This window comes from Malus domestica, chromosome 11 (assembly GCF_042453785.1).
Source record: "Malus domestica chromosome 11, GDT2T_hap1".
In the NCBI taxonomy this organism is placed as follows: Eukaryota; Viridiplantae; Streptophyta; class Magnoliopsida; order Rosales; family Rosaceae; genus Malus; species Malus domestica.
The window spans coordinates 3,777,674-3,900,846 of record NC_091671.1 but is presented as its reverse complement, the minus strand read 5'-3'; the positions used below and the strand labels follow the sequence as shown (position 1 = coordinate 3,900,846).

The 123,173-nt window shown below is 37.8% G+C and overlaps 12 protein-coding genes, 3 long non-coding RNA genes and 2 pseudogenes across 19 annotated transcripts; 9 read left to right on the top strand and 8 right to left on the bottom strand.

The window, feature by feature from the left end:
- The first annotated feature begins 9,238 nt into the window (after positions 1–9,238).
- LOC103422751 (uncharacterized) lies at positions 9,239–16,021 on the top strand. Its single transcript, XM_029088038.2, has 4 exons — positions 9,239–9,617; positions 10,331–10,728; positions 11,532–12,723; positions 12,968–16,021. The coding sequence occupies exons 2-4, from the start codon at positions 10,592–10,594 to the stop codon at positions 15,836–15,838; spliced, it is 4,200 nt and encodes a 1,399-aa protein (XP_028943871.1). The 5' UTR covers positions 9,239–9,617; positions 10,331–10,591; the 3' UTR covers positions 15,839–16,021.
- Positions 16,022–20,834: 4,813 nt separating this feature from the next.
- Positions 20,835–21,772, top strand: LOC103447562 (PRA1 family protein G2). Its single transcript, XM_008386759.3, has one exon. The coding sequence runs from the start codon at positions 20,958–20,960 to the stop codon at positions 21,525–21,527; it is 570 nt and encodes a 189-aa protein (XP_008384981.2). The 5' UTR covers positions 20,835–20,957; the 3' UTR covers positions 21,528–21,772.
- A 715-nt stretch (positions 21,773–22,487) lies between these two features.
- LOC103447241 (uncharacterized) lies at positions 22,488–26,271 on the bottom strand. Its single transcript, XM_008386418.4, has 2 exons — positions 26,073–26,271; positions 22,488–25,912 (listed from the first exon to the last, which is right to left on the bottom strand). Exon 2 carries the CDS (start codon positions 25,615–25,617, stop codon positions 22,645–22,647), a length of 2,973 nt encoding a protein of 990 aa, XP_008384640.2. The 5' UTR covers positions 25,618–25,912; positions 26,073–26,271; the 3' UTR covers positions 22,488–22,644.
- Positions 26,272–39,794: 13,523 nt separating this feature from the next.
- On the top strand, positions 39,795–43,358 carry LOC103422625 (WPP domain-interacting protein 2-like). Its single transcript, XM_029088037.1, has 3 exons — positions 39,795–39,961; positions 40,152–41,261; positions 42,286–43,358. Exons 2-3 carry the CDS (start codon positions 40,235–40,237, stop codon positions 43,020–43,022), a joined length of 1,764 nt encoding a protein of 587 aa, XP_028943870.1. The 5' UTR covers positions 39,795–39,961; positions 40,152–40,234; the 3' UTR covers positions 43,023–43,358.
- Positions 43,359–46,754: 3,396 nt separating this feature from the next.
- On the bottom strand, positions 46,755–48,422 carry LOC103447238 (uncharacterized). Its single transcript, XM_008386413.4, has one exon. It carries the CDS (start codon positions 48,420–48,422, stop codon positions 46,755–46,757), a length of 1,668 nt encoding a protein of 555 aa, XP_008384635.3.
- Positions 48,423–51,272: 2,850 nt separating this feature from the next.
- LOC114819449 (high mobility group B protein 10-like) lies at positions 51,273–54,651 on the bottom strand. 2 transcript variants are annotated; one of them, XM_029088035.2, is made up of 6 exons: positions 54,263–54,651; positions 53,497–53,575; positions 52,957–53,119; positions 52,781–52,858; positions 51,914–52,269; positions 51,273–51,682 (listed from the first exon to the last, which is right to left on the bottom strand). In XM_029088035.2, the coding sequence occupies exons 1-6, from the start codon at positions 54,505–54,507 to the stop codon at positions 51,593–51,595; spliced, it is 1,011 nt and encodes a 336-aa protein (XP_028943868.1). In that variant the 5' UTR covers positions 54,508–54,651; the 3' UTR covers positions 51,273–51,592. The 2 variants fall into 2 exon arrangements, with proteins under 2 accessions (XP_028943868.1, XP_028943869.1); XM_029088036.2 differs by having other exon boundaries at positions 52,787–52,858; positions 54,263–54,613.
- Positions 54,652–55,906: 1,255 nt separating this feature from the next.
- Positions 55,907–56,730, bottom strand: LOC139189278 (photosystem I reaction center subunit V, chloroplastic-like). Its single transcript, XM_070807887.1, has one exon. It carries the CDS (start codon positions 56,695–56,697, stop codon positions 56,023–56,025), a length of 675 nt encoding a protein of 224 aa, XP_070663988.1. The 5' UTR covers positions 56,698–56,730; the 3' UTR covers positions 55,907–56,022.
- Positions 56,731–57,781: 1,051 nt separating this feature from the next.
- Positions 57,782–62,667, bottom strand: LOC103447237 (uncharacterized WD repeat-containing protein C2A9.03-like). The gene is made up of 10 exons (XM_070807885.1): positions 62,412–62,667; positions 60,858–61,008; positions 60,493–60,660; positions 60,290–60,376; positions 59,950–60,084; positions 59,764–59,874; positions 59,255–59,346; positions 59,044–59,149; positions 58,692–58,778; positions 57,782–58,592 (listed from the first exon to the last, which is right to left on the bottom strand). Exons 2-10 carry the CDS (start codon positions 60,984–60,986, stop codon positions 58,179–58,181), a joined length of 1,329 nt encoding a protein of 442 aa, XP_070663986.1. The 5' UTR covers positions 60,987–61,008; positions 62,412–62,667; the 3' UTR covers positions 57,782–58,178.
- A 2,309-nt stretch (positions 62,668–64,976) lies between these two features.
- On the top strand, positions 64,977–69,727 carry LOC103412883 (actin-related protein 8-like). Of its 3 annotated transcripts, none has more exons than XM_070807883.1 (12): positions 64,977–65,465; positions 66,062–66,147; positions 66,353–66,423; positions 66,584–66,651; positions 66,956–67,017; positions 67,143–67,240; positions 67,425–67,506; positions 67,843–67,985; positions 68,320–68,468; positions 68,759–68,892; positions 69,026–69,144; positions 69,413–69,727. In XM_070807883.1, exons 1-12 carry the CDS (start codon positions 65,128–65,130, stop codon positions 69,488–69,490), a joined length of 1,428 nt encoding a protein of 475 aa, XP_070663984.1. In that variant the 5' UTR covers positions 64,977–65,127; the 3' UTR covers positions 69,491–69,727. The 3 variants fall into 3 exon arrangements, 2 of the variants coding, with proteins under 2 accessions (XP_070663984.1, XP_070663985.1); XR_011572988.1 differs by having other exon boundaries at positions 64,995–65,465; positions 69,030–69,144; XM_070807884.1 differs by having other exon boundaries at positions 65,323–65,465; positions 66,073–66,147.
- Positions 69,728–70,243: 516 nt separating this feature from the next.
- Positions 70,244–80,472, top strand: LOC114823676 (putative disease resistance RPP13-like protein 1). The gene is made up of 4 exons (XM_029099098.2): positions 70,244–70,525; positions 70,978–71,258; positions 71,944–72,003; positions 76,353–80,472. Exon 4 carries the CDS (start codon positions 76,503–76,505, stop codon positions 78,462–78,464), a length of 1,962 nt encoding a protein of 653 aa, XP_028954931.2. The 5' UTR covers positions 70,244–70,525; positions 70,978–71,258; positions 71,944–72,003; positions 76,353–76,502; the 3' UTR covers positions 78,465–80,472.
- A 4,363-nt stretch (positions 80,473–84,835) lies between these two features.
- On the top strand, positions 84,836–87,396 carry LOC139189275 (putative disease resistance protein At3g14460). Its single transcript, XM_070807882.1, has 2 exons — positions 84,836–87,135; positions 87,294–87,396. Exon 1 carries the CDS (start codon positions 84,836–84,838, stop codon positions 87,125–87,127), a length of 2,292 nt encoding a protein of 763 aa, XP_070663983.1. The 3' UTR covers positions 87,128–87,135; positions 87,294–87,396.
- A 108-nt stretch (positions 87,397–87,504) lies between these two features.
- On the bottom strand, positions 87,505–90,730 carry LOC139189276 (uncharacterized). Of its 2 annotated transcripts, none has more exons than XR_011572990.1 (5): positions 90,524–90,730; positions 89,992–90,091; positions 89,020–89,250; positions 88,687–88,728; positions 87,505–88,096 (listed from the first exon to the last, which is right to left on the bottom strand). It is a non-coding gene; the product is annotated as an uncharacterized lncRNA (long non-coding RNA). The 2 variants fall into 2 exon arrangements; XR_011572989.1 differs by having other exon boundaries at positions 87,505–88,088.
- A 285-nt stretch (positions 90,731–91,015) lies between these two features.
- LOC139189233 (actin-related protein 8-like) lies at positions 91,016–100,804 on the top strand (annotated as a pseudogene).
- A 4,559-nt stretch (positions 100,805–105,363) lies between these two features.
- On the top strand, positions 105,364–109,686 carry LOC139189274 (putative disease resistance RPP13-like protein 1). The gene has a single exon (XM_070807881.1). It carries the CDS (start codon positions 105,492–105,494, stop codon positions 109,605–109,607), a length of 4,116 nt encoding a protein of 1,371 aa, XP_070663982.1. The 5' UTR covers positions 105,364–105,491; the 3' UTR covers positions 109,608–109,686.
- Positions 109,687–111,345: 1,659 nt separating this feature from the next.
- LOC103422624 (uncharacterized) lies at positions 111,346–113,125 on the bottom strand. Its single transcript, XR_003766552.2, has 2 exons — positions 112,830–113,125; positions 111,346–112,725 (listed from the first exon to the last, which is right to left on the bottom strand). It is a non-coding gene; the product is annotated as an uncharacterized lncRNA (long non-coding RNA).
- A 1,184-nt stretch (positions 113,126–114,309) lies between these two features.
- On the bottom strand, positions 114,310–115,086 carry LOC139189277 (uncharacterized). Its single transcript, XR_011572991.1, has 3 exons — positions 114,953–115,086; positions 114,787–114,853; positions 114,310–114,526 (listed from the first exon to the last, which is right to left on the bottom strand). It is a non-coding gene; the product is annotated as an uncharacterized lncRNA (long non-coding RNA).
- Positions 115,087–119,270: 4,184 nt separating this feature from the next.
- LOC139189258 (actin-related protein 8-like) lies at positions 119,271–121,860 on the top strand (annotated as a pseudogene).
- The last annotated feature ends 1,313 nt before the right edge of the window (positions 121,861–123,173 follow it).

The following is a 123,173-nucleotide window of genomic DNA, read 5'->3' as shown; positions in this document are numbered from 1 at the left end:
TCTGTGTTTCTAAATTATTAAGTTTGAAGTGCTTTTCTAATTATAATTTTATCGATATTTTACGTGTGAAAACAAATATTTTTCTTATATAATTAAAATGAAAGCACATTTTTTAATGTCGCCCTGGATCTCAAAAATCTTTAGGCCGGCCCTGCCGCCGACCTAACTGTGACTTTGCGAACTTGGTTAGCAACCAATTCTGTCGACAACAAATGCCAACCTATAGCTTAGCTATAAGTGTAATACATACTATATATGGAAATATATTGTACCAAAGTTTTCAGGTGCAAAGCTGATGAAGCAAAAATGCCTTCAATTATATAGGACAACAAATCTACTGTGAATCGGTGGGAAAATATTTTAAGCATTTTAAATATACCCATTTATAGGAGATGGTTGTCAATAATTGAATTATTATTTGAGTATTGATTAACGTGCTTATTTCATATTAGTTACCTATCATATGATTTACAAATTTTTGATCTAAAAAGTTGGTTTACTTAGCCTTACTCTTTGTTGAATATTAAACAAATTGAATCTACCCTCAATCAACCCTATCAAAGATGAATTGAAATCTATCCCTTGTGATTGTTATTTGCAAAACTCAAAAGCAAAGCTGTATAATATTTTAATTAACATATAAATCTCCAGAATCAAGCTTCAAATGTTCGTAGCTTATCAACTTGATGAACAATATAACTGGCTAAATCTAAATAAATAAAGAGAGATTTTAGCAAAATTTTTTAACTTAACTATATTATTAAAGCTAACTTCACATTTGCATTCTCTCGGTTTTAAGCCGATAATTAAACCCCTAAACCGTTAATCATGCGTCTCTGCAATTTGACTTCCTCCATCACTTATCCGAACCGAAGCCACCTGCTCTCATTTTCCCCCATCCTCGTACTGCTGCTGAATTAGGGTTTGAGTTTAAGAAATAATAAGAAGGTAGATTCAACTAATTTTAATTAACCCTCAATCTTAAAGGAATAATAAGAAGGTAAATGTGAAAACGAAGAGAAACTTGCATGCACAGATCGTTAGCAACATGTGTTACACATTTAAGTCTTTTGCTACTCGTATGATGTTGTAATACACTACGCAGATCACATGCAACAAATGCCTGTAAATTTTTCTCCTAGAAGTGATGGTTTCGTGCAACTTGATGTTTAAAAAAGGCATTGACAAGAACCTTTTCATTTGAAGTGAAATTAAAAACATAACAAAGACAAAGCTTAACAACCATCTGACCTAAATATTTGGCTCAGCCTCAAAAACCACCCAGCTCGACTTTACGAAGGACTCACCGTATGGAGAGATTTTTCAGTGTGATCGGTACACGGGGTGATACATCACGTGTTATTATACAAATTGTGTGATATGTGTGCTAAAAAATTAATAACTTAAAAAATAAAATTTTCTCACTACTTCTATTAAAACACGTGATATATCATTTGTGTTCCCGTCACAATAAAAAATTTCTCCACCGTATGACCATTTTCTAGCATAATTGCTTTCCCTATTGGGGGAAAAAGCCTTCGAGCAATTGGGTAGGAGGAGCTAGCCAGCTTTTAGCTAACAAGATTACTCTATTTCACAAAGTCTGGGTGAAATCACCGAATATAAAGCCAAATATTGAAAATAACAGATATCTAAACAAAGTAATAATTAAATGAGTTGGTCTTTAATTTTGGTCCTATCTAGTTGCAAATTGCAATGCCTCTTCCACCTAACTTGATGCAAACGCTTGTGTGTGCAACAAATTAATTGAAAACAAAGACGTTTTTTGGGTCAAGTAATAAGAGTTTTTATAAGTCCTAAGCTCCTAGAATCCTCTGGTTTGTATTTTCACATATTGTTTGAATAACATCCAAGTGACTATGGATGTCGTTTAATATCCTAGTAGATTGAATTTCCACTCGTGCGTCTCAGGTTCGAAACTTCACTTCTCCTAAATTATTGTAATAATTTCAAAGCATCATTGTCCACTTAACAGTAATAAATTTATAAATAAAAACAAATCTAAGTTTTACTATTTATCTTTAGCGAATATAAAAAGTGACTAACCTAGGCAACCATTTGTGAGTTGTAGTTGATAGATCACGGACATGCAAGAATTATAAGTTGGATTCTAATGCTTATTATTTTTGGATTGCGGTTGTGATCTAATATTCTAATAGATAACGTGTTGGGTTTTCACCTATTCATTCTAGGTTCGAAATTCCTCACTCTCCTAAATTATTGTAATACTTTTGAACTGTCATATCCGGCTTCCCTTAATAATAATAGATATAAATAAAGAAAAATCTTTAGATTGGGGTTGCGAAGGAGTGTTCTTTTTCTTTGGGTACGTAAAATGTCGAGGAGTGCTTTTGACTCTAGAGTTACTGAAAACAAGTTATATAAATATTTTTATAACAAATAATAAAGGAATTTAATTCCACGCATAACTAACATGTAGGCGTATGATTAGTTTTTATAAAATTTGTATTTATCACGATGTTTTTTCAAATTTTCTACAAACATGGGTGCAACCATGCAAAACATGCATGAAAGCAACTCGACACCGACGGCGATACTTAGCTCGATCGTAGGATAGTGCTTGCCAGAGTTTCAGCTGCAAAATAACTCTTCGAACTAACGGGAAGATCATTCAAGAAAATTATTTGTTAACCTTTTCCATTAATTTCTGGCCCACGTCGGGTACAACGTGATTCATGGAATATCGTCGTCTATACAAATATTGAAATGTTCTTTAATTTGTTGTCCACGATATAAACGTTTACAAGTCGATACATATATACCGGTAATTTTTAGAAAACCAAAGGCTAGAGACGAAAAGGGAAACATGTTAAATGTGCTACAATACCAAGAAAATCATGTTTTATATCATATTTTGTAGACTACAAAATATGGTTAGATTTTTTCTCCGATGATTTAAAGTATTCAACCATCAATTATCAACTTTTATGTCATATAATCTATAAAATATGATTGAACGAGAGATTTTTCAATGTATCAAATGGCCCAGTACACCAAGTACCATAATTTAAGAGAGTCTTAACAAAACACTCATGACACTGTTCACTTTTAATGTTAAAGACATTCTTAGTTTAAAAAGTCACTTCTAGTACTATTTACTTACACCCTTATTTTGTTCTTTTGTTTAAAACTTAAAGTTTTCGAACACTTTTCATTGGCTTTCCTTAATAATATAAATGATTAGTATGTATCCAACCACTTGTATTATGACACTTGATGTACTGAACCGTGTTCGATGTAATTTTTTTTTTTCCAACTAAACAATCTCTCTAGCATGGCCCCTAATTAATATCATCCCTGGAGTGACATAGCAGACATAGCACTCCACCCACACATTGTGCGGCATGCTTGTTCATTTTGGTCATACACATGGGATTTTGAAGGGCTAGATTATAAACATTGAAAGAAAATGCAGATGACAGTGATGTAATAGTGGTAAAAGTTATTAACTAGGTTTTTGTCTGCATGTTTTTTTGTCACCATTCTAAACTTACTTTAAACAATTTAAAAAGCTTGAGATTTCTATTGGTTTAAAAAAAAGATATTTTTATATGGGTCTAAAGTAATTAAAAATTAGACTTATTTTAAAAATAAAAAATCATTAAAAATTAAACCTATTTTAAAAGTAGGCTTATAAAATTTGACTTATTTCAAATTTTCCCAAAAATCATTAATCATTAAGTATACAATGAAAGGCAACACCGCAAAAAACACGAAGCCTTGGGCCCTTTGGGGATGAAAGAGTTAAAAGAAAACGTTCAAAATGTCGAATCCTTAAGCCAATAGGAGCACAAAAAAGAGCACACAGTTGTTCCTTGAGATTAATAATTTATTGCTTTTTCTGTTTCAAAAAAAAAAATATTGCTTTTCAAGTAATAATAAAAGAGCGTTGGAATTGTGGGATGAGAGTTTGAGAAGATAGAAGAACATTGGTTGATAATAAGATGAGAAAAGAAAGCTCAAAAACCATTATTTCACAAATTTAGCAGTTGATCATGTTTGAGGTCGGTACCAGTTCCCTCCTGTAACACGTTTATTAATAAGTAACAAAACCTAAGTCTGTAAAATATCAGCAACATCAATTATTTATACACTGGCGCATATGTATAGTTGGGTTAAGAGTGATGCTAGAAGGACAATCTTTTTAGACTATATTTTGTAAACAGTATGATGTGATGAGTGTTGGTTGAATTCTTTTTTTATATCACTAAAAAGAAGTTTAACCATCAACAGTCACATTATGCGGTATGCAAAATATGGTCCAAAAAATAGTCTCTCTAACTTTTTCCTTGAGTTAATCCTTTTCTTGATACTTATTATTAGGGTCGTGTTATATATATATATATATATATTTCCCTTATTGTAAGACAAATATCTTAGATTCAATTATCATCGTGGATAACTTCAAATAAAATTATTATCACTAACTTATTATAAAACTTAGTCCACTGTCTATTTCTATTGTAAATAATATTGTACGTATTGAAAAAAGATTCTCTCGTCAGTTTTGAGAAAATTCTTAAACTGGACTAGTAGTTAATTTATTTTCTAACCTTTTTGTTTTTTGGGAAGAGATAAAGAAATTGATCACTTTTCAAGTGGTGGAAGAATTTCGAGGTCATTCACATCCAAAAACGTAACTAGCGCAGATTTTTCTGGAAAATGATCATCTCCATATTCTTTTTTTAGGATTTTGTAATCGTGTTTATTCATTGTACATGATACGGTCAGTTTTCATTAGATGTCATTTATATTTGAATTTTAAATTTTAAAATTTAAATGATTTTTTACCGTACGATGTACGATGAATGAACATAATTACGAGATTCCAAATATCCTTTTCCGATTTTTCTCTTTATTTTCATATAAAATATTAAACTATTTTAAAAGAAAATGTCAAATTTTAATTAGAATGTCATGTAATAAATTTGAAGGTAGATATAAGTTCTAATCGATATGTCAATTCTACGTAGATTGACATACCTATTATGTGATGCCAAATTTGACATTGGATAAAATCTGATGCCAATTATTTTTGAAATGTTTTCTTGTGTGGGTTCTAGTAATGCACCAATTATAAAACATGAAAATTAGTTTTTATTTATTTGTTTTGAAGAGTGGGTCCTACAAATATTAATTGAATAAGAAAAAAAAACATATGAGTTGGAAAAGAAAATCAAATTTGAAAATCAAATTTACATTTGATTTTTTTTTTTAAACCATCTCCATTGCAGATGCTCATATAATTCTGTTAAAGTGTGCATTAGATTTAACTTACGATTAACCGTTAGTGATTGTACACAATAATTTTTACATAATGCATAGTGTTAATTTTTTTCTTTTCTTTTCTTACTGTTTGGACCCATTTGCATACACTCAGTCCATATACTTTTAAGCTATTAGATGAAAGAAGTATTAATTATCCTAACCATTTCATCAACACACCTGCAATTTAGGAGCATCTTCAATTTGGATAAACATGATTGCTTCTAGTTGATTGGTTATCTATCCAAGACTTAGCCAACAATGAGTTTACAATTCTTACGCTAAATGAGGTCACTTCATTAGCTCCCCAATGAATTGAGGTGTTCTATGATTGGTTAATCTCATATGCACTTCAGAGTTTGACATTCAGACGGACAAACAACATGCACCATAAAGGCACCCATTTCCTTTGAGTATCTTTGTACCTACAACCTGATATCGATTTGGCACACTTATATTCTCACAAATATAGTTGAAGCTGCCAAACTTGATGCAGAAGATGAACTTTGCAGTGAATTAAGTGACCTTGTTTTTAGGTTCAAGAACCCTAGGCCGACAGACATTCCTTCCTCGACCATAGTCGCTTAGGTGTAGAAGTCAGCAACTCGTTCGACACCACACCACCACATTTATTCTATTTGCCCAACCGAGTTTGATTGCGAGTTGGCACGCCTGTATTCATAAGAAAGACATAATTAGCTCAGTAGTTACTCAGCATACTTATGCTTTGTAAGTTTTAAAGTTGACAACCATAGGGACAGGAGAATACGTGTGGTGAAAAAAGGACAATAATTGTGTAAACATATAATACATAAGCGATAAAAAAATAATGTTAAAATAATTGCGCAAAAGAAGATGTTAAAATAGACTATGAGCATGTTCGTATTCTTTTTTTTTTTTTGGGTCAAAGATGTTCGTATTCAATGAGTAGACCACACCAAAGCAGAACAAGAGCAGGGAACCCCGCAGGCTTATATGGTATATTGCCCTATATTTTTCTAATGATAACAAGAATCCAACCAAAAAGATAAGTAACAAGTTACAATATTATAAGGTAATAAGCACGTTGATGCATTAGGACTATCTAGATTGGAATGTTATATTTTTGGATTATACATGAGGACTATAGATTCAAATATGATGGGCTTGATTTTGTGGATAATATAAGATCTTATTAAATGCACGCTTAATTTTGACATTGATAGATTATCTGGTAGTTTAATGTTGATTTGAAGCTACAAGGGGTTACCCACTAGTGAGGGTGGGTGTAGGGTGACGAGTGTGATCGAGCATGCTTGATTTAGGGTTTGAAATCTTCCTATGCAACCAAATAGTAACTAGCGAATGACTTCAGAAACGTAAATAATAATGGAACATATTGAGATTAGATTGTTTTGATAAGGTGCATATAAAACCGCGAGTAATAACTGGCGAATAATGAAAATGCATTGAACTAATTGATATTTTAGACTCGTTGATAGTGTTTATTTTATTTTTTTTATAAATATGTCATACAAATCAGTCGTGTGATGATTTTTTTATGAATATTTCATATACTTACTTATCTGAATCATATCAAGGGGCAAATATGTTGCTTACAATAACAATACTACTCATAGTGATTTCCTTAAACAAGTCCAAAGAATAAGAAATAGAAAGAAAATAATCTAAAGAAGTTCGATTATGGATACATTTCCTTCGTTGAGCTTAGAACTTAAACTGTGCTAGTCATATGATTTCTTAAAGAACAAATACACGCTATGCTTAATTAGGAGGATAACTGGTCTCATGTTATTTGTTTTGGGGACACTAAGATGAATTGTGTAAGTGGTCAATGAAGATTGAGTACACTAAACATTATCAATTTAGATATGGCATATGGAATGATAAATAAGATCTCTAAGTTGCAATAATGTAAATTGATCTTTAAATTTGAGATATCATCGTTGTCTTATTAATATGTTGTTGATCTTTGATACTATAGTCAGGTTCAAAAGGATACATCTCTAAGTGTCGTTCAAAAGGATGCATCTTTGATAATACTTAGTTTACGTAATTGTGATATATTGCTAGGTCTCATTTACACCCTAATATAAACCCTAAAGATTATAGATAATGGTTCACGATAAATGGGAAAACTTAAAGGGGTTTAAATTCACAATTGATTCATAAAAAGCTTCTAATCGCTCACCTGCTTCGCTAATTAGAACTCTTTAACATATCGCCCACCAACAAGAGTATCCTTTAAGACAACGACAGAGGTGATTAAGTCAGTTAATGCAGGGATGTCAAATGTCTAGGTTAAGAATATGTCGACTTGGGTAAAACAAATTTTTGGTTTCTTGGTCCATTGATATTAAATCCATTAGGCTTGTAGCATAAGTTGAACAACTTAAATAACACAACCCAAAGCGTAATGTTAGGGAGACTAAATTTGTAAACTAAACAATGTGTCACAAATAGGAATAAGCACGTTTATTAACGTTTAAGTAATCAATCAATCATCAATTCCATGTCCTTTAGTTTTCAAAACTTTGTCTCCAAATTTAGTCTCTATAGCATTATCCAAACTTGAAAGACTGAATAGACATCTACGACTGACAACACAAGAAATAGGCAAACAATTCACATACGTATTACCAAACCTGAAAGACTAAATAGACATCTACGACTGACAACACAAGGAGTAGGCAAACATTTCACATAAGTATTACCTCAAGACAAAGGACATTATGCCGAATGAGGATCCTCTCCGGATCCTCTTTGTGAAGATCTCAAGATCTTCAACCACATCCGTTTATTGTATATCTTACGGTCAGTTTTCGTCATGTCCTGTTTATATTTAATTTTAAATAAAAAGATTTACATTGATATTTGATCGCACGATATACAATGAACGAATGTGATTAGAGAATCTCCAAGATTCTCACCTCTATGCCTACATCTTCTTTTAAGACTCTTAGTTCATCTTAAAGGCTAGATTGGTTGATAAGATAACATATTAAACTGTCGTTGCTCTTAGTTCATCTTAAAAGCTAAATTGGTTGATAAGATAACATATCAAACTGTATTCAACGAGATACATGCCTAACGAATGACACAAATCCATTAAACTAGTTAACAATTACATTGGCCGATAAAATAATATATAACATAACATATCAAACTATTTGAAAATGAGTCACATTCTCGGCTCTCCCACTTCTCTTATGTCTGTTTGTGTGATCAGAGTTAAGTCACATCAACATTTTATATTACTATTTTTTTATCTTATTATCTTTATTAAAAAATAATATAAAATATTGACATGACTTAACCATGATCACACAAAACAAAAGGACACAGAAGGACACAGGAAATTAGAAGGCAGATAATCTGCTCTATTTGAAAAATAATAGCAATATGAAAAAAAACTCCTCTTACTTTTGTATACTAACATTAAAAAAAAAAAGATTTTTCAGCGTGACCGTCACATGAGGTGGTACATCACATGTCATTATACAAATGATGGGATATATGTGTTAAAAAATTAATAACTTAAATCGTCAGTTATATAAAAACACGTAATGTACCATTCGTATTTCTGTCCGAATAAAAAATTTCTCTACATACAGGAGAGTGAAGTGTGGGGGTGGGATGGGGGGATGGGGGGATGGGGGGGGGGGGGGGGTAAAAGTGTGATATTTCCATGGTGTCTATAATTGTCAACAGGGTGAGATTGTCGTGTAGTGGGACAACATGGGCCGTGTGAGATTGAAATTAAAGAGAAAGAAAGAGAGCAAAACAGACAATTGAGAGGGGCAATGACCACGATAAAAATCAAGGATTACAAAATTGAGAAGAAAAGAAAAGTTGATAAAATATGACATATGAGGGTGTAGGGTAGGTACAGGATAGGACAGCTTTGTATTGTATTTCCTTTGTTTATTTTACAAGACGAAAAACCACCACACACTTCCTCTCTCTCTCTCCTACTTTCTCTTTCTCTCTCTATCTGTATCTCTTTCTCTCTCTTCAAAACTCTCTTTAACGCATATTCACAGATGGGAGGTGAATCGGGGGTGTTTAATATGGTACAAACCCGCTTTATGGAGAGAAAGAGAACCTGATGCCCTTTTTGATGTGTGAGTGGGTGGTCCTGTTTTTCTCACTTCTCTCTCTCTCTCTCTTCCTCTTTCTCCCTCTAGAGTTGCATAGTAGTCTTCAAAGACTTCATCTTTTCTTTCTCATTTCTCAGTCGGAACCAACCCAGAAAAAAGAGGCTTCAAAACCAAATAATCCCATCAGCGCTGCGATTTCTTTGATCTTGGGTTTGTTTTCTCTTCCTCAAAAACTGCATCTTTTTTTCGTGTTTTCTTTGACCACTCAGTATGTTCTTGCTTGCACAAATGGAAACAAGATCAGAATCTGGTTGTGGGATTTAAACTAGATTTTGTTTTCTCAGATGTGTTGGGATTTAAACTAGATTTTGTTTGGCATGCTCAAAGATTTGGACTTTTTTGTAAACCTCCTTCTCTTACTCACTCTACTTGTTGGGGTTTTGTGGGATTAATTTCTTGTCTAAAAAAATTCTTCTTTTGGGGAGCTCATGAATCATGATCTCTTGCTTTTGCAAACTTCAAATCTTTTGTGATTTTGCTCTAAGGAGATTGGATTGGTTGTTCAACTATGATAGCAAGTGGATTGTTGATTCTAAAGTCTCAAAATTTGAGAAATATTTCCACATAAAATATCACTCCCAAGAACTTTTAGACTCCAACAAAATTGAATATCTTTGCTTGTTGAGTTTTGTTATTTGCCTATTTTGTTCTTTGCTTGCTCAATTGGGTTCCTTCTTGTTTTGATTTTTCTTTTGAAAAAAATATTTCAAATGCTTTAATTTCACTCATTCCCATCACATAAAATAACGTTTCTGGAAGGGTCTGGAGTATTACTAATAATAATCTTCCACCTTGTTCAAAGTCTGGGATCTTTCCCCAAAACCCCATGATCTCATGCTCCTTTTCATTTCTCTCAATTGCAGATTGATGTTATGGATGAAGATTCCAGTGGGGTTGTTTGATTTTTCATCTCTGCTGCTTTCTGCTAGTGTTTCTGGTGCTGCTTGGAGTGAACAGTAATAGTTCTAGAGCGAGAAAGAGACTTAGAGAGAGAAAGGGTCATTATATATGCTGAAATCTAAGTTCAAGATAAGGTGTGGAGGTAGAGAAGATATTACTAGAGCTTGTGACTGTTGGGAAAACAGCACAAGTAGAAGAGAGAAGAAGAAGCAGCTTTCCATCAGATGTTATCTTTTGAAAAACTTCCACCAGATCCCCCATGTCATCATCCCCAGCCTTTGATCATCAAAGATGCTAGTACTAGTCATGAGCAGCCACTAGATCTATCTAATAATCCACCCCTTCCTAAATTCTCCATCAGGTATAATCTCTCTCTCTCTCTCTCTCTCTCTCTGTAGAAATGAAAATATGAACAGTTAATGATGATCCTAACTTGGGTTTTTGTTTTTCTTACATGGGGTTCTAACCGCTTCTCTCTTTTCTTGTGTGATCTCAAAGCTTATCTCATATCATCTTAGAGCTTGTCGAGTCAGATCCAGAGAGAGATGCAAATATGCGTGTTGTTGTTGCTTGTGGCTCATCCAACATATGGGGGGCCTTGAGTCATGACCACCCCATCTTTGTCTCTATTTTTAGTGTGTTGGGGCTTTTTTTTCCCTGCTTTGGCTAATAAACGAAACTCGTTCACGGCTTGTCACCCAAAAAAAAGAAAGTCGTTCACGGCTCTTAATCCCCCTGAAAACCACACGTTTCTTCATGTGATTAATTTCCCTAATCCATGCTGATAATCCACCCAACTCAATGTTAATTGTTGCTTGTGATTTCATGTCACCCTACCTTAATTTCCCATGAGTTTTAATTAGTCTCTCAGACGGTGTTATTTAGAAGAGAGAGACTTACATGAAATGGTGACGCCCGAGTTTTAATGAATCCCTAAGACCATTTCTGCAGACATCACATGGATATTACTCTACTGTTTGTGTATTTTCTTTTTCCTTTTTAGTTCCATGGTCCATGTATATATTCCCTTCTTTGATTAGCAATTTTCATACAATAAAGTTTGAGTTCTCTTTGGACCTAGTCTAAAGGTGGCTAAGCTTAGCTCATTGGAATTGACCATTTGTGTGAAGAATCAGACGTATATGATGTTTTTACGTTGCGCAGAGATTATGTTTTTACATCCCGGAGCAAAGATATCGAGACCAACTGGCCTTTTTCTCAGAAGAATTTGCAACTTTGCTTGAAACATGGCGTGAACGATCTGTTGCCGCCATTTCAGAAGCTTGATGCAGTTAGAAACCAACCCGTCAAGAGATGTACGGTTGAAAGTGAAAAGAAAAGCAATCTTGATGTTTCAGAATCTTCCGGGCAAGATGATCATGCAGTATTAAAGTCTTCGTCAAACGATACCAAGTTGAAGGAAAAGCTAACAGAAGCTTGCACAGAGACTACAACAACCACTTCATGCAGGTCTGAAGGAGAAAATGATTTTCCATCCACACTTACGAGTGTTTCTCAATCTGAAATAGAAGAGTCAGTTCCTACGAACAGGCCGTCGAGGTTGCCGTTAGAAATTGATACTTCCTTGGAAGCTGCATCAGTTGAAGTACTTGAAGCTGCAGGTCCCCCCGTTGTTGTTGTTAACAAGACCGGAAACACGACGCGACCCTCGGGTAAGAAGTGCAGATTGGTGGTGAAATTCGGTAGCCACTCAGAGAGAGGATCAACCGAAGATATTGCGTCGAATGCTACTACCATTTCAGAAACAATGACTTCAAAAACTTGCCCTGTTTGCAAAACCTTCTCATCATCTTCTAATACCACCTTGAATGCTCATATTGATCAGTGCCTTTCTGGGGAGGCAACTCCCAAGTGGGCTGTGGATTCAAAACCGGTTACAAGGTACAGAATTAAGCCGAGGAAGACCAAATTGATGGTGGATATATATACTACTGCCCAGCATTGCACATTAGAAGATCTCGATAGAAGAAATGGCTCGAGCTGGGCCACGAGCGTTTCAAGCTTTCCTACTCGGGATAAGAAGTCTGAGGTGCCGGTTGAAGAGAAAAGGCGAAGAGTATCCTCAGTCCATCCTGATGATATTGATGTCGGTCCAGTCTATGTAGACGCCAATGGCACGAAAGTTAGGATTTTATCGAAGTTTGATGATGCACCATCTCCATCAGTGCCTAAAGAGGTAGAGCATCTTCGACCAAGAAAACCTTTGAAACCCGGCAAAGGAAGCAAATTCCTTTCAGCGAAAAAGCAAAAGCGCCATCCATCTAAACATCAGAAGTACCTTAAACTTGCTCCTCAAAGCAAAGATCTTCTCTCTCCTAAGGCTCATTCTTCTCAGGTACGCCACTCTTGCTTTCTGTATTTACTTACTTTCTGCATAGGTCTCACCACCTTATAAACAACATGCGCTTCCGATGCAACAGAAGGAAAACGAATAAAGAAGCTCTCAATATGCTTGAATCCCAATGCTTTCGTTGGTGCTAACACTGCTTTTTCCATTGAATTGAAAGGTTAATAATCCGCTATGTTGCAAATGTGGTGGTTTTTCAAAATTAACATGCGGTGGAATTGTTTTTAAACAGATTCATGGGGGTCAAGAAACATGTGAAGCGAAAGAAAATTCCGAGGAAGGACAGCAAATGGAAGAGCAGCTCAATTCCTGTAATGCTGGAGCTTTAAGAGGATGGGCTTGCTCCAAACGCACTGGTGTTGTAAAGAAGTTGAACAAGAAGCATGTGTCTCAGGACTTTTTGGTTGAGAGTGATCAAACATATTTAGATAACTGTCGTGTGGAGGGAAACTGTGGTAGAAAGGTAATGAATTTGTCTGGAAATCCAATTTCTTCTCCTGAAAAAAGTGGGAGCACAGAGAATGCATGTGATGAAGCTCAAGCTAGTGAGAAAAGTGACTGCTCTCCTTGGAGAAAGAGAGCAGGAAGCCCCTTTCCTGGTGAGCAAAGCCAGCATCAGTTTAGCAAAGACACAACTTTTTCGCCTAATAGTTGCACGCTAAACCGTACATACTCTGATGTGAACTTTGCACCTGTGTTGAGCAACAATACAATTGGTTCTGCTGCGGATTTCACCGAAAATTTTGATTGTGCCCCTCGCGCTAGCAAAAAACTATCTAAGAGTCGTGATGCCCCCAGATCAAATGCCAGGAAATCCCTCCCGCCAAAGAAAAATGTGTTGGCTATTGGCAGGCGGGTATCTTTGACTGAATCCAGTCCCAGTGTCGCTATGAATTGCTCAGCTGCTAAGAATCAAGGGCAAAGGGAAGAAATAGATAAAGAGGTTGCTGCCTGGGATTCTGAGGCTGATCAACAGTATGATTTCATGCATAATTTTGCTGGAAAGCGGTTTCGAAAAGATTGTAGCGATGAAGTATCAGTATCCAGAAGCACTGTGTTGCAGAGGAGAAAATGTAGAGGTTCCTTAAGTAGCTCTAGAAGGGATGAACCCATGGCCTTGGAAGGTTCTCAATTTGCACCTGAGTTTTATGGACATGATGAGAGGGAAAAGATGGATACTTCTGTTACCGTTCGTGATGAATATCTGGAAAAAGTTGATGGCCTGGGAGGTTCTGAGAGGGAAGATCAAATCCATGATGGTGACATGGTTAGTGAAAATCCTGCCCTAATAGGTTTCTGTGAAACCGAAGCAGTAACAAGTCCAACTGATCCAAGCATTAGTAATGAGCAAGAGATGTTTTGTGGTGATGGACTGGAAGATGGCACACTAGGGCAGAATGTTCATAGCATGGAGGAAATGGACTCTGATGATGGCCAAGGAAGCTATTTTCCTGAGGTTGATCCAATACTTATCCCAGGGCCACCAGGATCGTTTTTGCCAAGCCCTAGGGATATCGGGTCGGATGATTTTCAAGGGAATTCGTCACTAACCACGAGCCGAGTTCAATCATCTCAAGATCAGCTTGATTTTATTGATGGGGATTCATCAGATTCACCAGTTTCTACAACATCAACCATCTCTAATTCCAGAGGGACAAAGTTTGACCTGAAGCATTCTGAACCGTCATCTTCCATAGGACCTCAATCTGCTCAGGACAAGATCAGGCCGGGCCTATCACGTGCAGTTAGTGGTACTTCTGAAGAAATTAATGCCACTGCAGCCCAACATATAACTGGTACAGCAGCTGAAAGACTTTCTTTTGATAGAGAAAACTTTAAGGTCACCAAGATATCTCTCGAGAGGGGACCTATCAGCTTCAAAAGTAACGATCAGCCATGCTGTTGTCAACGAAAGGAGAGAACTTCTCAGGGTTTGGCTTTAAATTATCAAGAATCACCACTATTAATGCGGCGAGCAATGGCACTGCCTGCCATGGGAAAGCAAATGGGTGGCAATCCAAACACAAGAACTAACAATTTGGAGTCGGGGTCTGACATGACAGACTCGTTCTTTCTGAGTGGTGGTACAACATTGAGATCTGAACAGGCAGTTTTTCCTGTCACCAAGTCATCATCCAGTCACCATCCTTCGAAGGGTTCTCCAGATGGCAAAGGGAAGTTGTCAGGTCACAGTGAAAGTGATTCTTTTAGTCCATCTGCTTCTAATTCGATACTCAGGCTAATGGGAAAGAATTTGATGGTGGTCAACAAAGAGGAAGATACATCAGTTCCACCGGTGCAGGCTCAACCACTTGCGCAAACTAACCATCTAACTTCACAGTTTCCAACCTTCTCAGGAGTTGTTCCTGGCAATCTTCAGAATCAGTTCTATCATTCCTTTCAACATAACAAAGTGGGGGAATGTTTTGACGCAAGTGCAGCGCACTTCAACAGTTTTAGAAGCTATAGCAATCCGAGGACACCACAAGTGGTTGCACGAGGACCTGCAAGCTTGTTTCCAAAGCATCATACAGATGGCAGTTTTGTGGCATCCATGGAACCTCATGAGTATAACGGCGATCATAATTTTCCAATGCCACAGAACAGGTATATAAGCAAACCCATTGGAGGAGCACCCGCGTTTCATATGGAGAGAATTATGAACCCTCCTGACCGCCAACGCAAGAATGGACATTCTGCTTTCAGTGCCAGTAAAGAAATTATCATCATTGATGATGTTCCGGAAAGTGAAGCTGATTTGACCTGCAGTGTTGCAAAGTACTCTGAAGGGTTGAGGGAAAGCCAAGTAGTTTGTTCCGTCAGTCCAGTTCCAGCAGCTCCCAGTTATAACTCAAAGCGTGTGAATAATCCTTTCTCTCGTTATGAGTCACAGGAACCTTCTTTACTTTGTGGATCACCCGTTTTGTACAACACCACCTTGCATGCAGTTCCCTCCAGGCTAGCCAATAATAGTAGTCCTGTTAAGTGGAGTTGTACTACTTCAGAAGGCTCGGGTGTGCAGCACCGGGCTTCTTTTCTTGCAGCACCATCGCCAAGAGGACATCTGAGATCTACACTGTACGATTCACCGAGCTTGTCATAGAAAAACATGTCGCGTTTGAATGAGGAGAAATGGCGTGCAGTCCACATGCTGTTACTCTACCAAACGTTGGTTCGAAATCATGCAATTTTTTTTCAGGTTTCTGCTTAGGCATGCTTTAAGCTATCCAGAGAATAGACAGTGTTTTTAAGGAAAATCCATGAATAATATACAGTTGACATAAAAGCTTGGCTCGAAAGTGAATATTTTCGAGCATCAGTATAAGTAAGGCGTTTATGTCCCTTTTTTTCTTCTTTCTTATAGAATTTTGTTAGAGGTACTTAATTTCCTTGTGTGTTCGGCCTCTCCTTGATCAAATGTGAAGCACAGCACCATGTTCTAGTCTTGAAAATCGATTATTTCTGGTTCATCCCGATTCATCTGCACATCCGTAAATTAGCACGCATTCGAATACTGCAGAACTTCAGACATAGATCAAACTCAATTGCTTGGAGGGCAAGAGGTTCTTTATTGTTTACGTTGATTCATCATTGTTTTCAAGAAAATGTATACAAACATACACCTAAGTTATAAATAAAACTGGAATTGAACATCCCTCTCATTTTTTTCTGGCTGGACAAAAAAATGTTGATGCTTATTAGAAGTTATGGTAATGCTAATTAATCTTTCCATGAACATGAGAGCTTCTGAATGCATGGTTGCAAATGAAATGGTGGTCGAGGTGAAAGTTTAAGAAATTACCTTTGATCACAAAATAACTATGCAATGAACGGTTCAAAATTTCACGATGAAAAACTAACATGCAGACATGTACCGCAATCAAAATTGATCATCCTTCTTACACTTGATTATATATATATGCTCTTCTTCGTCTTTGGGTTAATGTTAATATTGTATGTGTTTCGTTTATAGATAAATGAGAGGCTCCACCATTAGATTTTGCTAAGACAAGGTATTTTCTAACCAATCAAATTTACATTATATATATGTATTTGTAGTGGGGTCCGAGGAGTACACAAGTGAAATGCACAGGAAATAGTGACGGATGAAACCCCATATATTCAATAAAATTAGGTTAATTCTACGTAGGTTTTCAGTCACTACTTATTTTTCGTTTTTTGTTTTCTCTTATCCTCTAGCTATAGCTTCATTTTGCATGGTACGCGGCATAATTATATATGGTACTGTATTACCTTTGCTTGTTCAGGAATTCATGAGCATGCATGGAAGTTTGGCTTACCACGAAATGTAGCCGTTAGAGAGAGAGAGAGAGAGAGAGAGAGAGAGGTGCATTGCATGGTCAATTTGAAGGTACATATAAACGACAAGATGAAACACAAAATAAATGGCCGTTGGATTCGCATTATACCATATAGATGCTTACTAAGGTGCTGACGTAAATAGACGACAAGAGCAACTTATATGAGTATGATGTTATCGTGATGTTATATATTAATAATCCAACAACGTCCTTTGAAAACAGATTTTCACATATCATTATATTATAAATATAAAATATCATGATTATTGTGTACTCGTGTCAAGTAAGGTAAGCTAAAACTATTATTTTAAGGAAGGCAAAGGGATGGAACGTGGGGTGTGTGAATTTTGCATGGTGAAAGCTGGACAACTCCCCATTACACACTCTATACAAAGACAATGGCTCTGCTTGTTTGAATTGTCGGTTGTGGGCCATTCTTCATCTTTCTTCTTGTCACTTTATACTTATTAAGCCTTCTCAAAAGGAGCATTACTTGAACGTTGAAAATCTTAGAGAGAGAGAGACAGAGAGAGAGAGAGAGAGAGGTATTGAGTACTCTTTAAGACTTAGTGTGAGAGAGAGAGAGAGAGAGAGGTATTGAGTACTCTTTAAGACTTAGTGTGAGAGAGAGAGAGAGAGAGACAGGGGGAGAAAGGAGGGAAATACTTGAGTAACGAGTTGGATAATCTCTCTTTCATATTATAATAGTAATAACATTATTATGATCCTCCCATCTTTGCTTAATCCTGTTCATAATTCAAAACTTGATTCAAATATTTAGTTTGTAAAGGCTTGTTCATTTAACATTTTGTCAAACAGTTCTTAAAATTTCGAAGTTTTAAATGATCTGTATGTAACCATGTATTTAAAGTTTCAAACTTTACAAACAAGTTGGAAACAAGTAAGTTGGAAATGAGAGTTTTTCTTTTTAAAATTCGATTCCAGTAGTTTGTAAGTGAATCCATGTATCCAAAGTTTTATTTTAGGGAGTTTTCTTTTTAACATTTTATACTTTAGGAAGAAGTTGGTCATGTGGGTTCAAAATTAATTCTAATACGTCTAGTTTGTGGGTGATTGCATGTATGCAGATGTTTTAAAATTATACTTGAAGAAAAAGTTGGTCGTTTGCCTAAAAGAGAAAACAAACTCGTTTTTTTTTCCTATGCATTGAAGATTTAAGACAAACATGATTGGTTGTTCGGGATAACTTTATTTACGAAGAGATCGCATGACCAACTTCTTTAATGTACCTCATTTTTGTGTCCGTACAAAGATTATTTTTGTACGAATTAAGATTTATACTCAAACACTTTTACTAGAAGTAATTTCATTATAATTATATTATTGTAGTTTTTATTAAAACTATAAGTATTGTGTGTAGAGGATTTACAAGTACTTCTTCAAAGCAACCCACGAGTATTTTTTTCAAAAAAAAGTTTCATTACCCAGAAAATAATTTCTAAATTTTTCTGTAAAAAAATAAAAAATATCTATTCGATAACCAATCACAAACATAATCTTGATTAGTTATGCATAACTACAGCTTTTAATTAAGGGAACTTTAACGAAAAGCACCCGGTACTGTTCACTTTAACGAAAAACCACATTTTTACACTAAAAAGTCAATCCTGATACTATTCACTTTACCCTTTATCTTGTCCTTATCATTAAAACTTAAAGTTTTCAAACCCTTTTCATTAATTTTTCTTTTAATTAATTGTTTCGTTATAAAGGACATTCCCCAACACACATACTGTTACAATGCATTGAGTTCGGGTTGAAAAAGTCGGCTTTGCACGTCTCAGTGGAAGTGGAATTTCTGTGTACGTATGAACAAGCACAAAAGTCAAAGCACAATGATGATAATTAATTAATTTGAACACTAAGTTGCAAAGCGACAACTCAAATTAAATCAAACGATTCCACTATCTTATTCTGTTAGCCATACTCACACAATTAAGGATTTCGATTTCTCTTATGCACAAATCAAAAGTTTAGATTTTCTGATTCCTAAATTCTGGACAGCAAAGTCCAATAGAGGATTTAAAAGTACTTCTTGAAAAAGCATCCAACGAGTGTTTTTTCAAAAAATAGTTTCATTACCCAGAAAATAATTTCTAAATTTTTCTGTAAAAAATAAAAACATCTATTCCATAACCAATCACAAAATACTCTTAGATTGGTTATGCATAGCCAATTAAACTATAAGTTGAGCTTTTAATTAAGGGAACTTTAACGAAAAGCTTTCAATATTGTTCACTGTAACGAAAAATCACATTTTTACATTAAAAAATCAATCATGGTACTATTCATTTTACTTTTTATTTTGTCATTTTCGTTAAAACTCAAAATTTTCAATCATTTTTCATTAGTTTTTCTTTAATTAATTGTTTCGTTATAAAAGACATTCCCCCACACACATACTGTTACAAGGCATTGAGTTTGGGTTGAAAAGGTTGGCTTTGCACGTCTTAGCGGAAGTGGAATTTCTGTGTACGTATGAAGAACAAGCACAAAAGTCAAAGCACAATGATGATAATGAATTAATTTAAACACTAAGTTGGAAAGGGACAACTCAAATTAAATCCGACGATTCCATTATCTCATTCCGTTAACCATACTCACACAAATTAAGGATTTCGATCTCTCTTACGTACAAACCAAAAGTTCAAATTTTATGATTCTTAAATTCTGGATATGAAAATCCGAAAACGATCCAAACTCCAAAAATAGATAGAATCTTAAATTTGAACTGGTATTGACACCTTCGAGAGGGATCACGAGTTGAGTCTGAACTCATTGACAAATTGGCAAGCCTAGCAAGTTTAGATTAAACTCTCTGCATGGTCAAGAGTTAAACGCGTCCAAATTCAACTAAAATCTGCTTTAGCATAACTTCCAGTTTACGTTAGTAATTAATATTGTACATATTGAAATGATTTATATTCACTTATGCTAAGTTTAATCTTGTTTGAATTTGAGTTATAGTTTTAGCTTGTAGATTTTCTTTGGAGTGATAGTGGGAAGGGAGAAATCGAACTTAGACAACAACTGTAAAGTTAAATGTTCTTGATCATTTGACATACAAGTTCATTGTGTCTTAGCTTGCAGATTAAAATGATCATTTCAGTTCAGTTAATTGAGAAATTATTCAGTGTGACAGTTATATTGTCACGTAATATTATCAATTTACTCATGTTATAATACGCGTATCTTTTTATTAATATTATATCATAGGTTTACGAAATGCCAACCTTAGAGTTTACGCTTATTACAATATTTAAATTGGTAACACTTCATTGTAGTTCGACCCCCACCCCCAAAAATTGAGTTTATCCAAAGAAGAAATACAATTTTTTCTCTTTCACTTGAGCAACTCAAAATGGTTAATATTTAACCAAAGAGAAACAACTCGTTTTTAAGTGTTTTTAAAATGATTGAAATGCTTTTAGGTAAAATATTTTTAGGTTCTAAAAGCACTTGAAGTGCTTTTTACAAAAAACATCAATTATGTGCTTATTCCAAAAAGTATTTAATATTTTTTTTCAAAATTTACTTACATTTTATTAAAAATTAGTTACAAAAACATTTTCATCAGTAACGCTTGAAGCGAGTTTAAAACACCTTCGGACGAGCTCATACTTTACACCCGGACGATAATAATTGTAAAATGTCACAATGTACACAAACATTTTTTACCATTTCACAACAACGTATAGAAACTCCACTAACGAACCCAAATCTTCACCTTTCACGCTTCCCTTCCCTGTCTGTCCCTCACAGCCCCACTCACCAACCAATCAAACTCAGAGACTGTCACAGCCTCACAGACTTCACAGGGTTGAAGGGTTTGAAGGGTAGGTTAACGAACCAAACATTCAAACCACCCCACTCCAAAAAATGTCGCCGTCGCAGTCCGTCACAGCAACAACCTATACCAGCATACCCATTTCGGTCTCGGGCTCCGACGCCATCACCCGATCCATCAAAAACCTCAACGACGCCGTTTCCCGCCGCCGTCCATGGTCCGAATTCGCCTCCTCGATCTCCCGACCCGACTCCTTATCCTCTGCCCTGACCAGGATCCAGACCAACGCCAACCACTTCCGGGTCAACTACTTGTTATTGATCGGATCCTGCGGGGTGCTATCCCTCATCGGGAGCCCGTGCTGGCTTCTGGTGACGGTGGCCGTCGTGGGGTTGTGGCTGGTGATCTATGTTTTTAGGGAGGACCCACTTGAGGTGTGGGGCCACCACGTCAGTAATTGGGCCGTGATGGCGGGCCTGGTGGTTGTTTCTGTTTTGGTTGCTTGGGCCAGCGGTGGGCTTGGGAGTATTGCATTGGGCCTTGGAGTTGGGCTTATGTTGTGTGCGGTGCACGGGCTGCTTACGAACACAGAAGGCTTGTTTCTCAACGAGACCGAAGCTGCTTCTCAGGGATTGATTGGGCCCACATCTTCATCAGTCTAATAATTCAATTATTTATTTTTAATGTGGGTTTGGTGTGTAATTTTGTTGTTTTGACTTTTGTTTGACTTCAAACAAACGACAAAGAAATGCTTGTCGTTTTTTTTTTTTTTTTTACGAATTTTTTTTTTTAATAGATTGTGGTGGATTGATTTAGGTGTGTAAAACTGTAATTGAAAATGGGGTTTTCCCTTATAACATTGATCTGTGGATTCTATTTTTGATGGAATGAAGACGTTGATTTCATATTCACTTGTGTCACCATTCCAATGCTATGAATTTCTTATAGTTTTACTCTAACTTAAGAGGAGAGAATTCGAACTCCGACGAAAAGTAGCAGAAACACTGCTCTAACTAACTGATCTAACCAAGTCCAAATTTGTTTGCTCACACTCAAATATTAGATACTAAAGAGACTTTCTCAAAGTGAAATTCTCATAGACTTTTTGTCACCTCACAGTTTAACGTCAATTCTCATGTCAACATTATAAAACATTGTCTCAAAATATAATGTGACAAAAAATCCATGAAAAGTCTTATTTTTAAAAGAATCTCATTAGCATTTCTCATATTACTTTGATTAAGTTGTACTAAATTTCAGATAAATTTGTATGCAATATGTTTAAAGTGATGGAAGAAATGTCCTTGTCCCTCCAACCATAAAACACATAAATATTGATTACTGCTATGGATGGACCATGTCACTTGACACCAGGCAAACCTTTTATTGCTTTATCTATCAACATGGGACCCTTTGATTTTAGTGCTTCCAAACGTTACATTGGTTAGAGCAAATGTATTCTTTTGTATGCAAATGTATTCTATCATAGCGACACGTGCACACTAGATTTTTTTTGTTTTTTCTTCTAGTGGTTTGATTCATTAAAATAGAATATCGCTTGTATCATAATGAAATTTCAATGAAATTTCGGTGCTAAAAAGCCGGAGAAAAAAACAGATAACTAAATGCAAAATTTCAGTGCTCTTATTCTCTAACCGGAAATTATATGGTCTACTAAATTGCCGATATTACAAACTAAACTAAGATTTGATTACAAGTGTTAACAAAACTGAGTTCCTCATAGAACAAAGGCTTGCTTGTTTCCAAAGCAACGGAGATTTATATTTTGCTTCTCATCCTTACTAACTTTGCCAAAGTTTCTTGAGCTGCCAATGTGTGAGCATGGTTATGCCCTAGCATCACTGTTCTGATGCTGATACAAGTCCTGCACAGCTCTTCGCCGCTGTCGAAATGCCCACCTCTAAGCAGCAACTTTGCCCTCGTCTCCAGCAATGTCGCCTTCAACAGCGTCACGTCTTGCCACACGTATTCATCTACCCTCTGGTTGCTTTGCAGCTTGTTCTTCCAGCAGAGAGAGCCGTGGCACCAGTCTTGGATTTGTGATACGAACGACTTCTCTACTTCTTCAAGTACGTTAGTGCACACCTTTAGAAGTTCCAATGCCGAGTTGCATCTGGAGAAGGTTGTGAATGCTCTGATTGCGAGAGGGAGGGCGGTTTTCTTGATGTATAAAACCATGTCGATCGCCTTTAGCTGGACGAGGGGAGGTTCGGATTTGAAACCAAAAACAAGGAATGCAGTAGCCCAAAGATGGTCTAGGTTCACCAATGGATTGCCAATTTTTCTTATGCCTTGAATTGTTGCCTTGGCAGCTACTAAACCTTCTTTTCTCTTTGTGTATACTTGTGTAATGGGATGGAATTGGATCCAGCATCCGAATGGTTTTTTTGCCGCTCGCGCTAATCCCAATTTAACAAGAAGCAGTGCTGAATCTTCTTCGCTACTCTTCCATGCTTGTGGTCCAAAGCAACCAGAGCAGCCACTTATGCAATTAGTCCACTTCCTTAGCCGGCTTTCTGTGGCGGGCATATTGTTAGCTGCAGTAGTCAGCAGAGTCAAGGAAATCGGTGTTGGAGCAAACCAGGCGCCAACAAGAAGCATTCTTAACGCAAGATGATTGATTCTCCCATTAGATTGTTGCAAGACGGCGAAGCAAGAAGCTATGACTTTCATTAGGAAAATGTTGTTCTTGTAGTACTGCTCTTCAGTGATGCTTATGAAAGGGCAAGGAGAGCCCTCATCAAGCTGAACTTGGCTGATAGCTTCGAAGAGAGCAGAAGGCGCAATGGCTAGTTCCGAAAGCAGCGATCCAATCAGCCACAAACCAAAACTCAACCTTCCTAACTTCTCATCGAACTTCGTCAGAAATTCCAACTCCCTAGCCGGGTACTCTTTCTTTTTCCTTCCTCTAATCAAAATCATTGCCTCTGACGCAGGCAAGGGCGGAAGCTGCATTGCGTCAAAATTCATTACTTTCGACAACCTAGTTGTGATGATCACATGAGACCCTCCTGTGTTCCTTGGGATCAAGTCATGTAAATCCTTCCCTTCCCACCACTCCCTCTCAGTCTCAAGATTATCGATCACGATCAAGTAAGGCATGTCCCTAAACAACTCCCTCTTCACCCTCTTAAACGCTTCGAATTCCTGCTCCTCAAAGCTTCGAATCCTTCCTCTATCCTTCTCAGCATCAGCACTCACATCCAACCCCAAATTCTGAGACAGATTCAATATGTTCTGCCTAAAATACCTAGCTTCCCCACTTATCCACAACACCATTTTGTACCTCTGGGAATACCTGTAAGCGAATTCCAACACAAGCTCCGTCTTGCCAATCCCGGGAACCCCATTTATGCAGATCACACTACTCCCCAAGCCCTTGTAACTTCCACTTTTCGCTCTCTTGTACTTCGACCTCTTGAACGAATTCCGCCCCACAACTGGTGGTTCAATCCAAGCCTCCAAGTTAGGCTCCTTGCATTTTCCCACCTCCAAATTAATGTACCTCCCTCTAGTAGTAACAACTTCACTCTCCTCATCAGCTAACCCTTCCGATTGGCCACTCGCTTCGCCTTTAACCACCGAGCATTCCTGCTCCAATAAGTCCCCAGAAGAACCAAAAAATGCGGTTTCAATCTCTGCAATCTCCTTCTCTCTCCCAACAAAAAACCTATTCCTCGAAAAAGGCAGCTCATCAACTCCCTCCACATCCGTCTGCTGTGAAACGCTCTGCCTCCCAAGCTTGCCCCTCAAAACTCCGGCCGCTTTCGACACAATGCTCCTCCAGTTCCCGTCATTGGCCTCCAACTTATACTCATTACACTTCATTATCCCATCAACCGCCTCCCTGCACTCTTTCTCAACCGAATTGTAGTTCAAAATCCCTGAAACTTCTTCAGGACTGGTGTCGAAAAAAATGGGAAAAAGATTCTTCTTCTGGGCAAAAAGCCTTACCTCCTCCATACTCAAATGGTTCAAGAAGCTCGAGCTCGTAACCACCACAACTCCATAGGTGACTGAGCAGATAACTCTGTCAGCAATCTCTTGGCTCTGAGAGTCCGAATACTTGGCTCTGTCCGCCACAAAGCATGCGATGCCTTGGAGCTCAAGCTCCGATTTCACCCACTTGCAGAACCTCACCAAGTTGGGATTTTGGCCGTGGAATCCGATGTACACGTCGCAGCTCCGCAGCTTGGTGGCGGAGGAAGCAGGGGAAACAGGGCCGCCTGCCCCGCCGCATTTGGCAAACGAAATCCGAGGGACCGGAAAGGAAAAGGAAATGCGGGGAGGGGCATTGTCGAACTTGTGCTTTAATGGGTCGGAGACGTCGTCGGAGTACTCGTACAGGTCCGACGGCGGAGTGTAGGAGCTGCTGGGTATGTCATCTGACTGTGGACCCCTGTAAGGTGAGGACAGGGTAGTTGCTGGGTTTGAGGTCTGCTGGGTCTGCTGGGTTTCCTGGGGTTTGGGGGTTGAGGCTCTGGGGGAAATGTAAGGCGACTGGAGAGCCGAAACAAATGCTGAGGAGGGTGGGGAGATTAAGGAAGGGGAACTGTAGGGCGAGGACAGAGCAGTAATTTCCTTACCTGTAGCTGCTGCTGAAGAAGCTGTTTTGATGGTGAGGACATTGGAAACCATGGTGTCCAGAGGAGATTTCTGAGGGGACTCAGCAGATTTTGGTGTTGGGTTTTCTTCCACCATTGCCAACTTCAAATCTTCGTTAGATCTCATCTCGGGTGTGCGGAAATCACTTCCCTTCGTATTATCGCTCCTTTTCACTAAACTGTACTTTGAAGAACATTGTGCATTTTCTCAGGTCCCCAGAAGCATCATTTTTTTGGTCAGAAATTTCACAGCTTTCTTCTCAGATGGCAGTAGATGAATGCAATAGTTAAAAAAATAAAAAACCCAAACAGGAGAAATCTTGAAATCTTTCTTCTGTTGTTGATGTATGTCACTTGCCATAGTGTGGGCCAATCTTATGGGGGGTCAGTTCAGAGCTAGCCAGAAGAACTTTGTTTTTATGCTGCAGATTTGACAAAGAGAGAAGAAGAAAATCCATGTCAAGAATCAATGATTGTTCAGTCACTGGTTAAAAACAATCATGGGTTTCTCTTTTTTCATGCACTTAAATGAAATCAAGCATTTTATTCAGAATATTATAAAAAATAAATGAAATTATTTACCTTGGTTGGATTCATAATATTCAAAATTTGAAGACCCTACTCCCCTGCAACTTCTCAGAAACCCATCTCTTAAAATTTTCTTTTCCCTCTCTCTCTCTCTCTCAATGAACAAGCTGGACACTGGACAGAGATGGATGGGGGAATCTAATTGGTAATGTATGGGTTGGATCTGTGAGGTTTTTTGAACATTAAATATTGCTCCAATGGCTTAAAAAGAAGTTTGCAGAAGAGGGATATTTTGTATAATATTGTTACTGTTATGGTACTGAATAATCAAACAATAATTTGTATTGGGGTTTGCCAATTTCTTTTTGTTTTTACGTGCTGTACATCTTGATCTCTCTCACTGGTTCACAGAAGCCAAAGGTTGGTCAGAAAGCACTTTGGAGAAAAGGACTTTGGGAGTGGAACCTAACTCAGAACCTTGTTTTGTACAATATGGTTCGTGTCCATATCGGTTCAAATTTGATAAATAAATAAATATATAACTGTATAGTAATGTATATTTTACTGGACTATATATATTTGGGAATGCAGGTTTTTTGCCCTATGTGTGAAGTCATCCGACACAGTTTGAATATATTTGCATGGGAAATTGGACCAAAGACCAGTCCAACTCACTTACTGAGAACTCAGTAAAATCATTGAGGAGTGAAATTGTAGAAAACTTTCTTACCTAAATGGATTTTTGATAAGAAAAATTTACATGCAACCGAAATATAAAAACATACATGCAATGTAAATGGAACATGAAGTTGGTGGCATATTAAGTATATAGTGTATTGTATGTACTAAAATTTTTAATAAATTGTGATTAGTTAAAAAAACTAACACATTTACATATAATTTTTTCTCGTTCACAAAGTATTCGGAAAATAGTTTTTTTTTATGAAAAAAAAATAGAATCGTTTTTTATCTCACAATTTTTCCAAACATCGATTGTATCTCTTCCCTGCTCCAAGAAGATAAATTCCTTGCCTCAAATGGGATTTGATCATTGGAATGGATGGGATAAATGTAGAAATTACAAGTTTTTTTACTCAAATCAAGATTCCGAAAGGATCTTGAAATGCAGAGTCAACAGACTAAGAAATTCAGACTATTTATTTTAACACTTATGATCCTTATTAGCCTAGCTCATTAGCTCATTTCGCACAAAACAAAATTTTGACTTTCACTATCTTGAACGGTCCAAATTTCTCAACCCGTCAAATCCGAATTGCGAGATCTAGAAAAAATCTTTTTACTCTTCATTCCCAAGTACTTTTACTTGATTGACAAAAAAAAAAGTACTTTTACTTGGTTGCATGCATGTGGGCTATAATACACCAGTCTGTGACAATTATAAAATCTGAAATAGTATAATCTGTCCTTTTTCTTATATACATACATACATACATACATACATACATACATACATATATATATATATATAGGAATTGCTTAAGGGGAGGGATCCCCATTTTTTCAAAAAAATGGGGACACGCTCCCCACCGTTGGATTTGACTTAAATGAAATCCTGTGGTTGAGATTCTATGGCCTGTGTTTTAATTTCAACAACACAATTTCATTAAAGTCAATCTAACGGTGGGGAGCGTGTCCCCATTTTTTTTGAAAAAATGGGGATCCCTCCCCTTAAGCTCCCTGTGTATATATATATATATATATATATATATATATATATATATATATATCATGTGGAAGAGTGTTCAGACTCTTAGTATTATGATTAAGTACACATATGTAGTGGATTTTATTTATAAAAATATGGGTGACTGCACGTATAATGTATATCACTAAGTACTATGATTAAGGATCTCATCGAAACAAATGTAACAACATTTTTTCAAAAGAAATTTATGCATATTTACTTTCATAGAATACACAATGAAAGTATATTTGAATTTCAGACATCCATTACAACGTTTACTAACACGAACATGTATACAATTTGTAACCTGACATCTGAAAACCCACAAATTAGATTAATTAGAAGGGTAACTTATCTATGCTCATCCTATCTTCCCTACCACTGACAATTCATGATTTCTCCATTCCGAATATTAAACATGCCATAAATTTGTCTAACCTTAAAGTAGGGATTTAAGATTAACTTGGATGACTAAATCACATAGAATTCTTCTCTTCAATTGGTACTCTCTCACATTCTGAACATTTTTTATCACGTGTTTATAAATTTTGTACTTCTAAATTTTTTCCATCGATGTCTAGGCATGGAAACATAATCTATGTATCTGGGCCGGCAACGTATTTCTACTTTTTCATGAGTTCTTGTAGTGTAGCTTAATTTAAGTACGCTATTTACTTTTTTTAAACAAATCATCTTGATCTACGACAATAACATCTAAAATCTTTTGTAATCGAGACGAATACCAATATGCGCAAATTGATTCTCGTCGCTCAAAATGCATCGGTGGAGTTTATTCGTTTACTTGTTTGAGAACCCTGTCTACTTGGATTAGAGTATTAGACTAGTGTAAATAGTCATACTAAAAACTCATTGCATATCTAAAGTTACCGTTCGATATTATGTCATGAATTCTTTATCTATATATAGTACTCTCTACCTATGCATTACTCAACTCTAAATTATTTCATGTACCATATAACTTGTAAGATTTAAAGAGCATGCATGTGGCCATGTACGACTTTATGTGGGTTCATATAATTCAATAAATTACACCATATGATATGCTACCTTATGTCATTGATTTGTTTTCTCTGAAAGATTTTTTTTTCACCAAGCATGTATTCTTCCGATCTATAAGAAAAAGGATTCGAACACAAATTTAAAAAAACAAGCACGCTACTTTGATCAACTGGTAACTAATTTAGGTTGCATTTTTCTCAAAAGTATGGAGGGAAAAAGAATGAATGATCTCTAGCTTCCATATTATTTATCTTTAATTTAATAACTAAACTGATAATACTTGCACCATTCAAGGAGGAATTAATGCACATATCCTACTATCTTTGAAAAAAATATTTTTACTGTATAAATTTATAATCGAAACCTTTCAATTTCAACCTTCATTTGAAGATCTCATCCTACAAATAAATCATTCGAATATAAAATTATTTAATTATTCAAATGTATCAAATAGACGTGGATGCAAGTATTCTCCAAAATATACCCTATGGTCTTCATGAAAGGTAAGAGAAACGAGCATATATTAAGTAAATTATATTTGGTTTTGGGAGCTTTTTTCATTTCATTGATATGCATGCATGATTGGGGCAAAGCTGGAAAGTCCTACGGACACAAATAATGTCACCACAGTCCTCAAGCTCCCTTAAAAGCTTGGTCTCTTTTATAAATTAATCTCATTTTTTGGCCTTCTGATTTCTATTTCATGGGTCTCTACATATATATTGAGATCACCTTATTAAAACCCTAATTTGTATATTTTTATTACTCTCTCCAATGATCCTATCCTATATATCTTTGCTGTTTTGATTGTCTCGTGGTTACATTTACACCACAAACACACAAGAAAATTGAAGTTAGAGTTGGTTTATTCTCTTTGCACATGTTTTTCGCCTTTTGATGACTAAAGTAGACTAATTTATAGAGAAACAAAAACATGAATATCCATCATATTTGATATCGTAAATTAAATATATGCACGTAAGTGCTTAAAGATTAACTAGTTAGTAAATTACTTTGACTCTAGTCACTCGTTACGACTGCATTCTTTCCCCACCCTCCTTATGATGTTGAATCGAGCATTTTGGGGAGTAAGGAACTCAAGGCTTTGGAATAACAAGCTTGAAGCCCCGAACATCCTTGTCTCTTGTGTTATTTCTCTGTGGCATGAGTTTGTTCGTACCAACTCAAGCCCAAACCCTCTAAACCGGAAGAGTTCAAATGATAAGGGCCACCTCTACGGCGGCTCAAGGTGAAGATTGACGGTGCTTGGAACAAGAATGTAAAGGTGTTGGAATTGTGGTGCTGGTGCTTGACTACCAGGCAAACTAAAGGAGGTGTCCCCAATAAGAAATAAACACGTTAATCAATATTTAAATGATACTCCAATCATCAACAACCACATCATTTATTTTGCAAAATTTAGTTTAAAAATTTAATATCCTTAACATTACATCGACGGTGATTAATATATGTATTTGGTTTCTAGTTCTTAGATTGATGATATACATTAATCAAAATTTATTTGTTTGTGCAGCCATTGAATGGAACTTCACACTCAAATAATATCGTGAGCATAACAACTCATTCATAAAAGAGTAAAATATTATAAATGATTAGCATTGTAAAAAGATCATTCGCAAATTTCTTATTTTTAATGGAGGTGAGTGAAATGATTTTTTTTCCAATAATGATTCGAAAATGCTCTAACTTACCACAAAAGAGATGCGACCTCGAATAAAAAGGAGCGATTACATGTGGCTAATACTTCCATTTCCTTATATATCTAAAATGGAGGAGTGTCAAATGTTTTGCTCTTTAACAATATGATATTTTATTTCAAACTACTATAATTTTAGATAAGGAGATTTAAATTCGAATACAAAGAGCGAGTGATCATGCATAGTTGTTATTAGGCTTGACAAATGGGTTGTGTTTTTCGTGTTCATGTCACTTTCATGTCATATATGTTGTCTTAACGGGTCATGTTATGTCGTGTCAAACTCGTTATTTTAACGGGTTTTCAACAAGTGATTCGATAATGACCCGATTCGTTTACGAGTCATGCAAGAAATTGTCATATCTAATGTTTAGGTCTAGCAAATGATATCTTATTGGGTGACTCATTAGCGACCGACTTGTTAACAGGTTAACCTAAAACCTGTTATTTTCGTGTCGTTTCTTGTCTGATTAACGGGTCGTACAAAAAATTGTCAGGCTAGTTGTTACGCTCAACCCATGTCTAAAATGCAAATTGAACATTTTTTTCTATACAAACAATAGTGAAGGAGGAAGAAATCGAATTTAAAACCTCAAGTGCAAGATAAATAATCATAACCATTTAAGCTACAAGTTTCTTGCCGGTACGACAAAATAGCAGAAATAATGCTAGAACTATCACTTTCCAACCAAAAACAATGTCAACCCCGTTGATATGCAAACTCAATACCAATAATAATTGCTGATAACTCTGCAAAAAAAGAGTTGCGATGACTAATCCATTGATAGAAACCTCCAAGAAAATGACTATGGCAATTCCTGAAAACTCCTCCACAAGCAACAGGACCGAGATTTCCTTTAGACAAATCATCTGTATTAAGCTTAACCCAAGGAAACCAAGGAGAAGACCAAAGGACAAGAAGAATAATAGGTGCCTTGCAAGGGATAGGTCGGATCCCCAAAGAAGAAATGATTCGAGTGTTAAAACCCTGAGAATAACCATGAATAAACTTCCCACCATGAACAGTTGCCAAATTGATAGACATGCAAAGACGATGAAAATAAATTGGACGACCCTAAAAAATAAATTTATTTCGAGCCTTCCAAATAGCTGAAATAGTAGAAAGACCCGCAAAAATCCATAGATTGTGCAACTGTTTGGAAAAGGGCTTACAGACATAGACATCCCAAAAAACAGCCAAATAATCTGAAAAAGGCAAAGAGGTATCAAATTGACATGCTAACCACCTCCAAAATTGCCTAGATATCCGACATCCAAAGAAAAGATGAATAATAGATTCTTCAGAACTACGACATAAACAACAAATGGATGCCAAAGAAATACCACGTCGTTGTAGTGCACTCTCTGTAGGAAGTTTATCATGAAAAAGCCTCCAAGCCAAAATAGATAGTCGTGATGGAATAAAATGTTGCCAGATAACTTTAGCCCAAGCACAATCACTATGTCTCCTACGAATAAGGTGATAACCAGAAGAAAGAGAAAACCAATCACTTTGGCCTCTTCATACGCAATGGTCTATTTGTTTGGATCGCATTCAGAAAATGACTTTATACACATCTCACATATATCGTGAAGGAAATCTTGTTGCGGATAATTTGCTAACATGGGCTTGTCTTCTCCATCTTTAACATGGCATGATTCTCCTCCGATGGCGGTTCGTGCTACTTTGTTTTCAGACTATGTTGGCTTGCCTGACTACCGCTTCTCAAATTAATGTGCATGTCGGCATCCAGGTTTGTCTCACTTTTTTTTTTCTCCCAACTTTATGGTGTTGTTTGACTTGTTTTGCAAGTTTAGACCTTTAGGTTTGGTTTTAGAAAGGTTAGGTTTCATGTCCCCCATCCCTTTTCTTCGTAGGTTTACCCCCTTCTTTTTTGTGTATTCCTTTTTGTTTTCTCTATTTTTTTAAGAGTAGGGTTTATGTCCCTCATGAATAAGTGTAACTTATTTTTTTGTTATCTATAAAATTATCCTCGTACCGTCAAAGTTTCCAAAAAAGACAAAAAGTTTCTTGCTGGTACGACGTTTTATAGTCGATAAGATAATAAGATAATTAGTGGGAGTTGGGGGCCAATCATGTAAAATGCAAACCATTAAATAAACAAAATTACCAACAAGAACAGCAGTTAACCCATCTCTTAATGTTCTCTTTTCCCTCTCTCTCTCTCTCTCTCTCTGTCTCGATCGATCGATAAACAAGCTGGACAGAGATGGATGGGGGAATCTAATTGTGGAATCAGGATTCTCTCCTGAGCATTTCCCTAGGGATTCCGCAATCTTGTCCGTTTATTTTATATCGTGCGGTCAGTTTTCGTTAGTTACTATTCATATTTGAATTTTAAAATAATTTCTGACCGTACGATACACGATGAACGGATAAGATTGCAGGATTCCTAGGGAAATGTTCAGGAGAGAATCCTGGTTCCTAATTGTGAATGTATGGTTGGATGGTATTTTGTATAATATTATTTTTGTTACTGTCCTGAATAATCAAATAATAATTTGTATTGGGTTCTTTTTGTTTTTATGTGCTTTACATCTTAATCTCACTCACTTGGTTCACAGAAGCCAAAGATTGGTCAGAAAGGACTTCAGAGAAAAGGACTTTGGGAGTGGAATCCTAACTCAGCACCTTGTTTTGTACACTAGGGTTCGTGTCCAAATGGGTTCAAATTTGATAAACTAATACCAAACTGTATATATTTGGACAGAGTATTGTTAAAGAAATTAAATTTATAGATAAAATTTAAAAACTAAATGATATATCATCAATAAAATTAAACATATTTATCAATATTTAATTAGTAATTCAATTATCAATTTTCAGGAAACTTAATTTATAAATTTATTCTCTTCAACATTACTTAATACAACTTTGTGCTCTGTGTTAAGTAGTCATCTCACAGAGTTTGAATATATTTGCATGGGGAATTGGATCAAAGACCAGTCCAACTCACTTACTGAGGAGGGCTCCGTAAAATCATTGAAAAGTGATATTGTAGAAAACCTTCTTTTATCTAAATGGATTATCGATAAAAAAAACTTACCTACCACAGAAATAGAAAAATCTATGTACAATCGGATTTTTGGTAAGAAAAACTAATATGCATCAGAAATAGAAAAACCTATGTACAATTGAAACAGAAAAATGTACATGCAACAGAGAATAAATATGTAAATGGAACACTAAGTTGGTGGCATATGAAGTATGTAGTGCATCGTCATACGTACTAAAGTTTTTAAATATTGTGTTATTGATTAAAGAAACTGACGCATTTGCGTGCAAGTGTTTTTCGTTTACACAGAGTACTCACATCATGGTATCGTTTTTTCTCACAAATTTTCCAAACATTGATTGTATCTCTTCCCTATTCCAAGAAGAGTTTTTATTTCTAAACTTAACACATTTAATCCTGAAATTAAAAATCGATCAATGCAGTTTCTGAAATTAGATGTCGCAAATAAATGTAGTCATTCCGTCACAACTCCGTTAAAAATTCTGTTATGTACTGACATGGCACATAATTGGGTTCTACAATATAATAAAATATTACCATGTGGATTAAAATATTTAAATAATAATTAAAAAATTATTTTGTATAATTAAAAACAAAAAAAAAAAAGAGAAAAAGAAGAAGAAGATGACCGTTCATCATCTTCTTCCCCTCCTACCCAGCGACCCACCATTCTTCTCCCCTTGAAACGGCACCGTCGCACCCCTTCCCGCATTCCTCGTGTTCGCCGGTGACGGTAATTTGAAATGAAACTTCCTCGATATTGCTCGACCTGGAGGTGCAGGCCGCGGCAAACAGGCGCTGAAAAATGGAGGGAGTTCCGGTGCCGCTTCCGACGCCGCAATCGAAACCTTAAGAACCAGAGGATGGTGCTTCGCGACCACGAACAAGTGGAGGCGATTATCCTGATCCACTCCGCCTTGTCCGACGACAAGCGTAAGGTGGTGAATTCAGTGGAAGCCGAGCTCACCAACATGGACCTAAAATCCATCTCCGCCAGGTCCTTGCCCGACCCGCATACGCTCCGAAAGTCCTCTCACCTCCTCGGCTCCAAAGTCCTCCAGGTAAATCACACCTCTCTGTATTTCTCGTTAATTTTTCTCGTTTTCTGTTTGGTTGCTGAGAAAATAGATGAAGGGACAGAAAAATGTGGTCTTTCTTTTGCGAGGAATTCGAGTAGTCGGCGGCTTTTGAAACTTGGGCTCACAGAAGCTCGTTCCTGGAACCAAGGTACTTACTGCTACTTGATGCTTGCTCAATGCTCAGCCTGTGTTATACATGTAAATAAGTAAGAGATTTCTTTGATTGATCAATTTTTGGATTTTGAATATGTTCAGTTTAGTATTCAAGCTAGTATGAAATTGAGCTAGATTATGAAAATGGTGGGTCGCTGGGTAGGAGGGGAAGAACAGTCATCTTCTTCTTCTTTTTCTCTTTTTTTTTGTTTTTAATTATGTAAAATAGTTTTTTAATTATTATTTAAATACTTTTAATCCACATGGCAATATTTTATTATATTGTAGAACCCAATTATGTGCCATATCAGCACATAACAAAATTTTTAACGGAGTTGTGACGGAATGACTACATTGATTTGCGACACCCAATTTCAGGAACTATATTAATCGATTTTCAATTTCAAGGACCATCTTGATTGGGTAGGTCAATTTCAGGGACCATTTGTGATAAAAACCCTTCCAAGAAAGATAAAATTACTTGCCTCAAATGGGCTTGATCATTAGAATGGATGGGATAAATGTAGAAATTACAAGTTCTTTTACTAGAATCAAGTTTTTTTCCGAATTTTGAAATTCAAAATAGATAGGTCGAGAAATTCAGATTACTTATTTAAATCTTATGGCCCTTATCTCACTGGTTCACTTCACACAAATTAAAAGTTTAGATCTCCTCTCCTCTTCTCTCTTAAACCGTCCGAATTTCTCAATTTATTTAGTCCGGATTGCGAGATCTAGAGAGAATTTGAATTCTTTGTACTCTTCATTCCCAAGTATGTTTACTTGGTTGCATGCAGGTGGCTATAATACACCAGTCTCTAACAACTATAAAATCTGAAAGAGTATAGTTTTTCCTGTCCTATTGCTTTAGATATATAATCATGTGAAAGAGTGTTCAGACTCATAAATTAATGTTATGATTATGTTTAGTGGTTTTTATTTATAGTATATTATCTAGACATACGTGTAGTGGTTTTTATTTATAGAAAATATAGGTGGCTACGTGTATAATGCATATTACTAAGTACTAAGATAAAAACAAATGTAACAACATTTGTCAAAAGAAACAATCTATGTATCTAGGTCGGCATCGCAGTCGTATTTTCATTTTCTCATGAGTTCTTGTATTGTAACTTAACTTAAGTTAGTTATTTATTTATTTTTTAACAAACCGTCTTGATCTACAACCATAACATCTAATTAATCTTTTGTAATCAAGATCGATACCAATACGTGCAAACTGGTTCTCACCGTTCAGAAGGCATCAGTGGAGTCTATTCATTTACTTGTTTGAGCACCCTGTCTACTTGGTTTAGAGTATTAGACTTGTTGATGCACAAAACCGGAAGGTCTTGGAACAACGTAAATCCGACCGTGAATCATGCAAACGCCCAAAAACACAAAGATGTATCGTGGTTCATCCCAATGTTTGGGCTATGTCCACACTGATGTTGATTGTATTTCTCTGTAACTGTATGTATGAATTACAAGCTCAAGGGGAGTTCCCCTGAGGAAGAAAGAGTTGTCTCTGAGTTGTTTGAGACTTGTATGTTTTGGAGGTATCCCCTAGTCTCCTTTGTGAGGGGGGAGGAGTCCTCTTTTATAGAATAAGGGCTCCTCCTTTTACATAATTATGGGCTGGATAATGAGGTCCAATGTGTCAAAGTCTGAGATCCAATATGTGTGATACCAACAAGACTAATGTAAATAGTATATACTAATACTCATTGCATATGCAGAGTTATCATTCGATATTATGTCATTAATTATTTTTCTAAATATAGTACTCTCTACCCATGCATTACTCAAATTTGAATTATTTCATGTACCATAGAACTTACTAGAGTTAAAGAACATGCATGTGTCCGTGTACGACTTTATGTGTTTTCATATAATCCAATAAATGACACCATATGATGTGCTAGTACTACCTTCTCCCATTGATTTGTTTTCTCCAAAAGAAAATTTTCTGTTCACAAAGCGTTATTCTTTCAATCCATAAGAAGAAAGATCGAAGCACAAATTTAAAATGACAAGCACATTTTTTTTTATCAATTGGTCTAATTAATTCATGTTGAGTTTTTTATGGAGGGAAAAAAAATAAATGATCTCTAGCTTCCATATTATTTATCTTCAATTTAATAACTAAACCGATAATACTTGCATCATTTAAGGGATGAATAATGCAAATATCTTATCATTTGCGAATAACGTATTTTCATTGTATAAATTCATAATCGAAGTCGTTCAAATTCTTAATCTTCATTTGAAGATCTCATCCTTACAAATAAATCATTCAAATCGAATATTGTTTAATTCCAAATGTATCAAATAAACAGATGCAAGTATCCTTCTAAATAAACCCTATGGCGTTCATCAAAGCTAAGAGAAAAGAGCATCTATTAAGTAAATTCTATATAATTTTGGATCTTTTTTTCATTTAATTGATATGCATGATTGGAGCAAAGCTGGAAAGTCCTACTGATACGAATAATGTCACCACGGTTCTCAAGCTCCCTTGAAAGCTTGGTCTCTTTTTCATAAATTAATCTCATTTCTTTGCCTTCTGAATTTCTATTTATGGGTCCTACATATTGAGATCACCTTATTAAAACCCTAATTTGTATATTTTAATCACTCTCCAATGATCCTATCCTATATATCTTTACTGCTTTGATTGTCCCATGATTACATTTACACCACAAACACACCAGAAAAATTGAAGTTAGAGTTGGTTTGTTCTCTTTGCACATGTTGTTTGCTCTTTGATAACCAAAGTAGACTATTTAGAGAGACAGATACATTAACAATCATCATAGTTAATATTGTAAATTAAATATATGCACGTAAGTGCTTAAACGCTAACTAGTTAGTAAATTACTATGATTCTAGTCACTCGCTCGCTGCGACTGCATTCTTTCCCACCCTCCTCGTTATGTTGAGTTGGGGAATATGGTGAGCAAGGAACTCAAGGCTTTGCAATAACAAGCTTGAAGCCCCGAACATCCTTGTCTCTCCTTGTCTCTCGTGTTATGTCTCTGGCATGAGTTTGTTTGTACCAACTCAAGCCCCCCTAAGCCCAGACCTTCTAACCCGGAAGAGTTCAAATGGAAAAGACCACCTTTGGGGCGGCTCAAGGTGAACATTGACGGTGCTTGCCTGCTTGGAACAAGGATCTCAAGATTAAAGGTGTTGGAATTGTGGTGCTGGTGGGTGACTACCATGGAAATTTTGTTACAGGGGCTGTGAGAAACTTCAGCTTGTTCCATCCCCTCTTCACGCGGAGGCTTTAGCTTTTAGGGAAGGCTTGGTTTTGGTGTTGATAAAGGGTTTCTACAATGTTATTTTCGAGAGCGACTCGCTTCAGATCATTTCGGCATTGAAAGGAAGTGATATATGCTTGTGATTTTATGTGGTTCAATGGACTAATTGAGAGTATCTACATAAGGTGCCAACTTCTAAATCATTCACTAATAGTTTGACATATCTGTAGAAGATGTTTTGAGTCTTGAAAGTTAAAGATTAAAATGGAAAAATTTGTGGATTTTGGACAAGTTCCTCCTACCCTTCCCATTTGCCTTTTATCTATCTACATTTTCCTATCCTCACTTGATACATGTAATCAACTAATAAATTAAACTACATAATTCATGCTTTTAAGGTCAAATATTCTAGTGAATAGAGTGTTGAGTCTTCACTCATGCGTTAAGTTCGAAACTCTATATATTTTAAATTATTGTAATAGTTCGAACCCTCCCCTCCTTTTAATTATAAAAAATTATAAAAAATTGAAAAATTAGAATTTATGAATTTAATGCATTAATTATGTAGTTTAATTTGAATAGAACACACGTATCAAGTGATGACAGAGAAAAATAAATAGAAAAAGGCAAATGTAGAAGTTAGATAATATTCTTCAATTATAAATTCCAACTCCAAGTACCGCTCATATTCGATTCTGCTTGTCCCAAGTGACAAAATCTCAAAGGAACTTTACACTAGTTGAAGAAAGTGTACATCAAGTTGTTCATAAAGGTTGGACTGTTGGCGAGTGGCAGGCAGGCCTTGTTTATACCAAACCATCACAGTGAATGTCTAAATATGGCCCAATTGTACCTCCAACGTGAGCCAGAAAATGAAAATTTTCCCTTTTGTGAATTTAGGTTGAATAGAAACGCGTTTTCAGCTGTTAGATCGAGTTTAGGCATGGTAAACATGCCATGTGTTGTTATTAGGTTGATCATGCATAGTTGTTATTTGGCATGGTAAACATGCCATGTGTTGTTTGTTCGTGTTGTTTTCATGTCATACAAATTATTTTTACGAGTTTTTAATATGTGATAGGATAACGACCCAAGTCGCTAACGAGTCTTACAAGTAATTGTTATACCTAATGTCTAGATCTGAAAAACGATATCTTATTGAATTCTTAAGAGGTGATCCGATAATGATCCGACCTATTAACAGATTAACTCGAAATATGTTTTTTTCGAGTCAGATTAACGAGATCGTACAATGAATTGCTCTCATCCCATGTCTAAAATACACATTGACCTTTTTTTATACAAACAATAGTGAAGGAGGAAGAAATCGAACTTAAAACCTTAAGTGCAAGATGAATATTCATAACCACTTAAGGTACAAGCTTCTTGTCGGTATTGTCGTTTTTATTTTTTTGGAACAAATAATATTATTTACACTAAAAGGAGTTAGGAAGTTGGGTAAGCCTCACAATGAACTAGTAATAATGTGTATCAAATTCGTCTTTAGCAAGAATTAAACTTAAGACCTCTCACTTATAAATAAAGAAGAATACTGCTAGATCATAATATAAGCTTTTTGTCGTATCCCATTTTAGAGTCAATAAGATAATCAGATAATTAGTGGGAGTTAGGGGCTAATTACGTAAATGCAAACCTTTAAACAAAATTACCAACAAGAGCAACAGAAAGCCGAACCTTTCAGACAAACAGATCAGATGGCCAGCGGTGGTGTGCGGTGCGGGTGGGCCCACCCCTCGTGCAAGTGGCCATTATTTATTCCTCCCTTTATCATTTTTATCCCGTTAATTAATAATTAGCCGAATTAATTTTCCTAATTAAAATTTTCTTAACTAGGTTTTCATCGCTTTAAAATCGCAATTCCGATAACACTTTAGGGTTTTCAATGCCCTTCGAATTTATCGTCCCCCTGCGTCTTCTTCTGGGCTTCTTCAGGCAGTTATTCTAACGGTAAGTTTCCCAATTCCCCAAAATCCCAAATTTAGAATTCGTCGTTTCGTATTGGTAATTTTCTGAATTTCGGTTATACGGAATTTAATTGCTTAACCATTTGATTCTCTGAATCTGTTTAATTCTTCGTTTATTTAAGTGTGTTTAGATTCATGATCGAAATTTAATTTCAATTTTTTGTATTTGCTAGATTTTGGGACATGGGTTGGAATTGTAGTTGTTGTTCTTGATCTGATTGAAGGGGTGAGGGAAGAACCTAACTTTTTCTATGTTATGGATTTGGAAAATGAATCTGTGGAAGATATTGTAGTAAACCCACGAACAGTTTCCAATTCTGCTGCTGCTGATGGCGATGGCGACAGTAGTAGTTCGATTAGGAACAATGGGTCATGTGGTAGTGAGATTGGAAATGCAGGAGAGAGTAGAGATAATGATGGTGGCACTGAACAATTAGTGAATTCGAGTCCGCTGGCAGCCAAATCTCCCGGTGGGGGGTCACCTCCAACCGTCAAAGGGCGCGGCTTAAGGAAGTGGAGAAGAATTAAGAGAAATTTTGCCAAGGGTGATAAGGACAATGCAGTTGATGATTCTAGTAAAGTTTTGAAGCGGGGTTTGTCCGGTAATGGAAGCCCAGTTAAGTCGAAGAATTCACCCATTGAGATCAGACATAATACTAGGGAAGGTTCTGTTGGATCCGTGAATATGTTAAGAAATGTGGGAGTTGTCGATGGCTTTGCCATTCCTGGTTCAAGTTCGGATTCTAGATTTTCTGTTGGTACTGCATTTGCTGCTGGTGCAGATTCTGAGAACAGTGAGGATCGGAGTAGCAAGTCTTCGACCGCTGCCAGTGTTCCAAAGCCCAAGTTTGAGCTGCCTGCAGCATTTGTGCATGCGCGGGATAAGAGCAAGATGAAGAGTACTAGCGGGAAGAGTGTGAGTAATTCAGCTCAAAGGGCTCAACAGGGAAAGACACAAGTCGAAAGTAGTAAGAAGCATAGAGGAGACAGGGGCACAATCGAGATGGAAAACTCTTATTCAAGCATGGAATCTGACTCAAGAAGCTCCAACTTTGTCTTTATGCAGAGTCCGATTTTGACTAGTAATGGGAAGCAAAGTGGAAGGTCAATGAGTCATGATGGAGAAAACAGTGATGAAGTTCATGCAAGTGAACCACATCCAACAGACTTGCCGTGGATGGCTAATGGAGGAACAAATAAGAATCATAGGTCCTTGACAGATCAAGATCCACTGGTCGAGTCTATCCTTAATCTCCATTCTGTACAAGAAGCACTTGCTAAAGGTTAGACTGCCTAAAACCCTCAAATTTGAAAAATTACAAAATAAAGTTATAGTGTTATTGTTTTGCATTAAAACCATAGAAAGACTATTAAAACCATATAAAGATTATTTTGGAAACCCTGATCTCGTAAAACTGTGTTCTGTGCTAAACACGTCAATTTCTTTTTCTGTAAAAGTGCAAGTCTCCATCGTTATTACCCATCGACCATTGTTGGATCCAAGTGGTATAGAGGGCATAGATTTAGGAGTTCTGCAAGCAAATCTTTTGGTCATTTTTAGAGTAGTCTGAAGGACCTCTTGACTAGAGTAGTCTGCAGACAGTGTAATCAATGGGTGGGAGAGTCTCCATGACAGCCATATGTTAATCTTCTTTTAAGGTTATACTTTTACTCATGGAAGTTTATTCAATTTTCCGCGTGTTTAGGGAATCTTCGTAAAAAGGGTTTTTGAAATACCTCTCATCTTATGTACCTCATGCATATTATATTTGGTGAATATTTCTGGTTGACACATAAGCATTTTGAGGAGCTTGACTTAACTTATTTATATCACCATTGAAGTTATTGTTTCGCATTCTTTTTTATTCTCCGAAGTGGCGGTGTAATGGCACCTACTGTCTCTTTCCTCTTCTATGACGAAGGCTTAGTTCAAGGAAACTAGTATTGTCCCATATCTTGTCTCGTGTTCCATCCATCTTGGTTATTGCATACTTTATATAAATCTAAAAAAGTCAAAACCTGAATAAGGTATACCTCCAGGATATGCGCTTTCTCGGGGTCTGCATATTGATACTTTGATTAATGGATCATGCTTTGCTTTTCAATGCAGTTTCCGTTGATTTCTTTTCTTAACTTATTGCTGTCTGTGTTTCTTATTAGCGATGGTTTGTTTCCTGCTGAAGCTACTTGTAACTGCTTTGTCTGAAATATGAATTTTGGTTGTGTTTTCCTTTTTTGGGATTTCTGCTATATTGTTATGGCTTCTTTTAGGACATTAAATGAATGGAGTCTTGTGTGCACATGCAGAGGTTCAGAAATTTGGGGAGATTGGGAAGGAAATTTTGTCAACGGATTCTAATGGTGGTGGTATACCTGCCGATATCTATTCAAGTGATCTGGGAATTAATGAATCTAACTTATCTGACTATTTGGGTTCTGATAAGATTGGACAAACTTCTTCGAATTCCTTGGAATCTCAGGTCTTGAGTTTGAAACAAAATGTGAAGCTTTTGGAAAGCACACTGGATGAGACAAGAGCTATACTGGAATTGAAGGAATCCAGGGTTGCTGAACTCGAAGATATGATTAACATTAGCAAGTCTGCAAAAGAAGATTCAGGTAGTACCGTAGGTCTAGAGGAGGAAAAAAGTCGAGAGCTAGAAACTGAACTTGACGGTGTGTTTAGGCAAATGATTGAAGCCCAGGTCGAGTTTATTGCTATTAAAAGTTCCACACAGAGGTTGAAGTTTGCTGCAGGTGGCCAAATCGCACTGCTTGATGAGCAAGAAGCAGTAGTTGGAGAACAAGAACAGATGCTGAACAAGCTTGGGGAAGTAGAAATTAGGGCCACAAAGCTAAAGGAACGAACAGAGGAGTTGGGAAAATTATCCGGAGATATTTTAGAGACCGAAGAGGTCTTCACCATCCAGAAGAGATTTTGTAAGATTACTTCATGTCTTTTTATTCAGTTGATATTGCTGGGCTTGGCGATCTTGGTTTTTTTCTCGCAGTCGTCCCATCAAGGGGTGGCAGTACCCACCTGAGTCCGGGAGTAGCAACGCCATTTTGTTTTTGTGTATTCTCAACCTCCTTAGGCAAATATTGGAAGCTTAAGTTTGATCTTTTGTCATGTAGAACCTTTTTTTTTTCTCTCTGTTTTCGTTTTTTTGTAACATTGTTGTAATTTTTGCTTTCATAGGAACAGAAGCATCTCAAAATGATTGCTCATAGCGTACTATACTTTTCCATGACTGTAATTTTTGCGTGTTCGATTTGGTTTGGCGGATAGTTTTATGAGTCGAAACTTAAGGACATCGAGTCACTTGTAATGGATGTACCTTGACGATGTTTAAGACGTAATTAAGGTTTTCTCGCACATAGCTTGCAGGTCTCATGTGTTTGCACAAGCATGTGTGGTTTTATAGCTGTGCAGAACGATCTACTGTCGAAAATTGCTTGCATATCAAACGATCCAGTTGTTTGTAGACTCATTAGTTTTTGTTTTGGTACAGGTAAAATCCATAAAAAAATATAAGGTGGCTGAATCGAAGGAGAAACCCACTAACCCAGAGCCATCTCTCGCTCATCCTTATTTAATTTTGTCTCTTGTATCCGTTTTTATAACTAATAAATTGGACACCAAGATAAAGAAGGGTTAGTGAATCACGACAAGTGGTTTAATGGAAAAGTGCGAACAATAGTTTCTTAAAGGAAAGATCTAACGGAAGATTCTGGATTCGAGACTTTATATACTAACTTGATGGTGCCCACGAATAGGATGTAATTCCAAACTAACTTCCTTTGGGCCCAAAAAATATGGATACTTGTGGTTCGACACTAGTTATCTCATTTAAAAAAAAAAAAAAAAAAAAAAACAGATGAAAGAGTTTAGTGACAATTTTATATCTCCTCACTATTAGTGACAATTTTGAATCCACCAAAAATGCGTAATTACATTCTCACTATTATTTTCAATACAAGCATTAGTGGAGAAAAGAGAATTGAACTAAGGATCTTAGAAATGTGCATGCTCCCCGCAGGATTAGCAAACCAAGCTAGGCAAAGGCAAATGTGGGGTCTCCTTTTGCTTGCATCATTGGGCTCCACCATGGACACCGACTAACGATTCTCCAACTGACACTGGTAGTTGCTGACTAAGATACCATTTACAATTCCTCGACCATCTCACTGGATTCTACATAGAAATTCAAAGTCATGGCAAAGACTTTCTTAGGTTTACTAACCAGCGAAAATTATGTGCTTTTGTGTACATGATACACATGGTCGTCAAATTTTGTTCATCGAATTTTTGACTAAAAATTTAACAGTAAAAAGCTTTATACACTGAAGTATATTAGAAATTTCTTGTTGCTCATAGGTAAATTGAAATTGAAAGAGAAGTAACAGTGATATATAACGCATGTGACAGGTAGTTCCTTGATTAGATTTAGAAGTTTTTAAGGACACAAATTCCGTAGTTGGTCTCCATTGTATTGTACTCGCCCTGAGTCTAGTTAGGGCATAATTTATCGACCATGGCCGCGTCAAATCCAGTGCTACTATTAAGCATCAATTACCTTTGTACCATATTGAGAGGATGGAGCATTAATGGGTCTTTTATTATTAAGAAAAAATGATTAACTTTGAACTCCTTTAAAAAATGGTGTCGTTTGCTGAAAAAATATAGTTTTTTCTTTTAGTGATCTTGAACGAGAATCAAGTGATAGAGTTGCACTAGAGAGATGTTGATGTTTAACTTTTGTTAAACTCTTTTGTTTCAACGCAAACAAACCAAGAGAGTACACGTGCCCCTCCTGGCCCTTCATCAAATTCGCCCCTGATGTGCATGAAACAGAATTTTAGCATTAAACAGATTAACTTGTAATTAACAATTAATCCAGAGTTAATGCAATAAGCATATGTGTATGAGTGTATCCTAGTACCAAGGCCATAAAGGCACGAAAGCGTATGGGACAATGGTAGGGTACTGCATGTTTGGCAGTTAAGAAAATGGCATGAGAAAGGTGCCAATGGATATAAAAGTAAAAAATGATTGTCTAGAAAGTTTGAGGTCACGAGAAATTGCCAAGAAAACGGTTGAATCATATCCCTTCTATTTTCTTCTATGCCAAATGCAAAGCATCGATCATTCAATGCAAATGCATTATGAGTACCACACACAAGTAACTAACTATGAAATTTACCATTTTTTTGCGAGACAAATGTTTATATGTTTTACAATGAATCTAGACGATTAAATTTGACTAAAGTCAGTCCAATCAATGATTTAAATTTACAGTATGTGAACATTTTGTAGCATCATATTTTGCGGGAATGGTTGGCGAGAGAATTTTCAGGGGCGTGATGACATAAAACTTAGGAAATATATACAATGCTATTGTGAAAAATAAAAGTTACCACAAACTACTTTCGTGCACAACACAACCAATATACCAATACCTTTGCAAACTAAATAATGTTATTCTCACACTAATTTTTTCCTTCCATAGTACTCTTGTTAATATTTTACCTTTGATCTTTTTCAATTCATTTGACCCGACGATTAAAAATTGATAAAGGTATTTAAGAAGCAAAAATGAGTGTAAATAGCACCACCCTAGCTGAATCTGGACACTTGACTTAATCTGTTGTCTTATTCTTTTGCTAACCTGGTCACAAGGTGAGAAGAGATGGTAAAAGCTTAAGCTGGAGAGGAATTAAGAATTGTGTGTTTAAAATAACCAATGTTTAAACACCTTTGATGATTTTGCAATTAAATTAGATGATTTGGAAAAAAATCTACATCTCTATCAGTAGTTCAGTACACACGTTTTCAAAACAGACCCCACAAGAAGTTTAGATAGCACCACCCAGAAAAAAAAGTTTGATTCTTGCAAATTGGGTTGATGGAGAAAAGCTCCTACGGGTAGAGAAGTCTCTTGACATTTTTTTTTTCAGAAAAAATGTCTCCTTTGTTTTGTGGCCTCCACTACATACTTAGTGTTATATGTTATTAGCATCACATCACCAATAAACAAATCATAATCAATTGCAAACATGTACACATAATAAGAAACTTAAGAAAGGAATTGAATTTGACAATAAGCTGGTAAATTTTCTATAAAAATTAGAAAAAATTAGATGTAATATGTTTGAGAGATTCAATACTTTTAAAATAATTATATGCAAGGAAAGATTTCAAATCCATTTGTTTTTACCTTGATCTTCTATTTTAAATCTTGGCAATATATGTCATGTAATAGTCTAAATAAACAATCTAACCGTATAATAATATCATGTAAATCCCGTAAATTTGATATCACTATGGGGAAAAGAGCACTTACATTTGAGATTTGAGTACCAAAAGGCTTTTGAAACTTAAAACTTAAGGAATCAAACAATTTAACTCTAACAAGAAAATTAATGAAAGAGAAAGTAGGGAAACTAATTTAACCAAAAAGAAACACTGTATATATGCACAAGTCCTGCAGATTCTTTACATCATCTTCCTCCCCAAAGTAAAAACACTAGCTATAGGACCATTTGGAAATTGGAAGTCTCCTTCCACTAAAGCAAAATCCTTGAGAGGACCATATCATCATGCTTTTACATGAAAAGAATTGACCCAAAATGACAATGGCAATGGACCCCACTTTGATCAAACTGGAAAGAGCAGTAGGGTTTCTAAGACTAAAAAACAAAATCTAACTGAACTATCAGATAGCCAGAGACTGAGAGAAGAAGAAAAAAAACCCTCAGCTTCTTCAGCTGGCTGGCTAATTAGAAACTGAATTGTAAGAAGAAGGTGCACATCCAGCTGCCGCAGCCCCACCATACTGATAACCTACACCCTCACCTTGCTGGTCATCCTCCTCCATTGGTGGAAGCTCGTTTAGGTCAAAGTCCAAAACTCTTCTCCCACCACCAACACCTGCAATATTCTGACTGGACTGAGCTTGCAGCTGCTGCTGTAGCTGCTCAGGGGGACCCTCCACCACCTGCTGCTGGTGCTGCTCAGTGGGGCCATTCCAGTGGCTCCTCTTGTGACCCCCCAAAGCCTGACCTGTTGGGAAGGTCTTGTTGCAGATTTTGCACTGGTGGTGCTGCTGATGATCTAGTGCTACTCTTTCTGCTTCATCATCATGCACCCTATCTTCACCGACCGACACGTCAGCGGGTGCAGACTGGTCCTCCATTGATGGGTGGGCCACCGCGATCCCCTTGAGCTTGTTGTGGCTTGACATGTGTCCTCCCAGAGCTTGGTGGCTAGGAAAACACTTCACACAGAGATTGCACTTGTACCTCAGCCTTCCTTCCAAGTCCACCAACTTCATCTTCCTCCTGTTCCTCCTCATCACCGCAATGCTCTCAGAATTCTGACTGTCTGACAATTCATCCTCCATATTATTATGATTTCCTATATTTTCCTCCTCCATCAATCCAAGCTTCAAGAAATTCTTCACCGTTGACTTTTCTTGACCAAAACCCCCACCATATTCATCATACCATTTTTTCTCACTCCTCTCCACCTCAGATGGTGATCCCTTCCTCTTGTTTGTGGATCCCACGGTGGCGGTTGCAGTGTACCCATGGCATGGAAGTCCTCGCTCTCCGTCCTGATTGGCAGTGATCAAGAAATTGCTGTTGGTGGCCTCACACATGGTGTCATCAGCTCCTCCTCCTTCCAATGGATTGGCCTGAGCTAGCAACAAAAGATCATGGACAGCTTCCTTCATCTGCTCTTCATCTTCTTCAACAGTCCTGGGACTTCTCGAATCCAAACCGGAGACGGACTGGTCAGAGTTGGACTCTAGTCCAGTGCTGCCGCTCTTCCTCCCTCTCCTTGCGGTTTGAGACCATTTAGGCAGAGTCTTGGAGAGATCAAGAGCCGAACTTTTTGACGCGAAAAACATCTCATCAGAGTCAATCTGACCATCCTGATCTTTCTTCTCACTCTGATCAGGCACAGCATCTGACAGAGTGGAGGAAGAGCTGTTTTTGGCGGCCGGAGGCGGCTGAATTCCCCTCCATTCTCTCTCTGGATGCGACCTCATATGCCCAAAAAGTGACTTCATCGACGGAAAATTCTTGCCGCAAACGCAACAAACAGGCTTCACATCGCTGATGCTATTGCTATTACCTCCAATCCCAACAACACCACCGGCATTCGAGCTTCCAACATCGGAATTATTAGGTTTCGAAATCTTGGGTTTTGATGAAATCATGTTCTTGCGAGACTGATTAAACAATTCCCTGTCAGCTTGAATATGTATTCTCATGTGGCCTCCGAGAGCCTTACCTGAGCTGAAACCCTTGCCGCAGACCTCGCAGAATCTGGTGAATTGAGGCCGCGGAGTAGCGGAGGAGTTTTGCGGGTTTTGGTCTAAAGGTTCCGGCTTTGCAACCTTGAGCTCCAGAAACAGTCCTCCATTGTTGTTCTCCATCTCTTCCCGGCTCGGTTTCTTTGCGGGCGTTGGCTCTTGATAGCGGGCAGCTAGTGGCGGAAACCTAGTTTCTTTGTGTTGGATATCCATATGTGAGAAGAAAAAAAACCCAGCTCGGAGATTTAAAGATTGTGTGAAACCGCAACTAGTGAGGGTTATAAAGATCAAGCTCTCTAGGTTTTCTTTTTTTGGTGCTTGGGGAATATACAAAGAAAGAAAGAAGCTGAACCTAAACAGCAGATATGAGTATGCGGAACCCTACTAGGAGATTGAGAATATATATTTATACATGTATATATAATTATATATGTAAAGAAATATATGAAAAAAAGGTAGCTTAGCTGAGAAGCAAAATTAGGCTACTTTGATCATAATCTTGTTTTGGGTAATTATAAGTCCTGAAAATCCTGACCACCCTAAAATCAAGAACGCTAAGAGGGGAAAGAAAACAAGGAAACTCTGTGGCATCCAGCTAATGATGTCATCAGATTACAGCTAAAAAAAGGATTAGATTAGAAAATAGCTAAGGAAAGGAGCCAAGAACAAACCCAGAAGAGCTAGAGAGAGAGAGAGAGAGAGAGAGAGAGAGAGAGAGAGAGAGAGAGCTTTCCAAATTCTGCAGCAGTTGGGCAGTCTTTGGTCTTTTAAGTCACCAAATTGTTATCTTTATAAACATAATTAGTTTTATTTTTTCATAATTAATGTTATTATTGTGGGGTTTAACTGCTGTTTGCGTGAGTTTTGGTTCGTGGGGAATTGACTGTCAAAGCCTGTTAATCCGTTTTTTCAGAATCTCCAAATTTTCATAAAATTTTGAGTCACTGACTGAGAAGAGTGAGAAATATGAAAAGTTGAAAATCATAAAGAGAAATACTAAGTGAATTCTCTTACAGCTGAAACTCTTCATAAACTCTTTGTCATCTCATATTTCTGACATAATATTTTTTATAATATTGACAAAAAACCTTGACGTTAAATTATACGATGATAAATGAGTCTCAGTTTGGAGAGAGTTCCCTTAGCATTCCTCAACTATAAAACCTACTTCAATCAAGGAATTAGAATCCATCCATACACAGCTTTTGGTAGTACTGTTCAGTGTGAAGTGTGCCACTCTCTTCTATCCCACTACGACTATTTAGGAGCCCCACTTACGACACTAACCATACCTGCCCCAAAGATTAAGGCTTTTTGAATTTCCTCCTTTTAATTTCCATTTTCTTATTTTTATCTTGAATTTTAATTTTAATTTTGATTTTCCTTCGAAGATACTCCAAGACCAATCATCCAGAATTCTCTCAAATTTCACAAAAATTTAGGATACAAATCTTTTCTTTGTAATATTCCTCCATCCCAAAAATTAGGTTTGTTTTCTTCTTATTTTCCTTGTAATTCTATGAAATTTGACAATACTTCGATGTGCCTTATACACCAATTTTTTGGTTGTTGCAACATCGGTAATTAAATCTTTAACCAATAATATATCAACTAAAAATCTCAGTACAAAAGATATTCCGCAACATATTATGATTTTTTTTTCTTTCTATTTGGAATGAAATCCCAACAGGATTTCCTACTCTATCAATGAGAGGAAAGAAAGCGCGAGAAGCCTAGCAAAGTAGGAACTCTTGGATTAATTAGTTTCAAAATCCGTGCTTATCTCCATCATTTAAGTTAATGCATGTCATAATTATCCCTTTTAATCCTCTTTTATGTGAATTTTCACACCTCACACCACCACTCACCACACACACGACCAGAGTCCATTAGTCTCTAAACAAGAAATTAATTACAGGAGCAAATTTTGCAATTTATTTCCTTTTTCCACGCGGTTTCAAACCTTTGAAAGGCCTCCATGTTTATGGAAATCTTGGGAGGCAAATGTTTAGAAAGAGCTAAATTTTATGAATGTGAGCAAGGATTTTGAATTGGGTCATATCCATAACTTATGATCTTAAACTCTTTTTACTTAATGCTTTGATGAAGAAAATGTGTCAAGAAAGTTCGTTACGTTGATCAACTTACCTTTCGTTTAATGATAGTTATTTTCACTTAGTTGTACATTGTAAGAGGTTACAAGCTCTAGTGTTTGATTCACATAGATGTTAAAACGACATATATTTATGATGATTATGATATCGACGTTGGACTAACTTATTGTGATGATAGTAGTTCCTGCTAATTGTTCAGCACCCAAGCAAGGTTTTTCTGAGTGTACGGGATTATGCATAAATATAACGTTGTTATTCGTTATTTGAGTATTTCTTTCTTAAATATACTCTTAGTGTTAATTGTGGTGAACAACTCTTTAGAAAAAAAAATTAATAAAATCATTCAAGTTTGTCTACTTTCGATTGAAAAATAGAATCACAAAAAAAAAAAAATATATCAATCTTATGTGTGATTACACGACCAATCTACTCAATTACTATAACGAGTTCCATCTTACATAACAACAGCCGCGCTTGCTTCGTGGATGTTGCCTCGTTTTCTTGTAGTGCCTGTTCAAGTTAATTCAGTTCACATTCAGATGAATTTTATGGGGAGTTGAAATTTATATACGACTTACTATGCAAAGTGGAAAGAGCAAGCGTATCTCCATGCCAACCAAGTTTATGATGGCCTTCAGTAACAATGAAAATAGCAGCATTTGGTTGTAGTGATTTGCGTACATCTTGTGCTATAAACATTGCATAATTTTCAAATATCCTACCACTAGTATTATGACACGGTATACCAAACCATGTTCCTGACATACTGAAAAATCTCTCATTCTGTACAGCTATTTAATCTTAACCGTGCTTTCTATGTGATTTATTTAATCCGATTGTCATAAATTTTAGACTGCAGTTCCGGGAATTACTATTGTAACATTGGAATATCAAGAAATATAAAAAATTGTTACTGCAGTAAAATCCTACTAATCCGAAAAGAAGGCAAATTCAACACATTTTACACAGAGCTGCCCTCCTTTCACCCCTTCCGCAATTCTTTTCCGCAGATGGGGCACGCTGAGGGGTAACCATGGCAAAGAAAAATGAAAACCGAAAAGGAGGTTAAATGCCGGCAAGGCAACAACGACGACTACTACTAGCCTACTACTACAACAAGGCATACAAGGAGGAAAATGATGCCTACGAAACAAGTTGCCTATGTAACGAACAAGGAGGCTATTGCTGTGTAGGATTGTAGGAAGACTTATATTCCAGCATTTCAGTCCTGTATCTCTCCTTGTCTTTCGTCCCTTTATCCTGATAAACCTGCACGGAAGAAATGGTGTGTTATGATGAAGATTTCACAAAGATTTCCAATATACCGCAAGTTAGAAATGTAGAGAATCACGACGAAAGGAAATGGAAATAGTAAAAATCCAAGCATGTGAAGCTTCTCCTCGAACCTTAGATCGATACTACCTAAGCATGTCACAAAATCATCCAGAACACACGTATAAGAGTGACCGGAAATAAAATTGAGTCACCAATTAACTATACCTGTTTCTCAGCCTCTGTGAGATTGTTCCATAGGTACCCAATTTTCTTGCTGATGGCTCTCTCTTGCCCATAGTACAAAGGCTTTAATCTAGCATAATGCTCAGCGAAGAAGAAATTGTAACCGCTCCTGTTTGACTTGGGCCGAGAGGGATCACGTAATGCCAACCGGGATCTCTTTCTGTTCCGTCGAGTAGGCATGTCCGAAAAGCTCTGAGAAACGTATGTAGCTGTAGGAGCATGATACAAGACACCTTTCAGTTCGTCAGAACCCAAGTTGACAGTAACCACATATCCACTGTCAAATTTCCCATCAATGGTTCCCATGATTGAAGAGCCAAGCTGCACTTCTGCACTTTCTGTACATAAGATAGAGAAAACAGATCCATATTGCAATTAATTCATCACCTTACAGATCAAATAACTAGATGCTATAAATAAGGTCAGAGGATCTAGGAAATAATGATACCGAATTAGAAAGACGAAATTAAAACCCTCATAGCAAGTCATAAAGTTATATGACGGTTTCCCTAATAAAATTTACAATGTGGTCCATCCAGACTTCCTAATGGAAGTTCCTGTGTTGTTTATCTTCTTAATTGCAACTTTCCAAAGATATCTCAAAATTTCTTTATTCAACTATCCAACGTTAAGAAGTTACCGAACTATTTCATACAATTTCTTCTGAGAATTGTCAATTGGAGCTACATTCTATGATTGTAAATAAAAGGTTTTCTGGAAACTCACTGTTTAAAAGAGAAAATATACATATAGTTATATGATTCTACTTCTAGAACTAGTGTCAAAAGTTTGAATGCAATTACTATTAGAACCATAACATTGTGGGTTCGAGATGGAGGTTAAACGTACCCTGACCTGGAAACTGGTTTCTACTCGCACCTTCCTCCATGGTGGCTGACCCATTGAAAAGGTCCTTGCTTACAGGTTCTGGCAAAAAACAGAAACAAGAAAACTATATATTTTTCTAATCGATGAAATCAATGAAATAACACACAGAACCAACACAGATCCATGTCTTCAATTACCAAGCACTGGGATGCTAAAAACTTCTTTATGGAGATAATACGCCTGCTCAAAGTGATACAGCAAAGACAAGTAGTACTTCCGTAAGACAAACGAAGCACTGGTAATTGTTGTTGGGAAATTGAAGGCCACAATCACTTCCTTCCATTTGCGATCTCTAATCACCTGTAGACAGTTGAAGAGAATTTGAAGTTAAATAAAAGCCACAAAATAAAAAGAGGGGACTTTGGAATGCTCCATGAAAAAAAGTTGCACCCTTTCATAAATCTGTAAACCAACAATGGTCTGAGCTGAGAAAACTAATAGACGAATAGTTACAAGTCAACCTAGTTTACACCCAGCCGAGACCCCAGCCCCCATTCAGCATAGCTTGTTTCCAAAAAACAATGAGTGTAGCCTATACCGGGCACACGTGAAAATTCTAATTAGTTAAATAGTGATTAACTGAGTTTAAGATCCATTTTTCAGGCAATAAGTTTAATTTCAGCTTCAAAAGTCTCATGTATAAACAACCATTAAGAAGAAAAATAAACTGAACGAACCTTGTCAAGCCCACCACGAGATGTGACTTCAACAAAAAGGAGATGTAGATCCAGACACTTTCCTCCGACAGTAGGAATCCTACACAAAGAGCATTAAGCACATGGTCATGGACTTTCTTTTTCTTTTCTCTTTCTTTTCTGTACTCCAAACTAAACCTTCATTGACTCAATGTCTGGATTGCTTATTTTTCCACCATCCCCAACTCAAACTAAGGTAGAGGAGAGCCACCACAGGGGATGGAAATTAGATAATATTGTTCAAATAAACATCTTGAATCCCAAACAATGCAATCCAATTTTTCAGTCATTCGCCATTCAATCAATTCAAACCGAGGAATAGGCGGCATAGTTTTGATTAAAACCAGTCAACTGAAGTTTACAACATGCAAAAACATTGGAAATATATCAAGTGAAGCAATGTAAAGATAAAAACACACCATAAATATACAATTTTCCAATTCTTCCAACATGTTAAGACCCAAAATAGCAAAACAAAAATAACCCAATTCATCAAATACCCCAACAAAACAAAATCTAAGTTGTACGAAAGGGGAACAGAGTGAAATTACATGAATTGATTAATCCAGTCAACTGAGTAGCAACATGCAAATACAATATATATAAATAAACAACACAAGAACATAAATTTCAAATTCTGCCAATATATCAAGACCCCAAACAGCAAAGCAAACACAACCCAATCCACCAAACGACCCAAAATACAAAATCAAAAGCTGTAACAAAAGGTAAAAAACCCAAAATTTACATGAATTTGGTTCTGAACGAATCGTGAAACTCCTTGAGCTTTTCCCAGAAAAGGTCGGAGCTTTGAACGACTTCCTCATACTTTGCTGTGGGTGAAGGATAAGCCTTTGGAGCGGAGGCGGGGGATGAGACAGAAGACCCATTGGCGGAGAGAGAGAGGAGTTGTTGTTGGTGAGCTGAAATGGCTGCAGAGGAAGAAGAAGTCTTCTCCTTTTCTGTAATTTTTGGTGTTGGGACCTCAGACATGTTTAGTCAGAGAGAACACGAGAGGGTAAAGATTGATGGATGGATTAAGATGCTAGGTAAAGATTTTATTTTTGCTATTTCTATCCCTACCAGAAGGTAACGGACCACCTTTTTATATTAGCCAAATTATATGATTGTATAGGTGTGACACGACACGACCCGTTAAGATAACATGTGTTACACGAAAACGACACGAACACGACAGACACGACCCGTTTGCCAGGCCTAGTATAGGATATTGGATATGTTCTGTTTACGACTGATTCAACTCCAATGCTACGTAGTATTAAATATTTTAATGTATTGTACAATTTGAATTCACAGGATTACAATAAAAATAATAATCTAAACTAATTCAAGTTATTTAATGCTCGTAGTATGGAAGAAATTTTTTTCTAGAATCTAAAAAACTTTCCCAACAATTAAAAATTGAAACTTTGTTTTTTGGTTTTACGATACAAATTATAGTTTAAACTAATATAAAATTAAGATAAGGAAATTCGAACTTAAATAAGGGGCAAGACAATTATTTTTCTTTTATATAAACGTATGGATATGGGAGTTTGAATTCAATAACTCATATGCAAGAATATATATTATTAACTAATTAAGCTACAAGCCGCGGATGTTTTGAGAAATTCTATGAGTTGGTGGAGTATGGGAATGGGCTGATGGGTTTGATAGCACACATATTTGGGAATGCAAAGCGAGATAGGTATTACTTTTATTGGCCAAAATTAATAAGATTATCTGTCAATTTTTGACCTTTTTTTACTCCTTTTTTATTGGATGTAAATTAAAGTAAAAATAGGAAGAGTAGATTAGTTCCAAGGGCAAAGGGAAGGCAAGATGGTGTGTTGACTTGTGTATTGGAAAATATTTGTAAACTTGTTCATGGAGTGTGATTTTTAAACCACACAAATTTCGATTATGATGATTTTTTTTTTTTACAAATAGTAGCGTTAGAGGGTTAAATTGTTAGTTGTTAGACAAAAGAAAATTAGTGAGGATTGAATCTGCAACAGGTTACATTGACATATTTATTTTCTGTCAATGTGGTAGAACGCTATCTGCGATTACAATGTTTAAATCTAATAAAACTCTTTGCAATTGTTGTTGGAGTCCAAGTGTAGGATAAAGAGCGTATGAGATAAGTGAATAACCGTGGTGTGAAATAGTAAGGATTTTTCTTCAAAACTTCAATTACAAATTTTGTTACTATTTTAACCCAGTTGTTGATTCCTTAAGGGGTTCAAAGAATTCAGAGAATGCATTGCATGATGGATTTGGATGCCCTTGAGAACATAAGCAAGTAGTAAATTCCAATTCGGTGCTGTTACTTTGATGAAATCCGAGATCAAAAATAAAAAATAAAAAATAAATACAAAGAAAAGCAAAAGAACCTCCCAAACTAGTGATCCATTTAATAAGCTATACAAATTACAAACAGGAGAGAGAAGTCACAACAAGAAGATATGGATTCAACTCAAATTTAAATTCAAAATATTAAAACTTTCATTCAAAGAACTTGGGATCATAGCCATTGCTAGAGGTAGCCAAGATATAGTAAGCCACAATGTGACCAATAGAACCCCAAGCCAAAACATCCACAATGTTGAACCCAACAGGGTCATTGGACTTGAGGAGGCTCACATACTCCTTAGCCCTAGTGTCCCCAGCCTCGAAATGTGTCACCCCGTTCTGCTCCGGCAACCCTTGCTTGGCCACATTCTCTCTCTGGAAGTTGAAGAACACAAACCTCCCAAGGAAGAGAGAGAGACCGGTGCTCAGGCTGATGACCAGCGATGGGTTCAGCTCAGCTTTCACAACCCATGACCTTCTCCTGGTGCTGGGTGCAATCAAACCCAGCTTGGTGGGAGGGGAGGACTTGGTGAGGGGTCTGAGGCCTTGGAAGGATATTTGGGTTGGTGAGAGGGTCTGGTGGTGCCTTGCGGCGGTGGAGGAGATGGATGGGGCTGAGAACAAGGCGGAGGAGGTGGCTGCCATTTGTTTGGTTGTAGACGAGGAGGGTGTTGGGCTGTGGAAGTTTGATGAAAAGTGGAGGTTGGTTTTGTGGAGGAGATGAGATTTGTATAGTAGTGGGGAAGGGGTGATATATCTCGACTGGTTGTGTGGAGGTTGTGAGGATGGGAAAGTGGGAGGGAAAGATTTTGGATGGTGAGTTGGCATTCTTTTATTGGTTCCTTTTGGATTAGAGATTTTTGGGTACGTCTGAATTTCTGTGGTGTGTCAGTTTGTAAATCTTGTTTTTCTCTTAATTCTAGTTTAATTTAATCAATCTAAAGACCACAAATAAATAAGAAGAATAAGTGTGTAGAACTTCATATATCAATAATATCGATAATTTACTGATAACACACTGGTGGTTCTGCTATCAATGTATTATCTACCAGTGGCGGATCCAGGAAATAATATTATGGGGGTCAGTAAGAATAGCGGGCGCAGCGCGTAAATTTTTTTTATACCAGAAATAACATGCATATCGTTATTTCATTGAGTCTTTGTAGCCCTGAAGTCATTTGAAAATGCATATTACACACATGTTAATGTATACAAGGGGCAGCACCTAAGGTATTCATGGACTTTCATCGGGTTTTGGTAGGCCTAAAGTCGGTTGGAGGGCATGTATGAAGCCAACTCTAATCTTTAAAATGGCAGCACTCAAGGTATCCATGGACATTCATTGAAGTTCGGAGGGTCAGCACCTAAGATATCTATGGACGTTCATCAAAGTTCGAGGGGTCAGCTGACCCCCCTTGCCCCTTAATGGATCCGCCAATGTTATCTACCACTGTTATTAACGACTTATTAACGTAATGTCAACATATAATTTTGCAATTGATATATTATCTACCAATATCATCCACAACTTATTGTTGTTGTGTCAACAGTCCCATTTTACATTTTGGGTGGTTCCATCTACACACCCCTTTTTACCTTCTACACACCCTGCTAATTTCTATCATTTGATCATTTTTTATTCTTCGATCCGACAACTAAAAATTAAGAGGGGTGTGAAAAGTAAATAGCACCACCTTACAATCTTACCAATGTCATCAAATACTCTATCAAGAAGGGGAACAAAAATTGCATGATAAATTTGTTTGGTAAAATTATTACAGGATTTACTTCCAAAGTGAAAAAGAAAGAAAAAAAAAAAAAAAAAAAAACCACCCAGGCCCTAAGAGTGGGGTAGCAAACCATGCAAACATCCACACATCTCAGAGCATGACCGAAGATCCACACCAGAAGCTACAGAGCAGGCAGGAACTTTTAATTATATCAAACTCAGCACTTGGGATCCAAGAAACCAACAAGATGATTGGTAGGTTCTTTCTCACATTACAAGTCCCACATTGAGATAAAATCTCTAAAACGCAAAACAGCCAATGTCTTTCGCCCTAAGACACACCGGTCCTTCTTTCCCATTTGTTTCGACCACCATTGCCTTGGCCTTCTGTACATCCCTCCCTTTTACACACTTTTTATGGGAAAAAAAAAAGACGGGACACCCAACAACAAAGCTACAATTGCACATAATACTACATTTACACCTAAAGCCTCTTCCCACTGCACGAAATATGTTACCAACCGCACTGAGGAATGAGCAACGCCAACACCCTTATTCGCAGCTTTCTTATTGAAGTCGGTCAAATAAGAGAATCAAGGTAAGAGTAGTTCCGGCTTCGGCCATACTCAAGAAGACTACCGTATGTACGATCCCACACTCCAATAAAAAGAGACTCCGTGTCCGGACTGAATGATATGCCAGATATCTCGCCAAAGAAATCAATTTCCTGTTCTTTTTCGTACCCACTTTTCACATCATAGACATGCACAAAGTCTGCGGGCTCTGCCATCATCATATACTGACCATCAGAAGTATACCGGATTGACCGAATAGCTCCAAGGTTCCCCTTCAAAACAGCAACTGACTTGGAAAGGTTTCGAACATCCCAAATCCGGCAGGTTTTGTCCTGGTTCCCAGTGGCAAAGGTCATACCATCAGGATGCCATGCTGATGCAAAGGAGAAATCCAAGTGCCCACTTAAAGACATCACCGTCTGCAAAAGGAACTCATACAAATCAGCACACTTTCCTTTCCTAGCTCAGGACAAATAAAAATCACGAGAAAGTCTTGACAAAGTCTGAGATATATATACCTTTCCAGTTTGAGAGTTTACCAACATCCCTTCCGGATTGTCTCCAACAATCACAAGAAGTTTACCATCAGGACTCAGAGAAGTATGCTACCAACAACGCATAGAGGTGCATCAAAGTTAAGTAAAACTGACTAAAGGAAGCATTAAGTGAGCACAAGTAAAAATGACCCAATGAAAAATCAGCATTGGATGAAATGAGGTAGTTGGCAAATTTGTAGTTTTAAAGTGGCTGCCCAAACACTATCATATATCACTTGCAGGTCTAAAAAACCAGCTCTACATGAAACAAATGCCAGCAAATGCAATGAGATTAAACATCCAATCATTTCCAGAAAAGCTGCAGGAGACTTACATTCACAGGCCAAGGGTAATGGAAATGCTTAGTAAGCTGAAATTTCTCCATGTCAAAATCTCTGACTCCAGAGTCATTGTTAGAGGCTGTAAAGTGAACTGCCCCGCTGCAAAATTCAAAGGGACCATATCAGTTGGGTTCATGATTGGAATTTGGAAACGACAAGTCCCAATCTCATGGAGGAAAATAGAAAAAAGAAAAAAAAAAGTACCTGGGACTGTCATAAATCTCAACAGCATTTGTTATGGCATTATCGTCATAAGTTGTCCTTGAACAAAAGCTGACTCCAGGCCGATCAAGATGCTGCAAAGCAGTCAAAGATAAGATAAATCTGTCAGCATTGAGCGTTTCTCTTAATTAGTGCTTCAAAGGGAAAAAAAAAAATTATACTAAAAGGGATCTTGTGGAGACAGCCGAATGACAGAATGTAGTCAACTATCAAAGGTTTTGTCAATCATATAATGGACACTGATAGCAGAAGATTCAAGGTCAAGAGTCATCCTGAAGATCCATCTGGAATGGAGTAGCACCCATAGAGCTAAAAGAAAGAATAAATAACGTGTGTTCCGGCACCACCCCTACGGTGCAGGTGAACCATGTACAAGGTCAACTGATAAGTGCAGATCAAGACATGTTGACACCATGAGAGGTATGCAACCGTGCAATAAATGCTCATTAATGTATTCGCTTGCTTAGGTAATTCAATTATTAGCAACTCACCTTGCAAATAAGTTCACCCTGGAATCCTCCAGCAACTAGCAACTTATCTTTTACAGAAAGAGTACTAACTTGAGTCTGCGTAAATCCCTCCAAGAGACTTCCAGGATGTTTCTAAATGGGAAGAATAGAAAGATCAGTTTCCAAAAAAACTTGGTTATCGAACAAAAGTGATCTAAAAACACTTACCTCAGATGGTGCCACATGTCCAGAAACATTGAGAACCTCAGACTTTGTGCAACTTAATGAAGACCAATGAATGACAGAAAAATGTGACATCAGGTAGACATCATGCTTGGAAGTAGCCCAGACCAAGTTACGCAACTGCATTACCAAGCAAAGATAAAACATATCAGTCCTATCAATTCTATGATATCCAACAACAACAACAACAAAGCCTTTTCCCACCAACAACAACAACATATCAGTCCTATCAATTCTATGATATCCGAGTGAGAAAATTTCATCCAAAGATTCATGTATGCAGAAAATAGCCAAGAAGGAATAAGGTAGCTTGCACCCAGCACACCTGAAAATGAAGAATGGTTGATTTCACTGATCTAGCATTTCGTCTGAACTGATAATATACAGATCCTTTCTTTGTATCTTTGCAATCCTGTTTACAAAGAAGAAGCAATCATCATGTTACTCTTCCCAGTTGAAATTGACACTGCAGTGGCGATCAAGTATTTTGATAACAATAAAAAAAAGTGGAAAACAATAGTAATTTACCTTCCCTGATCCTTCTCCGGAATTAGGGATATTCTCATAATTCTTGTATTGTTCTAACCTAGTCTGTCGGTATTTCTCTCTAGTAATGCTAAGTCTATCCCAAGGAATACCTTGGATGTCTTTTCCTTTTCTTGCTTGAGCAGCAGTTGTATCAGCTACTTTACTATTCTGCATGAGATCCATATATTAGTCCCAGCTACATACAGAACTAACCACACTGAACATGAAAAGTGAAATGCTCATACAAACATTGAATTAACTTGAACGTATAAAAGTCATAACATAAAATAGTGTTAGACATGACTAGTTTCTTAAAGCTGTGAATATTTGACAAATCTAGTAAGACATGCAAGTATATCACAAACCGAGTAGTCATATTCATCAACATCAGAATCTGAGGCGCCCATTTCTCTACCGTGAAACTCATCATCCATATCATCATCTACATCTTCCATTTCGTATTCATCCTCCACATAACCAGCGTAATGGGACATATTCTTCCCAACAATGCCACAGCTAACACCAACAAAAATTCAAGCCAGTTACTTAAGAATTAGCATACAAAACCATACTAAAAATCAACATATATTGCAAACACCAAGATGCGAAGAGGTTGAACTTCTAACTTAATGAAGAAATAATTACATAACAAAAGAAAAAAAGGAATCAACTACTCATGTTGTTGTGTCATCACTTATAACTATGAACGGATAATCAAATAAAACTATTGGAATAAGTCAATAGTTAGGAGAAAAGGAATGTAATTATTCTGTAATTATTAGAGTCTTGCTTAGGAAGGATAATATGTCCTTTATTTGTTTCCTTTTACAACTAGGATTGTATGTACCTATTTATTCAGAATTATGAAATATACGAGGTTAAGCCGTAAAATTCAATATGCAAATGAAATTCATGATATTTCATGCTTGGAGCAACTTGTTTGCAGGAATATGTTTAATTAACACATGCGTTAGGCAATAAAAATTAGAAACTAAAATAAAACCCCAAAAACCTGATTAAAATAAACGGCAGAGAAGAAAATAATCAGGAAAACCATAACAACTAGATCGATGTTCACACAATAAGAATCACAACAAGAATGGAGAATGAAAACAACTATGTCATGCATGCCCTTGACTACACAACATATGTCACTGAGTTACCATGCATGGAAATTCAATATCATGAATCGTGTGACACTAGTATCTTGGACTACGCAAAAATGGCACTTGTAGACATACAAACTTTGCCACATCCAACAAAAATGACCTCCTTACATAAAATTACAAAACTTGCCGCATCCGATAACGTAACCAGGGTAACCAAATTACTTCTTAACACCTAAATATTAAAACTTTAAATTTGGTGGCATCATTGGTAAAGCAAAACCATGGGAAAATGACCTCCTTATTTAAAAGGGTTCAACTTGACAATTGTTGTCTTATTATTAAGCTTTCCCTTTATTCCCCTCACCAACATTGCACATACAATGCAAATGAAATTCATAATTTTCCATGGTTGTAGCAACTTGACTGCGGGCATGTATTAATTAATACATACATTAAGCAAAACAAAAATTTTTAAATAAAAATAACAACCAAAACCCTAATTGAAATATAAGAGGTGAAAAATCCCAATTTGTAGTTCTGCTAAAAAATCAAACAAGAACATACCCTAATTAAAATAAAATAAAACAAAAGGTGAAATTCTGAAACAGGTGCACCCAACAATCGACAAATTTACCCTAACCCCCAATCAAATATACAAAAAAAGAAAAGAAAGAAAATTGGGGCAAAACAATTGCAGAATAATCAAAAGAGACAGAAGACACCAATCAGAAAACCCCTAAAATTCACAATTGGGAATCGAAATTCACACAAAAAGGAACAATATTTAAACAGCAAAAATGAAAATTTCACCTTTCGTTATTCCGGGAATTGAGAAGCTCGGAAGGAGCAGCTGTTCTGATCTGGAAATCCCAAATTGAGAAACCGAAATCTCAAACCCTAATTAAGAAGTTCAGATCCAAGGAGAAGAGAGGAGAGAGAGAGAGAGAGAAAGAGGTGAGAGAGTGCGTAATATTATTTTATCTCTATCCACTGGTAATTTCGGATTGCCGTGCGAAAGAGAGAAATGTTGAAGGGAACCTTACGAAAAGGACGTGCTTTCTTTGTTGTGTGCGTATTCGTATTTCTACAGTATTTGTATCGTATTTGATGTCGTATTTTTATGCACTTAGTCGGTTGCATTTTTAACAATTGTCTGTTTTCTATTATGTACTAGGGATTTTTGTTTCTTTTGATAGAAAGGTATATTTACATTTTTTTTAGGGTTCAGTTGGAAACTATTATAATAATATAGAGAGGGGAGTGTTTAGAACTGTAAATGCATTTACATTGAGTGGTTGTAAAATTGATATCGAACTCAATTCACGAAATTCAGGTCTAAAATCTCGCACTTATAAGTGAAAAGGAACATCACTAAAATGTAGTATTAAGTAGCTTAGAAAAAAAAGAAAACATTTCGATGGTCTAACATTTTACGATTCCGTACTACCCAAATTTCCTTCTTATTGATCAAAAGTATGATGTTATTCAGACACCCCTTGTTTATTTCCATTGTTTGATCTTCTTCAATTCATTTGATACAAGGGTCGAAAATTAAGAGAAGTGTGTGGATAACATCACCGTTCAAAAATATTATGTGAATATTGATGCTTTTCTACTTTTGTGCTCTGAACATGATGTGACTTGTAATAATAGGGATGAACCCTATTGTGTCTCTAAGTCGGGAGGTTGTTGTAGTTGAATTTTGTTACATGTTAATTTAGTTGTTTTTTTTAATAAACGAAGTCGCTGGTTCAAGTTGTCACACATATTTTATTAATTATTTATGACTTTCGTACCATTTTAGTGATGACCAGCACATCTCTACCCTTAGTGTGTCACGTTTTATCGACTCCGTTGTTTTAGACCCTTTTGCTGCCTCTCCAGGCTCAGAAATACAAACCTTGACCTTCCTTATGCTCTTGCTTTGTGCCTAGTTGAAAGAGAAAAATGGCAGCAATGGCTGAAATAGAGGAGATGATTGCCTACTATGTGCAGATCTTACTAAATAGTTTTCTACATTGTATAAAATCAATAATTCAACCATTACCTTGTTGCCGACCTGTGGATACACTACCAAGTTGTGTCTATTTCTCCATTGAAGCCACGATGTCTCAAGATAATCTAACGCGACTTTGTTGTAGTATTGTGTTGATGAATTTTGCGGATTGTATTGAATATAGATTAGGTCGACTCCAAACTAATAAGGCTATTTGTTTGGCGAGAATTAGGGGGGACGTCTATCGTACCCAACATTATCTTTGCTTTGTAAAGAGACTATTTTCATAACTCGAACCCATGACTTATCAATCACAAATGAACAACATTTTCGCTATGCTAAGACTCACCTTTTATGCTAGTGTGGTTACACTGTTTGTTTTTGACCAAATTTTTTTTCAGTTTCTACACTGACTGACACTTTTAAGGTATCGTATAGTGAAAAAGTTAATTATAAACAGGTGGTAAACCTTATTAGCAATCGCAGTTCTAAGAAAAATTTATGTTAGTTCTCCATTACGAAAAACCCATAATATTTGGGGATGGTTGAGAATTGAGTTGAGGAAGAAACGAAATTTGGCTTGACTGGAATTGTTTCCATGCTCAAGCCAATCAATGGTCCAATTCAAATCCTAAAACTTTTTGAATTCAAACATTTAAAAAAAAAAACAGATAAAAATTAGAAGGCATATTTTGATATTAACGATTAGATTTTTTTTATTTTTCAAATCTATCCATTAATTCAAATAGAATAATTCCGTGACAAATGATAGGGTCAATGAGAAATTGTTAGTTGTTAGAGGAGTAGATTGGGGTAAACCAAACACGTCTCAAGATCTGTATGCATCATTACGTTTCGTTACTATGATAAAATGTCATCTTTAGTTCAAATAGAACATTATGTACATATAAGTTACACATTGTTAAAATGAATAATATTTAGCTACACAAAAGATGGTTATGAGTTCATACTCAAAACTGTTCGTTGTCACTTGTCAATTCACAGAATTTTGTGCTTATGATTGAACGTTCATATTATAAATCACTCTATAAAAATCGCATTTGAATAAAATTAATTAAAACTAAGATCGTTTAATTGCGTATAAAATATATGAACAAAATTAGTACAAAAATTACGAATCTTCTATATACTTGCTACAATAAATTAACTTAACAACTTTATTTTTAATTCAATTTTCGCAGATATGATCTTTATAAAACGATTAATAATATAAACGGTATTGATCACGATACAAAAATGTGGAATTCGAACTGGAAAATTTTGAGTACGAGCTTCGGAGTTGGCCGTTGGTAGTTGGCAGGGAAAGCTCCCACGTGTCGACAACAAGCTCCCACGTCATCAATTTTGCCTTCTCAGTTTCCCCAAGCACGTACCAACCAATCCACACAACTCCCAGCTTCCATTTGTGTCCATGGAAACTAAAATTTTATCGGCCAATTTTCCCGAGAAAATTCTCCACAGAAAAAGTTGAGAAGAAAGAAGCTAATCGTCGTGGGCCGAAGTAAAACCATGACGACGTTGATCCGAAGAGTGTGGGAGTTGGTGTCAAACCGCACGGTTTCGAGTTCAGAGTCAACGTCGTCGTCTTCTTCTTCTAGCTGTCCGTCGGAAACGGCGGGTTTCGGGGCGTTCGATCGAGTGCCGACAGACCTACTGATGCAAATCGCGAGACTGGTGGGGCCCAAGGAAGCCGTGAAATTGAGCGTCGTGTGCAGAGCGTGGCGGTGCGTCGTTTCCGAGAACGAGCTGTGGATTTTCTTTCTAAAGAATCAGAAGCAGGAGGAGGAGAATTATTGGGAATCCTTTGCTTTCTCGGAAACCCATTTGAGATTCGGATACCCACTTCAGTATGTTCAATTTCAAGCATTTCCCACTTCTCAATTTTTTTAAATTTTATGTTCTCAGCTGAAAAATCCCACTTTGGGATTCAAATTTAAAGTCTTTGTTATCAGTTATATATAAATAATTTGAATTCAAATTAGTGTTAAAAGATTGAGAGCTTACTGTGATTTTTTTTACCGGGAAAGTTCAAGAATTGGCGGCAGCTCAGTTCATAAGTTCTAAAGTCTATATTTAACGATTAAATAATTTTTTTAATTTAAATTATTATTAGTGGTAGTAAAGATTGGAATTTTTACTGAAAGAAATTGTTTATTTTTGGCAAAGTTGTGTAAAGGTGTGATTTTCGAGTGGTCAAACATAAAAAATGTCAGAATTGTGAATGGCTTTTTAATTGGTTGTATTTGTTCGTTGTGATAATTGAAATTGAGTGTTAGTTTCTTGGAGAAAACATTACGCCATTGTTTTGGTGAGGAAATCATGGACTTGTCTAGTGAATTTGTTCTTTGATGCCGAAATAATGTATACGCTGCTTGGTGTCTGTTCATTGAATTGTGTTTTGAGTTTTATGGCCGAGCTTATCCAAATATTGTTTTTGTTGAAGAACATTCTCAGGTGAGAGTCCCCAGTTGTCCTACATGGGTATTTATGGTCAACGAGTTCAAGTTCCTGGTTCTGTTATCATTGACGGTGAGTGTCTCTAGCCTCCTTATGCAGTAACAGTATTTATGTTTAAGAAGGCTAACAATAATTATTCAATGTTTTAGTATCACTATTATCTACCATCCATAATAAAATGAGTAGAGTTATGATTTTGTTTTGTTAGCAAACCTTTCAGTTTATGTAGCTCCAACATAAACTGTTTCCTCATTTTATCTTTACATTTCTTGGGAAGGGGGCTCTGGCTATTGCAAGTTTGGTTGGAGCAAATATGCATGTCCATCAGGCCGGTCAGCAACCTTTTTGGTGAGATGTTTATTTCAGCTCACAGTCAAGAAGTTCTTTTGCATATACCTTCCATTCCACATGGTTGTTAGATTGTTTCATTATACCTGTCACTTTTGATTGCCTACTTTTTTCTTGCTATGTCTATCACTACAATGTTCTGAAGTGATCTGACTCGCAGGAATTTGGTAATGTTGAGTCGCCGCTGTACTCTAGACTCCGCCATTTTTTTGTGACTATTTATAGCAGGTGTGTCCTACATTTTAGTTTTCATTATTATTAGTCAAGCAACTTCATAGTTAAAGAAGCTTGTAGCCGTTCTTCTTGATGCAATCCTCTTTCTCTTAGTTAATTGCATAGATTTCTTTATTCAATCTGCATATTCAATTACTTAAATACAAGTGAGCACATTTGCGATACTTTTCCGCTTTTCAGTTTAAAAGTATAGAAGAAACTGCACTGCCTTCGTTAACATGTGGCATGCTAGTTCACTGCGATTCCTCTGAATCTTTGATAGCAGGTATAGCTGATACGTGATTGTGTTTCTTCTTAGGATGCAGGTGAAACCATCTTCGCAGCCCGTGGTTTTGTCTATACCAATCTGCCATTATGATGGTGAGTTGCTGCTACCCTAGAGTTATAATTTGGATTAGTTGCACAATTCTCTGTCTTGTTATCCTTCATATAGTATTGTCTTCATCCACCTAATGTGCTATTTTTTTTTCTTATTTTTTTTCTAGATACTGAATCTGCTAAAGCATCGAGACGGCAGCTCAAAGAAGCTATATACAAAGTACTTTTTGACATGAATGTCCCTGCTGTCTGTGCCATTAATCAGGTAAACTGTCCTCATCCCCTCCATTATAATATATATGTTGTCCATAAACCATAGGGGGGAAGAACCGACCAAATGCATTGCAATTGTGCAAAGTTGTCATGTCATCTGGAACTGCATCTTTCAGTTTATAAATGGGTTAATTGAGTCTAGGTCCAGTATTCATTGTCTGCTTTTGGAACTGCAGGCAACTTTAGCTTTGTATGCAGCAAGAAGAACTTCAGGGATTGTTGTAAACATTGGTTTCCAGGTCACTTCTATTGTTCCAAGTAAGCCATTCTACGTTTCATCTTCCTCGTGATTTCAGATTTATTAACTACTGAAAAGATCTCTGGTCATACTTAATGCTTTTGTAGGGAATGTGCATAGTTTCTCTTTTACAATTATGTTGTATTTTTTTTTCTTCACAATTAATCAAATTTCGGGTTACATCTCATTTTAGCTGCCATTCTGTGACTTGTAGTTCTAGGCACGCTTTTTACTTTTCCGTTCCAGACTTCCAGTAAATATTTTTATCCTTATTTCTGGTGGTGCTTTGTTTTCTTCATTTTTGGTTGCTTGGACTGTTGAATTTTTTTACTTAAGTGTTACTATTGTGTTTACAGTTTTAAATGGTAAAGTTATTCGCAAGGTGGGTGTGGAGGTTATGGGATTGGGAGCACTGAAGCTTACAGGGTTCCTTAGGGAGCTATTGCAGCAGAACAATATCAATTTTGACTCACTGTACACTGTTCGAACTGTGAAAGAGGTATAGCTTGGATTTTTATCGTTGTAGAATGCTATCCGTGAGTGTTAATGTGACCAGCAGAACGCCACAGTTTGTTTAAAAAGGGCTTTTTCTAGTTCTAGCTTTTGTTCTTTCTTCTCATGTCATAGTTGTTTGGAAATTTATTGGTGGAATGATAAATAGGAAGTTACCATGTGAGCTCGACATCCTGGGGTAAGAGGTTCAGTTTGCCCTATGCTTTACTGGTTGAAGGATTGGATTGTGGAAACTTAAAAAAGATGCGTATTTGTTAGTATGATAAATCATGAAAGAAAGAATTTTCAATTTCACGTCTTATTGGATGACTTCTATTCAGAAACTATGTTATGTTGCTGAGGATTATGAAGCTGAGCTATCAAAAAATACACAAGCATCATTTGGAGCTGGTGGACAAGGCTGGTTTACTATTTCAAAAGAGCGGTTTCAAACAGGAGAGATCTTATTCCAGCCAAAGCTTGCAGGAGTGTAAGCACCACTCGAAATTTTTAGATTTATTGCTCTCTGTTTTTCTCTCCTGGTCTCCCTTTCCCCATTTTGAGAACCAGTAAATTCTCTAGCACCCATTTCCTAAACAAGTATCGACTCTGTGCTGTGTTCATCAAATTGATGCCTATGGTTGGTTCAGGTCTGATCTTGAGCATGTCTTGTAAAATTGGTAATCATGTTCTCTCCAAATTTTACTAGTTAGATTATTCGGAAAACAGAATTTCAATGGGAAATTTTGTTTGGAACTTATAATGTCATATTTCATGTAGGCGTACTATGGGTTTGCACCAGGCAGTTGCTCTTTGCATGGAACATTGCCTTTCGGCAGACCTAACAGGAGACGATGCTTGGTTCAAGACAGTAGTTTTGTCAGGAGGCACCGCATGTTTGCCAGGACTCGCAGGTATCATTCAATTACGAGTAAAATTTCCGTTTCTTTTTTGATAAATAATGGAATATGAATTGGGAATCATACTAATCTTCTGGGCCAACAAAGTTTATCATCTTTATCTGTCAATATATATTTTTATATTCAGGAAGGTTAGAGAAGGAATTACACGGACTTCTCCCTCCATCTGTGTCTAATGGAATCACGGTCGTTCCCCCTCCATATGGTGCAGATTCAGCATGGTTTGGGGCCAAGATGATCAGCAATGTAAGCTCTGTCATTATCGAAGTGTTATGACTTACGACTCAAACATACAACATTTCAAAAATTGACATTGCAAAACATCTTTGAAAAACACTTCTTTGAAGAATATTGATTTCTTGGAGTATATATAATCCTTCCATTGCAACTTTCATATTGCAAGTCATGCATACACTTATAGAACAACATATATCCGGCCTTCTCCAAGTGACTTGTAAGTTTTACGGCAGAGTTTCACGTTTTGCTTGCTGTAATTTACCTGGAAATAATGCAGCTGAGCACCTTCCCCGGCCCCTGGTGCATGACAAAGAAGCAGTTCCGGCAGAAGTCCAAAATCAAGCTTATGTGGTGAAAAATAATCTGGTTTATATTCGAGCACTGCCGTAGCCTGTATGTGATATGGTGTTGGATCAAACAGCACTGTCGCAGCCTGTATGTGATTCGAGCAGAGAGTTTCTTTTCAAGAACAAGCCGAAATTGGAATTATTTATTTGTAACTATAATCGTTCTTGAATAAGAAGAATTCTACATGTATCTATAATCTTACGATAAATTTTATAAATAAAGCAAGTTCATATTTCACGTTGAAGGAATTGAATGTTTTATCTGGACCACACGTTAAGATAAGAATCTGTTTAATTTTGTTGTACGATAACACAAATAAGTTTTTGTTTCCTAACACATTCTGCAAGAGAACATTTCCCTTTAAAAGATTTAATGAAGTAGATAACGCTTTGTTCGTTGTGATGGTTAAAGTTGGAATCAAACTAACACGGCAGGCCGAAAAATTCATGTCCAACATAGTGATTTCAACTGTTGAGTTTCACTAGTTTGGTTTTTATAAAATATGATTACTAAAATTGTTAAACTCACACCGTTAAATAAATAATATTACGGAAATCAAACGCAAGAACATAAAACCTACTAGGGAAGGCCAAAGGATATGCTTTCATTGCTACTTGAAGCAAGAATGTATACCAATAGCAAGTTTGAAGAAAGAATGAATAGATGGAGTAGTATGGTGGAAAGGGATTCCGTAGACTGCAAATAAAGGAAGTAGAAAATTGTTATGATACAAGGCAAAAGAAAGTGCCAAATTATTATTCCTTCAATTTTCAGTCCGGATTTGTTAGCGAGCCTTCTCTCATCTCTCTACTTCCATACTTACATTCCATGTAAAAAACTTACATGAGATATCCAAGGACTTATTTAAAAGTGTTTTTGAAATATCCGAAAGTGCTTTGATGAGAGTGCTTAACCAATTCTTATATGCCAAATGCCCAAACTGTCTTTAAACATTCTTTAAGCACTCTTTCATCACTTTCTAAGGCAGCAAAGCAGGTGTTTCTCCATCTTCAAGAAGCATCGTATGAATTTTCGTTTAAAGGTATTGTCTTTTTACTCCTTATCCAAATCTGCAAGTCCTAAATATGAATTTATATCTATATCTTGTCCTTCTTTTATTTGCCTTTCTTTGTTTACTCATTGTGCTGGATTCTTTAGTCCATTTGTATTCTTGATGCTAAACCCTAAATCTATTGAGAATTGGAGAATTGATACAATCTTATACTTTTTTAGAGAATTGATACATCCTTTCATAAAAAAGAAGAAATAAATAAAATTACAGCTTAGTCCAAACCCCTATGGGGTTTATTTCTTTGTGCATGCCAGGAATTATTATCCCACAAACCATGCTCAAGACACGTCTTTGAGCTTTTCACTAGGAAAGAAACCATAATGTTCTATTCAGTAAATACTAAAAGCTTTGAGAAAATTCAGTGAAACGAGAAAACTAGAATTTCTCTAACTTTTTTTCTTAACGAGTTTCACTTTTTACAGTTTGACGGTTGACATTGGTTGCTTCACTTCACTTTTTCAATCTCGATACCTTCTTTCTCCTGAAGAAGAAGTTTTCATAAGTTATGTCACTGTGAGAGGTCTTTATTTCTGGATTACTTCAAGTGTTGTGGAAAGGGATTCTGTAGGCTGCAAATAAAGGAGCTAGAAATTGTTATGATATAAAGCAAAAGACGAAAGTGCACGTTATTATTCCTTGAATTTAAGTCCGGATTTGTTAGCGAGCCATCTCTCATCTCTCTACTTCCATACTTCCATTCCATGTAAGTGATTTTTTGGCATGGGTAATCTATTTCATTTTATATAAATTACAATTTGAAATAATATGGATGAATTCTTGCTTATTCAAATTTGCATGGAAAATATTTAGGCTATGAGTTGCATTTCTTTTTTCTAATGCTGGAAAATATCCAAAATCGATTGACCTATATGATAATGAAAGGTCTTGTTTCAATCGCTTTTACGGTCTTATTGGAAGTGCTTTTGGCATAATTAGTGCTTATTAGTTATTATACGAGTAAAAGCATTTTGTTTGACAAAAATTGGAAATACGCTTGAATATAGGAAGCACTTGAAATGGGGTTTCAACAACATAAAGAAGTTGGAATTGGTTGTATAGGAATCACTTATAAACACTTTTTACTAGAAGTGCGTTTATTAGAGACTTTAACGTTGAATTTATATATAAAAAAATCTAAGTGTTTATTGAAAAAGTATTTAGAAGTGCTTCTTGAAGAAGCATCTATCATGTATTCCTCTAAAAAACACTTATGTGACTCAGAAACACTTTTTAACTCTTCTTCCAAAAGTAGCCAAAGACTCGTCATTGAAGTTTTTTTTTATTGTCCCAAAATGCTTTTTAACTCTTTTAGAAGCAGTCACAATCCATAACATGCCCTCCTACTACATTCTTTAAGCTCTCTTTAATAAGACATCACTCTATTGCAGCAGAGCATGCGTTTCTCCATCTTCAAGAAGAACAAATCCCGTGTGAATTTTCCTTTAAAGGTATTGTCTTTTTACTCCTTATCCAAATCTACATGACCTTAATATGAATCTATATCAGTATTTTGTCCTTTTTTTTATTTGCCTTTCTCTGTTTACTCTTTGTGCTGGATTCTTTGGTCCTAAATCCATTGGGAATTTGATAGTTGATACGATCTATACGTTTTTGGGGAATTGATACAACCTTTCATAAAAAGAAAAAAATAAAATAAAATTTGTTTCCTTGTGCTTGTCATGAAATTTTTTGTGTAAATATATATGTGTGTGTGTGTGTGTGTGTGTAGAATTAGGATCGGGATATCTGTTTTTTTAAACACATTTGACACTCATTTGTAGAGACATTAACTTTTGTCAACGATCTAACCGTTTATTTTTTTTTTGTCTTTCCTCAAAGACCGTGTTTACCAAAAATCACTTAAATCCGAAACAATATTTAACGTTTAGATTAAATGATATTCACTTTAGTACTCTTTGCATAACTGTATTTGTTCATTTACTTTTCTACAAAAAAACGTCTTAATGATTTAGGTTTTTATAATTTTTTGTAATGATGATTAATAAATGATGAATTGAAATATAGATGGTTTGGATTATTGAATAAAGTTACGGAGTGAGCCCTTTAAGATTTCGATACCCCTGTAGATCTTGTTCTTTGTTGTATCCAGCAATAGACTAAACTTAGCAAATAGAGAATAACTAGAAACACATAAGATTTACATTAGGTAATAAAACTTTTGTCTACGTCTAGTTGTGATTTCTCCTGGACGAGAAATCACGGCTTGTTTGATTAATAATATTGTATAGAATACTTTTGCAAAGCCTATAATTAATCCCTCTCTTCTCTCGGCTATCTCTATGTTTTTCTGCTTCATGCTGCACCCTATGCTTATCTTCTAATTAAGTCTCCTAATCTGTTTGGGATAGGAAAACACACTCGCATTTCGTTTTTGCATTTAGGATTCCTAATCCAGATGTACAAGAAAACTGAATTCTCTCCTAATCCATATAGGACAAGAATATGAATTCTTTCCTAATCAGTATAAGACAAGAATATGTGCACCTTTAGCTATCCTAATACAATCTTAAACAAAATAGGACTCTAACATAGACGAGTTAAATCCTAACAATCTCCACTTTAGTGAGTCAACCCAAGTCTTGACTGTTGCACACCTAGATTATCTTCAAACCTTCTTGAAGTAGCTCTAGAAATCTTTTATAACCTTTACCTTGGAAAACCACTTATCAGTCTCATTGCATCTCAAGTGAGGAGGGGCTCCACCTTAATTAATTAACTAGATTGATCAAGTTCAAGCAAAACTTGAATTTCTTGGTCGACATTATCTTGAGAAGGGTGTGTAAGAATTAAAAATGGGACGTCACTTCAATATTCTTTGATCTTCCATGAAAAACATGATTCTTTACGCCAAGTGAATTACATTGTCACATTTTAGATTTGCGTAATCTTGAGTGAATCCCATTTGGCTTGCAAAGCCACTACGCTAAATTGTTTCCTTTACAACTTCGGTCAGAGCAATATGTGTACTCTAATTTTGTAGTTGACAAAGTTATTGGTTGCAGTAGTGCCCTCCAGCTGATTGGTCCTCTTGCGCATGCAAAGACATAACAAGAAGTTAACATTCTATTGTCCAAGTCCCCTGCATATTTGGCATCAACATATCCCTCCATTCCTGGATTTACTTTTTGCTTCTTAAACATAATCCTATGTCGCCAAAAACCTCTCAAGTAACACATAATCCATTAGCATAGGGCACATTCTCCATCACTTGTTTCTCTCTCAGACCTAAGACATTGTTGGCCACTTAACTATAGTGAGCCGCCAAATTAAGGAGTCGAAACTGCCTTTACTTCAAGTATGTTGAACTTCTCAATAACCTTTTGAATATACTTTGCTTGTGATATCCAAATCCTACCACCGGTCATTTCTCCCTGAATTTCCATGCCAAGAATTTTTGTGCAAAACGTAGATCCTTCATGTCAAACTCATTGGTTAACATGTTCTTCAAGTTGTTCCTTACTCTGGTTATCTGCACTGGTATATGCAATGATACTTTCTTTGCTTCCCGATAACGCAATACTCATAAAAGTATAGTTTGCAAAATGAATTGCCTTCTAGCAGGCCTCTCTTTTGTAATTCTTGCAAACCCTTCTAACTAATATGCCCTAGCATGTAATGAAAGAGTTCAGTCTTGTCTTATTTATTATGCTTTGTGGAAACGGTTGCACCCCCTGCTATCATAGTCCCAATGAGCTTGTACAAGTTATTGTATTATATGTCAGCCTGATTACCACTAATGATCTTCTGGTCACCTCAAGTCTTTCTACTTTAGAACTATACTCATAGCCGATCTTGTCTAACATACCTAAGGAGATCAAATTCTTCTTTAGTCTAGGGACATATCTGATGTTTCTCAAAGCCCGTAACACTTCATCAAACATCCTGATCTAACAGTGTCGATCTTTCTAAAAGACATGGCCAATCATCCATCATGAAAACTTTTCTGCTACTGACCTCTTTGTAGGTATCGAAACATTTTCTTACTTCATACATATGGAATGTGTGTCGGATTTCCAATATCCAACTTCTGAAAGCCTTGAAGCCCTATGTTATCGAAAGAAGCTTTTTGTCACTCTCTTCTTCGGTGACTATACTAGCTAAACATGATATTCCTTCCATCGTGTCTTTCTTTTCGTTCCAAATCTTGCAGTTCATCTTCTAATGATTAGCAAAACCACATTCGAAGCAGCGTTCTTTCTTTTCCTTTTTCTTCTTGGATTTCAACCAACTTGTTGGTGTTATTCTCTTCCTTTGTCTTTTCCCATCCTCTCTCATTGCCTTTGGAATAAAGGCCTTTATCTCATCCAATTTAGCATATGACTGAATGGCTTAAATTACGTCCTCAAGCTACAGGAACTCCTGTCCAAATATTAGAGTTGTTCAAAGGTGCTTGAAAGACAAGGGTAGAGACCTTAGTAAGATGATAGCCATATCATTATCTTTGTAAGTTTCTTCAACCTTCTGAAGATTTGCTAAGTGATTCTGGAATATGTGATCTTCAATATCACTTCCTTCTTCTAGGCAAAGCCCGAATAGTTTATTCTTGAGAAACAGTTTATTGGACACGGTTTTGCCCATATAAACCTTCTCCTACTTGTCTTATTCTTCCTTAATGGTCATCGTTTATGTAACATAGGACCTAACTGATTTCGTGAGATGAATCTCGATGGAACTCTTGGCCTTCTTGGGAATATTGGTCTACGTCGCTTATGTCATGGTCGTAGGCTTCTCACCAAGGATTGCATCATCCAAATCATGATGTATCAATACATTATTCATCACCATTTCCCAATCCGTGAAGTCATCCTTACCATCAAAATGTTTAAATGCATGCCTTAAGCTTCCTAAGCCTGTTGTCTTCGTTCCTCTTGTCATCGCAAAACACCTTAAACCAGGCTCTTGATACCAACTGTAAAATTTCAACTCCCCGTCTAGGTTATGTTCTTTGATGTATCTGACAGTACACTAAACTTAGCAAATAGAGAAAAACACACAATATTTATCCTTGTTCAGCAGAACTTTTGCCTACGTCCAATTGTGATTTCTCTAGATAGAGAACTCATGGCTTATTTTATTAATAATAGAGTATACAATACTTCAGCAAACCATAGAACTAATCTCATTCCCTCTATTCTCTCACTTGTCTTAGTTTTTCTGCTTCTGGCCTCACCTTATTTGTAAGTACATGGTGCTGTTTACATGCCTATCTTCTGATTAAATCTCTTAATCTATTTGCAATAGGAAAGCACATTTGCATTCCTATTCTATTTCTGCTTTTAGGATTCCTAATCTAATTGTACAAGAAAACATAATTCTTTCCTAATTTTTGTAAGATAAGAATTTGTGCACCTTTAGCTTTTCTAATACAATCCTAAACAAAATAGGACTCTAATACCGACGAGCAAAATCCTAACAGGCTCTACAAAGTGTGTTTCAAAACCTGGGAGTCCCCCAATCCTAAGTCTATGTATAACTAGTCATGATTTCATAAACCATCTTCTTATGATTTCAATGGAAGTTGGTACGGGAATAGCTGGCTCTTATTTTTGGCAAAAAAAAGTGTTACAAAGTTATGTGAAAAAACAAAAGCACATCTACCTCCAACAATCCCGAGACCAATTAGATTGGTATGCTCAAGACATATCTCTGAGCTTGTAACTAGGACATAAATCATAAATTTTTATTCAGTAAATACTAAAAGCTTTGAGAAAATTCGGTGAGACAACAAAACTAGAATTTCAGTAACTTTTTCTTAACGAGTTTCACCTTTTTGCAGTTCGACGGTTGACATTGCTCAAGCTTTCCCGTAACATTTGCTTACTTGTTCTTGGATTGGTTGCTTCACTTCACTCTTTCAATCTTGATACCTTCCTTTCTCCTGAAGAAGCTGTTAATATACACTATCTTGAAGAAGTTCTTATAAGCTATGTCACTGGGAGAGGTTTTTATTTCTGGATTACTTCAAGTGTTACTTGAAAGGTTGACATCACGTGAAACGCTGAGCTACTTTAGACGCCTACTTGGTGTTGGCAAAGAGCTGAAGAAATGGAAGTCAATGTTGTCTACTATTCGAGCAGTGCTGAATGACGCGGAGGAGAAACAATTGACTAACCAAGAAGTGAAATTGTGGCTGGATGATCTCAGAGACTTGGCCTATGATGTGGAAGACATATTGGACAAGTTTTCAACCGAGATGTTGCGACGCCAAATAAAGGAGAAACATGGGGCTACCACAAGCAAGGTATGGGGTTTGCTTTCTGATGTTAAATTTAACTGTAACCTGAGGTCAGAAATAAAGAAGATTACTGATCGCCTACATGAGATATTGGAAGTGAAAAAACAACTTGGTTTAAATGAGGGGACGCCATCTAAGGCATGGCACGTGCCACCAAGTTCCCGCCTACCGGAAGGACCTGTGATTGGAAGGGATACAGACAAGACGAAGATTATTGACTTGTTGTTAAAAGAAGCACCCAGTGCCATCAACTTTCATGTAGTTGCCATTGTCGGTATGCCTGGAGTGGGAAAGACTACACTTGCAAGACATGTTTATGATGATGACGCAACGAAAGAGTTTAACATAAAAGTATGGGTATCTGTGTCGGATGACTTCAATCTTGAAAGAGTGACAAAGGCAATTCTTGAATCCGCCACATCTGGTCTTGCAAAGGAGTACAAGGAATTCAACCAGGTTCAAGAAAGTTTGAGTAAGGAGCTAGCAGGAAAAAAGTTTCTAATTGTTTTAGACGATGTTTGGAATACATGTGTCTATGATTTGTGGATAAAATTGCAGTCCCCCTTCCGTGTTGGAGCATTAGGAAGTAAGATAATTGTGACAACACGTGATGCAAATGTTGCAAACATGATGGGATCCACTGTTTATCAATTGGATTGCATGACAGGTGATCAATGTTGGGAAGTCTTTGAGCAACATTCCCGATTGGACATTACCAAAAGGCCGCAAAAGTTTGAGTTGATAAAGGAGAAAATTGTTGCAAAATGTCGCGGATTGCCATTGGCTGCAAGGACTCTTGGAGGTCTTCTACGCTGTAAACAAGTAGAAGAATGGGAGGAAATCTTAAACAACAAGATGTGGAGTCTATCAGACAATAGTGGCATTCTCCCAGTATTAAAATTGAGCTATCACTATCTCCCTTCGAGTTTGAAACGGTGTTTCGCCTATTGTTCCCTACTTCCAAATGACCATGAGTTCAGGGAGAAGCAGTTGATCCTTCTGTGGATGGCAGAAGGTTTGATTCAACAAAGAGTAGAGGACAAGAAACAAGTGGAAGAAGTAGGCAGTGACTATTTTCAAGAGCTATTGTCCAGGTCATTATTTCAAAAGGCAAGCAAAAGCAATGATAAGTATGTAATGCATGACCTTGTTGGTGAGTTGGCGCGGTGGGCTGCAGCTGAAATATGCTTTTCATTGGAGGATAAGGGAAATGATGACTTGCATCCAATGGCTCGTCATATTTCTTATGTTATTGGTGAGTATGATGGGGTTAAAAACTTTGAGGCCATTTCAAGAGTTAAACATTTGAGGACATTCCTTCCATTTCAACAATCTTTATCTTGGAACCATCTAACTCGTAGGGTTACATTTGATCTATTGCCAGAACTGCAAATCTTACGGGTGCTTTCTTTGAATGGCTATAAAATAACTGAGTTGCCCAATTCAATTGGTAAATTGTGGAATCTACGGTATCTGGACCTTTCTTATACATGGATAAAGAGTTTGCCTCCATCAACAACCACTCTTTGCAATCTGCAAACATTGTTATTAGAAGGTTGTTATGAATTGGAGGTATTGCCCGCAAACATGAGTACAACAACAACAACAACAAAGCCTTTTCCCACTAAGTGGGGTCGGCTATATGAATCCTAGAACGCCATTGCGCTCGGTTTTGTGTCATGTCCTCCGTTAGATCCAAGTACTCTAAGTCTTTTCTTAGAGTCTCTTCCAAAGTTTTCCTAGGTCTTCCTCTACCCCTTCGGCCCTGAACCTCTGTCCCGTAGTCACATCTTCGAACCGGAGCGTCAGTCGGCCTTCTTTGCACATGTCCAAATCACCAGAGTCGATTTTCTCTCATCTTTCCTACAATTTCGGCTACTCCTACTGTACCTCGGATATCCTCATTCCCAATCTTATCCTTTCTCGTGTGCCCACACATCCCACGAAGCATCCTCATCTCCGCTACACCCATTTTGTGTACGTGTTGATGCTTCACCACCCAACATTCTCTGCCATACAACATCGCTGGCCTTATTGCCGTCCTATAAAATTTTCCCTTGAGCTTCAGTGGCCTACGACGGTCACACAACACGCCGGATGCACTCTTTCCATCCAGCTCGTATTCTATGGTTGAGATCTCCATCTAATTCTCCGTTCTCTTGCAAGATAGATCATAGGTAACGAAAACGGTCGCTTTTTGTGATCTTCGCTAGATTGCTCCGGTCATTAGTGTGGATAAGTATATAAATGGATAGAGATAGGAAAGCAAACACAAGATGTACGTGGTTCACCTAGATTGGCTACGTCCACGGAATAGAAGAGTTCTCATTAATTGTGAAGGGTTTACACAAGTACATAGGTTCAAGCTCTCCTTTAGTGAGTACGAGTGAATGATTTAGTACAAATGACATTAGGAAATATTGTGGGAGAATGATCTCGTAATCACGAAACTTCTAAGTATCGGAGTGTGGTGTCGTCTTGACTTGCCTTATCTGTCTCATAGGTAGATGTGGCATCTTCTCTGGAAGTACTCTTCCTCCATCCAGGGGTGGTATCTTTAACTGGTGGAGATGCACAAGGTAATGTATCAATTTCACTTGAAGCTTACTTGTAGTTTCAGGCTTGGTCAAGCGCGATACAAACCATGTAGTAGGAGTCCCCCAAGTCGCCGAGCTAGGGGGTCTGCTGAAAGAGGTGACAGACAAGGTAAGCAATCAGAGCTCCGACTGATTGTTCACCTTCTCCCCATCTTGCAGCAGCATGAAGGATAAAGAGAAGAAAAATGAGAAGAGATGATATGAGATACTTTTGCTTTTGAAGAAGTAACTTTCCACAGGCTTATTCTTGAACTGAGCTGGAGGGTTTTCTGGTTTCCTCCAGAGTATAAGGCCGACTGAAGAATTTGAGGGTCAAAACAAGTCCATCAAATCTAGAGTACGTTCCACCCTGCTGATATGGGATACTTTTGCTTTTGACAGAGTAATGGATGTATCGGCACGTGTGCTATTACGCTTGTCTCCACATGCTTCCTTGTATCCTTCGCACTTGCCCTATCTGTTCCTCAAGCAGATGCGGAATCTTCCCTGGAAACATAAGATGTTGGAGATGAGTACTCGAGAGCAATGCCAGGTAAGTAATCAGGTAAGGGGTTCCAGGCAGTCAGTTCCTGGCTGGAAGCTTGATTCCAAGTGCTGACTGATTGCTCTCTTTCTCCTTGTCTTGCAGGTAAAAACAAGGCCAAAAGAAAAAACAGGGAAAAAGCATGATATGGGATACTCTTGCTTTTAACCCTGATGATATGAGATATTCTTGCTCTAGTATAGCTTGTTTGCAGAGGTATTATCGGGGGGAAAGAAAGCTGAATATTTCGAAAGGCTTTGTTGGGAGTGCCCTCTCAGATATGATGAAGGGTTGAGCATTTTTGCAGGTCTGCCTGTCCGTTGGGGATGGAGGTCGACATATATAGGAGTCTCCCTAACAACAAGTAGTAATGCTATTCCTTTACCCTGCTTGGTCATAGCACGGTAGTGGGAGCTGCCAGTTTCACATGTTTTAACTCTGTCAGAGCACTTTGAAAAAGTGGTCTGTGGTATCTGGCTCTCGAGATTCGGAGAACGATGCCTCTTCGATTTTTGAGAAAGCAATCATGTTGGGGGTCTGACTCTCGAGATTCGGAGAGCAGTGTCTCTTCGATTTTTGAGGAAGTAATCATGTTGGGAGTCTGGCTCTCGAGATTCGGAGGGCGGTGCCTCTTCGATTTTGGAGCAAGCAATCTTGTTGGGAGTGTTGTCTCGAATGTGAGTAAAGGTTGGACATGTTTGCTAGTCTACCTTGCCACGAAGCACAAAGGTTGACACATAGGGACTTTCCAATTATCCAGCAATGGTACTGTTCCTTTACCCTCTCTTCGATTTTGAGAAAGTAGTCATGTTGGGAGTCTGGCTCTCGAGATTCGGAGGACGGTGCCTCTTCGATTTTGGAGCAAGCAATCTTGTTGGGACTGTTTTCTCGAATGTGAGTAAAGGTTGGGCATGTTTGCTAGTCTACCTTGCCACGAAGCACAGAGGTTGACACACAGGGACTTTCCAATTATCCAGCAGTGGTACTGTTCCTTTACCCTTGTGGGTAATAATATGGTAGCTAGACCTTCAAAATTTATGTGTCTAAACTTTGTTAGTGCTGTTTCTTTGCTATTCTTTTACCTTTCTTGGTCAGAGCGATGTAGTGGGAGCTGCAAGCTTCACGTGCTCAACTTTGGCAGAGAACTTTGGCAAAGTGATCTGTGGTACCCATGAGTTATTGTTGCGTGTGGGAAGTGGGTGATTGAACAGTAAGATTCATGTGCTTTCTACTTCACCAGAAGTCTTCGACATAATGCCCATAATTTCTGCAAAGCTGAGTGTGCGTGTGACAGGTGCTGACAAGGCTAGAAAAGTAGGTGCCTCTTTGATTTCTGAGATCGGCCCTCGTGGTCTCTGAGCAGCCCAGCTTTTGAGAAAGCGAGCGCCTCTTCGATTGATTCGGAGAACGGTGCCTCACCGATTTTTGAGAAAGCAATCATGCTGGGGGTCTGGCTCTCGAGATTCGGGGAGCAGTGTCTCTTCGATTTTTGAGAAAGTAATCATGTTGGGAGAGTGGCTCTCGAGATTCGGAGGGCGGTGCCTCTTCGATTTTGGAGCAAGCAATCTTGTTGGGAGTGTTTTCTCGAATGTGAGTAAAGGTTGGGCATGTTTGCTAGTCTACCTTGCCACGAAGCACAGAGGTTGACACACAGGGACTTTCCAATTATCCAGCAATGGTACTGTTCCTTTACCCTCTCTTCGATTTTTAAGAAAGTAGTCATGTTGGGAGTCTGGCTCTTTAGATTCGGAGGACGGTGCCTCTTCGATTTTGGAGCAAGCAATCTTATTGGGAGTGTTTTCTCGAATGTGAGTAAAGGTTGGGCATGTTTGCTAGTCTACCTTGCCACGAAGCACAGAGGTTGACATACATGGACTTTCCAATTATCCAGCATTGGTACTGTTCCTTTACCCTTGTGGGTAATAATATGGTAGCTAGACCTTCAAAATTTATGGGTCTAAACTTTGTTAGTGCTGTTTCTTTGCTATTCTTTTAATCTTCTTGGTCAGAGCGATGTAGTGGGAGCCGCAAGCTTCACGTGCTCAACTTTGGCAGAGAACTTTGGCAAAGTTATCTGTGGTACCCATGAGCTATTGTTGCGTGTGGGAAGTGGGTGATTGAACAGTAAGATTCATGTGTTTTCTACTTCCCCAGAAGTCTTTGACAGAATGCCCATAATTTCCGCAAAGCTGAGTGTGCGTGTGACAGGTGCTGACAAGGCTGGAAAAGTAGGTGCCTCTTCGATTTCTCTGATCGGCCCTCGTGGTCTCTAGGGAGCCCAGCTTTTCAGAAAGCGAGCGCCTCTTCGATTTCTGAGATCGGCCTTCGTGGTCTTTGAGCAGCCCAACTTTTGAGAAAGCAAACGGCTCTTCGATTTCTGAGATCAACCCTCGTGATCTCTAAGCAGCCCAACTTTTGAGAAAGCAAACGCCTCTTCGATTTCTGAGCAGGCGCCTCTTTGATTTCTGAAGCTCCGTCGAGTGCAGATTTTTATAGGGGCTGGCATTAAGTTCCAAAGCACACTTGAATCTCCACCAGTAGAAGCTTCATTCTTGCACTTCTAAGATCTTGATTTGTCCGACCTCTTCTCTCTTCAACACCTTTGAAAATGTCTGGCCCCTCCGACCGTCGTTTTGACTTGAACCTTGTTGAAGAGGCAGCCCCGCCTTCTCCAGACAACATATGGCGCCCATCCTTCGTCTCCCCAACTGGTCCTCTTACCGTTGGGGATTCCGTGATGAAGAATGATATGACCGCTGCGGTGGTGGCCAGGAACCTTCTCACTCCCAAAGATAACAGACTACTTTCCAAACGGTCTGATGAGTTAGCTGTTAAGGATTCGCTGGCTCTCAGTGTTCAGTGTGCAGGTTCTGTGTCTAATATGGCACAACGCCTATTTGCTCGAACCCGCCAAGTTGAATCATTGGCGGCTGAAGTGATGAGTCTCAAACAGGAGATTAGAGGGCTCAAGCATGAGAATAAACAGTTGCACCGGCTCGCACATGACTATGCTACAAACATGAAGAGGAAGCTTGACCAGATGAAGGAAACTGATGGTCAGGTTTTACTTGATCATCAGAGATTTGTGGGTTTGTTCCAAAGGCATTTATTGCCTTCGTCTTCTGGGGCTGTACCGCGTAATGAAGCTCCAAATGATCAACCTCTGATGCCTCCTCCTTCTAGGGTTCTGTCCAGTACTGAGGCTCCAAATGATCCCCCTCCGGTGCCTTCTCTTTCTGGGGCTCTACCGACTGCTGAGACTTCTCCTAAGCAACCTTTGTGAAGGCTCCCTCTTGTGTGTTTATTTTGACTCATGTATATGTACATATTTGTAGCTTATCGGGGATATCAATAAATAAGCTTTCCTTCATTTCAACGTATTGTGTTAAATACACCAAAGCCTTCTTCGCTAAGTTCTTTGAATTTTCTTTTGTTGAAGCTTGTATGTTGAAGCTTTCTGAGTGGAGCATGTAGGTTGGGGTAGTGTTCCCTTAATTTCCCGAGTGAGGAAAACTTCTTGGTTGGAGACTTGGAAAATCCAAGTCACTGAGTGGGATCGGCTATATGAATCTTAGAACGCCATTGTGCTCGATCCTGTGTCATGTCATTCGTTAGATCCAAGTACGCTAAGTCTTTTCTTAGAGTCTCTTCCAAAGTTTTCCTAGGTCTTCCTCTACCCCTTCGGCCCTGAACCTCTGTCCCATAGTCGCATCTTCTAATCGGAGCGTCAGTAGGCCTTCTTTGCACATGTCCAAACCACCGTAACCGATTTTCTCTCATCTTTCCTTCAATTTCGGCTACTCCTACTTTACCCCGGATATCCTCATTCCTAATCTTATCCTTTCTCGTGTGCCCACACATCCAACGAAGCATCCTCATCTCCGCTACACCCATTTTGTGTACGTGTTGATGTTTCACCGCCCAACATTCTGTGCCATACAGCATTGCCGGCCTTATTGCCGTCCTATAAAATTTTCCCTTGAGCTTCAGTGGCATACGGCGGTCACACAACACGCCGGATGCACTCTTCCACTTCATCCATCCAGCTTGTATTCTATGGTTGAGATCTCCATCTAATTCTCCGTTCTTTTGCAAGATAGATCCTAGGTAACGAAAACGGTCGCTCTTTGGTATTTCTTGATCTCCGATCCTCACCCCTAACTCGTTTTGGCCTCCATTTGCACTGAACTTGCACTCCATATATTCTGTCTTTGATCGGCTGAGGCGAAGACCTTTAGATTCCAACACTTCTCTCCAAAGGTTAAGCTTTGCATTTACCCCTTCCTGAGTTTCATCTATCAACACTATATCGTCTGCGAAAAGCATACACCAAGGAATATCATCTTGAATATGTCCTGTTAACTCATCCATTACCAACGCAAAAAGGTAAGGACTTAAGGATGAGCCTTGATGTAATCCTACAGTTATGGGGAAGCTTTCGGTTTGTCCTTCATGAGTTCTTACGGCGGTCTTTGCTCCTTCATACATATCCTTTATAGCTTGGATATATGCTACTCGTACTCCTTTCTTCTCTAAAATCCTCCAAAGAATGTCTCTTGGGACCCTATCATACGCTTTTTCCAAATCTATAAAGACCATGTGTAAATCCTTTTTCCCATCTCTATATCTTTCCATCAATCTTCGTAAGAGATAGATTGCCTCCATGGTTGAGCGCCCTGGCATGAACCCGAATTGGTTGTCCGAAACCCGTGTCTCTTGCCTCAATCTATGCTCAATGACTCTCTCCCAGAGCTTCATTGTATGACTCATTAGCTTAATACCCCTATAGTTCATGCAATTTTGTACGTCGCCCTTATTCTTGTAGATAGGCACCAAAGTGCTCGTTAGCCACTCATTTGGCATCTTCTTCGTTTTCAAAATCCTATTGAAAAGGTCAGTGAGCCATGTTATACCTGTCTCTCCCAAATCTAATTAATTTGCGGCATCTCAACAGTTCCAGTGGATTGGACGGAATGCCTCCGCATCTAGGTCGATTGACGAATCTGCAATCCTTGTCGTATTTTGTGGTAGGCAAAGGTAGTGATCAGTCTGGGATAAGAGAGATAGGGTCCCTACTGCATCTCCGAGGGACATTGTGCCTCTCAAGATTGGAGAATGTGGTTGATGCTAAGGATGCTAGTGGGGCCAAGTTAATAGACAAGGAGAGGCTTGATTCATTGCAGCTCCAATGGTCTGATTTAAGCGGATCGAGGGAAATGGAGTTGGGTGTGCTTGACATGTTAAAACCTCCTAAAAATCTCAAAGAGCTCACCATTGAGGGTTATGCTGGATTGAAATTTTCATCGTGGATTGGAGATCCTCTGTTCTCTAACATGGTCCGTGTAAGCTTATACAATTGTGCAAGTTGTCATCTCTTGCCACCAGTTGGACAGTTGCCTTGCCTTAAAGAACTTTATATCAGGAGAATGACCGCCGTGGAAATCATTGGTCCTGAATTCTACGGAGAGGGTAGCTTGCCTTTTCGAGTATTAGAGATTCTTGAGTTTTCGACTATGCAGCACTGGGAGAAATGGCTGCCTTTCGATCAGGATAATGGAAGTGGTGTTTTCCCTAGCCTAAAAGTGCTTTCAATCAGATACTGCCCTAAACTGGAGGGCGAGTTGCCGAAGAAACTTAATTCGTTAGCAAAGCTTCAGATTGTTGGATGCAAGGAATTGGTCGTGGAAATTGCCAATTATGAACACGCAAGTGAACTAAGCATCGATGGCTGCAAAGCGCTAGTGCACACTAGCGCAGAGGTTGACTTTAAGTTATTACGGACCATGAGGCTTTCAAATATTTTGGAGCCGCGGTTGGGAGCAAGGGGACTTACGAAAGGGTTGGGCAAGATTAAGGTGTTGAAGATTAGTGGTTGTGAGGAGCTGACGTCTTCACTGGAAAAAGAGGATAGATGTTTCCCACACCTGATTTCTCTTGTTCATTTGGTTATTGAAGGCAACTCTGCCCTTGTTGAAGATCTCGGAAAAGAATTGGAGGGGTTGCTGCAGGTTCCAATATTAGCTTGTAAGCTTGAATATCTGGAAATAAACTATTGTGGAAGTCTTTCGAAGCTGCCGAAGGGGTTGCGTCAGTTGTCGTCTCTTCAAGAGCTTCACATACGGCAATGTTCAAGTCTAGTTTCTTTTCCAGATGTTGGCCTGCCACCTTCTCTTAAAGTCTTGGAGATTAGGAATTGTAACTCTCTGATGTATATTGCAAAATATCAGATTCCCCAAAATCTGAAAAGAATAGAGATATGGGAGTGTGGAAGATTGAAATCATTAGTGGAGGAGGAGAAGGAGCTCGTTGTTTCTTGTTCATCTTCTTTTTCTGTTTCTCTTGAGCACTTGGAGGTACATGGTTGTCCATCTCTGACATCGTTATCACTGAGAGGCCAGCTTTACAGGGCGCTTAAACACCCTCAAATAAACAAATGTGAAGGGCTAGAGTTAATAGCATCAGACCGGTTCTTCCACGACAATACTAATAATTGTCTTGAATATATTAGTATTGACACGTGTCCAAATCTGAAATCCTTACCGGAGGGCCTATGCCACCTCACCAATCTTCAAGCTTTTATTGTTAGGGACTGCGGAAAATTGGAGGTGTCACCGGAAGACATTCGCAATCTCACGTCTCTTAAGGAATTGGAGATTGACTGCTTGGAAGGTTTGACTTCCTTTCCTCCCAACCTCACATCACTTGTAATTTCTAAACTCAAGAGTTGTAAGCGGCTCTGGGAGTTGGAGTGGGGGTTGCACAAACTCTCCTCCCTTAGAAAGTTGGTGATCGAAAGTGAAGATCCAGATGTGTTGTCATTTCCACCTGATGGGAAGGAGGAGATGCTGCTCCCCAATTCTCTCTCTGGACTCACAATTTGTGGCTTCCCAAATCTGAAGAAACTTGGCCGAGGCCTTCAATTCCTCACCTCTCTTCAGACTCTGAAACTATTTCATTGTCCAAATCTGAAGAAACTCGGCAATGGCATTCAATTCCTCACCTCTCTTCAGACTCTGCAACTAATTGCTTGTCCAAAGCTCGCATCCATTCCAGAGGAAGGCCTGCCTCTTTCACTTGGGAAACTTCTGATCTTAGGGTGTTCTCTACTAAAAGAGAGATGTCAACCTGGAAAAGGACGATACTGGCCCAAAATATCCCGCATTCCTTGCCTACAAATAGATTGTACGTGGCTCTGAAGATCCAGGTACTTCCAGTTTCTAAAAAAATGTTATTTAAATCAAAATGTCTAAAAAAATGTGTTAAAAACACAGCATGCAATTCATTTACAACTTTCATGTGGCAAGTTTTCCATACACTCTTTCACCATTAATTATCCGACCATATCCAGCTTTCTCCATGCAGTGGGTCGAGCGACCAGGTCCTTGGTGCGTGCATGCCTGACACATGAACCAGTTCCGGCATAAGTCCAGACTTGAGCTTATGCAGACACTACGGGTGAGTAACTTTCTGATAACCTCCTCCCATAGAGAGCAGAGAAAGGAACACGCTGAAACTGTAAATACATTTATCATTGTATATTATCTATATATATATAACTGTGATTACATAAGAATTCTACCATGTAACAAATCTTTCAATAAATTGTGAATATATAGTTATTTTCTCTGCCACAATGATGAATGAATCGAATATTTTACGAGTCTTTCTCCAAACCTCAGTTGCATTGGTAAATGCCCTTATCAATTTGTGCTAAAATCCCCTTTGCGTATCAAGAGTATAGCATGTCCATGAGAGGACTGCCATTTTTAGCGGTTTTGCGATCTTCCAAAGTAAAGAATGGAGTTCCAATTCCAATGTAGATTTCTTTGTGCCTGCTATGATGAATAGTCCACACTACAACCTCATGGACGACACCATCTATTTTGATGAAACTCATCCCACGAGTAATCTCCAATTCATTTTCTCCAATGAGTTTCCAAATTTCAGTTGCATTTTCGTTTTCTCCAGCGTCGGCAAACATACTCCCTGCTACTTTGTATCTGTCACTAGACATTGGTTCCAGTTCAGTAAAGTGCTTGAACGCAAGGTTCCCTCTCCTCAGGTCACCATGTGTCCGTACCCAATTAGGCTTTTCTGGCATTGACATGATGAGCTCTTCCGCCTCTTCCAGCCACCTGGCACTCCATATTCTCCTTTCTATAAAACTGCTTCAAATTATGCCCAATTCTCTAAACAAAAACTCAAATCTTGCTTAAAGGAACAACCAAGAGCTAAAAACCCAATAAACCCAATAAACCCAAAAAGTTCAAAGACATAATCAACCAATCAGATACCAAAGAGTGATAGAGCCCAAATCTCAGAACCCTATCTCAACCTGCAAGCAGCGATAGTAATGGCAAATGGAGAAGATGAAGTAGAAGGGAGCAGGGCTCCAATATATATTTTTGGTTTGTATTTCTGTTTGTAAATTCTGATCTGATACAATTCAGGGAGCTCAGCTCCTTTTTATAGATTTTACACCTTTAATGCCAGCTGGCATTTCTAACAGACTTCACTAAAAACAGGAATAAGCCTAACAAATCCAATATTAAACTCCTAATAGTGATTAAGCCAATCACTAAATCCTCAGTTCATAACAAAGTGGTACAAATAATAACACATGAAATTCAAAACTTCAAGCACCTGATGACCAGATTTACCGGAAAATCCAGTACAGTGAAAGATTGAAACAAACTTGCAGACGTATGCATATATCTATATATATAGTATATTATTGCAATGCATAGATGCTGACCTGGTAGAGAAGAACCTGCAAAGAAGACGACTTTGTGCTTGTCTGGAAATTGGAGTCGATTATTGGAATTAGATCGTTTGGAAAAAAAAAACAAAAAGCTACACTCATACTGTAGCCTCAAAACCATGGGATTGCACATCAGAAAAGCTTTTCAAAAGTGCATTCCCATCAAACCTTTCCAGAAATACATGTCAGGAATCACTGTTGCAATCATACTGAAATGACGTTAATTAGAAAGCAAGAGCACCAGTATGTTGCAACTGAGTAACCATGCAACCATGAGCTATCAAAGCAAAGACCAGCAACAACAATGCATAAATGAAAATCTGATACCTTCGTACAGTCTGGATCTCCATATGTTGTGCTTATAGCAAAAATGCAGTAATGCAACCAGATATCAACAGAATAGGTAACACCTTGAACTGCTCATTCATAGACCTCTACAACTTTATCGATAGAACCTAGACGTGCCTCGCGATCTGCATACTTTTTCCAATAACCATAACACAACGGAAACTCTGCTAAAAAAGCATCACAAACTTTCCGAATTTTCAATATGTTATCCTGCATATAAACGTAGAGCAATTTGTTAGTTCAAAAAGAACTGCTAAGTAAATGTATGAAGCATATTCAAATAGTTAGTAGATTCCGACAGGTAGAGTTGTGGCAAACACCAACAATATCATTGAGTGCCCACAAAATTTATCGCATATTACCATTTCCATAAAATGGGGGTAAGGCTAGCCGACATTCACCTCTCCCAGACCATGCGTAAAGCGGGAGCCTTGTGCACTGGGTACGACCTTTTTTTTTTACCATTTCCATAACATTAAGGGGCATACTGAGTTACCAGTTTGGGAATCCTCCTTTCCTCACTGTCTCACTACTATTATTACTACTACTATTATTTCATTTTCCAATTGGTACGACTATCAATTTATTTTCTTGGTCAGAAAAATTAGTATTAAAACTTAGCCTCCATCTTCACAGGGCATTTATTGACTAAAGGTTAGATATTTACCCAGCCATGGGCCGACCATGGTATGCTAAGGCAGCTGACAATCGCATAAATATCTAAGAACACGTACAAGGAACAGTGAAGTTCGCAGTTTTGAAACCTCATATGATTCATATTTAAATAACAACAATTTCTCTGCCAAAACCTTATCTTTTGCAACCTCAGGTGATTCATGCTCACCCAAAGGATTCATCTACAACAACAACAACAACAAAGCCTTTTCCCACTAAGTGGGGAAAGGAAACCCAAAGGATTCATCTAATGACTCAAAAATCCAGCTAACATACCTCTGCAACCGTCTCTGCCTCTTCAATTAAAGTAGTCCAGGCATTGAAATCCAAGGAATTGGCCCTCACAATGTTCCACAGTCTATCTTCTTCGACAGACCTGCAACAAAAGAAAGGAAATAAATAGATATAAGAAAACATGTAAACTGCTAAATGAAGGAAATCCAGCAGTACAATCCCACAAAAAATTAAGTAAAAAAAAAAAACAATAAAAAATCATGAATTAAATTAAATTTCTCAACTCCACCTCCAGCACAGCTTTCACATTCTCAGCCTATCACATAGGTCGTACCCAGACAGATGAAAGCTTAACGAAAAAAACTTTTGGGCAAAAAAATACCTAAATTTACAGAGAAAGTTAGAAACATGTAAATAAGAAATTGAAAAGAAACCTGCAATTTGGTTTCTTCAGAAGCAATTTCTCAGAACCTTTCAAAATCCATTAAGATTTGAAAATTAGAGTTTTTATAGGAAGGGAAGGGAAGAGGCCTCAGATCGAGATCGCGAAGGAGTTTCAGAGTTTAATCCTTACCTTGAATACTCGATGGTGAGGTCTCGAGGGATTGGTCAATGGCGAAGGCCGACGTACGGCGATTCGGAAGAACTTGCGGAGGAGGCGTTGATGCCGTGGTCGAGCAGCTCGAATCGGAAAGGAAGTTGTCGCAGAGTGAGGAGCAGCCCGGAGGAGGCGTGGTTGCAGGGCGAGAGCGTTATGAGGGTTTCCGTCAAAGATGTCATCAGGGGCCAATCCGTCATTTTACTGAAAAATTAAGGGTATACAAGAAACAGTCAAACGGGGGTAAAAATGTCAATCCAGTTTTCTAGCAAAAAAACTCTGATCATGTTATTGTGAACGACATTTTAATTGGTTGTATTTGTTCGTTGTGATAATTGAAATTGAGACAATGTATCATAGTTAATTGAAATAAAGAATTACTAAAGTATCTTGGAGAAAACGTACGCCATTGTTTTGGTGAGGAAACCATGGACTTGTATAGTGAATTTGTTCTTTGATGCCGAAATAATGTATATATTGCTTGGTGCATGTTCATTGAATTGTGTTTTGAGTTTTATGGCGGTGCTTATTCAAATATTGTTTTTGTTGAAGAACATTCCAGGTGAGAGTTCCCAGTTGTTCTACATGGGTATTTATGGTCAACTTGTTTAAATTCCTGGTTTTATTATCATTGACGATGAGTGTCTCTAGCTTCCTTATGTAGTAACAATATTTATGTTTAAGAAGGCTAACAATAGCCATTCAATGCTTTAGTATCACTATTATCTACCATCCGTAATAATATGAGTAGGGTTATGATTTTGTTTTGTTAGAAAACCTTTTGAGTTTATGTAGCTCCGACATAAATCTTTACATTTCTTGGAAGGGGGCTCTGGCTATTGCAAGTTTGGCTGGAGCAAATACGCATGTCCATCAGGCCGGTCAGCAACCTTTTTGGTGTGATGTTTATTTCAGCTCACAGTCAAGAAGTTCTTTTGCATATAACTTCCATTCCACATGATTGTTAGATTGTTTCAATATACCTGTCACTTTTGATTCCATACTTTGGAGTTTTCTTGCTATGTCTATCACTACAATGTTCTGAAGTGATCTGACTCGCAGGAATTTGGTAATGTTGAGTCGCCGATGTACTCTAGACTCCGCCATTTTTTGTGACTATTTATAGCAGGTGTGTCCTACATTTTTTTGATGCAACCCTCTTTCTCTCAGTTAATTGCATAGATTTCTTTATTCAATCTGCATGTTCAATACTTAAATACAAGTGAGCACATTTGAGATGCTTTTCCGCTTTTCAGTTGAAAAGTATAGAAGAAACTGCACTGCCTTCGTTATCATGTGGCATGCTGGTTCACCGCGATTCCTCTGAATCTTTGATAGCAGGTATAGCTGATACGTGATTGTGTTTCTTCTTAGGATGCAGGTGAAACCATCTTCACAGCCCGTGGTTTTGTCTATACCAATCTGCCATTATGATGGTGGTATTGTCTTCATCCACCTAATGTGCTATTTTTTTTTCTTATATCTACAAGAATAAGGGCGACGTACAAAATTGCATGAACTATAGGGGTATTAAGTTAATGAGTCATACAATGAAGTTCTGGGAGATAGTCATTGAGCATAGATTGAGGCAAGAGACACGTGTTTCGGACAACCAATTCGGGTTCATGCCAGGGCGCTCAACCATGGAGGCAATCTATCTCTTACAAAGATTGATGGAAAGATATAGAGATGGGAAAAATGATTTACACATGGTCTTTATAGATTTGGAAAAAGCGTATGATAGGGTCCCAAGAGACATTCTTTGGAGGATTTTAGAGAAGAAAGGAGTACGAGTAGCATATATCCAAGCTATAAAGGATATGTATGAAGGAGCAAAGACTGCCGTAAGAACTCATGAAGGACAAACCGAAAGCTTTCCCATAACTGTAGGATTACATCAAGGCTCATCCTTAAGTCCTTACCTTTTTGCGTTGGTAATGGATGAGTTAACAGGACATATTCAAGATGATATTCCTTGGTGTATGCTTTTCGCAGACGATATAGTGTTGATAGATGAAACTCAGGAAGGGGTAAATGCAAAGCTTAACCTTTGGAGAGAAGTGTTGGAATCTAAAGGTCTTCGCCTAAGCCGATCAAAGACATAATATATGGAGTGCAAGGTCAGTGCAAATGGAGGCCAAAACGAGTTAGGGGTGAGGATCGGAGATCAAGAAATACCAAAGAGCGACCGTTTTCGTTACCTAGGATCTATCTTGCAAAAGAACGGAGAATTATATGGAGATCTCAACCATAGAATACAAGCTGGATGGATGAAGTGGAAGAGTGCATCTAGCGTGTTGTGTGACCGCCGTATGCCACTGAAGCTCAAGGGAAAATTTTATAGGACGGCAATAAGGCCGGCGATGCTGTATGACACAGAATGTTGGGCGGTGAAGCATCAACACGTACACAAAATGGGTGTAGCGGAGATGAGGATGCTTCGTTGGATGTGTGGGCACACGAGAAAGGATAAGATTAGGAATGAGGATATCCGGGGTAAAGTAGGAGTAGCTGAAATTGAAGGAAAGATGAGAGAAAATCGGTTACGGTGGTTTGGACATGTGCAAAGAAGGCCTACTGACGCTCCGATTAGAAGATGCGACTATGGGACAGAGGTTCAGGGCCGAAGGGGTAGAGGAAGACCTAGGAAAACTTTGGAAGAGACTCTAAGAAAAGACTTAGAGTACTTGAATCTAACGAAGGACATGACACAGGACCGAGCACAATGGCGTTCTAAGATTCATATAGCCGATCCCACTCAGTGACTTGGATTTTCCAAGTCTCCAACCGAGAAGTTTTCCTCACTCGGAAAATTAAGGGAACACTACCCCAACCTACATGCTCCACTCAGAAAGCTTCAACATATAAGCTTCAACAAAAGAAAATTCAAAGAACTTAGCGAAGAAGGCTTTGGTGTATTTAACACAATACGTTGAAATGAAGGAAAGCTTATTTATTGATATCCCCGATAAGCTACAAATATGTACATATACATGAGTCAAAATAAACAAACAAGATGGAGCCTTCACAAAGGTTGCTTAGGAGAAGTCTCAGCAGTCGGTAGAGCCTCAGAAAGAGAAGGCATCAGAGGGGGATCATTCGGAGCCTCAGTACTGGACAGAACCCTAGAAGGAGGAGGCATCAGAGGTTGATCATTTGGAGCTTCATTACGCGGTACAGCCCCAGAAGATGAAGGCAATAAATGCCTTTGGAACAAACCCACAAATCTCTGATGATCAAGTAAAACCTGACCATCAGTTTCCTTCATCTGGTCAAGCTTCCTCTTCATGTTTGTAGCATAGTCATGTGCGAGCCGGTGCAACTGTTTATTCTCATGCTTGAGCCCTCTAATCTCCTGTTTGAGACTCATCACTTCGGCCGCCAATGATTCAACTTGGCGGGTTCGAGCAAATAGGCGTTGGGCCATATTAGACACAGAACCTGCACACTGAACACTGAGAGCCAGCGAATCCTTAATAGCTAACTCATCAGACCGTTTGGAAAGTAGTCTGTTATCTTTGGGAGTGAGAAGGTTCCTGGCCACCACCGCAGCGGTCATATCATTCTTCATCACGAAATCCCCAACGGTAAGATGACCAGTAGGGGAGACGAAGGATGGGCGCCATATGTTGTCTGGAGAAGGCGGGGCTGCCTCTTCAACAAGGTTCAAGTCAAAACGACGATCGGAGGGGCCAGACATTTTCAAAGGTGTTGAAGAGAGAAGAGGTCGGACAAATCAAGATCTTAGAAGTGCAAGAATGGAGCTTCTACTGGTGGAGATTCAAGTGTGCTTTGGAACTTAATGCCAGCCCCTATAAAAAGCTGCACTCGACAGAGCTTCAGACATCAAAGAGGCGCCTGCTCAGAAATCGAAGAGGCGTTTGCTTTCTCAAAAGCTGGGCAGCTTAGAGACCACGAGGGTTGATCGCATAAATCGAAGAGGTGTTTGCTTTCTCAAAAGTTGGGCAGCTCAAAGACCACGAAAGCCGATCTCAGAAATCGAAGAGGCGCTCGCTTTCTCAAAAGCTGAGCTCCTCAGAGACCACGAGGGCCGATCTCAGAAATCGAAGAGGCACCTACTTTTCCAGCCTTGTCAACACCTGTCACACGCACACTCAGCCTTGCGGAAATTATGGGTATTCTGTCGAAGACTTCTGGGGAAGTAGAAAACACATGAATCTTACTGTCCAATCACCCACTTCCCACACGCAACAATAGCTCATGGGTACCACAGATAACTTTGCCAAAGTTCTCTGCCAAAGTTGAGCACGTGAAGCTTGCAGCTCCCACTACATCGCTCTGACCAAGAAGGGTAAAAGAATAGCAAAGAAACAGCACTAACAAAGTTTAGACCCATAAATTTTAAAGGTCTAGCTACCATATTATTACCCACAAGGGTAAAGGAACAGTACCACTGCTGGATAATTGGAAAGTCCCTGTGTGTCAACCTCTGTGCCTCGTGGCAAGGTAGACTAGCAAACATACCCAACCTTTACTCACATTCGAGAAAACACTCCCAATAAGATTGCTTGCTCCAAAATCGAAGAGGCACCGTCCTCCGAATCTCGAGAGGCAGACTCCCAACATGACTACTTTCTCAAAAATCGAAGAGAGGGTAAAGGAACAGTACCATTGCTGGATAATTGGAAAGTCCCTGTGTGTCAACCTCTGTGCTTCGTGGCAAGGTAGACTAGCAAACATGCCCAACCTTTACTCACATTCGAGAAAACACTCCCAACAAGATTGCTTGCTCCAAAATCGAAGAGGCACCGCCCTCCGAATATCGAGAGCCAGACTCCCAACATGATTACTTTCTAAAAAATCGAAGAGACACTGCTTCCCGAATCTCGAGAGCCAGACCCCCAGCATGATTGCTTTCTTAAAAATCGAAGAGGCATCGTTCTCCGAATCAATCGAAGAGGCGCTCGCTTTCTCAAAAGTTGGGCTGCTCAGAGACCACGAGGGCCGATCTCAGAAATCGAAGAGGCACCTACTTTTCTAGCCTTGTCAGCACCTGTCACACGCACACTCACCTTTGCGGAAATTATGGGCATTCTGTCGAAGACTTCTGGTGAAGTAGAAAACACATGAATCTTACTGTTCAATCACCCACTTCCCACACGCAACAATAGCTCATGGGTACCACAGATAACTTTGCCAAAGTCTCTGCCAAAGTTGAGCACGTGAAGCTTGCAGCTCCCACTACATCGCTTTGACCAAGAAAGGTAAAAGAATAGCAAAGAAACAGCACTAACAAAGTTTAGACACATAAATTTTGAGGGTCTAGCTACCATATTATTACCCACAAGGGTAAAGGCACAGTACCACTGTTGGATGATTGGAAAGTCCCTGTGTGTCAACCTCCGTGCTTCGTGGCAAGGTAGACTAGCAAACATGCCCAACCTTTACTCACATCCGAGAAAATACTCCCAACAATATTGTTTACTCCAAAATCGAAGAGGCACCGCCTTCCGAATCTCGAGAGCCAGACTCCCAACATGATTACTTTCTCAAAAATCGAAGAGACACTGCTCCCCGAATCTCGAGAGCCAGACCCCCAACATGATTGCTTTCTCAAAAATCGAAGAAGCATCGTTCTCCGAATCTCGAGAGCCAGATACCACATACCACTTTTTCAAAGTGCTCTGACAGAGTTAAAACATGTGAAGCTGGCAGCTCCCACTATCGTGCTATGACCAAGCAGGGTAAAGGAATAACATTACTACTTGTTGTTAGGGAGACTCCTATATATGTCGACCTCCATCCCCAACGGACAGGCAGACCTGCAAAAATGCTTAACCCTTCCTCATATCTGAGAGGGCACTCCCAACGAAGCCTTTCAAAATATTCAGCTTTCTTTCCCCCCGATAATACCTCTGCAAACAAGCTATACTAGAGCAAGAATATCTCATATCATCAGGGTTAAAAGCAAGAGTATCCCATATCATGCTTTTTCCCTGTCTTTTCCTTTGGCCTTGTTTTTACCTGCAAGACAAGGAGAAAGAGAGCAATCAGTCAGCACTTGAAATCAAGCTCCCAGCCAGGAACTGACTGCCTGGAACCCCTTACCTGATTACTTACCTGGCATTGCTCTCGAGTACTCATCTTCAACATCTTATGTTTCCAGGGAAGATACCGCATCTGCTTGAGGAACAGATAGGGCAAGTGCGAAGGATACAAGGAAGCATGTGGAGACAAGCGGAACAGCACACGTGCCGATACATCCATTACTCTGTCAAAAGCAAAAGTATCCCATATCAGCAGGGTCGAACGTACTCTAGATTTGATGGACTTGTTTTGACCCTCAAATTCTTCAGTCGGCCTTATACTCTGGAGGAAACCAGAAAACCCTCCAGCTCAGTTCAAGAATAAGCCTGTGGAAAGTTACTTCTTCAAAAGCAAAAGTATCCCATATCATCTCTTCTCATTTTTCTTCTCTTTATCCTTCATGCTGTTGCAAGATGGGGAAGGTGAACAATCAGCCGGAGCTCTGATTGCTTACCTTGTCTGTCACCTCTTTCAGCAGATCCCCTAGCTCGGCGACTTGGGGGACTCCTACTACATGGTTTGTATCGCGCTTGACCAAGCCTGAAACTACAAGTAAGCTTCAAGTGATACATTACCTTGTGCATCTCCACCAGTTAAAGATACCACCCCTAGATGGAGGAAGAGTACTTCCAGAGAAGCTGCCACATCTACCTATGAGACAGATAAGGCAAGTCAAGATGATACCACACTCCGATACTTAGAAGTTTCGTGATTACGAGATCATTCTCCCACAATATTTCCTAATGTCATTTGTACTCTAATGTCATTTGTACTAAATCATTCACTTGTACTCACTAAAGGAGAGCTTGAACCTATGTACTTGTGTAAACCCTTCACAATTAATGAGAACTCTTCTATTCCGTAGACGTAGCCAATCTGGGTGAACCACGTACATCTTGTGTTTGCTTTCCTATCTCTATCCATTTATATACTTATCCACACTAATGACCGGAGCAATCTAGCGAAGATCACAAAAAGCGACCGTTTTCGCTACCTAGGATCTATCTTGCAAGAGAACGGAGAATTAGATGGAGATCTCAACCATAGAATACGAGCTGGATGGATGAAGTGTAAGAGTGCATCCGGCGTGTTGTGTGACTGTCGTAGGCCACTGAAGCTCAAGGGAAAATTTTATAGGACGGCAATAAGGCCAGCGATGTTGTATGACACAGAATGTTGGGCGGTGAAACATCAACACGTACACAAAATGGGTGTAGCGGAGATGAGGATGCTTCGTGGGATGTGTGGGCACACGAGAAAGGATAAGATTGAGAATGAGGATATCCGAGGTAAAGTAGGAGTAGCCGAAATTGAAGGAAAGATGAGAGAAAATCGGTTCCGGTGATTTGGACATGTGCAAAGAAGGCCGACTGACGCTCCGGTTCGAAGATGTGACTACGGGACAGAGGTTCAGGGCCGAAGGGGTAGAGGAAGACCTAGGAAAACTTTGGAAGAGACTCTAAGAAAAGGCTTAGAGTACTTGGATCTAACGGAGGACATGACACAAAACCGAGCGCAATGGCGTTCTAGGATTCATATAGCCGACCCCACTTAGTGGGAAAAGGCTTTGTTGTTGTTGTTGTTGTTGTTGTTGTTTTTTCTAGATACTGAATCTGCTAAAGCATCGAGACGGCAGCTCAAAGAAGCTATATACAAAGTACTTTTTGACATGAATGTCCCTGCTGTCTGTGCCATTAATCAGGTAAACTGTTCCCCATCCCCTCCATTATAATATATATGTTGCCCATAAACCATAGGGGGGAAGAACCGACCAAATGCGTTGCAATTGTGCAAAGTTGTCATGTCATCTGGAACTGCATCTCTCAGTGTATAAATGGGTTAATTGAGTCTAGGTCCAGTATTCATTGTCTGCTATTGAAACTGCAGGCAACTTTAGCTTTGTATGCAGCAAGACAAACTTCAGGGATTGTTGTAAACATTGGTTTCCAGGTCACTTCTATTGTTCCTCGTGATTTCAGATTTATTAACTACTGAAAAGATCTCTGGTCATACTTGATGCTTTTGTAGGGAATGTGCATAGTTTCTCTTTTACAATTATGTTGTATTTTTTTTTTCTTCACAATTAATCAAATTTCGGGTTACATCTCATTTTAGCTGCCATTCTGTGACTTGTAGTTCTAGGCACGCTTTTTACTTTTTGTTCTTTAGATATTCTCTAGAAAAATTTGTTCCACTGTACTTTTCCGTTCCAGACTTCCAGTAAATATTTATATCCTTATTTCTGGTGATGCTTTGTTTTCTTCATTTTTGGTTGCTTGGACTGTTGAATTTTTTTACTTAAGTGTTACTATTGTGTTTACAGTTTTAAATGGTAAAGTTATTCGCAAGGTGGGTGTGGAGGTTATGGGATTGGGAGCACTGAAGCTTACAGGATTCCTTAGGGAGCTATTGCAGCAGAACAATATCAATTTTGACTCACTGTACACTGTTCGAACTGTGAAAGAGGTATAGCTTGGATTTTTATCGTTATAGAATGCTATCCGTGAGTGTTAATGTGACCAGCAGAACGCCACAGTTTGTTTAAAGAGGGCTTTTTCTAGTTCTAGCTTTTGTTCTTTCTTCTCATGGCATGGTTGTTTGGAAATTTATTGGTGGAATGATAAATAGGAAGTTACCAAGTGAGCTCGACATCCTGGGGTAAGGGGTTCAGTTTGCCCTATACTTTACTGGTTGAAGGATTGGATTGTGGAAACTTAAAAAAGATGCGTATTTGTTAGTATGATAAATCACGAAAGAAAGAATTTTCAATTTCACGTCTTATTGGATGACTTCTATTCAGAAACTATGTTATGTTGCTGAGGATTATGAAGCTGAGCTATCAAAAAATACACAAGCATCATTTGGAGCTGGTGGACAAGGCTGGTTTACTATTTCAAAAGAGCGGTTTCAAACCGGAGAGATCTTATTCCAGCCAAAGCTTGCAGGAGTGTAAGCACCACTCGAAATTTTTAGATTTATTGCTCTCTGTTTTTCTCTCCTCGTCTCCCTTTCCCCATTTTGAGAACCAGTAAATTCTCTAGCACCCATTTCCTAAACAAGTATCGACTCTGTGCTGTGTTCATCAAATTGATGCCTATGGTTGGTTCAGGTCTGATCTTGAGCATGTCTTGTAAAATTGCTAATCATGTTCTCTCCAAATTTTACTAGTTAGATTATTCGGAAAACAGAATTTCAATGGGAAATTTTGTTTGGAACTTATAATGTCATATTTCATGTAGGCGTACTATGGGTTTGCACCAGGCAGTTGCTCTTTGCATGGAACATTGCCATTCGGCAGACCTAACAGGAGACGATGCTTGGTTCAAGACAGTAGTTTTGTCAGGAGGCACCGCATGTTTGCCAGGACTCGCAGGTATCATTCAATTACGAGTAAAATTTCCGTTTCTTTTTTGATAAATAATGGAATATGAATTGGGAATCATACTAATCTTCTGGGCCAACAAAGTGTATCATCTTTATCTGTCAATATATATTTTTTTATTCAGGAAGGTTAGAGAAGGAATTACACGGACTTCTCCCTCCATCTGTGTCTAATGGAATCACGGTCGTTCCCCCTCCATATGGTGCAGATTCAGCATGGTTTGGGGCCAAGATGATCAGCAATGTAAGCTCTGTCATTATCGAAGTGTTATGACTTACGACTCAAACATACAACATTTCATAAATTGACATTGCAAAACATCTTTGAAAAACACTTCTTTGAAGAATATTGATTTCTTGGAGTATATATAACCCTTCCATTGCAACTTTCATATTGCAAGTCATCCATACACTTATAGAACAACATATATCCGGCCTTCTCCAAGTGACTTGTAAGTTTTACGGCAGAGTTTCACGTTTTGCTTGCTGTAATTTACCTGGAAATAATGCAGCTGAGCTCCTTCCCCGGCCCCTGGTGCATGACAAAGAAGCAGTTCCGGCAGAAGTCCAAAATCAAGCTTATGTGGTGAAAAATAATCTGGTTTATATTCGAGCACTGCCGTAGCCTGTATGTGATATGGTGTTGGATCAAACAGCACTGTCACAGCCTGTATGTGATTCGAGCAGAGACTTTCTTTTCAAGAACATGCCGAAATTGGAATTATTTATTTGTAACTATAATCATCCTTGAATAAGAAGAATCCTACGATGTATCTATAATCTTACGATAAATTTTATAAATAAAGCAAGTTCATATTTCACGTTGAAGGAATGAAATGTTTTATCTGGACCACACGTTAGGTAAGAATCTGTTTAATTTTGTTGTACGATAACACAAATAATTTTTTGTTTCCTAACACATTCTGCAAGAGAACATTTCCCTTTAGAAGATTTAATGAAGTAGATAACACTTCGTTCGTTGTGATGGTTAAAGTTGGAATCAAACTAACACGGCAGGCCGAAAAATTCATGTCCAACATAGTGATTTCAACTGTTGAGTTTTTAACATGCGAGTTTCACTAGTTTGGTTTTTATAAAATATGATTACTAAAATTGTTAAACTCACACCGTTACATAAATAATATTACGGAAATCAAACGCAAGAACATAAAACCTACTAGGGAAGGCCAAAGGATATGCTTTCATTGCTACTTGAAGCAAGAATGTATACCAATAGCAAGTTTGAAGAAAGAATGAATAGATGGAGTAGTATGGTGGAAAGGGATTCCGTAGACTGCAAATAAAGGAAGTAGGAAAATTGTTATGATATAAAGCAAAAGAAAGTACCAAATTATTATTCCTTCAATTTTCAGTCCGGATTTGTTAGCGAGCCTTCTCTCATCTCTCTACTTCCATACTTACATTCCATGTAAAAAACTTACATGAGATATCCAAGGACTTATTTAAAAGTGTTTTTGAAATATCCGAAAGTGCTTTGATGAGAGTGCTTAACCAATTCTTATATGCCAAATGCCCAAACTGTCTTTAAACATTCTTTAAGCACTCTTTCATCACTTTCTAAGGCAGCAAAGCAGGTGTTTCTCCATCTTCAAGAAGCATCGTATAAATTTTCCTTTAAAGGTATTGTCGTTTTACTCCTTATCCAAATCTGCATGTCCTAAATATGAATTTATATCTATATCTTGTCCTTCTTTTATTTGCCTTTCTTTGTTTATTCATTGTGCTGGATTCTTTGGTCCATTTGTATTCTTGATGCTAAACCCTAAATCCATTGAGAATTGGAGAATTGATACAATCTTATACTTGTTTTAGAGAATTGATACAGCCTTTCATAAAAAAAAGGAAATAAATAAAATTAGAGCTTAGTCCAAACCCCTATGGGATTTATTTCCTTGTGCATGTCATGAATTATTATCCCACAAACCATGCTCAAGACATGTCTTTGAGCTTGTCACCAGGAAAGAAACCATAATATTCTATTCAGTAAATACTAAAAGCTTTGAGAAAATTCAGTGAAACGAGAAAACTAGAATTTCTCTAACTTTTTTTCTTAACGAGTTTCACTTTTTACAGTTTGACGGTTGACATTGGTTGCTTCACTTCATTTTTTCAATCTCGATACCTTCTTTCTCCTAAAGAAGCTGTTAATATACACTCTCCTGAAGAAGAAGTTTTCATAAGCTATGTCATTGTGAGAGGTCTTTATTTCTGGATTACTTCAAGTGTTGTGGAAAGGGATTCTGTAGGCTGCAAATAAAGGAGCTAGAAATTGTTATGATATAAAGCAAAAGACGAAAATGCACGTTATTATTCCTTGAATTTCGGTCCGGATTTGTTAGCGAGCCATCTCTCATCTCTCTACTTCCATACTTCCATTCCATGTAAGTGCTTTTTTGGCATGGGTAATCTATTTCATTTTATAAAATTTACAATTTGAAATAATATGGATGAATTCTTGCTTATTCAAATTTGCATGGAAAATATTTAGGCTATGAGTTGCATTTCTTTTTCTAATGCTGGAAAATATCCAAAATCGATTGACCTATATGATAATGAAAGGTCTTGTTTCAATCGCTTTTACGGTCTTATTGGAAGTGCTTTTGGCATAATTAGTGCTTATTAGTTATTATACGAGTAAAAGCATGTTGTTTGACAAAAATTGGAAGTACGCTTGAATATAGGAAGCACTTGAAATGGGGGTTTCAACAACATAAAGAAGTTGGAATTGGTTGTATAGGAATAACTTATAAACACTTTTTGCTAGAAGTGTGGGTTTATTAGAGACTTTAACGTTGAATTTATATATAAAAAAAATTCAAGTGTTTATTACTTTGGAAGTGCTTCTTGAAGAACCATCTATCATGTGTTTCTCTAAAAAACACTTCTATGACTCAGAAACACTTATACGAATCTATATCAGTATTTTGTCATTTTTTTATTTGCCTTTCTCCGTTTACTCTTTGTGCTGGATTATTTGGCCCTAAATCCATTGGGAATTTGATAGTTGATACGATCTATAAGTTTTTGGGGGAATTGGTACAACCTTTCATAAAAAGAAAAAAAAATTAAATAAAATAAAACCTAATCCAAATGCCTATGGGATTTGTTTCCTTGTGCATGTCATGAAATTGTGTGTGTGTGTGTGTGTAGAATATCATGTCTACCAAAAATCACCTAAATCCGAAACAATATTTAACGTTAGATTAAATGATATTCACTTTAGTATTTCTTTGCATAACTGTTTTCATTGATTTACTTTTCTACAAATTAACGTCTTAATGATTTAGGTTTTTCTAATTTTTTGCAATGATGATTTATAAATGATGAATTGAAGTATAGCTGGTTCGGATTGTTGAATAAAGTTACGGAGTGAGCATTGTAAGATTTCGATACACCCATAGATCTTGTTGTTCTTTGATGTATCCAGCAATAGACTAAACTTAGCAAATAGAGAATAACTAGAAACACATAAGATTTATACTGGGTAATAAAACTTTTGTCTACTTCTAATTGTGATTTATCCCGGCTTGTTTGATTAATAATAGAGTATACAATACTTTTGCAAAGCTTAGAATTAATCCCTCTCTTCTCTCGGTTGTCTCTATGTTTTTCTGCTTCATGCTGCACCCTATGCTTATCTTCTAATTAAGTCTCCTAATCTATTTGGGATAGGAAAACACACTCACATTTCGTTTTTGCATTTAGGATCAGCAGAACCACATTCGAAGCAGCCTTCTTTCTTTTCATTTTTCTTCTTGGATTTCGACCAACCCATGTTGATATTATTCTCTTCCTTTGTCTTTTCCCATCCTCTCTCCTTGCCTTTGGAAAAAAGGCCTTGAGAGCCTTCAATTATATCATATTGTTTAACATATGACTGAAGGGCTTGAATTACGTCCTTAAGCTACATGAACTCCTTTCCAAATATTAGAGTTGTTCGAAAGTGCTTGAATGACGAGGGTAGAGACCTTAGTAAGATGATAACCATATCATTATCTTTGCAAGTTTCTTTGACCTTTTGAAGATTTGCTAAGCAATTCTGGAATACAAGATCTTCAATATCACCTCCTTCTTCCAGGCAAAGCCCGAATAGTTCATTCTTGATAAACAATTTATTGGACATGGTTTTGCCCATATAAACCTTCTCCTCCTTGTCTTATTGTTCCTTAATGGTCATCGTTTCTGTAACGTAGGACCTGACTAATTTCGTGAGATGAATCTCGATATGAACTCTTGGCCTTGAGAATATTGGTCCACGTCGCTTATGTCATGGTCGTAGGCTTCTCACCAAGGAGTGCATAATCCAAATCATGATGTATCAATACATTCTTCATCATCCTCTGCCAATCCATGAAGTCATCATTGCCATCAAAATATTTTAATGCAAGCCTTAAGCTTCTCAAACCTGCTGTCTTCATTCCTCTTGCCATCGTAGAACACCTGAACCTAAGCTCTTGATACCAATTGTAAAATTTGAACTCCCCTCTAGATTATGTTCTTTGATGTATCTGACAGTAGACTAAATTTAGCAAATAGAGAAAAACTAGAAACACACAATATCTATACTTGTTCAACAGAACTTTTGCCTGCGTCCAGTTGTGATTTCTCAACATAAAGAATTCATGGCTTATTTAATTAACAATAGAGTATACAATACTTTTGCAAACCATAGAACTAATCTCATTCCCTCTCTTCTCTCATTTGTCTTAGTTTTTCTGCTTTTGGCCACACCCTATTTGTAAGTGCAGGGTGCTATTTACATACCTATCTTCCGATTAAGTCTCTTAATCTATTTGTGATAGGAAAGCACACTTGCATTCCTATTCCGTTTCTGCTTTTAGGATTCCTAATCTAATTGCATAAGGAAACTTAATTCTTTCCTAGTCTTTGTAAGACAAGAATCTGTGCATCTTTAGCTTTTCTAAATTCTAATACAATCGTAAACAAAATAGGACCCTCATACCGACGAGTAAAATCCTAACAGGCTTTACAAAGTGTGTTTCAAAATATTGGTGTCCCCCGATCCTAACTCTATGTATAACGAATCATGTTTGTGTAAACCGTCTTGTTATGATTTCAATGGAAGTTGGTAATTGGAATAGCTGGCTCTTATTTTTGGTAGAAGAAAGTGTTACAAATTTATGTGCAAAAACAAAAGCATATCTGACTCAAACAATCCCGAGGCCAATTCGTTTACTATGCTTAGGACATATCTCTGAGCTTGTAACTAGGACATAAATCAAATTTTTTGATTCAGTAAATACTAAAAGCTTTGAGAAAATTCGATGAGACAACAAAACTAGAATTTTTGTAACTTTTTCTTAACGAGTTTCACTTTTTGCAGTTCGACGGTCGACATTGCACAAGCTTCCTCGTGACATTTGGTTACTTGTTCTTGGATTGGTTGCTTCACTTCATTCTTTCAATCTTGATACCTTCCTTTCTCCTGAAGAAGTTGTTAATATACATTATCCTGAAGAAGTTCTTATAAGCCATGTCACTGGGAGAGGTCTTTATCACTGGTTTACTTCAAGTGTTACTTGAAAGGTTAGCATCTCGTGAGACACTAAGCTATTTTAGACGCCTACTTGGCGTTGGCAAAGAGTTGGAGAAATGGAATTCAATGTTGTCTACTATTCGAGCGGTGCTGAATGACGCGGAAGACAAGCAATTGACGAGCCAAGCAGTAAAATTGTGGTTGGATGGTCTCAGAAACTTGGCTTATGATGTGGAAGACATATTGGACAAGTTTTCAACCGAGATGTTGCGACGCCAAATAAAGGAGAAATATGGGGCTACCACAAGCAAGGTATGGGGATTGTTTTCTGATGTTAAATTTAACTGTAACTTGAGCTCAGAAATAAAGAAGATTACTGATCGGTTACATGAGATATTGGAACGGAAAAACCAACTTGGTTTAAATGAGGGGACGCCATCTGCTAAGGCATGGCACTTGCCACCAAGTTCCCGTTTACCAGAAGGACCTGTGATTGGAAGGGATACAGACAAGACGAAGATTATTGACTTGTTGTTGAAAGAAACACCCCGTGCTGTTGACTTTCATGTAGTTGCCATTGTCGGTATGCCTGGAGTGGGAAAGACAACACTTGCAAGACATGTTTTTGATGATGACAAAACGAAAGAGTTTAACCTAAAAGTATGGGTATCTGTGTCGGATGACTTCAATCTTGAAAGAGTGACAAAGGCAATTCTTGAATCCGCCACATCTGGTCTTGCAAAGGAGTTCAAGGAATTCAACCAAGTTCAAGAAAGTTTGAGTAAGGAGCTAGCAGGAAAAAAGTTTCTGATTGTTTTAGACGATGTTTGGAATACATGTGCCTATGATTTGTGGATAAAATTGCAGTCCCCCTTTCGTGTTGGAGCATTAGGAAGTAAGATAGTTGTGACAACACGTGATACGAATGTTGCAAACATGATGGGATCCACTATTTATCAATTGGGTGGCATATCAGATGATCAATGTTGGGAAGTCTTTGTGCAGCATTCCCGCTTGGACATTACCAAAAGGCCGCAAAAGTTTGAGTTGATAAAGGAGAAAATTGTTGCAAAATGCCGCGGATTGCCATTGGCTGCAAGGACTCTTGGAGGTCTTCTACGTTGTAAACAAGTGGAAGAATGGGAGGCAATCTTAAACAACAAGATGTGGAGTCTATCAGACGATACTGGCATTCTCCCGGTATTAAAATTGAGCTATCACTATCTCCCTTCGAGTTTGAAACGGTGCTTCGCCTATTGTTCCCTACTTCCGAATGACTATGAGTTCGGGGAGAAGCAGTTGATCCTTCTGTGGATGGCAGAAGGTTTGATTCAACAAAGAGTGGAGGACAAGAAACAACTGGAAGAAGTAGGCAGTGACTATTTTCAAGAGCTATTGTCCAGGTCATTATTTCAAAAGGCAAGCAAAAGCAATGATAAGTATGTAATGCATGACCTCGTTGGTGAGTTGGCGCGGTGGGCTGCAGCTGAAATATGCTTTTCATTGGAGGATAAGGGAAATGATGACTTGCATCCAATGGCTCGTCATATGTCTTATGTTATTGGTGAGCATGATGGGGTTAAAAAATTTGAGGCCATTTCAAGTGTTAAACATTTGAGGACATTCCTGCCGCTTCCACAATCAAGGTATAACTATCTAACTCGTAGGGTTACGTTTGATCTATTGCCAGAACTGCAAATCTTACGAGTGCTTTCTTTGAATGGCTATGTAATAACTGAGCTGCCCAATTCAATTGGTAAATTGTGGAATCTACGGTATCTGGACCTTTCTTATACACAGATAAAGAGTTTGCCTCCATCAACAACCACTCTTTGCAATCTGCAAACATTGTTATTAGAAGGTTGTACAAAATTGGAGGCATTGCCCGCAAACATGAGTAATCTAATTAATTTGCGGCATCTCAACAATTCCAAAGGAATGAATCCGTTTCAACATCGATTGGACGTAATGCCTCCGCATATAGGTCGATTGACGAATCTGCAATCCTTGTCGTATTTTGTGGTAGGCAAAGGTAGTGATCAGTCTGGGATAAGAGAGATAGGGTCCCTACTGCATCTTCGAGGGACATTGTGCCTCTCAAGATTGGAGAATGTGGTTGATGCTAAGGATGCTAGTGAGGCCAAGTTAATAGACAAGGAGAGGCTTGATTCATTGCAGCTGAAATGGTCTAATTTGAGCGGATCGAGGGAAATGGAGTTGGGTGTGCTTGACATGTTAAAACCTCCTAAAAATCTCAAAGAGATCACCATTAAGGGTTATGCTGGATTGAAATTTTCATCGTGGTTTGGAGATCCTCTGTTCTCTAACATGGTCCGTGTAAGCTTATACAATTGTGCAAGTTGCCATCTCTTGCCACCAGTCGGACAGTTGCCTTGCCTTAAAGAACTTCATATCGAGGGAATGACTGCCGTGGAAATCGTTGGTCCTGAATTCTACGGAGAGGGTAGCTTGCCTTTTCGAGTATTAGAGATTCTTGAGTTTTCGTTTATGTATCAATGGGAGAAATGGCTGCCCTTCGATCAGGATAAGGGAAGTGGTGTTTTCCCTAGCCTAAAAGTGCTTTCAATCAGAGAGTGCCCTAAACTGGAGGGCGAGTTGCCGAAGAAACTTAATTCGTTAGCAAAGCTTAAGATTTATAGGTGCGAGGAATTGGTGGTGGAAATTGCCAATTATGAACACGCGAGTGAAGTAAGCATCCATGGCTGCAAAGCGCTAGTGCATACCAGCGCAGAGGTTGACTTTAAGTTATTAGAGAGCATGCGGCTTTCAAATATTTTGGAGCCGCGGTTGGGAGCAAGGGGACTTACGAAAGGATTGGGCAAGATTAAGGAGTTGAAGATTAGTGGTTGTGAGGAGCTGACGTCTTCACTGGAAAAAGAGGATAGATGTTTCCCACACCTGATTTCTCTTGTTCGTTTGGTTATTGAAAGCAACTCTGCCCTTGTTGAAGATCTCGGAAAAGAATTGGAGGGGTTGCTGCAGGTTCCAATATTAGTTTGTAAGCTTGAATATCTGGAAATAAACTATTGTGGAAGTCTTTCGAAGCTGCCGAAGGGGTTGCGTCAGTTGTCGTTTCTTCAAGAGCTTCACATAAGCCACTGTTCAAGTCTAGTTTCTTTTCCAGATGTTGGCCTGCCACCTTCTCTTAAAGTCTTGGATATTTACTACTGTCCCTCTCTGACGTATATTGCAAAATATCAGATTCCCCAAAATCTGAAAAGAATAGTGATACGGTGGTGTGGAAGATTTAAATCATTAGTGGAGGAGGAGAAGGAGCTCGTTGTTTCTTCGTCATCTTCTTTTTCTGTTTCTCTTGAGCACTTGGAGATAGTTGATTGTGCATCTCTGACATCGTTATCACTGAGAGGCCAGCTTTACAGGGCGCTTAAACACCTTCATATACGGAATTGTGAAGGGCTAGAGTTAATAGCATCAGACCGGTTCTTCCACGACAAGACTAATAATTGTCTTGAATATATTAGTATTACCACGTGTCCAAATCTGAAATCCTTACCGGAGGGCCTATGCCACCACACCAATCTTCAAGCTTTTATTGTTTGGGACTGCGGAAAATTGGAGGTGTCACCGGAAGACATTGGCAATCTCACGTCTCTTAAGGAATTGGAGATTGACTACTTGGAAGGTTTGACTTCCTTTCCTCCCAACCTCACATCACTTGTAATTTCTAAACTCAAGAGTTGTAAGCGGCTCTGGGAGTTGGAGTGGGGGTTGCACCAACTCACGTCTCTCAAATATTTGTCGATCAAAAGTGAAGATCCAGATGTGTTGTCATTTCCACCTGATGGGAAGGAGGAGATGCTGCTCCCCAAATCTCTCACTGCACTCACAATTGGTGGCTTCCCAAATCTGAAGAAACTTAGCAATGGCATTCAATTCCTCACCTCTCTTCAGACTCTGAGCCTTCAATATTGTCCAAAGCTATCATCCATTCCAGAAGAGGGCCTGCCACTTTCACTTGGGCAACTTTGGATCGCCGGGTGTCATTTACTAAAAGAGAGATGTCAACCTGGAAAAGGACGATACTGGCCCAAAATATCCCACATTCCTTGCCTATCTATGTCAGGGTTCTAAAAGTCGCTAGGCGCTAGTCGGGCGGCGGGCTGGGGCCTAGCGTCTAGGCGGCTAAGCGGGGCCTAGGCGGGAGCCTAGGCGGACTAGGCGGATTTAAGTAAATCTATCATATTTCAGGTAAATAAGTGTCTGCTTCTACTTGAAATATATATAATTTCATCATAAACTACAAAATAGAATGCATATATATATCATGAAGTATTGGAACATAATGAAAACATGTGAAATAAGGATATAATGTTTGTTCATTCAAGTATGCAACAAATCTCTTACAATTTATTGGAAAAAAAACAAAATGCAAAATGAAAGTTATATATTTTCTGTCTAAGTGAGTTGCAACCTAGGTGGGTGCCTAGGCGGGCTAGGCGGTCTAGGCGGTGGGCTAGGGCCTAGGCATTAATCGAGGCGGTGGGCTGGGGCCTAGCGCCTAGGCGGGGCCTAGGCGGCGCTAGGCGGGGATTTTTAGAACAGTGATCTATATAGATTATGAGACGCTTTGAAGATCCAGGTACTTCCAGTTTCAAACAACATCAAGAGTTTAATGTTATTTAAATCAAAATGTCTAAAAAAATGTGTTAAAAACACAGCACGCAATTCATTTACAACTTTCATGTGGCAAGTTTTCCGTACTCTTTCAACATTAATTATCCGACCATATCCAGCTTTCTCCATGCAGTGGGTCGAGCGACCAGGTCCTTGGTGCGTGCATGCCTGACACATGAACCAGTTCCGGCATAAGTCCAGACTTGAGCTTATGCAGACACTACGGGTGAGTAACTTTCTGATAACCTCCTCCCATAGAGAGCAGAGAAAGGAACACGCTGAAACTGTAAATACATTTATCATTGTATATTATCTATATATATATAACTGTGATTACATAAGAATTCTACCATGTAACAAATCTTTCAATAAATTGTGAATATATAGTTATTTTCTCTGCCACAATGATGAATGAATCGAATATTTTACGAGTCTTTCTCCAAACCTCAGTTGCATTGGTAAATGCCCTTATCAATTTGTGCTAAAATCCCCTTTGCGTATCAAGAGTATAGCATGTCCATGAGAGGACTGCCATTTTTAGCGGTTTTACGATCTTCCAAAGTAAAGAATGGAGTTCCAATTTCAATTTCATAATAACCAACGATCTATGAACCCTGCTCCACATGTAGATTTCTTTGTGCCTGCTATGATGAATAGTCCACACTACAACCTCATGGACGGCACCATCTATTTTGATGAAACTCATCCCACGAGTAATCTCCAATTCATTTTTCTCCAATGAGTTTCCAAATTTCAGTTGCACTTTCGTTTTCTCCAGCGTCGGCAAACATACTCCCTGCTACTTTGTATCTGTCACTAGACATTGGTTCCAGTTCAGTAAAGTGCTTGAACGCAAGGTTCCCTCTCCTTAGGTCACCATGTGTCCGTACCCAATTAGGCTTTTCTGGCATTGACATGACAAGCTCTTCCTCCTCTTCCTGCCACCGGGCACTCCATATTCTCCTTTCTATAAAACTGTTTTTGAATTAAGCCCAATTCTCTAAACAAAAATTCAAATCTTGCTCAAAAGGAACAAGCAAGAACTAAACACCCAATAAACCTTAAAAGTTCACAGACATAATCAACCAATCAGATACCAAAGAACCCAAGTGTGACAAAGCCCAAATCTCAGAACCCAAGTGTGACATAATCAACCTGCAAGCAGCGAAAGTAATGGCAAATAGAGAAGATGAAGTAGAAGGGAGCAAGGGCTCCAATATATTTTTTGGTTTGTATTTCTGTTTGTAAATTCTGATCTGATACAATTCAGGGAGCTCAGCTCCCTTTTATAGACTTTTACCTTTAATGCCAGCTGGCATTTCTAACAGACTTCACTAAAAACAAGAAAAGCCTAACAAATCCAATATTAAACTCCTAATAGTGATTAAGCCAATCACTAAATCCTAAGTTTATAACAAAGTGGTACGAATAATAAAACATGAAATTCAAAACTTTAAGCACCTGTTGACCAGACTTACAGGAAAATCTAGTACAATGAAAGATTGAAACAAACTTGCAGACGTATACATACATCTATATATATAGAGTATATTATTGCAATGCATAGATGCTGACCTGGTAGAGAAGAACCTGCAAAGAAGACGACTTTGTGTTTGTCTGGAAATTGGAGTTGATTATTGGGTGCTCTGCCTCTAGAGCTTTCAATAGCACATTAGGAGCAAAAAAGAACAATTTCGCAGATAAAATTCAACTAAATTTCTCTGAGGCATTCACAGAGCAGACCCAAATTTCCCAATTTTGCTTCAGGTTTCTTCCATTTCCCACCATCTTTATATCTTGACTTCCTCTCCTCCCAACCTGACATCACTTGGAATTTATAAAGTCAAGAGTTGTAAGCGGCTCTGGGAGTTGGACTGGGGGTTGCACAAACTCTCCTCTCTTAGAAAGTTGTTGATCAGAAGTGAAGATCCAGATGTGTTGTCATTTCCACCTGATGGGAAGGAGGAGATGCTGCTCCCCAAATCCCTCACTGAACTCGAAATTTATGACTTCCCAAATCTGAACAAAATCAGCAAGGGCATTCAATTCCTCACCTCTCTTCAAACTCTGAGCCTCGAAGATTGTCCAAAGCTAGCATCGATTCCAGAAGAGGGCCTGCCTCTTTCACTTGGGTTACTTTCGATCGTCAGGTGTCCTTTACAAAAAGAAAGATGTCAACCTGGAAAAGGACGATACTGGCCTAAAATATCCCACATTCCTTGCCTAAAAATAGATTATACGATGCTCTGAAGATCCAGGTACTTCCAGTTTCAAACAACATCAAGAGTTTAATGTTATTTAAATCAAAATGTCTAAAAAATGTGTTAAAACACAGCATGCAATCCATTTACAACTTTCATGTTGCAAGTTTTCCATACTCTTTCAACATTAATTATCCGATCATCTCCAGCTTTCTCCATGCAGCAGGTCGAGCGACTTGGTCCTTGGTGCGTGCATGCTTGACACATGAACCAGTTCCGGCACAAGTCCAGACTTGAGTTTATGCAGACACCAAGGGTGAGTAACTTTCTGATAACCTCCTCCCAAAGAGAGCAGAGAGAGGAACATGCTGAAACTGGAAATACATTTATCAGTAACAAATCTTCCGGTTAATTGTACAGCTATCTTATATGTCATGATGATGAATAATTCGTATATTTTAAGAGTCGTTCTCCAAACCTCAGTTGCACTGGTGTATGCTCTTATTAATTTGTGCCGAAAGCCCCTTTACGTATCAAGAGTATTGCATGTCCATGAGAGGATTGCCCTTTTTTGCGGTTTTGCAGTCTTCCAACGTAAAGAAAGGAGTTCCAATTTCATTTTCATCAATGACCAACAATCTTAGACATTGGTTCAGTTCAGTAAAGTGCTTGAACGCAAGGTTCCCTCTCGTCAGGTCACCATGTGTCCGTACCCAATTAGGCTTTTCTGGCATTGACATGATGAGCTCTTCCGCCTCTTCCAGCCACCCGGCATTGACATATAGATGCTGACCTGGTAGAGAAGAACCTGCAGACAAGATGACCTTGTGTTCGTCTGGAAATTGGAGTCGATTATTGGGTGCTCTGCCTCCAGAGCTTTCAATAGCACATTAGGAACAAAAAACAACAGTTTCACAGATAAATTCAACTAAATTTCTCTGAGGCATTCAAAGAGCAGACCCAAATTTCCCAATTTTGCTTCGGGTTTCTTCCATTTCCCACCATCTTTATATCTTGATTCTGACCCCCAAGTGATGGAATTTGTTAATTTTGAAGAGATGGAGGATGCTCCCCCCTCCCCGACCCCCCGGCCCAAAAAAAAAAACGAAATCTACGAAAATATCTTGCAGTGGGTTGCTCCCCTGACGCGAAAACTTGTGGATTGAGAAAAGGGTGATGTGGGGATGATTTACTTGAGATCAATACACATCCATACCTTGAATACTTGATGGTGAGGTCTTGAGGAATAAGTCAATGGAGAAGACCGACGTACGGCGATTCGGAAAAACTTGCGGAGGAGCGGCCTAAAGGCGGCGTTGTTGCAGGGTAAGAGCGTTATGAGGGTTTTAGTCAAAGAAGCAGATAGATCACGCTGGCTAAATCCGTCATTTTACTAAATAAAGTAAGTGTAGAAATAATGTATATGCTATTTGGTGCTGAAATAATGTATATGCTATTTGGTGCTTGTTCATTCAATTGTGATTGGAGTTTAATGGGCGAGCTTATTCAAATATTGTTTTTGTTGAAGAACGTTCTCCGGTGAGAGTCCTCAGCTGTCCTACATGGGTATCTATGGTCAACAAGTTCAAGTTCTTGATTTTGTTATCATTGACGGTGAGCATCTCTAGCCTCCTTATGCATTAACAATATTTTTCAAAAGGCTAACAATAGCTATTCAATGTTTTAGCATCACTATTATCCATAACTAGCCTCCCTGCAGGCGCTCACGCATGTGCAGAAGGCCTTTTTAAAATTACGACGTTCTACGCGCGACTTATACAATTTAAATGTATTTATCTACGGGGATTTGAAAAGTGAATTAAATATTACAGAATGAATGTAACCTTATCATATATTTGACGGAAGCAAAATATCTTCGTACACAACATTTCTTGTGAAGACTCCCATAAATTAACAAACACATAAAAAAAAACACACAGTAAAACAACATAACACACTAATTATGAACAAACCACCGAAATTAGGACTTCAATTTAAACACGATTAAAAAGCCACTTGCTGTTTAGCTCACCAACCCCATTGAATCAAAACAAATTCAATCGGAAAACAAAATATATTAATGTCACACATGTACAAAATGTTTGTGGGGATGAGGCTGATGAGCAATACCTTATCATGGCCATGTATAACTTAATCAAAGCGACGTGAGAATTCCTGCAAAATTAAAAGCAAAGCATGTAAAGAAAAAAGAAATCAAAATTTTATAGTACTTCATCTCAAAAGCCAGAAATTCATCTACTGCCACAATGGCAGCACCAATTTCCATTGATATAATTAAACAGTATACATAAACAAAGAAATCATCTTTACATCTTGCAGATCGACTGTCATAAAATACATCAATTGATCATCTAACAAATAAAAATAAAAAAAAGCACAGTGAAGGCGCAAGATTACATTAACCACCAACTTACCATCCATACACAGAAAATGTATATAACTTTGGTTTATAGAATCGCAGGTTGCCTTCTCTCTTCCTTCCTTTTAACAATTCACCAGTAAGATTATCTCACTAAAAACTTATATTAGCAAATCCAATGACAAATAATGTGAAACTGAAGCTGTAAAAGATGAAATTACCATCTGGTTTTTCCTCATAGGAATTTGTGTAAGTTTCGGCATCATGTGCACTTTGAATTAATCATTTCCCCTTTCACCCAAGACTCTTTAAAGGAGCTCCTCCTCCTCCCTTGTCCATTTCCACTTCGGCCTCCTCACTAATCTCATGATCAAATCCTAGTAAATGTAACAACCCATGTATCTGCAGGAGGGTTCAGCGATTAAAGTCATCAAACTACACTAAAAAGCATCCCTCTGAATTAATCGGTTCTCCAACGAAAAAAATCCTTCAACCATGAGAACACGTATCTCATCAATAAGCGTGTGGCCTCTTTCCTCCGCTTGCCTTGTCGCTGTCTCAACAGAAATCACAATGTCACCCAACATAAGCTGCATATAATACAAATGTTCAGCGACTAAAATTAAGAAAACTAATGAAAAATGTTTGAAAATTTTGAGTTTTAACGAAATAGACAAAATAAAGGATAAATTGAATAGTACAATAATTGACTTTTTAGTGTAAAAATGTAATTTTTCGTTAAAATAAACAGTATCATGAGCTTTTCGTTAAAATTTTCTTAACATTATGCTAAAAGAAAAGGAACAAAAAAACTAAAAAAGAATGAGCTAGTATAATGGGAAGCTTAAGATTAGGGACATGCTGCGACAGCGAAAGACATCAGTGGCATGGTCCTGACGCAGCCGTCCGATAATTCTTGGTGGGATTCCACCATAACCCGGGATTTATTGTCGATGATCGTACCTTCACAACCTCAACCCTTCAAACCGGAGGGGATGAATCGGCTACACAGCTTTCGTCTTCGGAGAGATCGAGCCAGAGTTTTCTTCACGAACCTCTCTAACCCAATGAAGAGCACTCCTATCAAGTCATTCAGTGAACATATCACTTATGGGTTCTTCCTTTACCTGCACAAAAAATCAAAAAATTAAAAACCCTCAAACCAAAAACTAAAAAAAACAAAAAAAAAACTTTCAATTCGGTCAACGAACTCAAGTATAGGTAGAAAGATCGTTAGGAGAGGATCAACTTTCTCTCTTGGGCCGAGACCAAATTCCGGCGGAATTGGACGGAATCAGCAAAACTCCGCCAAAAAAGGGTCACTGTTCTAGGCTCCAATCTTTGAGCACAGTTGATTTTGAGGTGTGGGTGTCATATCAGATGGAAGATGGTTCAGCTGATACGAATCTACAGGCTCCGACCTTGCGAGATGTCGTTGTCGTATGAAAAAGTTACGATGAAATGACGTTTTTGGAGTGGAAGAATTAAGGAGGAGGAGAAGAAGAACAACAACAGCGCAGCTGCTGATCTGCACGCGGGGAGCAAAAGGGAAAAAGCAGAATTCAGGAAAGCAAACCGACTGAGAAAAGCTTGGGAATTTTTATGACAAAAATATTAAAAAATAAATTTACAAAATTAAACATTAAAAGAATGAATGTAACATTATCATATACTTGATAGAAGCAAAATATATTTGCACAACATTTCTTGTGAAGACTCCCATAAATTAACAAACACATAAAACACACAGTAAAACAGCATATCACATTAATTATGAACAAACCACCGAAATTAAGACTTCAATTTAAACACGATTAAAACTAAAAGGAATACCAAAGTTTATTCAAATTTGAAAAACATATAGACCACGTTGTTGTAGGGTAAGAGCGTTAGGAGGGTTTTTATCAAAGAAGCAGATAGACCATGCTGACTAAATCCGTCATTTTACTAAATAAAGTAAGTGTAGATATATTGTTTGTTAAAAATAAATAACAGTTAAAATGGGGGCAAAAATGTCAATCCGGTTTTCTAACATGAATCCTCTAATCATGTTTTGAACAAAACCTCTGATCATGTTTATTGTAGGCAAACGCAAAACTCATCAGGATAACAGGCCCTTTAATAAGAGGATTCCCATTTTTCAAAAAAAAAAATAAAAATGAAGATATCTTCTTGATTGCTAGATTTGACTTTAATGAAATTCTGTGGTTGAAATTAAATCACAGAGCACAGAATCTCAAACCACAAAATTTCATTAAAGCCAAATCTAACGGTTCAATAGAGTGTTTCCATTGTTTTCTTGAAAGATTCCTCAGGATAAAATTTCATTAAAGCCCTATTGTTAAAAGATTCCTCAGGATAAAATAAGAGTATTTTGGGAATCCAGTGTTTTCTTGAAAGGTATGCTCAATTTCAAGCATTTCCCACTTCCCACTTCTCAATTTTCGATTTTTCTTAATTCTTTTGTTTTTTCAATTTTATCTACCCAGCTGAAAAATCTCACTTTGGAATTCAATTGTTATGAATTAAATATAAATAATTTCAATTCAAATTAGTGCCAAGGGATTGAGAGTTTACTTAGAAATTTCGTTTTTGTATTTTTTTTTCTGTTGGAAAAGTTTAAGACTTGGTGGCAACTCAATTCAAACATAAAAGAATGTCAAGCGGTCAAACATAAAGAAAGTCAGAATTGTGAATGGGGTTTTAATTGGTTGTAGTTTTTCGTTGTTATAATTGAATTGAGTGTTAGTATCTTGGAGAAAACGTTATGCCATTGTTTTGGTAATGTGTTCTTTGATCTTGAAATAATGTATATGATGCTTGATGCTTGTTCATTGAATTGTGGTTGGAGTTTAATGGCCGAGCTTATTCAAATATTGTTTTTGTTGAAGAATATTCTCGGGTGAGAAAAAAAGAATCAAGAAAACCATAACAACTAGATCGATGTTCACACAATAAGAATCACAACAAGAATGGAGAATGAAAACAACCATGTCATGCATGTGCTCGACTACACAACATATGTCACTGAGTTACCATGCATGGAAATTCAATAACACTTAGTATCTCGGACTATGCAAAAATCGCACTTGTAGAAATACAAACTTTGCCACATCCAACAAAAATGCTCTCCTTACATAAAATTACAAAACTTGCCACATCCGATAACATAACCAGGGTAACCAAATTACTTCTTAACACCTAAAAATGGAAACTTAAATTTTGGCGGCATCATTGGCAAAGCAAAACCATAGGAAAATGACTTCCTTATATAAAAGGGTTCAAGTTGAGTAATTAGAACCTGGAAAATTTTGAGTACGAGCTTCGAAGTTGGCCGTTGGTAGCTCCCACGTGTCGACAACAAGCTCCCACGTAATCAATTTTGCCTTCTCAGTTTCCCCAAGCACGTACCAACCAATCCAGACAACTCCCAGCTTCCATTTGTTTCCATGGAAACTAAAATTTTCTCGGCTAATTTTCCCGAGAAAGTTCTCCACAGCAAAAATTGAGAAGAAAGAAGCTAATCGTTGTGGGCCGAAGAAAACCATGACGACGTTGATCAGAAAAGTGTGGGAGTTGGTGTCAAGCCGCACGGTTTCGTGTTCAGAGTCAACGTCGTCGTCTTCTTCTTCGAGCTCTCCGTCGGAAACGGCGGGTTTCGGGGCGTTCGATCGAGGAGCCGTGAAATTGAGCGTCGTGTGCAAAGCGTGGCGGTGCGTCGTCTCCGAGAACGAGCTGTGGATTTTCTTTCTAAAGAATCAGAAGCTGGAGGAGGAGAATTATTGGGAATCCTTTGCTTTCCCGGAAACCCATTTGAGATTCGGATACCCACTTCAGTATGTTCAATTTCAAGCATTTCCCACTTCTCAATTTTTGATTTTTTTTTTAAATTTAATGTTCTCAGCTGAAAAATCCCACTTTGGGATTCAAATTTAACGTCTTTGTTATCAGTTATATATAAATAATTTGAATTCAAATTAGTGTTCAAAGATTGAGAGTTTACTGTGAAATTTATTTTATTTTATTTTTTGCCGGGAAAGTTCAAGACTTAGCGGCAGCTCAGTTCATAAGTTCTAAAGTCTATAATTATCGATTAAATGAACTTTTTTGTATTTAAATTATTATCAGCGGTAGTAAAGAGTGGAATTTTTACTGACAGAAATTTTTATTTTTGGCAAAGTTGTGCAAAGGTGTGATTTTCAAGTGGTCAAACATAAAAATGTCAGAATTGTGAATGGGATTTAAATTGGTTGTATCTGTTCGCTGTGATAATTGGAATTGAGTGTTAGTATCTTGGAGAAAACGTTACGCCATTGTTTTGGTGAGGAAACCATGGACTTGTCTAGTGAATTTGTTCTTTGATGTCGAAATAATGTATATGCTACTTGGTGCCTGCGCATTGAATTGTGTTTTGAGTTTTATGGCCGAGCTTATTCAAATATTGTTTTTGTTGAAGAATATTCTCAAGTGAGAGTCCCCAGTTGTCCTACATGGGTATTTATGGTCAATGAGTTCAAGTTCCTGGTTTTGTTATCATTGATGGTGAGTGTCTCCAGCCTCTTGACGCAGTAACAGTATTTATGTTTAAGTAGGCTAACAATAGCTATTCAATGTTTTAGTATCACTATTATCTAGCATCTGTAATAATATGAGTAGAGTTATGATTTTGTTTTGTTAACAAACGTTTGGGTTTATGTAGCTCAACCGTTCCCTCATTTTATTTTTACATTTCTTGGGAAGGGGGCTCTGGCTATTGCAAGTTTGGCTGGAGCAAATACACATGTCCATCAGGCCGATCAGCAACCTTTTTGGTGAGATGTTTATTTCAGCTCACAGTCAAGAAGTTTTTTTGCATAAACCTTCCATTCCACATGATTGTTAGATTGTTTAATATACCTGTCACTTTTGATTGCACACTTTTTTCTTGCTATGTCTATCACTAAAATGTTCTGAAGTGATCTGACTCGCAGGAATTTGGTAATGTTGAGTCGCCGATGTACTCAAGACTCCGCCATTTTTTTTGTGAATATTTATAGCAGGTGTGTCCTCCTATATTTTAGTTTTCACTATTATTAGTCAAGCAACTTCATAGTTAAAGAAGCTTGTAGCTGTTCTTCTTGATGCAATCCTCTTTCTCTTAGTTAATTGCATACATTTCTTTATTCAATCTGCATGTTCAATTACATAAATACAAGTAAGCACATTTGAGATACTTTTCCTCTTTTCAGTTTAAAAGTAGAGAAGAAAGAAACTGCACTACCTTCGTTATCATGTGGCATGCTGGTTCACTGCGATTCCTTTGAATCTTTGATAGCAGGTATAGCTGATATATGTGATTGTGTTTCTTCTTAGGATGCAGGTGAAACCATCTTCGCAGCCCGTGGTTTTGTCTATACCAATCTGCCATTATGATGGTGAGTTGCTGCTCTAGAGTTATAATTTGGATTAGTTGCACAATTCTCTTTGTCTTGTTATCCTTCACAAAGTAGTGTCTTCATCCACCTAATGTGCTATTTTTTTCTTATTTTTTATTCTAGATACTGAATCTGCTAAAGCATCGAGACGGCAGCTCAAAGAAGCCATATACAAAGTACTTTTTGACATGAATGTCCCTGCTGTCGGTGCCGTTAATCAGGTAAACTGTTCCCCATCCCCTCCATAATAATATATATGTTTTCCCATAAACCATAGGGAAGAATGGACCAATGGCGTTGCAATTGTGCAAAGTTGTCATGTCATCTGGAACTGCATCTCTCAGTGTATAAATGGGTTAATTGAGTCTAGGTCCAGTATTCATTGTCTGCTATTGAAACTGCAGGCAACTTTAGCTTTGTATGCAGCAAGACGAACTTCAGGGTTTGTTGTAAACATTGGTTTCCAGGTCACTTCTATTGTTCCAAGTAAGCCATTCTACGTTTGATCTTTCTCGTGATTTCAGATTTATTAACTACTGAAAAGATCTCTGGTCATACTTGATGCTTTCGTAGGGAATGTGCATAGTTTCTCTTTTACAATTTTGTTGTATTTTTTTTTTCTTCACAATTAATCAAATGGTAAAGTTACAGGGTTACTATTGTGTTTACAGTTTTAAATGGTAAAGTTATGCGCAAGGTGGGTGTGGAGGTTATGGGATTGGGAGCGCTGAAGCTTACAGGGTTCCTTAGGGAGCTATTGCAGCAGAGCAATATAAATTTTGACTCACTGTACACAGTTTGGACTGTGAAAGAGGTATAGCTTGGATTTTTATCGTCATAGAATGCTATCCGTGAGTATTAATATGACCAGTAGAACGCCACAGCTTGTTTAAAGAAGGCTTTTTCTAGTTCTAGCTTTTGTTCTTTCTTCTCATGTCATAGTTTGGAAATTTATTGGTGGAATGATAAATAGGAAGTTACTAAGTGAGCTCGACATCCTGAGGTAAGAAGTTCAGTTTGCCCTATGCTTTACTGGTTGAAGGATTGGATAGTGGAAACTTAAAAAGGATGCGTATTTGTTAGTATGATAAATTGCTAATCATGTTCTCTCCAAATTGTACTAGTTAGTTTATTCGGAAAACAGAATTTCAATGGGAAATTTTATTTGGAACTTATAATGTCATATTTCATATAGGCGTACTATGGGTTTGCACCAGGCTGTTGCTCTTTGCATGGAACATTGCCATTCGGCAGAACTAACAGGAGACGATGCATGGTTCAAGACAGTTGTTTTGTGAGGAGGCGCCGCATGTTTACCAGGACTCGCAGGTATCATTCAATTACAAGTAAAATTTCCGTGTCTTTTTTGATAAATAATGGAATATGAATTGGGAATCTTACTAATCTTCTGGGCGATGGGTTTCACATTTTGTTTGCTATAATTTACCTGGTAATAATGCAGCTGAGCACCTTCCCGGGCCCCTGGTGCGTAACAAAGAAGCAGTTCCGGCAGAAGTCCAGAATCAAGCGTATGTGGTGAAAAATAATCTGGTGTATATTCGAGCACTGCCGTGGAAGGTGTCGGATCAAACAGCACTGCAAGAGAACATTTATTTGTAACTATTATCGTCCTTGAATAAGAACAATTCCACGGTTCTCGTGTATCCAATCTTACGATAAATTACAAATAAAGCAAATTCATATTTCACGTTGAAGGAATGGAATGTTTTATCTGGACCACACATTCAGGTAAGAATCTGTTTAAGTTCGTTGTACGATAACACAAATAATTTTTTGTTTCCTAATACATTCTGCAAGAGAACATTTCCCTTCAAAAGATTTAAAGCAGAAGATAACACTTTGTTCGTTGTGATGGTTAAAGTTGGAATCAAACTAACACGGCAGGCCGAAAAATTCAAGTCCAGGAGAGTGATTTCAACCGTTGAGTTTTAACATGCAAGTTTCATGAGTTTGCTTCTAATAAAATATAATTATTAAAACTGTTAAACTCTCACCGCTACATAAACAACGTCACAGAAATCAAGCGCAAGAACATAAAAACTACTAGGGAAGGCCAAAGGATATGCTTTCAATGCTACTTGAAGTAAGAATGTATACCAAAAGCAAGTTTGAAGAAAGAATGAATAGATGGAGTAGTATGGTGGAAAGGGATTCCGTAGACAGCAAATAAAGGAAGTAGAAATTTTTATGATATAAAGCAAAAGAAAGTGCAAGTTATTCTTCCTTCAATTTTCAGTCCGGATTTATTAGCGAGCCATCTCTCATCTCTCTACTCCCATACTTTCATTTCATGTAAGCTTTTTGTCATGGAAAATCCAAGGGCTTATTTGAAAGTGTCTTTGAAATAACTGCAAGTGCTTTGATGAGAGTACTTAACCAATTCTTATATGTCAGAGCAGGTCTTTCTCCATCTTCAAGAACAAGTCTCCATCTTCAAGAACAAGAAGTTCCGTGTGAATTTTCCTTTAAAGGTATTGTGTTTTTACTCCTTATCCAAATCTGCATGTCCTAAATATGAATCCATATCTATATCTTGTCCTTTTTTTCATTTGCCTTTCTCTGCTTACTCTTTTGGTCCATTTGTTTTCTTGATGCTAAACCCTAAATCCATTAAGAATTTGAGAATTGATACAATCTTATACTTTTTTTAGAGATTGATACAGCCTTTCATAAAAAAGAAGAAATAAATAAAATTACAGATTAGTCCAAACCCCTATGGGATTTATTTCTTTGTGCATGTCAGGAAATTTTGCATTTCCATCATGTAATTATTATCCCACAAACCATGCTCAGGACATGTCTCTGAGCTTGTCACTAGGAAAGAAACCATAATGTTCTATTCAGTAAATACTAAGAGCTTTGAAAAAATTCAGTGAAACAAGAAAACTATAATTTCTCTAACTTTTTCCTTAACGAGATTCACTTTTTACAGTTGGACGGTTGATATACACTCTCCTGAAGAAGTTATTATTCCTTTAATTTTAGTCCCGATTTGTTAGCGAGCCAT

Coding starts and splice junctions, on each gene's coding strand:
- LOC103422751 (XM_029088038.2), top strand. CDS start 10,592: ATGTTATCTTTTGAAAAACTTCCACCAGATCCCCCATGTCATCATCCC. Junction 10,729..11,531: donor CTTCCTAAATTCTCCATCAG/GTATAATCTCTC, acceptor TACGTTGCGCAG/AGATTATGTTTTTACATCCC. Junction 12,724..12,967: donor CTAAGGCTCATTCTTCTCAG/GTACGCCACTCT, acceptor GTTTTTAAACAG/ATTCATGGGGGTCAAGAAAC.
- LOC103447562 (XM_008386759.3), top strand. CDS start 20,958: ATGTCGCCGTCGCAGTCCGTCACAGCAACAACCTATACCAGCATACCC.
- LOC103447241 (XM_008386418.4), bottom strand. CDS start 25,617: ATGAGATCTAACGAAGATTTGAAGTTGGCAATGGTGGAAGAAAACCCA.
- LOC103422625 (XM_029088037.1), top strand. CDS start 40,235: ATGGATTTGGAAAATGAATCTGTGGAAGATATTGTAGTAAACCCACGA. Junction 41,262..42,285: donor ACAAGAAGCACTTGCTAAAG/GTTAGACTGCCT, acceptor GTGCACATGCAG/AGGTTCAGAAATTTGGGGAG.
- LOC103447238 (XM_008386413.4), bottom strand. CDS start 48,422: ATGGAGAACAACAATGGAGGACTGTTTCTGGAGCTCAAGGTTGCAAAG.
- LOC114819449 (XM_029088035.2), bottom strand. CDS start 54,507: ATGTCTGAGGTCCCAACACCAAAAATTACAGAAAAGGAGAAGACTTCT. Junction 53,576..54,262: donor TCGTTCAGAACCAAATTCAT/GTAAATTTTGGG, acceptor CTCTTTGTGTAG/GATTCCTACTGTCGGAGGAA. Junction 52,859..52,956: donor TTTTAGCATCCCAGTGCTTG/GTAATTGAAGAC, acceptor GTTTTTTGCCAG/AACCTGTAAGCAAGGACCTT.
- LOC139189278 (XM_070807887.1), bottom strand. CDS start 56,697: ATGCCAACTCACCATCCAAAATCTTTCCCTCCCACTTTCCCATCCTCA.
- LOC103447237 (XM_070807885.1), bottom strand. CDS start 60,986: ATGTCCCATTACGCTGGTTATGTGGAGGATGAATACGAAATGGAAGAT. Junction 60,085..60,289: donor CAACCATTCTTCATTTTCAG/GTGTGCTGGGTG, acceptor TTGGTAATGCAG/TTGCGTAACTTGGTCTGGGC. Junction 59,347..59,763: donor AGGGTGAACTTATTTGCAAG/GTGAGTTGCTAA, acceptor ACTGCTTTGCAG/CATCTTGATCGGCCTGGAGT.
- LOC103412883 (XM_070807883.1), top strand. CDS start 65,128: ATGACGACGTTGATCCGAAGAGTGTGGGAGTTGGTGTCAAACCGCACG. Junction 67,986..68,319: donor CTGTTCGAACTGTGAAAGAG/GTATAGCTTGGA, acceptor ACTTCTATTCAG/AAACTATGTTATGTTGCTGA. Junction 69,145..69,412: donor GGGCCAAGATGATCAGCAAT/GTAAGCTCTGTC, acceptor GAAATAATGCAG/CTGAGCACCTTCCCCGGCCC.
- LOC114823676 (XM_029099098.2), top strand. CDS start 76,503: ATGTCACTGGGAGAGGTTTTTATTTCTGGATTACTTCAAGTGTTACTT.
- LOC139189275 (XM_070807882.1), top strand. CDS start 84,836: ATGTTATACCTGTCTCTCCCAAATCTAATTAATTTGCGGCATCTCAAC.
- LOC139189274 (XM_070807881.1), top strand. CDS start 105,492: ATGTCACTGGGAGAGGTCTTTATCACTGGTTTACTTCAAGTGTTACTT.